Genomic DNA, 144,179 nt, shown 5'->3' on the forward strand with positions numbered 1-144,179 from the left:
CCTCTCCAAGACACTCTGGTCAACCCTACAAGCTCCATGCCCTGCCCCCACACCCATCTGCTGGAGACCCCAGCCACTTCCAGAGACTTAGAAACCATCCCCCAGCTTCCATACTGCCTCAGAACTCTCATCCGGACCAGAGAGACCCCAGCTACCATCTGCCCCAGAACTCCCATCAGGACTAGAGCTTCCATCCTGCCCCAGAACCCCAATCTGGACAAGAGGAGCTCCTATCTGGACAAGATAAGGAGACCTCAGGAACTTCCCGAGACTCAGAGTCCAGCTTCAAGCTCCTATCCAGCCAGCACTCTCATCTGGACCAGAGCTCCCATCTGGACCAGAGCTTCCATCTGGACCAGAGAGAGGCTCCCTAAATCTGTCAGCTCTTTCTGGACAAAGTACAATGATATGACCAAGAACGAATTCATGAGGAGATGGGCAGACATCAAGGCAGAAGTACATATAACAAAATCAAGAGCAATATAGCATCACCAGAACCTAGCCCTTCTCCAACAGCTAGACCAGAACATCACAGAATGGAAGAAGAAGAAGACAACCTTATAAGTAACATCATTAAGAGGCTAGAGCCTTATATGGAAGAAATCAAAACAAAAAAAGTGGAGGAAGAGACAAATAAAAAATGGGAAGAACGCTATAAAAAACTAGAGGAAAGGACAATTAAAGCAGAAGAAAACAATAAGTCCCTGAAAGGAAATCATGAAAAAGCAAGGGAAACAGTCCAAGACCTGAAGAAAAAATGAAGAAGACACCAGCATTAGGAATGCTGGAAATAGAAAATCTGAGTAAACAAACAGGAACTTCAGATGCAAGTATAACCAACAGAATGCAAGAGATGGAAGAGAGGATCTCTGGTGTTGAAGATACATTAGAAGAAATAGATTCATCAGTCAAAGAAAACACTAAAACTAACAAAGTCATGACCAAAAATGTTCAAGAAATTTGGGACACCATGAAAAGTCCAAACCTACGAATAGGGATACAGGAAGGAGAAGAATACCAACTCAAAGGTACAGAAAATATATTCAACAAGATCATAGAAGAAAGCTTTCCCAACTTAAAGAACGAAATACCTATGAAGATACAAGAAGCCTATAGAACACCAAACAGATAAGACCCCCAAAAAAGTCCCCTTGTCACATAATAATTAAACAACTAAATGTACAGAATAAAGAAAGAATATTAAGAGCAGCAGAGGAAAAAAGTCAAGTGACTTAAAAAGGCAAACCAGATAGAACAGAATAACACCCGATTTCTCAATGGAGACTTTGAAAGCTAGAAGGACCTAGACAGATATAATGCAGACACTAAGAGACCATGGATGCTAGCCTAGACTAATATACCCAGCAAAACTCTCAATCATCATAGATGGAGTGAACAAGACCTTCCAAGACAAAACCAGATTGAAACAATACTTATCCACAAACCCAACCCTACAGAAAGTACTAAAAGGAAAATTCCAACCTAGGGAAATCAGATACACCCTTGAAAACACAGGCAATAGATAACACCACAGTAGTAAACCCCAAAGAAGAGAAGTACACACACACTACAACCAAAAAATAAATGAAGAAATTAAAGACTTCCTAGAGATCAATGAAAATGAATACACCACATTCCTAAACTTATGGGACACTGGATATCAACGTATAGAAATCTGGAAATAGACCAATAACCGCCACCTTGCACAAAACTTCAGTCCAAGTGGATCAAAGACCTCAACATAAATCAAATTACTATGAACCTGATAGAAAAGAAAGTAGGAAATAGTCTTGAATGCATTGGCACAAGAGATTACTTTCTAAATATATAACCAGTAGCACAGACACCAGGAGAACAATCAATCAATGGGACCTGTTGAAACCGAGAACCTTTTGTAGAGCAAAGGACATGGTCAACAAGAAAAAGTGACAGCCTACAGAATGGGAAAATGTCTTTACCAACCCCACATCTGACAGAGGGCTGACATCCAGAATATATAAAGAACTCAAGAAATTAGACATCAAAATGCCCAACAGTCTAATTAAGAAATGGGCTATAGAACTAAACAGAGAATTCTCCACAGAGGAAGTTCAAATGGCTGAAAGACATTTAAGGAATTGCTCAAAATCCCTAATTATCTGGGAAATGCAAATCAAAATGACTCTGAGATATACCACCTTACACCCATCAAAATGGCTAGGAACAAAAACCCTGAAGACAACTTATGCTGGAGAGGATGTGGAGCAAGGGCAACTACTTATTACATTTTCCCTATTTCCTTGTATGTATATGAATTTCTAAATGGTCTTAATAAATAAAAATCATGGAGCCAGACATTTGGGTTAAAGCCCAAGAGAAAAATCAGAGGAATAGGACCAACCATGAGCTAACCTTACTTCACCAACTTCACAATTTCCAAAGACAGCTCCTTCCTGTATACTTTGTTTATATGCCTTTTCTGTTCCTTTCTCTCATTGGCTCTCTTAGCCATGCGACATCACTTCCTCTTCCTACACACCTCTCTCATTTTCTGTCTGTCTGTACAGACCTACAGGTCTCTATGTTTCATATTGGGATTAAATGTGTGTGTCACCATGCTTGGCTCTGTTCCCTGGTGTGGCCTTGAACACACAAAGATCCTCCTGCCTCCTAAGTGGTAGGATTAAGGGCATGTGCTACTGCTGCCTGACTTTTTAGTTTCCTTATTAATGTCTGGCTTTTTCCTCTGATCTCCAGGCAAGCTTTATTTACTAAAACAGAAATAAAATATCACCACACTTGTGCTTTTTCTTTTACCTGTGAATTTTATACTCACATATTGTTTTTTGGTTCAATATCTATTTTTTCTTAAAATTGAGAGATTCACTTTGATATTTCATACAACAGTTGTCCAGTGAAGACTTTCTCAACTTTTGTTTTTCTAAAATAGTCATTATCTTTCAATTTTAGGGAAATTTTTGCCAAGTATATTATCATTTGTTGATGTTTTGTGTTTGGCCCTTTTAATGTATTATTAAGCATTTTTCAATTTTACTTTCAATCTACTTTCACACAATACTTCCCAACAGCAGTCTCCACTCCCTCCACTGCTCCCAGATCTCCCCAACCTCCTGTTTCATCGAGATCCACACTTTGGTTCTGCAAGACAACCAATAAGAAGCCCAAGTTCCATTTTATGCAATTCTTTTTTTTCCTTAATCTAATTTTGAATTTTTTTACTTGAGTTTTGTGTAGGTGGAGAACTTCTCTACAGGTGCCATCAAGCCACTCTGGTCCCACAACCCACTTATAAAATAATCACTCAGATACTTATATTACTTATAAACAGTATGGCCGTGGCAGGCTTCTTGTTGTCTACTTTTCTATCTTAAATTAACCCATTTCTATTAATCTATAACTTTCCACGTGGCTCGTGGCTTACCTGTACCTTACATCTCACTTGTCATGGTGGCAACTGGCTGGTCTTTCTGCCTCAGCCTTCCTGTTCCCAGAATTCTCTTCTCTGCTTGTCCCATCTATACTTCCTGCCGACTGGCCAATCAGCATTTTATTTACACAGAGCGATATCCACAGCACTTCCCCTTTTCTTTTTTTCTAAGGAAGGTTTTAACTTTTACATAGTAAAATTACATATAACAAAACAATTACCAAGCATGAATTACAGTTACAATATCTAATCTATTTATAATAACTAGTCTATTTGTATTTGGTAAAATTAAAGAAGACATCCTATCTATCCTATATTTGTGAATCTAAGGTTTCATATCTAACTTATCTTTTTCATAACTAAGGAAAATTTTCACTATCTAGCTTCAAATACATCAAAGACCTCAGAGGTATATAATATTACCTGAGAAATATGAGAAAGATGCAAGCAACTTTTAGGAGTCTTGCAACAATAGACAGAAACAGCTGGCAGCCTGGACAGTCATCCAAAGTTCTTCTGTAAAGCTGGGGCATCTGTCTTTAGCCCACAGGGCTAGAGTCTCTCGGTCACATTTCTCAATGTCCTGTAGAATGTCTGGCAGTTTCCTCTGTGAAACAGAAACCTGAAGGACCATTTTGTCAAGCAAAGTTTAGTGGCCACCTTCCTATGGGTCCTGCATGTCCAGTCGATCAAGCAGTCCAGGCAAGAACAGTTTCTTGCCCAAATGGCTATTTTTGCCAAGGTGAAGATAAGATATGAAGTGTCTTCAATGCCCATCCTCCTATCTGAAGTAAATCAGTGCTGCCAGGAGCAGACATGTCTCACTATCCAGAAAGTCTACATTTTTAAAAATATTTTAAATGCCATGTTCTGTAGATACTTGAAGTGTTTGAAGATTACCTGTCTATCTATCTGAAATATATCTATGTATACCTAGAAAACTTAACATGAATATAAGAAAAACACAGGAAATAAGCCTCTACTGGAGAGGAAAGACAGCAGAAGCAGTGAAGGGTAAGGTTTTCAGCTCTCAGCTATTGCTCTGACCTGTTGGCTTTTGACTCTTCAATTGGCTCTGTTTCTTATTTAACAAGATGGTTACATTTACAGTTTTGATTATATTATTATAATACTTCTTGACATAAATGTAACTGAAACCATTCTTTCGTACTTTGTGGAGCTGGTTATGGCTTTATCTCCTCATGTTTGTGAAGGCCTTTACTTATTTAGTATTTTTTTATCTTTTGCTTTTCTCTTTTAGGAACACGAATTATTATGCATATTGATTGAGATAACTGCATGACCTAATCCCCGTAGAAATTCATCAATTTTGTCATTATTTTACTACTAGGTAAATATATTTTCAAGAGGCAAATATTAAAGTTTGTTAGTTGTCTACTTGCTCTAGTCTTCCTGTGAAACACTCTATTCAACTTGTTTATTTATTCAAGAATGTATTCCTTCACTCTGGAATTTTTGTTTAGCTATTTCTCATGGTTTTAGTTTTTTTGGTAATAGTCTTAATCTGTTCATTTTATCATTTATTTGGTTATTTTTTCTCTCTGTATCATCTTGTATTGTACTACCATCATTAGGATTATTATTTTGCATTCTTTGTCAGCAATTTACAAGTCTCTATTGTATTGTGGTCAGTTGCTGGTTATTTATTCTTTCTTTGTTTATGAAGCATTTGGAAGAAGAAGGCTTTTTTTGGCTTGTTCATGTGTTCAAGAATCTGGGAACCTCCCAAATATTGCCTATAGAGGTACATATAATATCTTTCTATATATGACCTAGATGAGAAGCCTAAGGTTTATATACATTATACATAGATGTGCTAAGTACTCTAAATTCCCATTTTCCCCACAGAAAGACATTGACAGACTTGGACATTAGGCCTGTCTTTCATTGTAATGGTGAAGTCTCAAATTTTCTCATTTTTTTCCAATATTATATATCCACTCATGTTGCCAATTACTCCAGCCTTATTTTCATTTATCAGTACAATGAAACATTGGCTGGTTGTACACATGCTTCTTTTCCTTCCTACTATAGAAGTTCTACACTTTTTCTCAGGGCTACAGAAAACCACACACATGGCAAAGATAGGTATTTTCTCTGAAATATGCAATATACAATCAGGTCTGATGAAAGCCAACACAACTTTTTTGTCCTTACCATTCCCCAGACATTTTAACTCTGCCAATTACTTAAATCCTTTGAGTGATGTGAGACAGAAAAGTAGATTTTCCATCCAGGTCCCTCAAAGGTTAATGACTTCAGACTCATAATTTATTTACTTTGACCCTTAGGGAGAAATCACAGATCAACTGGACCTCTCCAGATGCTGGACTGTTTCAACTTACAGATGGGTAAATGTGCTTAAATGAAATTGTTCTTTTTACCTACTTCAGTTAGTAATTTCTCAGTTTTTTTTTCTTTTCTGGGGTGTTATACCTTTTTTAAGTAGGTTATGTGATTCTCATAATAGTATTTTGGCCTCATACTGTTATTTTATTTTTCTAGTGTTTTATGGGGTTGCAATACTAGATTTATCACGTCCCTCAATTCCTCTTTGAACTCCTTTTTTTACTTTCCTTTTTTTCCAGAGCTGAGGACCGAACCCAGGGCCTTGTGCTTGCTAGGCAAGCGCTCTACCACTGAGCTGAATCCCCAACCCCCCTCTTTGACCTCTTTATGCACCTCAATTTTATCTTTTTTCTGTCTCCCTCTTTAAAATAAACAATAAATAAAAACACACAAAAAAGAAAAAAACAAAATATCAAAATAAACAAGTAAAAGACCAATTAGACAAAAATGACTAAAAAAGCAGTATCAGACAAAAAAAGAAGTCTATGAAAATACCACTGAGTTCATTTTGTGTTGGCCATCTACTCCTGGACTTGGAGCCTGTCTTGGTGTAGTTAATATACCCAGTGATATTCTATTGCAAAAAGCCATTTTTCCTTTACTAGTAGTTATCAATTGCAGATAGCTTCTTTTTTAGGGGTGAGAGTCCTTGTCCATTTTCCTCTCTCAGCACTTGGAACCCATCTAGCCTACACCTGTGCAGGTCTTATATGTGCTGCCATAATATCTCTGTTTATATATAAAACAGACCTGTTGTGTCTAGAAGATACAATTTCATTGGAGTTATCCATCACCTCTGCCTTTTACAGTCTTTCTGCCTCCTCTTCTGCATAGATACCTGAGCCCTAAGGAGAAGGGTATGATTGATTGAGACATCCCATTTATTGCTGAGTGCTTCAAAGTCTCTCACTCTCTGCACATTGCCCAGTTGTGGTCTCTGTGTTAGTTTCCATCTACTTCAAGAAGAACCTTCTCTGATGATGGCTGAAAGAGACACTGATCTATGGGTATAGCAGTATGTCATTAAGAGTCATTTTATTGCCATGTTCCTTCAGCAGAATAATATAATTAGGGTTTTTCTTAGGCCCATGACTTAACTAGTCTCAGGTTTCTGGCCACTTTAGCAGTGTCAAGTATGAGTTCCATCTCACACAATGGGTTTTAAACCCAATCAGAAAGTGGTTGGCTACTCCTGTAAGATTTGTGGGCTCAGCTTAGCTCTTTAATGCAGATACTCTAAGATTTATCTTCTAGCTACTCTATTACGTTTTGTCTGCTCCTAATCCACAGAAACACTTTCTACCAGTGGTGACATTGCACTGGAACTCAGATGGAGATTTTCACTATTCTTCTGGTTCTCCATTATGATCTGTCCAGAATTACTCTTAGCCCTGTAGCAGCCTGCTTGCAGGTATCTATCTTCCCACTCCTCTTCCATTCCCATGATACTCTGCCTCTTGGTATGGAGCCTAACTCTTTTCATGGGCATTCTAAACCTTTGTTCCTAGCCTGTGTTCATTCCACTCTGTCCACCACCAACTCACAGAGACACTCTCTACCAAGGAAACATTGTCTACCAAACTTGTCTAGGATTCAGAGAGGAAACATCAGGGGAAAAAAAACACAAAAACAGAACACCCATCTGAAAAAGAAAAGATCAGATATCTGTAGCAGGCTTTCTTTTGGGCTACCAACCAGCTCCTAAAGCATGACATGGAGGCAATATTACTTATGAAAGCTCAGGCTTATCTTATGCTTGACCCACTAGCTATTATAACTTAATTTAACCTGTTTCTCTTCATCTGTGTTTTGCCTCTGGGCTTTTTACCTTTCTTTCATTCTTCATGTCCTACTTTGTCTTTGGCTGGCTGGTGGCTGGCTGGCTGCCTGGCTCTGTGTGTCTCCCTCTCTTTCTCCCTTGTTCTCTTCTCTTCTTTCTCTCTTAAGTCTAGATTCCTCCTCCTATTTATTCTCTCTGTCTGCCAGCCATGACTATCCCTCTCCTGACTAACTATTGGCCATTCAGCTTCTTATTAGACCAATCAGGCACCTTAGGCAAACAAAGTAATACATCTTTACATAATTAAACAAATGCAGCACAAACAAATGTAATACATCTTTGCATAGTTAAAATAGTTTTCCACAACAGATATCAACACTTAGAACCAAGTCAATCAACATAATTCTAGATAACTAGATCCTTGTGCAAAAATACAAATATGGCAACCAAAACAATATGCCTCCACTGGAATCCAGTAACCCTATTGTAGAAGTCCTTGTATAATGAAATGTAGTTGAAGCACAATACAAAGACTTCAAAATAGCAATTATGAATATGTTCAAGGACCTTAATGGAGATCTAATTATTTCTTTAAAAATTAATCTTCTCATTTACTGGAGTGATTTAAAATAATATAAATGAATATTCAAACATGAGTACATATATCTTATATTATGTTGTAGCTATTAACATAAATATATAAATGTATATTTGTTTTTCTGTAAATTGAACTTCAGTTTTCATGCAACTTATTCAAATAGTATACCACTGAGCTATGTCTTGAGCATAAAATACATTACTTTATCAAATATATATGTTCATTTTGACTTCTATTTTACCATTTTTTAGTTGTACAAGGTTGTATTATAAAATAATTGGGTTCATTGTATTATTTTTGACAAGTAAATATTTTATCACAAAGAAGTCACTAGTGACATTTCATACATGCCTCTCTCCATTCCCTTGAGACTTTTTAACTTTTGTTTTAGTCTCTCATCTCTTACTTTTCTGAAGTCCATACATTGGAAAAGTATATATAATACTTGTCCTTATTTACTTCTACTTGTCTAGCTTGTTTTGTTTATTATGATGATATCCTGCTGTGGGATGTTCTGTATGTCAAATGTGTTGATCTGATTGGTTAAAATAAAGTGCTTATTGGCCAGTAGCCAGGCAGGAAGGATAGAGGAGGCAGGACAAGGAAGAGGAGAAGGTGTGAAGTGAAGGCTGGGGCGGAGAGATACTGCCAGGCACCGCCAAGAAAGAAAGATGTAAGGTATTGGTAAGCCACGAGCCATGTGGCAACTTATAGATTAATAGAAATGGGTTAATTTAAGATAGAGGAAGTAGATAACAAGAAGCCTGCCATGGCCATACAGTTTATAAACAATATAAGTTTCTGTGTGTTCACTTGGTTGGGTCTGAGCATCTATGGGCCTGGCAGGTAAGAGATTTGTCCTGACTGTGGGCCAGGCAGGAAAACTCTAACTACAAATGGCGCCCAATGTGTTGGCAAGAGTTTCCACCTAAAACCTGAGAAAAAAGATTCTAAAACAGAGCTAAAAACAGCTTCCTAGTTGTCTCTCTCAAGTTAGCTGCAGCCTGCCGGTTTGAGCTACTATGGCGGGTTCCTGGCTTGTGTGTCTGACCTGCAGTGTGGCAGGAATGAGGAGTCTACAAGCAGCACTTTGCTCTCCTGCGTGGTGGATTTAGCCTTTGCTAGTTTAAAAAAAAAGGTTTCTGGGCTATTCACTGCTTTGATGGAACTGCTTCTGATAGTTGATGATACACATGGCTCCAGACACAGAGCTGGTGGTAAACTGCACCACCACCATGTTGGGAAGCTGACGTGGGTGGAGCCGGCAGCCACAGGGGCATTTCAGTCTTACTGGTTTGAAGAATCTGGTTTGTGTTGTCTTTGGGATTTTTAACTGCAGAAAAAGATTTGATCGTAAAAGCTGTTGAGTTAAACAAATATGTAAATTTTAAAGGTACCTTGACTTCAAAATTTGGATATAAGGATATGTTGCTTTGGAAAAGAGTCTCTGCTTTTGTTTCCACAGAAAGCCAGAGGCTGTGGATTTGTTCCAGATTAAGAAACATCAGGTTTGATCAGCCAAGACCACCTGAAAGGTCTCCGATGACATCATGGCCCAGATGATCAAACATCCAAAATGGTTTCAAGGCAACTGGCTCAGAGGTTTACCCTCATGGACTACTCTATAATCCTAAAATTTTCTTTGTGTCCCCATAAGATACAGCGTCCCCCTCAAGCAGGAAGTAGTAAGATAAACTACACCCACATTCCCAAAATTGTCAAGATGACTTTGAAGATGGAATTGGCTCATTCCTGCTCTAAACCCAGACATATTGCTAAAATAAAAGGTTAAGAAATTCTTGTGTCCCAAATCAGAAGAGCCCTCTGGTGTGGGACAGAGAAAAACAAATATTTTTATTTAAATCAGGTTGATTATAAATATGATCTCTTTCTAATGTAAAATATGGCATATGATATAGATATAATAGGATGAAAGGGTAGATTAATGAACTTACTTTTAAAGAACAACAACTTTTTAAAAATGTTTTACATTGGTATAGATTTTAGTCTATTGATAAAAACTTAAAGTTAATTTTGTTATATTGTGTTATATTTCTACTCGTGTTTAAGGTATTATGTTTGTATAGCTCATTTTAAATTGTAATGTATAATTAAAATAGATTAATAATTAGACGTCTATGATAATCATACTCATAGCCATGTCAGTTAAATCTTCTAGGTATACACAGAGATATTTCAGATAGATAGGTAATCTTCAAATACTTCAAAGACCTACAGAATATGGCATTTAAAATATTTTTAAAATTTAGACTTTCTAGACATTGAGACATGTCTGCTCCTAGAAGCACTGATTTACTTCAGAGAGGAGGATGGGCATTGAAGACACTTCATATCTTATCTTCACCTTGACAAAAATACCCATTTGGGCAAGAAACTGTTCTTGCCTGGACTGCTTGATCGACTGCAGGACCCATAGAAAGGTGACCACTAAACTTTGCTTGACAAAATGGTCCTTCAGGTTCCTGCTTCACAGAGGAAATTGCCAGACATTCTACAGGACACTGAGAGAAGTGACCAAGAGACTCTAGCCCTGTGGGCTGGAGACAAATGCCCCAACTTTAGAAAGGAACATTAGGTGACTGTCCAGGATGCCAGCTGTCTCTGTCTACCCTGCAAGACTCCCGAAAGTTGCTTGCATTCTTCTCCCAGTTATAGGGTAATATTATATCCTTCAGAGGTCTTTGATGTGGTTGAAGAGTAGATAGTTATAATTTCCTCAGTTATGATAAAAGATAAGTTAGATATAAAACCTTAGACTCACAAATATAGGATAGATAGAATATTTTTATTTATTTATTTATTTATTTTTATTAGTATTATGTGTTTTAATTTTATACATCAGACATGGGTTCCCCTGTCCGCCCCACTCCCGCCCCCACCCTCACCTTCCCCCCAGCTCCTCCCCTCCATTCCCATGTCCTCCAGGACCAAGACAACTCTGGGGCTTCATTTAAACCTGGTGGATTCAGTACAGGCAGGTCCTGTCCCCTCCTTCCAGACTGAGCAAAGTGTCCCTGTGTAAGCCCAAGATTCCAAACATCCAGCTCATGCGCTAAGGACAGGTCCTGTTCCCACAGACTGGGTGCCTCCCAAACAGATCAAGCTATTCAATTGTCTCACTTATCCAGAGGGCCTGATCCAGCTGGGGGCTCCACATCCATTGGTTAATAATTCATGTGCTTCCATTCGATTGGCTATTTGTCCCTGTGCTTTTTGTAATCTTGGATTCAACAATTCACACTCTTGCAGTCCCTCCTCTTTCTTGACAGTTGGATACCTGGAGCTCCACCTGGGACCTGGCTGAAGATCACTGCATCCACTTCCATCAGTCATTGGATGAGAGTTCCAAGACAACTGCTAGGATGTTTAGTCATCTGATCACCAGACTAGGTCAGATCAGGCTTTCTCTCAACCACTGCCAGCAGTCTACAGAGGATATATCATTGTGGATTTCTGGGGACCTCTCGAGCACTCTGCCTATTCCTGTTCTCATGTGGTCTTCATTTATCATGATCTGTTATTCCTCATTCTCCCTTTCTGTTCTTGATCCAGCTGGGATCTCCTGCTCCCCTAAGCTTTCTTTCCCTCAAATGTTGTCCTTCATTTCTCCTACTGTCGTCCAGGTTGTTCATGTAGATCTCATCCATTTCTCTGTCATTGGGTGATCCCTGTGTTGTTCCTAGGGTCCTGTTTTCTAGGTAGCCTCATTGGAATTGTGTAGCAGTCTAGAGATACCACCTTACACCTGTCAGAGTGGCTAAGATAAAAAACACAAAAGACAGCTTATGCTGGAGAGGATGTAGAGCAAGGGGAACTCTCCTCCACTGCTGGTGGGCATGCAAGCTTGTAAAGCCACTTTGATAATCAATATGGCACTTCCTTAGAAAATTGGGAATCCATCTCCCCCAATACCCAGCTGTAGCACTCTTGGGCATATACCCAAGGAATGCTCAATCATACCACAAGGGCATTTGCTCAGCTATGTTCATATGAGCATTGTTTGTAATAGCCAGAACCTGGAAACAACCTAGATGCCCTTCAACTGAAGAATGGATAAAAAAATATGGTACATATACACAATGGCGTACTCCTCAGCAGAGAAAAACAATGACATCACGAGGTTTCCAGGCAAATGGACAGATCTAGATAAAATCATCCTGAGTGAGGTAACCCAGACTCAGAAGGACAAACATGGTATGTACTCATACATAGGAGGATACTAGATGTAAAACAAAGAATATTTTATTTAATTTTGCCAAAACAAATAGACTAGATATTGTAACTATAATTCTTGCTTGATAATTGTTTTGTTATATGTAATTTTACTATGTAAAAGTTAAAACCTTCCTTTCAAAAAGGGGGGGAAAGCAAAGAAAATGAAAAATTTAAAAAGCACAGGAAATGAATATGGAAGAAATGTAGGATATTCAAGAACTATAGACAAGTAAGGCATATTGAGAACAGAACAGTCTTCTCCTTGGAAGAACATATCAATTCGTTACCCAATACTGAATGGTCAGCTCTGAAAATGTACATACAAGTATCATTATACAGACTGAGCAGATTATATTTCAGAATATGTACATATACATACCCATATATGCATGCAAAAACAATGAAAAACAGAATTCATGAAGTTGGAAGAGAGTGAAGAAAGATAGATGGGAGGGTTTGGAGGGAGAAAAGAGAACAAGGATGTTGTAATTATATAATACTTTCAAAATTAAAAGAAATAGCTTTTTTTAAAAGCCAAATCTTTAGATTAAAGGCATAAAAGAGAGAAAAGAATCTTAGGTCAATGGCATAGACCATATTTTTAACAAGACCATAGAAGATGACTTCCAAAACTTAAGGAAAAACACACTCATAAAGAATACAAGAAGCACACAGAACATCAACTAGAAAAGATCCAAAAAGAAACTCTATGTACTACTATACAGTCAGTTGCATATCCATGTTCATTGCTGCTATAGTTACAGTAACTGGGAAATAGATTCACCTTAGGTGTTCATCAACTGACAAACAGATAATGAAAATGTGGCAGATAATATTTAATAGCTAACTTTTTAGTCCCAAAAGTTTCTCTGCATGCTGCTGGGGAAGAAATGGTGGTATCTATAAATATATTCCTGATTCTATTTGGTCAACTTTCTGTTGCTGTTATGTAAATGTGTTTCAAAGTTTGAAATATGTTTTTCCATTACAGATTTTTAATAAGCTTTCTTTTCCTTTCTTTGCCCTTTCAGAGACTCAAATAATGCACATGTGTTTTTGTTTGATGATAACCCAGAGATTTCATTAGCTTAGTTTATGGTTTATTTTTATTTTGTTCCTACATTTGATCATTTTCATTGTACTAACTATACATTTTCCAATTACATTATATCTAGTTCAATTTGTGGTTAGTGTTTTGATTTATTTTAAAGGTCAATTTTAACACTTTATACTCAGAATTCTACCATATTCCTTTTTATCACTTTATAATTTTATTATTTTTGTTGTAGTTTATGTGTATGACTATTTTGCCTGTACATATGTATGTATGGGCATCAAATGAGTACATCACTCTTGGAGTCCAGAAGTGCCCCCTAGATCTTCTATAGATACCATGTGAGTGCTATGAATTCAATCCATGTCATCTGCAAGAGCAGAAAGTGTTCTTAAACACTAAGCCATATCTCCACCTCCAAGTTTATTATTTTTATTGATTTTCCAATATTTTAAAATATTATTGTCTTAATTTCCTTTATTCATTTTCATCCCTTTAAGCATATTGAAAACAAGTGTTTTAAGTCATTGGCTATTTCATCTATCTACTTATTGAGATTCCCCAGGCATGTCTTCTTATAAACTTATTTTCTTCCTTTCACTGAATCATGTGTCTTATTTCTCTGTCATTCTTGAAGGTTTTTTAAGTGGTGTTTAATTTATATAGTGTAATTATTTAGAATGAGAGGCACACCTTTTTCAAGATTTGCCTATTCTATTTTAATTCACACAGGATTCAGCTCTCTGAAGAGATTCAAGTGGACCCAGGACAGGCCACATAGAAGCTAAGGGACAAGAAGCAATTCTCACTCTTGCCACCAGGATGCCTGCAGCACACACCCACCCTGTCTTTCCTTTCTGTTCTCTAACATCCCCAAGACCTTGTAAGGCTTTCTTCAAACTTCTGGTAAAAGCTATTCCTTGTTTTATTTCATTACCTAAGTTCCTATTCTTTTCACTGTGTATTCTGTTAATCTTTTAGTAAGAAATGTTTTAATTATCAGGGTCTAATATGAAGATCATAATCATAAAATTTACAACAATAAGAATAAAAAATAAAGACAGCACCAGCAAAAAAAGAGGAACCTTTCCACATCTTTGAAGACTGACTTCCTCTTGTGAGACACACCTTCAGCACATAGTAATACCCTCTTTTGAAATTCATGAAAAAGGCTTACATAAATACCCACACCCGGAACTGACCTACTCTGATGATCCCAAGGCCAAACACCCTAACTGTTGTGCTAGAAATCTCAGATCCAAAATGATACATCCTCTGCAGACTGCTGGCAATGGTTGAGAGAAAGCCTGATCTGACCTAGTCTGGTGATCAGATGGCCAAACACCCTGTCATGCCAGAATTCTCATCCAATAACTGATGGAAGTGGATGCAGAGATCCTCGGCCAGGCCCCAGGTGGAGCTCCAGGAGTCCAATTGGCAGAAAGAGGAGGGATTGTATGAGTGAGAATTATTGAGACCAAGATTGGAAAATGCACAGGGACAAATAGCTAAACTAGTGGAAACACATGAACTATGAACCAATAGCTGAGGAGCCCCAAACTTGATCAGGCCCTCTGGATAAATGAGACAGTTGATTAGCTTGAACTGTTTGGGAGGCATCCAGGCAGTGGGACTGGGACCTGTCCTTAGTGCATGAGGTGGCTGTTTGGAATGCGGGGCTTATGCAGGGACCCTTTGCTCAGCTTGGGAGAAGGGGCTGGACCTGCCTCAACTGAATCTGCCAGGTTGAGCTGAATCCCCAAGGGAGTCTTTGATCTGGAGGAGATGGCAATGGGGGTAGTCTGGAAGGAAAGGAGGGATGTGGTAGGCGGAGTGGGGGGTGGCTGGAGCAGGGAGGACAGGGGAATCCATGGCTGATATGTAAAATTAAATTAAATTATAAAATAAAATAAAATAAAAAATAAACTTGTACCAAATTAATAAAATTTAAAAACTAAATTTTAAATTCTTAAAAATTGAGATATCTGGAAGTTTATTAAATGTAACAGAGGGATTTAAATTGTTTCAATTAATGTTTTCCTCTAATTTCTCTTCAAGTAAATCACAGGATTATATATATATATATGACAGTTAAGATTAGATTACTTGTATAACATTAAATACCTTATAGATAGATGAACAAAGTTGAGTCCCCATACACCTGCTGTCTCAGAAGAGGTATTCTCCTTAAGGACATTCCTTTCTTCACTGATGTTACCTATACATCCTTATTTTCCCAGTTCTGCTTTCATTTTGTCCACATTAATATGGTTTTATATCTTCAGCTTCATTGTTTAAACTTTGTCACCAATTTTCATTTTTATAAACTCTATAAAAATGTATTGGAAAACAAAAAAATTAAACATCAAACTTTAATATCCCCCTTTGCCTGCAAACAGTTTAAAGGTTATACATTGCCCTCAGGATAGGATAACTCTTCCTTAACTAGCAGTTAATGCTATGATTTTGATCCCTATAATAATTATATAATTTATAAAGCTCACATCATACAAATAGAAAGTTAATTACTAAGACTATCCATGGTAGCTTATACCATTGTACTATTTCAAGACTTTTCTTTTTATTTTTATGTGCCTCTAGTTTCAAATGTAGTTTTCCCCACATATGTACTTTCCCTACCAACAACATACATACAGACAGACAGACAGACACACACACACATTTTAAAATAATAATATACACAAGTATCTGAAAATAGAGTAAAATTATAAGTTGAAGTGTAAATGTCATTTTATTTTATTTTCCCTGGAAGATGGTATAGTCTGCAAGTATTGATCTCATCCCAACAGCTGGGAGAATATGTGTCCTACACTAGTAATCTACCATTATTTTTTGAAGGAATACACAAACACTTCATATAAAGTAACTCAATGCTATCTTGAAGCTAAATTGGTCTAGTAGTACTAATAAATATGTCAGGTGAGAAAATGATAAAGATTTCGGTGTGTTATTGAAGCCTCTTCAGAGAATATTTTTTAAGTTTATATAATTGTGTATTAATTATATTTCTTGATTTATGTCTAATATATGACAAAATGCATATGCATTCCTTCTAAGTGAAAACTCCCAGCACTTTATCACTTTATAAGTGATGTCATGATTTCTACTTTATTTTTTATTGTATGCATTATTGTTTATTTATTCAAGTGGATTGAATCAATAATTTCCACTGAGAAATTTAGTGTGGCCTAGAATCACATATAAACAGATTAAATGTAATCTTTAAGTTATAATCTGTATATTTGTATATAGACCATAAATCTTCTTACTGACAAACCCAAAAACTCTTTTTTGACTTAGCCCAAGTTAGCTGTTCATCCTTTTCATTGCTACAAGTGCAGAGAGCAAAGAGCCTTTCAACCTATGACTAAGATGTTTCTGTTAAGTTACTGAAAGGGTAAAATTTTATCTTGACTCTTTATGAGTACAAAGCAATGCTAAGAATCAATATTATCTAGGACAAAAGACATTGAATTGTTTAAATAAACAATATGTACTGACTGGGGACTGTGCTGGCTTTTATGTTTCTCAGAAGTCTCAAGTTTTCTGGTTAGAAGATATCACTGAAAGGTGACAATTGAGGTCCTCCATCTGGGTCCACCAACCACTATGATAAAAAAAATAAAAAATAAAAAATAAAAAAAACCTTTGCAGGATTTTTTTTTTTTACTAATGAAAAAGAAAATTTTACTACTAACAGTAGCAAAGATAGTCAAACTGAAGGGAGATATGTGTGTTAATTAGAAAACTGTGAAAAATGTAATAAAGTCATAGAAAAATCAGAAATTTCATCTACATACCTTACTATAAACAAATCTAAAAGGCAACAAGATGGGTGTTTTGCAAGCTATCACAGAGAAGTATCCACTGATAATACCCATTATTTCACTTTATGCTTAGATTATACAAGTAGAAAAGTTAAACTTAGTAATAATTTAATGTATGAAAAAATCCAGATTTCTGAATATGAAGGTCCATATATCACCTTAATATAAGTAAACATAAAGTAAAGCCTTTATACTTAAATTTTGAATTTACTTTCTGCTTATGTAAAAAATTGCATATTTATTTTCCATTTTAAAACTTCAGAATCAAGTTTATATAATTTTGCTAAATTTCTGTGTTTTATCAGAAGCAGTTTATGGTACTAAAACCAACCAGACAAAGAATACATTCAACAGAATTTTATGACCAAAGAAGTTTAGCTAACTCCTGGGAATCAATTTTTTCCTTAACCATTAACCCAAATCATAGTTTATATGGCTCCTTAAGAGAAACTCATAAGTCCAAGCTTTGTACCTTTCCTTGGTCTTATTTTCTATCCTCTGCAGCTCTTTCTTTATCAAGGGTGGGGGCAGCACTTTAAAGAGAACAGCTTAAGAGAAAATCATCTATAATAATCCACAGGTTAAAATGCCCACTAAAAAGGGATATTTCTATGAGATAATCACACTGCATTAAAAGCAATGGGGATCCCCACACACCTGTTCATACTATGCCAGATACCAGAGAAAAATGTCAGCAGCAAACATGTAAAGGCACAGCAACTAGCAAGAGAAGTTCTGGAGCTGAAGCCCTCTGGGCCTTGCCTATCAAATTTTCACCAATCATTGCCTTGCATTCTGGTGGGCCAATTTCCTGAAGTCAATTGCAACCTGCTGCTCCTATGACACAGACACTGGCTTGCTGGTTTCGGCTATATCCTCAATACTGGGCCCTTAATGTGACTCCTCTTGGATATCCTGTTGTTGCCTTGTGTCATAGAGCACTAAAGGAATTTTTTAAAATAAATTTATATATTTATTTATTTATTTTATGTCCTGGCTGCAGTTTCCCCTCCCTCTTTTCCTCCCACCTCCAACCCACTCCTCCTCTGTTTTTGTTTAGGAAAGGGCAAGTCTCTTATGGTTATCAACAAAACATGGCATACCAAGTTGCAGTAAGACTAAGTACTTCCCCATGTATTAAGGCTGGGCAAGGTGACACAGTATGAGGTCCCTTATATAGCATGCCAAAAGCCAGTAATAGAGTTGTAGACAGCTCCTGTTCCCACTGTTAGGAGTCCCACAATAGGAATCTGTGATCAAATGAAAAGTATTTATAATATCTTGGTGAAATACCAAGGTAAATATGGGTTTAGGATTTTAAACTATAATAAAAACCCTTTATTATCTACAGTATTCTGTGGTTGATTTTTAATAAGAATAATTATAACTTGTGAGCTACATTCTTTGAACCAGGCTTTGGTATTAGAAAACAAATTAAAAACTTTACATTGAGCCTGTGACTTTACAATGCCAAAACATAAAATGATAGTACTGGAAAAACAATCATTCTACTTGGTCTTTAATACACACACAATTCCATTCAACCATTTGTAAAGATATGATTTGGGTAGTGATTTGTTGGGTTCTTCTACTAAGCTTCCTTTATACTATTTGGTTAGCTTTTGGTTGGATTTAATGTTGAAGTCTTACAGGAGGGATATGGTAGGTAAAGGATAAGAGGCAGTATGGAATATCTTCCAGAGATAATTATTTTCACTTTTGCTAGATCATAAGTTACACATGCAAGGACTTTTGATCTTCTTTGTAACTGTATAGATCAACTGTATTGAGAAGAACAGACTGTCTAGTTCATGTAAAACAAAAGTATAGTGGTATGCAGAGTCTAGTCAATCCTGCCTGCTTATTTCATTTAGAACTCATGGTATTTTTGTTAGTTGACAAAGTATACAAACTAATAGCAAGTCCCTATTCCTCACAGTGAGGAAGTGTTTCTATTGCTACTGTAGTACTCTAGCATGTATTTTATCACAAACAGAAATTTCCGTGCTTGCTCCTTGCTGTGCAGCCTAAGGTGATAGTAAGGCATAATTTGTAGTAGGAGATTATTATTATCACAGCAAAGAGCAATTTTCCTAACACTTTACAAAGTTACAGGTTCAAAAGCAAATTAATTTCTTCTATCTATAGAATTTAGCCAATTGAAAGATGTTATTTTTGACATTTCAGAAAGGTAATTTGACCATATGCATTGCTAAAATGTGGCAAATATAGTTTGAAGCACTATCCAATGCAATGTGTCGAAACAGGTGTAAAGTTATTTCATCAAATTAAGCATTTAAATATGAACAGTTCAAACAGTAATATATATTGATCATCATCTATTGGTGAAATTATTAAGGCCACTCCATGTAGTTAAAAGGGAGGTTTATTTTCTGGGGTAACTTACAAATGAAGGGATAAGTTGTAGGGTCTGGCAAAGATATGGCGCAGTCCTATGGTGTTCTCTGGAGAACTCTGCTCTGTCTACCTCCAGCGTCCAGGGTCCCAGAACCAAGAGAGACCTCTCCTCTCGATCCTGGGTCTTCAGCTTCCTCCCTCAGCCCCGCCTTGTGGGCGTGACCATTACTGAAGCCTCAATGGGGGTTGGAACTTCCAGGACAAGGCTGGGAATGCTACCCACTACAATCATCAAAATCACCACCATTACTTATTGAAGTCTCTAGACGCTTCTTTAACACTAGTATCAAATTGATATATACCATGTAAGAATATATAGAAACTCTAAGGGGTTGAGGATTTAGCTCAGTGGTAGAGCTCTTGCCTAGCAAGCACAAGGCTCTGGGTTCGATCCTGCTAGTGCTCTCATCTCAAAGGGGAAGTCTTTCACATAGGTTTACACCTTTGTAACACTGACCCTGCAGTGAGTAGCAACTTGAAGATTCCTTCAATGACTTCAAGATATCCTTGCTGTTGTGCAATAGCAAAGTATATGACTCTATAATCATACATATAATTGACCACCTAGGAGGCTGTTTTCTTCCCCAGGGTTTTTTTTTTAATTTTTAATTTTAATTTTATTTTCTTTTTTTTTATAATTTAATTTGATTTTACATATCAGCCATGGGTTCCCCTGTCCTCCCCCCTCCTGTTCCCACCCCTGCCTTCCTCCCAGCCCACCCCCCATTCCCATCTCCTCCAGAGCAAAGACTCCCCTGGGGATTCAGCTCAACCTCAGCCCAGAGTTTATTTCAATGGGCTAAGCCACCCAGATGCTGAGGATCTTCTGAAGACATGATACAAGAATGCTTGTCTACTACTTCTTCCAATGACAAAACTTGGCAATGTTTATGGGGTTCTAATTTTGCAGACATATAAGATGTTTAGTGAAAACCAGTTAGTTTTGAGTGTAATGAAAATGTCTTAAAAGTTAAAGTAATGGTTTCCACATTTGACTACACACAGTGCTATAGAATTTCATTCTTTTCACTGGAAAATGTAATATCATACAGATTTAATCTATTAAAGTTGCACAGTCAATTAAAGGAAAATAAGTTAGATTTTTTTAACTTTTTATATTTTTTTTTACTTTTGAATTTATAATATAGTTACATTTTTTTCCTTCTGTTTTCTCCAAACAAATCATCCTTGCTCTCTTTTAAATTCATGGCCTCTCTGGTGATCAGATGACTAAACACCCTAGCAGTTGTCTTGGAACTCTTATCCAATAACTGATGGAAGTGAATGCAGAGATCCTTGGCCAGGCCCCAGGTGGAGCTCCAGGTGTCCAACTGTCGAGAAGGAGGAGGGACTGCAAGAGCGTGAATTGTTGAATCCAAGATTGCAAAAAGCACAGGGACAAATAGCCAAACGAATGGAAGCACATGAATTATGAACCAAAGGCTGTGGAGCCCCCAGCTGGATCAGGCCCTCTGGATAAGTGAGATGATTGAATAGCTTGAACTGTTTGGGAGGCATCCAGGCTATGGGACCAGGACCTGTCCTTAGTGCATGAGCTGGCTGTTTAGAACCTGGGGCTTACACAGGGAAACTTTGCTCAGCCTGGAAGGAGGTGACAGGACCTGACTGTACTGAATCCACCAGGTTGAGCTGAATCCCCAGGGGAGTCTTTGTCCTGGAGGACATGGGAATGGAGGGGAGGGGCTAGGAGGAAGGTGGGGGTGGTGGCGGGAGGGGGGAGGACAGGGGAACCCATGGCTGATGTATAAAATTAAAACACATAATAATAAAAAAAATTAAATGAAAAAAACTAAGATGTAACAAAAAAATTCATGGCCTCTTTTTTTCATTGATTGTTGTTCCATATATATATATATTTGTTTGTTTCTAAATATGTAAATATAGATTTCTAAATATCATTTTCTCAGTCTGTATAATGTTATTAGTATGCATGTTTTCAGAGATGATCTTTTTTTGATATTCTGGGTATGCATGCTTTGGATGTATATATGTATCTTTACTACAGATATGCCTGGTGTCATTGGGAGCTAGAAGATAACCTGGAAGTGGAGGTAAAGATGAGAGTGAGGACTCATGTGGGTGCTAGGAACCAAACCCAGATCCTCCACAGGAGTAGTAAGTGCTAACTGCAGCACTATCTCTCCTAACCCATAAGGTAGATTTTATTAAAATTAAAGACATCTAGTCTCTAAAGAGATAGGCTATAGAAAGGGAAACAAGTACTGTTCATACAATTTATCAAGTAAAGGATATGTATTGAATTTATACAAAGGAAAATTAAAACTCAGCAGTAAGAAGGCAAAAAAATCAATTAAAAATGGGTATGCACTTTGAAAATACTAAATGTTTACTAAAACTATCATTCATTTTAAAGGGAATATATGATCAAAAAGCCATATTTGGAGATAGTTTTATATTTTCTTATAATATGAAAAATAGCCCTGCCCTATAATCTAATTATCCTAGCCCTAGATTTGGAAACAATTGTGTAAACATTAAATACATTGTTAATTTTGTACAGAATCAAAGGCAACCAAAATGACCCTCAATATTAAATATATAAATAAAAACTGTTCTATCTTAATATTATTATTACGTAATACTACAAAGAAATGAACTATTAAGTCAAGCAAACACGTGGATAGACCTAAATAGACATAACTCAGGAAAGAAAAGCTTACAATACTGTACAAGTTCAATTATATAGCATTCTAGGGAAAGCCAAACAATTAGGAGATTAAGATCAGTGGTTGCTAGAGGTTTGAGTTCATGGGATAGCAGGGATAACAGGTGAACTGCCTGATATTTTTATGATAGCTGACATGTTGAGCAGAATTTGATATGCCTATATATCTCTCTCTCTCTCTCTCTCTCTATATATATATATATAGATAGATAGATAGATAGATAGATAGATATAGATATAGATATAGACATAGAGATAGAGATGTAGATATAGATATAGATATAGATATAGATATAGATATAGATGTAGTTAGAGTTTTCCTGCCTGGCCCAATCAGGACAAATCTCTCTTACCCACCAGTCCCATAGTCGCTCAGACCCAACCAAGAAAGCACACAGAAACTCACATTGTTTAGAAACTGTATGGCCGTGGCAGGCTTCTTGTTATCTGCTTCTTCTATCTTAAATTAACCCATTTCTGTTAGTCTATACTTTGCCACATGGCTTGTGGCTTACCAGTGTCTTTACATGTTGCTTTTCATGGCAGCAGCTGGCAATGTCTCTCTCCAGTCTTCTACTTCCCAGAATTCTCTTCTCTCTTGTCCCGCCTACACTTCCTGCCTAGCCACTGGCCCAGCATTTTATTTGTACAGAGCGATATCCACAGCACTTCCCCTTTTCTTTTTTTTTTAAGGAAGGTTTTAACTTTTACATAGTAAAATTACATATAACAAAACAATTATCAAGCAAGAATTATAGTTACATTATTAAAGAAGATATCCTATCTTATATTGGTGAGTCTAAGGTTTTATATCTTGTATCATAACTGAGCAAAATTATAACTATCCATTCTTCAACCACATCAAAGACCTCAGAAGGATATAATATTACCTGAGGACGGGGAGAAGGATGCAAGCAACTTTTGGGAGTCTTGCAGGGTAGACAAAGACAGCTGGCAGCCTGAATAGTTACCTAATGTTCCTTTGTAAAGTTGGGGCATTTGTCTTCAGCCCATGGGGCTAGAGTCTCTTGGTTACTTTTTTTAGTGTCCTGTAGAATGTCTGGCAATTTCCTCTGCAAAGCAGGAACCTGAAGGACCATTTTGTCAAGCAAAGTTCAGTGGTCACCTTTCTATGGGACCTGCATGTCCAGTCGATCAAGCAGTCCAGGCAAGAACAGTTTCTTGCCCAAATGGCTATTTTTGCCAAGGTGAAGATAAGATATGAAGTGTCTTCAATGTCCATCCTCGTCTCTGAAGTAAATCATTGTTGCCAGGAGCAGACATGTCTCACTGTCCAGAAAGTCTAAATTTTAAAAATATTTTAAATGCCATATTCTGAAGGTCTTTGAAGTATTTGAAGATTACCTATCTATCTGAAATATCTCTATGTATACCTAGAAGACTTAACTAACATGGCTATGAGTATGATTATCATAGATGACCAGTTATTAATCTATTTTTAATTATCCATTACAATTTTAAATGAGCTATATAGACATAATACCTTAAATAAGAGTAGAAATATACACACAATATAACAAAATTAACTAAGTTTGTATCAATAGACTAAAATCTAAACCAATGTAAAACATTTTAAACAAGTTGTTGCTCTTAGAAGTAAGTTCCTTCCTTAATCTACCATTTCATCCTATTATATCTATATCATATCCCCTTTTCTTCTTTAGAAAGAGATCGCATTTATAATCAACCTGCTTTAAAGAAAAATATTGGTTTTTCTCTGTCCCACACCAGAGGGCTCTTCTGATTTGGGACACAAGAATCTAACCTTTTTTTTAGCAATATGTCTGGGTTTAGAGAAGGTGTGAGCCAATTCCATCTCCAAAGCCAGCTGGGAATTTGGGCATAGTTTTTCTTACTACTTCCTGCTGGAGAGGGGCGCTATAACTTATGGGGACATAAAGAAAATTTTAGGGTTATGGAGTAGTCCATGAGGGTAAACCTCTGAGCCAGTTGCCTTGAAACCATTCTGGATGTTGGATCATCTGGGCCATTGTGTCATCAGAGATCTTTCAGGTGGTCTTGGCTGATCAAACCTGATGTATCTTAATCTGGAACAAATCCATAGCCTCTGGCTTTCTGTGGAAACAAAAGCAGAGACTCTTTTCCAAAGCAACATATCCTTATATCCAAATTTTGAAGTCAAGGTACCTTTAAAATTTACATATTTGTTTATCTCAACAGCTTTTAAGATCAAATCTTTTTCTGCAGTTAAAAATCCCAAAGACAACACAAACCAGATTCTCTGTGTAATATCCATCTTTGTAAGACTGAAACGCCACTGTGGCTGCTGGCTCAGCCCACCTCAGCTTCCCAACATTGCAGTGGTACAGTTTACTGCCAGCTCTGGGTCTGGAGCCATGTGTACCATCAACTATCAGAAGCAGTTCTATCAAAGTAGCGCATAGCCCAGAAACCTTTTTTTTTTTTTTTTTAACTCACAAAGGCTAAATCCACCATGCAGCAGAGCAAAGTGCTGCTTGCAGACTCCTCATTCCTGCTACACTGCAGGTCAGACGCACAAGCTAGAAACCCGCCACAGTAGCTCAAACCTGCAGGCGGCCACTAACTTGAAAGAGACAATTAGGAAGCTGTTTTTAGCTCCGTCTTAGAATCTTTTTTCTCAGGTTTTAGGTGGATACTCTTGCCCCACGTTGGGCGCCATTTGTAGTTAGAGTTTTCCTGCCTGGCCCAAGAAAGCACACAGAAACTCACATTGTTTAGAAACTGTATGGCCGTGGCAGGCTTCTTGTTATCTGCTTCTTCTATCTTAAATTAACCCATTTCTGTTAGTCTATACTTTGCCACATGGCTTGTGGCTTACCAGTGTCTTTACATGTTGCTTTTCATGGCAGCAGCTGGCAATGTCTCTCTCCAGTCTTCTACTTCCCAGAATTCTCTTCTCTCTTGTCCCGCCTACACTTCCTGCCTAGCCACTGGCCCAGCATTTTATTTGTACAGAGCGATATCCACAGCACTTCCCCTTTTCTTTTTTTTTTAAGGAAGGTTTTAACTTTTACATAGTAAAATTACATATAACAAAACAATTATCAAGCAAGAATTATAGTTACATTATTAAAGAAGATATCCTATCTTATATTGGTGAGTCTAAGGTTTTATATCTTGTATCATAACTGAGCAAAATTATAACTATCCATTCTTCAACCACATCAAAGACCTCAGAAGGATATAATATTACCTGAGGACGGGGAGAAGGATGCAAGCAACTTTTGGGAGTCTTGCAGGGTAGACAAAGACAGCTGGCAGCCTGAATAGTTACCTAATGTTCCTTTGTAAAGTTGGGGCATTTGTCTTCAGCCCATGGGGCTAGAGTCTCTTGGTTACTTTTTTTAGTGTCCTGTAGAATGTCTGGCAATTTCCTCTGCAAAGCAGGAACCTGAAGGACCATTTTGTCAAGCAAAGTTCAGTGGTCACCTTTCTATGGGACCTGCATGTCCAGTCGATCAAGCAGTCCAGGCAAGAACAGTTTCTTGCCCAAATGGCTATTTTTGCCAAGGTGAAGATAAGATATGAAGTGTCTTCAATGTCCATCCTCGTCTCTGAAGTAAATCATTGTTGCCAGGAGCAGACATGTCTCACTGTCCAGAAAGTCTAAATTTTAAAAATATTTTAAATGCCATATTCTGAAGGTCTTTGAAGTATTTGAAGATTACCTATCTATCTGAAATATCTCTATGTATACCTAGAAGACTTAACTAACATGGCTATGAGTATGATTATCATAGATGACCAGTTATTAATCTATTTTTAATTATCCATTACAATTTTAAATGAGCTATATAGACATAATACCTTAAATAAGAGTAGAAATATACACACAATATAACAAAATTAACTAAGTTTGTATCAATAGACTAAAATCTAAACCAATGTAAAACATTTTAAACAAGTTGTTGCTCTTAGAAGTAAGTTCCTTCCTTAATCTACCATTTCATCCTATTATATCTATATCATATCCCCTTTTCTTCTTTAGAAAGAGATCGCATTTATAATCAACCTGCTTTAAAGAAAAATATTGGTTTTTCTCTGTCCCACACCAGAGGGCTCTTCTGATTTGGGACACAAGAATCTAACCTTTTTTTTAGCAATATGTCTGGGTTTAGAGAAGGTGTGAGCCAATTCCATCTCCAAAGCCAGCTGGGAATTTGGGCATAGTTTTTCTTACTACTTCCTGCTGGAGAGGGGCGCTATAACTTATGGGGACATAAAGAAAATTTTAGGGTTATGGAGTAGTCCATGAGGGTAAACCTCTGAGCCAGTTGCCTTGAAACCATTCTGGATGTTGGATCATCTGGGCCATTGTGTCATCAGAGATCTTTCAGGTGGTCTTGGCTGATCAAACCTGATGTATCTTAATCTGGAACAAATCCATAGCCTCTGGCTTTCTGTGGAAACAAAAGCAGAGACTCTTTTCCAAAGCAACATATCCTTATATCCAAATTTTGAAGTCAAGGTACCTTTAAAATTTACATATTTGTTTATCTCAACAGCTTTTAAGATCAAATCTTTTTCTGCAGTTAAAAATCCCAAAGACAACACAAACCAGATTCTCTGTGTAATATCCATCTTTGTAAGACTGAAACGCCACTGTGGCTGCTGGCTCAGCCCACCTCAGCTTCCCAACATTGCAGTGGTACAGTTTACTGCCAGCTCTGGGTCTGGAGCCATGTGTACCATCAACTATCAGAAGCAGTTCTATCAAAGTAGCGCATAGCCCAGAAACCTTTTTTTTTTTTTTTTAACTCACAAAGGCTAAATCCACCATGCAGCAGAGCAAAGTGCTGCTTGCAGACTCCTCATTCCTGCTACACTGCAGGTCAGACGCACAAGCTAGAAACCCGCCACAGTAGCTCAAACCTGCAGGCGGCCACTAACTTGAAAGAGACAATTAGGAAGCTGTTTTTAGCTCCGTCTTAGAATCTTTTTTCTCAGGTTTTAGGTGGATACTCTTGCCCCACGTTGGGCGCCATTTGTAGTTAGAGTTTTCCTGCCTGGCCCAAGAAAGCACACAGAAACTCACATTGTTTAGAAACTGTATGGCCGTGGCAGGCTTCTTGTTATCTGCTTCTTCTATCTTAAATTAACCCATTTCTGTTATTCTATACTTTGCCACATGGCTTGTGGCTTACCAGTGTTGCTTTTCATGGCGGTGGCTGGCAGTGTCTCTCTCCAGTCTTCTACTTCCCAGAATTCTCTTCTCTCTTGTCCCGCCTACACTTCCTGCTTAGCCACTGGCCAAACAGCATTTTATTTGTACAGAGGGATATCCACAGCATATATATATATATATATATATATATATATATATATATATATATATATATCAAAATATATGAAAGATCATAGAACAAAAAGTAACATTAGTACATAAAAATAATAAATGTATTTAATAATTTGAAACAATCTAAGGGTAGAATATAGACTTCAGGAAAAACATCCGTGTATTATAATTGTATGAAAGTATTTTGTTAAAGTGGTTGTTTGAATCAATTTCAGTGAAGTCATTGTAAAAGAAGCTGATTCTCAAAATAACTTTGAAATGCTATAAAAAATAAACCAAGAAACTTCACTGCACTCTCATTGGTATAGTTATTTTTCTATAGGGATGAAGTTAACAATTCTAATACTGCTATACAACACATAGATCTTGAATAATTTACTCAACTGATGACAGATGGTATGAACTAAGTTTCTCACTTTTGGAATAGGAATTTACATATCAATCAGGGTAAGAAGTAAGAATGCTCCCTGTGATTATAGGCTAGTCCTGAAGACATCAGTATGTTCATGTTTGGCTTAGAATGCTTACAGATGGTTAGAAATATAAACATTTATGAAACTATGTTAGTATGCAGATTAATAAACATTTTTTGCTCTGACATCTGAGGAATCTGGAAGACCCAACTTAAGTATGACCATGTACAACTAATATTCAGTTTTCATTTTCAAATGCCATTTTAAAATAAATGAAGCTAAATGACTATTTTTGGGACTGATACAAGATAATTCACACTCTAGGTTTCAATTTAAAAGTCTGGAATTGAATGTTCATACTCTCAACATGAGCTCATCCATGTAAGAATTAACAATAGAACTAAGCTATAGAGCTTAAATATATCTAAGAATTATGCACATACTATGAAGCTAGCAAAACAATACAAAATGCAAATAAACATTTGCAAATAAAGGGCATTAGATATAATTATACTATAATTACTTGTTGAATTTTACTTTGTATTTTACAAATTTGATGAATTCGTTTGTTATTACTTCTTATATACCTTTTTAGAGTCTTTGGAGCTTTCTGTCTATATGATCATGTAAACAGTAATAATGTATGTTTTTCTCTAAGCTGGTTAAACTTCTTAGGGCTTCCAATGCTATTTTGAAAAAAAGTAGTACATGAAGACGTCTTGATGTTCTTCCAGATCTAAGAGAAGGATCTTTTAGCTTTTTCCTAAACAATATAAGGCTGTTAGGTCATTATATATATATATATATACAGATATAGAGAATACATATATCTTGACTTTAGATACACTATGTTATATATATATATATATGTTGTTATAGTTTGTTTCTATATAAGATGGAAAAGTCCTCGATACAATATTTTACATTAAACCAAAGAGCATATTAAAAAGAATTTTTACAAATATCAAATGAAAATCACCACAAGGGTGCAAAAATTATTGAACATATGCAAATTAATAAATTTGATACACTTTTGAGGCAGAGGTAGTTTTATAAGTTTAGTGCCATCTCAGGTTGCATGGAAACTCTGCTTCTGTAAATCAAAATGCATAAATTATATATAGGAAAATAATACATTAAAGTATCACTAAATAGAAAGAAAATTATTCAAACAATAAAGATCATAGATAAAAAGTACCTTACATTGTGTATACTCATAAGAACTACTAATTAAACTAATCAAATATTCTCCTTGGAAATTTAGAGTTACAGTACAGGCAGAATATTTCAGGTTATCACGCATGTCTTAAAGGATAAGATGAACAAATAAATAGCCAGAAAATAATTGCATAGCCTGAGAAGTTCAAGACAGGAAAAACAAAACAGAGAAATTCAATAGTATATTGTACAGTGGCATACCAGTTACCAACCATGGCCTATTTAAGACATGATATAGTAATTTCTATATCTTTTCAAGGTTTATTTCAACTTAAGGTGAGCAAAGTCAAACAAACAACAATAGAAAACCAAACACTATGTGTATGCTAACTGATTAGGGGGAATGAAATATCAGAAGTAGTACATATTCAATTTAGGCATTCACCATGTGTTGTGTAATTTTCTTCAGTAATATTCTGAAATAGTTATAGAAATAGGCATAGAATAAATGAGACATTTAGAATTGATTTATTCAGCATATATTGTTCAAAAACCAATTCAAGTTTCTGTGGTGGTATATTTTAAGATAATTTGTATCTGGTTTGTATAGGAATTATGAAAAAATAAGTAATAGGACACTGAAAGGTATTTTTATTTTTTTTTACTTTTTTAGTGTTTTATCGAGAAGGGTTTCTCTGTGTAGCTTTGTGTCTTTCCTGAAACTCACTTTGTAGACCAGACTGGCCTCAAACTCACAGAGATCTGCCTGCCTCTGCCTTCCGAGTACTGGGATTAAAGGTGTGTACCACTACCACGCAGCAAAAGGTATTTTTTAAAGAACTAGTTTCATCTAGAGTAAAAGAACAGAGGACATGAGAAGGTAGAAAAATGAGTGGGAAAATTTTTTTCAGTATTAAGTAGTAGAGAGGTGGACACTGAGTTAAGAGTGAGGGGTGACAATTAACTGATTTTCATTGTGAGAAGATGAAAAAAAGGTGTTATGTCTAAAATGGTTATAAAGAGCTCTGAAGCCTTAGTATTTATCTATTTTTTTAATCTAAAATATATTAGAATTATTTTAGAGAAAAGGAATAATAACTGTAGTTTTCTAGAAGCATCTTCAAGTTTTATGGAAGAGTGATTTAATATTCAACAAATATTGATGGCCTAACTAGATGTCTACATGTAGAAGAATGCAAATAGATCCATATTATCATCCAGCACTGTAATGATATTTTATTTGTGCTGAAATGTGATGATATTTTACTTGTGTTTTAATAAATAGAGCTTGCCTGGAGATCAGAGGAAATAGCAAGCCATTTTCAGTAAACAAAGAAGTAGGGCAACAATAGCACACATCTTTAATTTTTTTATCACTTGGCAGACAGGATCTCTGTGTGTTCAAGGCCATAGTGGAAACAGAGCCAGGAGTGTTGGCACATGCCTTAAAATGTAAAAATAGTTAACCATGGAGCCAGGATGTGGCAGAGCTGGGTAGGAAGAGAAAGTGATGTAGCTAAACACAGAGAGCGAATTACATGGCAGAACAGCAAGGCATGGGTAAACAGGAAGTTGTGGCTTTTGGAAGCTGCAAAGTTGGTGAGGTAAGGTTGGTTGGTGGCTTTTCCTATTTCCTTGATCTCACTAAGGCTTTCACCCATATATTTGGCTCTTTTTTTGTTTTGTTTTGTTTTGTTTATTCGAGACAAGGTTTCCCTGTGTAGCTTTGCGCCTTTTCTTGGAGCTTACTTGGTAGCCCAGGCTGGCCTCGATCTCACAGAGATCTGCCTGCCTCTGCCTCCCAAGTGCTGGGATTAAAGGCATGTGCCACCACTGCCTGGCTCTGTGTTTTGTTTTGTTTTTATTTAATAAGACTATTTAGAAATTTGTCTACACAGCACAAAGTTCGTGTCCAAGGGAATCAAAACAAAACAAAACAAAAACAACATAAAACTAGATACACTGAACTTGATGGAAGACACAGTTGGAAATAATCTTTAATGCACTGTCACAGGAGACAACTTCCTGAACAGAACACCAACAGTGCAGTCACTGAGATCAACAATTAATAAATGGGATGTCATGAAACTGAAATGCTTCTGTAAGGCAAAGGACATCATCATAAGACAAAACAGCAGTCTACAGAATGGGAAAAGATCTTCACCAATCCCACATCTGCCAGAGGGATGATCTCCAAAATATATAAAGAACACAAGAAACTAGACATCAAAAAACAAATAATCCAATCTAAAAAATGTTGTAGAAATCTAAACAGAATTTTCAATAGAGGAATCTCAAATGGCAGAGAAACATATAGAGAAATATGCAACATCCTTAGTCATCAGGAAAATGCAAATAAAAAGTACTTTGAGATTCCATCTTATTCCTGGCAGAATGGCTGAGATCAATAACACAAGTGACATCTCATGCTGATGATGATACGGAGCAAGGAAAATAATCCTCCATTGCTGATGGGAATGCAAACTTACACAACCACTATGGAAATCAATATGACAGTTCCTCAGAAAACAATCTACCTCAAGACCTAGCCGTAGCACTTGTTGGGAGATACCCTTACATCACAAGGACACTTGCTCAGCTATGTACACAATGGATGTATTTCATAATAGCCAGAAACTGGAAACAACCTAGATGTCTCTCAATCAAAGAAAATGTGGTATATTTACACAATGGAGTACTACTCAGCTATTTGAAAAATGACATCATAAAATTTATAGGCAAATGAATGGAACTAAAAAAAATGTCATCCTGAGTGAGATAACCCAGACATACTTATAAGTGGATATTAGCTATAGGTGGGGGGATAAAGGGAGAGAATATGGAGAGCTATGACTACAATTTGGGGGACAATGTAGAAACATAGTAAAGTAGAAACTTCCAGGATTCTATACTCTTCTAAGATTTTTAGAAAAAGAATTGTTGACTCTAACAGCTGTATATGTTTAGTTGATTTATTATGATATATCAATACATGTGTACAAGAAGTACTGATCAATTAGAGGTAATTCATGCTTCTATTGCATCATTACTCTTATATGGAGGCTTCAAGTTTCTCTTTTGTCCATTTATCAAACATAGCATGGATTAAACTTTTTCATGAAATGAGCATTTTTTTCCTCAAATACATTTCAATTTGCTAAGACTCAAGGTCACTGACTGTGTCATTCATGCAGTGATCTTGTGTAAAGCAACAAATTAAATTGGATACAGTTATTATCGAATTCTCCCACAAGTATATTTGCATGGAAGAACCCTATCCACTTCCATTAAAACTGATTGAGACCACATGACTTCAACATAAGCTGGAATAATGTATTATTAATTTCTCTTAATTGTCTTCACTATGTGACATATTATTCAGCACATGCAACATGAGACATCTTATAAATTACTTATAAAATGAAAAATTCCTTTAAAAGAAAACAAGACAAGTATTTTTTCCAAAAACTATACTACACATTGCTGCACCATCAAATTTAGTTTCTGTTAGTGTTATATTCTATACAATAATACAAAACTTCATGTTGGAATTTCTGTTTTACTCTATTCTTTCACCTCTAAATCTCACAGTTATTACAAGTAGAGAACATTCTGTGAGAGTCCTAATTAACATTCTAGCTTAAAATTACTTTGGTTCTTGTAATTTTCTCCAGCAAAGCCACAAGCAAATATTTCAGAAAATGATTTTTCTTTTCTAGTGCAAAAATTCATTAAATATATTTCACAAAAAGTATTTTTAATATTTGATTGTTAAAGCATTTCTGTTTTGGATGAAATTAATTATTGGTTCAATTACTCTTAGAGTTTTATCATCTACAGAGCCAGATTTATAGATTAAAAAAATGACTGTGATTTGATTGGCGAGAATTTTTGAGTGCATGAAGGATGTCATGTATATGTACCTTTTATCAAAATATATAAATATGATGAATGTTCAGAAGTCTTAACAATTTTATTATACAATGAATTCAATATTGTAATAAGATACATTTTATTCCCACCAAATATGAAAATTCAAACTATTATGATGATCTTTGTATTGATCACTATTAGTCCCATGTGCATTATCAAAAATAATTAAGTGATATTTAGTCTATATATAATGTTCCTCATATCTCCTGGAAATTCTCCAGACATAATGTTTTTAGCAGATATGTAGTGAATCATAAAAGACCTTTGGTTATTAAATTATCATTTCAAAAACATTTCAATGCCTACTACCTACCAGGCAGTATACGTAATGCAGAATAGAATTTAACAAGTAGGTGTGCAGAGACATTTGCATCAGGAGGTAGAGCTGTTGAATCTGTTTAAGTGTTGTAGCTATTTCAAGAGATTTTCATGACAAACAAACAAGAAATAATTGGTACAGTGGCAACTTACTAATAAATTTGCATGTAAGTTAACTTAAAGTTCACTGGCTTTGTAGATGTTTCCAATCTCTTGTTAAGTTACATTGCTTTGGCTGCTGCAGGTCTATAACCCTTCATAAAATTCTCAGTGTCATCCAAAGTATCTGAAGAGCTATGGCTGCCAAATTCAAGAGAGATTCTAAACAGAAGCAATGACTTTTCTATGTGATACTCGGAAAAGGTCACAGACCTATATAGTTTTTCCTGTCCATTAACTCAATATTCACATTTTTTCCTAAAATATAAGAAGGTAAGAAAGAGAACAGCTACAAGTAGTCTATGAATGTGCCTAATTCCAATTAAACATGAGTTAAGCTTTCAGGTTCCTGTAGGATTCTTTTTCATATCTCATTGATTTTATAGCTCATAACACAGATGACTGTCCTAAAGGACACTGGCATTGTTGTTATTACTACAGTTGTGATAATAGTTTATTTGTTACTAAAGTGTTTCTATTGAGAATATAGTTGATAAAGTGGTATTAATCATAAAATTATTTTTCTTGGCATTCCAATTTCTATTCCTATTCTACATTTCATTTATATACACTGAGATCTTTGATAGAAATGGTGGCATTTCATTAGGACTGCTAGAATAAGAATTGAATAGAGAAGTAGAAAAATCTGGAACTAGCAAGAGAAACAAAAATATGTTTTAAAATATATAAATATTCAAAGTCTTTCTTACCTGTCACAGATAGTGAGTTAAATATCCCTCCATATTACACTAGTCAATTCTATTAATTCATTCAATAACATAAACAATAGCAAAAAGAAAACAAAGCTGAAATAGTTAATGGTTAATAAATCTAATGAAAGAGATTGCCAATAAGAGAAACACTTTACTTTTAATAGAGGTGTTGTTTCACCTCAAAGTGTGTTTATGAAGTTATGTGGTCCTATATATCCACAGGAATACACACACACACACACACACACACACACACACACACACACACACATACACACAAACCTATTTCTTGTATCCACAAGTTGAAATGTACTTGAAATGGTGACAATTCAGAAGTTTCCATAACTATTATACAGTTATATATAGCAATAATTTTCTCATTTAATTACATGTAAACCATCATAAATAATTATAAATATTTTTAAATGTTTTGACAAACAATACAGGATTTATTAATCTCTTCTAGGTCATAAACATGAAAAGGCCCTGTCATGAGAAGAGTTAAAAATGCATAAAGTAATTTTTTTCTGAAAATGTGCAATGAATTCATCATGTCAAAAGCATACATCTGGGAGACTCATCCTTAAGGACATGTGAACTGCTACCATAAGCAACTTACCTTATGTGTCCAGACTCTTTATTTAGATTACACTAAGCAGCTTCAAAAAGCTTAGAAACTTTACTTTCTAAAGCTAGAGGACTTCAAAATCTTCAAAGTAGGTAATTGTATTCTCCCATTTCCAGGTTGTAAAGTGCCCTACATGTAGATCATGGACCTTCATCAGAAGCCCATGTTGATCACTGAAGAAAATGGGTTATGTTTTTAATTCCTCCAGAAAACTTCCTCTGTAAAGCAATATATAGTATATATTTTAAGTTTTGTGGACTGTAGGATATTTAGTCAGTCTTCTGCTGTTAGTGCTGAAACAAACAGAAACAATAGACAAATGAGAGTGTGGGGTCCATTCTCATGAAATTTTATTGAAATACACAGTCAAATACGCAGCTCTGATTTGGCACAATACAGCTATAGATTAGAGGCTTTTAATCTATGCTATACAAAGTTAATGTTCTTGATAGTGTATAATATCTGTTGTTCTCCTAATTTATTTCTGTGTGGTTTACAATCTCGATGCCTCTGTGGCTGGCTCTCTTTCAATCACCAACTCTCTATGCTTCCTTGAGAAGGCTGACTTTCAGTCAAGACGGTAGGCATCTCTCACCACCAGCAGGGTACCTTGTAATTAGAAGCCCCTTGTTTTTAGACAATTTAGAATGTTTGGCTTTCTTATTGTCAGTGATGCAGAATACAAAAGAATTAAGCAAGCTGAGCCCAGTGATGCAGGTTTCCAATCACATCTCTTCTGGAGGCTGAGTCAGGGAACTGTTCAAGATGTGCCTGGGCTACAGCACAATTTCAAATCTAGGCTGTGACAATTAAATGAAAACTTGTCTTAAAATAAAAGCCTCGAAAACAAAAGGCATAATAAAATAACGAAATATAGCTCACTGGTATGATAGGTGCTGGCCCAACACATACTAGGTTCTCTTCAATTACAATAATAATAATGATAATAATAATAATAATAATAATAATAATAATAAACAGACATAATATAAGGGCAGGATTAGGAGTAAGGCTGTATTGTCTTACTTGTATTAGGCTAAAGGACTTACTGCTTTCTGCAGGGCCAAAATGATAGTCAATTTATACTTACTTATAGACAGGTTAACTTATTGTGTTATATTCTGACTACTGTCATGCTTATTAAAAAAAACTGTTACCTCAATCTTACTTTATGGCTCCAACTATATAAAAGAAAATCTGGACAAATGTCTACTTATGCATGAATTATGATATGTTCTTTCTCTCACAACTTAAATAGAATTTTGCAACTAGACTCAAGATCACCTTTTCTCGGAACAATATTACAGTGAAATACCAACTGGGAGAGGGAAAATTTGACAGGGAAGGAAAATCCTGAGCAGAAAGTATCACCTAAGATGGACTGATAAAATCATGGGATGCTTCAGGCAGTGAATGAGAGTTGTGAATGCCTGAAGCAAGAAAGTACGTCAACACATATTTCTTCATTACTAAATTGCCTGCGGTAGGCTATGTAGAGATATTTTGGATATGAGAAATAAGTAAAGAGACAGGATGTACAAATTGAATATGAAAATGGATTATAAAGATTATTTAGTATCTAGCCTCATTCAAGAAGTGTACCAGTTGAATGTTAAATTGCAAATTCTTCTATAAAAGTCCTACTACATATCAAGCCCTGTTTAAGGCAAAAAAGAAAAACAATATGTTATCTATTTTTAGATATACTCTTACTGTTTACTTATTGTTACTCTCAATGAAATATTAAAGTACAGTGTGATAAATGCTGATATATATATATATATATATATATATATATATATATATATATATATATATATATTTCATACAGTGTGTCACATGTCCACTTGTGAGGGGTAGCTAATGCTCATTTATGGTCAAGTAATGTTTTATGAAATATGTTACAAATAACAAATCTGCATAAAATAACAGTTTTCTCACTGAAGGAATAGAAAGTTGATTGAATCCTAAGTAGGAAAACAGAATAGAATAGAAAGAAATTCAGTTTAGCTCAAAGAAAGAACAGTGAGGTGAGACATGAGCCAAGCAACACACAAGTATCAGCAGTTGTGGGGGAGTATTGCCTGATTTGCAAGCAAAACTGAGAATTGGTCCCCTCCCAGAAACCTCAAGAAATCCTGTCTACAAGTGGAAGCAATAAGTTGGTCTAATTTAGGCACAAATGTCAACGTGATTTAATTTTCGCCCTTATGCTCCCAAGGCCTGAGGACATTCAGTTTACATAAGATTGATTCCCAGCTAGGGCAACAGAGCATTGTGGGTCACAAAAAGTACCTCACTGCCCTTTACATTTGGAAGTTATATTACGGTTAATCAGTGATAAAAGAGGATACTAGCAGTATTTGATTACCAGACTTTTGTGTTTGGATTAGATTTTGCAAGGACTGTCTGTCTCAGGATTTTTATGTAGAATTTCCACTGATATATGACATCATTGTGTCCAAGGAATTCCTTTTGCACTTCAACATTAATAGTTTATAGTAGCTGTCTATTATACTGTCACAAGCAAATGTGCAATAAACAATTGTCATCAATAATTCCAGAAGTTCTGATTATAGAGTTTACATTTTGAATTTGTTACAAAAATAAAATGTTCTTAGCACTAAAACTTGATTGGCTATCACTCAATTGTCCATAATCATCTGTGCTTCAAAATCACTACTATGCATATATGATATTAAATAGTATTTCCTGGTCCTTTCACCTAATTCCATTTTATGTGTGTAGACACCATAATGTGAATTTTTCACTGTTACTAAAATTCCATGATTAAGTTGCTTTGAGAAATATCCAGTTGTGTTTTTTCTCCTTCTGTTTGATTTGTCTATTCTGATGTGTTAGATTTTCTTTAATCTTATTTTATTTTATTATTATGGCTTAGAAGCCTGTTCTTGTTAAATGAGAGACAGAAAAAGGGTGTATCTGATGGGAAGAGATGTAGGGAGGAACATCGAGTTGCAGAGTTAAAAGGAAACTGACATTAGGATATAGTATGTGAGAAAAAAATCTATTTTGAATAAACTAAAAAAGAAACAAATCACAATTTGTGTCATTATTGTATTGCTTTATTGCTTCTTATAGAAAGACTTACAGGTTTCAACTTCTGAATATGAATTCTAGATCTACAATAGACCTTGATGCTCAGTAACACAGTGATTGCCTAGTATATATGAGGCCCTGGAGTCCATGCCCTGTATGATATGGGACAAAAAGAGGCACGTGTTCTACGTCATTTGTTCTATACATGATATTGAAATGTCTGTTAATAGCAAGAATTATATTGTTTATTCATTGTTTCATCTGCATGTCTAACCTGTTATGCAGCACCTTTTAGGAATGTTAAACATTATTAAAATGAGTAAGAGGCATTTCAGGGACTCTTGAGCCATAGAAAACCTTTTATAAAACACTTATCAAATGCATCAATGAAATTGTTCTGTCAAATGCCAGCCAGCTAATTCTATCATGTTGTAATTTATATCCTATCTGCAAATGTACTAGCATTTTGGTTAAATGTATATTGATAGCTACTACTTTGATGCCAGAAAATATTAAAATGTTAGTTATTGACTACAGAAAACTCAAGAGTTAGTGAAAAGAATCCTCTTCTTCTAAGCACCAAGTCCAAATTATTTACTTTGTGTTTAAGTCAATATTCATTGTTTTGTGGACATAAGTTTTAGTTCAAAAATACTATATAAGGATTCAAGAAAATTTATTTGACAAAATTTCCTTGGAATTATAGAAAATAAATGTATTGTATTGTTTCTTTCACATTTGAGTTACTTCAAAAATGATAAACAATTAACCATGATCTCTTGGGAATGAAGATACTTGATAAATAAATTAGATATGCATCTAGTATGACAGATGCTGGGTTCAGAAACCCTTTGTCACTTTTTATTGGGGGCACCATCTTGCTATGTACAGTATGCTAATATGTCCTCATTTGAGTAGAGGAATCACTGCCAGTTTTTGATGTGAACAGACAATAACTGCTAATCCCAAAGCCTAGTTGTTTCGATCATGAAATGAAAACCCCATAATTAAACCCCATATCCAATTTATAATCATCTATGCACAGGGCTTTCCTAAATATTCTTGCTCTGTGCATACAAGGGATTTTTGGCACATGATTTTTTTGTGATTATTCAGCTTAGAAATTCTGCTACCATGGAGGAATGAGTGTGTACTTTATTCTTTGTATACCCTAGGGAAAGTGGATAAATTGCATGATTCTTAACATTTCTTTTCCCCAACTCTGACTAATGAGCAGACTTCAGTATTGTATAAGGTTGTTCACATATTTATCTAGGGAAGTTAATGAATTCAGTTTTTTTTTATTGTTTTCCTATATGAGCATTAAAGGATTCAAATGTCTGTGTTTGCTTGCTTTCTTGTTTAAGCTACACAAGCTAAGAGCAAACAAAGTGACTTCAGTATGCACGAAGATTAGTTTGACATTTGTACTGACCTTGGGGCATTATAGATGAATAGTCTCTGAAAGATTCCCTTGCCTGGGAAGGATATATGAGCTTCATCATAAATACCAACTGTGATAGTGTTCCACCTCAAAAGAGTTAAACCATTAAGCAATACCCTAGATGATTTTAGTTAAGTGGTAATTATTGACTTGATTGATTAAAGTGCTTCTTCTTGCTGTAAGAGGTGTTAGTATAGTCTAAACTTTCCAAATGACATTGTCTTGTGGTTATTGCAAGGACTTCATATGTGTGTAGAGGTATATGCACATTTAAATCTGAAACATGTATAAAAACTACAGAGTAATTTAGGTGTAGGAAAGAGCACCAGCCTACTGACTAGAAACTGCTTTCCCTTTCACTCTGATTAATTTACTAAAGGTAAATGTACTATGATAGAAAAATATGCTTATGTACTTATGTATGATAAATTGTGAGCTACAAGTATATTTTCAATGATTCTTGATAAGCAACAGCTGAGTTCCATAAGCCACATATTATGCTAATCAGGACTCAAAAAGCGTCCTTACGAATAATGTCACAATAAAACTAGGAAACTTCAATGTCATAATTTCAACATTGAATAGACCATAAAGAGAGAAAATCCAAGAGGAAACAGTTACCTACCAGACAAAAAATTGCCCTGAATAACTCAATTCACATACACTCTTCTCAAGTACATGTATTACATTCTCTAAGATAGGTTGTACATTTAGGTCAGAAAACATGTCTTAACAAATTTGAGAGAATTGATATCATATGAAATATCTTTTCTAATCACAAGAGTATAGAGCCAGAAATCAATAACAGGAAGAAAATTGAAAAAATGTCACAAATATGTGAAAATAACATATATTTGGACAGCCAATAAATGAATTACAAAGAATAGTTTAATATAAATAAAATTAGGGGATGGGGATTTAGCTCAGTGGTAGAGTGCTCGCTTCTCGCTTAGCAAGTGCAAGACCTTGGGTTCGATCCTCAGCTCAAAAAAAAAATGGAAAGAAAATTGGAAGCATTCCAAAGGATTTGGGGTGAAGCAAGATTGGCTCTAAGAAAAGTTAGTAATGATAAATATTGCATTAAGAAGAAGACAAAACTGCTGGATGGAAGTAAGGAAAAATGCTTCATGGCATTGGAATAGGCAGAAATGTTGGACAAGACCCAAAAAACATAGGAAACAGCCAGAAAAAAAATAAATAGGAGTTCATCAAATTAAAAGCCTTCTAGACAACAAAGGAAACAAGATGGCATGAATAGACAATGAGAAAAAACATTTGCAAACAGTAAATCTGGTAAGAGATTAACATCCAAAATATATACAGAGTTCAAACAACTCTCTCTCTCTCTCTCTCTCTCTCTCTCTCTCTCTCTCTCTCTCTCTCTCTCTCTCTCTCTGTCTCTCTCTCTCTCTCTCTCTCTCTCTCACACACACACACACACACACACACACACAGAGAGAGAGAGAGAGAGAGAGAGAGAGAGAGAGAGAGAGAGAGAGAGACAGAGTTTAAAAAATCATAATAGAAAACAAAGAGAAAGACTAGCTCCTAAATGGGAATCAGTTTTCTCTGAGTACAGACAGCCCCAGGTAGGTCATTTATGCTCCAGTGGAAGGGCACACATCCAAGAATTTATGGGCCACACAAAATGGACTTGATGAGTATCCATAGAAAAGATGACATAAAGTTTGTGAGGGAGAAGAAGTGGACCTGGGAAGAGTTAGAGGAGGAGAGTGAATATGATCAAAACGTTGTATGAAATTTTTGAATAATTTATTTTTTAAAATGAGAATAAAAGAAAAAGATGACCAAGAAAACTTAAAAAAACAATATGCCAATAGATCTAAATAGATATTTCTCAAAAGAAGCCATACATAAAAATGCCAATAAACACATAAAAATAGATTATCATCAGTGAAATGTAAATCAAAATAAGATTTATCATCAGAAGTCACTCCCTTTCTATATCACCACGAACTCTCCCCCTCTCAAAAAAACTCAGTCCATGAAACAATTCACCATGAGTCCCCAGTGAAAGCCCCAAAATATCGGGGCTTTGAAGCCATAGAATTGTAAGCAAATAAATCATTTTTCTTCATAAAGCAACCAGTCTAGGTGTATGTTCTAGCAATGGAAACAATCTAATACAATACTGTTCACCTCTGTAGCTTACGTAATAATGAGGTACTCTAAATGTCCTCCCAATTCCTAATTTAGTCATATGAGGATAATAGTGGAAAAGTGGAAATCATCAAATGCTAGGTATTGCAATTGTCTCTTTCCTTGATATCAAATGACATTTCTATTTTCCCTTCATCTAGAATTACCTCCTTTTTCTCTGCCTGTTACATTGTTGTTTTCCCCTTTGATCACATAAATCCTTCTGTGATAATAAACAGAAGTTTTCACATGATATTTCTCCACATACAATTCTCTTTTAGTAAAAAGAATTATTGTGGACAAACTGGTTTTGGATAACCAATTAGTGTGTTCTTCCCTAAATGAGACTATTTCTTCCACTCCCTTTGTGTATGGTTGAGGCCTACTGGCTTTCCCTTATCCAAATTAGCATGTCTATTACTGTCCTTGCTCCTTTCACATTTTGGCAATCATAGTGGTGAGATTTTATAGGTGTAAGTTTCTGGTGTTACAAGGAGAAAATTTCATTGCAAACTTCCAAATACTCTGGTTATTATTATTGTTTTGGCCCATCTTCTTCTATGTTTCATGAGCCTTAGTTATAGGAGTTGTTTTATAGATGTATTCCCTGGGACTGTCCTACATAACTCTACATCTTGGTTGATTATGGCTTTCTGTAGTAGTCTCTATTGCAAAGAGAAGTTTTCTTAATGATGGGTGACATCATAAACACTGAACAGGTTGTATTTAGGAATATACAGAGAGATTAGATAGGTAGATAGATAGATGAATGGATGGATGGATGGATGGGTGGACAGACGGACGGACAGACAGACAGACAGACAGATGATAGATAGATAGATAGATAGATAGATAGATGATAGATAGATTAGATACGTAGTTAATAGATGGATATAGGTAGATACATATATGCATGTAACAATAATTGAGGAAAGAGAAGGGGAAAATGATGTAATTATAGTCTCAATACATAACAGAAGTAATAAAAAATTGAATATTACTGGTATTTTAGTTCAATAATTCAGTGATTGCATTGTGAGGCTCTCAGTAGTGCCAATAAATAAATAAATAGATAGATAGATAGATAGATAGATAGATAAACAAATAAATAAATATAGAACTCTCAGTTTTAATATAAAAATTCCTTGTTGAGAGTGTGCTTTTCTCCTAAATTAATGGTTATTTTCCTAAGAGGTAATAAATCACACTGATCCTGCTAAAGTCCTATGATTCTATTTGTGAAATAGAGGGAATAAATAAATGCATCACACCATAGTGCCACTTGTAATATCCAGCATTCCACCTGGAAGCAGAAATATTTCAATGGTTCAATAGCCCTCTCTTGGTGTTAAACTATGATGATTTCTTCAGCTGCTATTCTAGGATAATTAACATATGCTTTCAAATAATTTTCTGCTACCAAGACAACTTTTTGATATGCCCACTTTTTCACAGAATATTTTTGGTTAAGCAGACTCTTTCGAAGAGGACCTGAATAATGTGGCGATTCTTAAACACATCTACGTTTTTTGGATACTGATTCTGGAGGTTAGGAGGTAAGAATCAGGATGATTGATGCCCTGTAGTAATAGATACCTATAATTCTCAAGTAAAGTTTGAGCCCTGTACTCAGAGATTTTGACAAAGCAACACCAAGATTAAATGGAGAATATTTTATCTATTTTCACTAACTCTTCCAATGGAAATTGCAGCTTCCTGTCTCCGAAACACCATGATACCAGACATCTGGAATTAATCAAAGCATACTTTTACTTTTAATTATGTATATATGTGTGTGAGTGTGTGTTTTTGCACATGGGACTGAAGGCAGAAAAGGGCATTTGATCCCCAGAAGCTTGAGCTGTAGGCAGTTGTGAGCCACTGGATATGGCTGCTGGGTGTGAAACTGATATTCTCTGAAGACTGACAAATGCTTGTAACTGCTCAACTATCTCTACAGACACTACTTGTGGGTTTTAATTGTAGGTGTTGGCTTGAGGATTCCACTGTCATCAGCTTAGTCATACTCCAATAAATGTCTCTGCTATCCTGAAGAACTCAAACAATTATCATCAATAAACTGTGTTGCCCTCACAGGATTTTTAAATCAATTTTCTCTGCAATCTACCTGTCTTGAAAAGTATCACTTTGGGGTATGTTTATTCAATAGAAATAATATCATTGTTTATTTCAACATATTTTTTTAGTCTGTAAACAGTATTTTCTCTATCCTTATGAGTCTTTGCTTGGAGTGTCCATACATAATTCCTCTCCTAACATGTCAAACAAACTTCCAGTCTAAGTCTCAGTTATACCATTCAACACATAGTGAGAATTCAAGAACAGTTTTTCTAGATTCTTCTAAGCAATATGAACCTTTTAAATTTATTTGAGTTTCATGACCATTTCTTTTTTTGATAACATAAAAAATGAAATCAGAAAAACTATATATCCATATAATATGTGATATAGAATAATCCCAAGCACTGAGTATCTTACATGATTTTTGAGTTTTTGATTTGTTAATATAGGATGAAAAAACTAATACTCTGAGTCTAGAACAAAATTATTTTGATTATAGATATGTCATTTATACCAGTTTAATAAACACTGAATTTTGTGGAGTAAAATTATAACATGTGGTCACCAAAATAATGTTCCTTTTATCTTAGAAAGCAGTGGCACACACCTATATCAGTCACATTCAGGGAAATATCTCATATTTGGTAACACCATTTGATATCTTTGTTACACACTGTAGTATGATTGTAGCCAAATAGTTATGCTGAAATGCATAGAATTTCATTATTATAAACTATTATTTATTGTCTTTATTAAAATTTGCATATGTATGTATGTATTAGGATTATGCATTTAGGTAGATTATGTTAAATAGGATCTCTCTCATTTATTTACTGTAAGAAAGAGGTCAATCTATCCTATAACACTTGTTAAATTTCAAACTGTATATAGTATCACAAAATCTCAGAAAAAATAACATTGTTGGTTAACTTAATTCAAGCATTGTTCCCCAAATCAATAATTACTAAAACTGAAATAAAGCCAATAGAGCCAGGCAGAGCTCACTCATACAGCAAGCCCCAATGTTAAGTGTAAATAATGTAAATAACTATAGGAAAACAGTTGCTTAGCATGCAATCTGTGTTAAATTAAACACCTTGCAGGATGAGATGCAATCTTTTTTTTAGAGAGAGATTCGTCTATTTTTACTATCCATAATTTTCCAAAGTAATTAACTTATCTCATATAAAGATAAAGAAAAGAAATACACAGTTCTTGAGTGCTTGAAGCAGTTTATTTATTTATATATCCAATTCCTCTTCTTTCCGCACCTGACTTTTTTCCTGTGTTTCTCTCAGTGTATTGGTATTATCATCAGTGATTACCAATATTTATTGAAGTGTTTTAATTCCTACAATTTCTTTATAATAATGATATCTGGTCATGCATATTGAATGATTTCATCATTAACACCTTTCATATGTAAGTCATTAAAACTCATGTGTTAATGCCAATATCTATGTTATATTATGACTCTGACTCTTGTATTGTTTTCAGATGGCAGTTTTATCTTGTCTTTAGTTATTTTGTAGAAATGCGTTTATACAAGATATTAACAATAGTTAAATAATAATGTTATATGACTAATAATGATGCTATGTTTAATGTGCTTTGTAGCTATAAGTGTCAGAAATTTCAGCTTATTTTGTTTTTCTTATTTTTATTGCCTTCACTGACTTCAGGTTTCACTAACAAATATATATTTTACAGATCTTTTAGTTGCAATCTTATGGTTTTAGTACAATTACTTTCCTGTGGTGGAAAAATATAGCCAAGAAAATCTTCCATCATCTTGTTATTAAATTAAATTTCTTGAAATACTAATTTCCATAGGTTGTGATTTCATAATTTTTAAAGATTTTTGTTGTTCATTTGTTTCTTTGCCCCTCTTGTGATAAAAAAGGGAAGTTAGAAGTATCTTTCTACCTGCTATGAGAAAATGCTGGTAAATTCTTTTACCCAAGAGAATAGTTTTTCATTATGGTGAACTGTCTGGGCATATTTTGTACTTACTCCTCTGCCTCTACTCTGAAACATATATATTCTTAATTCTTTACCAAGAAAATGTGGTGGGTTTCTTAGAGTCAAAGTGAAATTGTGGGTGTACAAATGAGATTCTCAGTGTAGTCTGTCACCCTCCATTAGTTTGCTAAATTTGCCATTAACGGGTTTCAATTAGATTCTGGCTTCAGCCAACATTGCTGCAAACATAATACAATTTGGTCTTTACCTTATGCATGGATCTGTTCTACAGATTGGAAAATAGCAGATTGTACTATCATTTAGATTCTGCTAGGGACTTGAGAAAAGTAGTTAGTTTTCATTTTCCTTCCTTTCTATTGTTCTGAGAATGGTAGTCATGATTATGAGAACTGAAAGCAGAAGTCCCAAATATTTACCATAGTTAGAGTAACTACCATTTTATTTATCCATAAGTGAATGGGGTTTATAGGAAAGAGTAAACATATTCATTTGACAAAAGACAATTTTGTTCCTGCACCTGGTATATACTTGTTTTCCTCCAGAGATGATCTTACTGTCAATTGAATTACCCCTTGGAAGATCATGCCATTTGAATGTCAACACAAAACTAATTAAAAAGTTACTATCACCCTTGATATTTATCTCTTTTATTTTAAATAATAAAGCTTTGGGGAGCTTGTTCAAATTATTAAATGACAGTGGAAAACAATGAGTGTCTGTATACCCTTTCAACAAGAACAACATTCCTTAATCAAAATCACCCAAAGTGGTGTTTGGTCATTTATAGAATATAGCAATGAGATGAGGGCCCAGCATGCTCTACACTTCACAAGGTGTCTGCACTACCTGGGCAAAGAAACAGAAAGCCGTTGGAAGCAAATGCCATCTCTCCATAAAGTAAACAGCTTAATCTGCCTTTTTGTTGTACATGGAGGATGGGAAATTCTTCTCTTATATATTGCCATAAATTGAATGATTATATAATATTTTCCCTAAATCCAGGTGCAAAATTATTGAATACTTTTCCTTACACAGTAAACTTTTTTCACTGGTCTAAAATACTACTTTGTGGGTTTTTAAAAACTATTATGCATTGATTTATGTGTGTATGTCAATGAAACACTACTTCAGTAATTGTTGCTTTACAGTATATGTCAATATGTCCAGCAAAGTATCTGACCACTACATCTTAGTTCTTGTTAGTTAAACAGGATATTTCTATGCATTTACCACTTACATCTTGAGGCTTTGAGTGAGTCCTTCATCTTAAGAGAACATCAGATTTCTATCTCCTGTGTTCAAATATTTTCAAATGAGCATGAACGTCCCCAGCTCTTTGTGGTTTATCATAATTATTCTTAAGTATTCAAATTAGTTCAAATTAGAGATTGGTTTAAGAGTGACAAATTATTTTGAAAATGCATTTTTCATTTGTAAATAATATCATAGATAGAAACTGCCTGTGATTCCTCTGCACATTGTCTCATCTCTTTATAACTCCTTGAACTTCTGAAGCTACTTTTTATATAGTGGAGAACTGGAGCTAATGCTCAAAACTGCAGAGAAGAGAGATGGAGAGAGATTGGGATCATGGGGAATGGAAAATAGCAACTCTATCTAATAGTCATCCTAATAAATGGATTTACAGATATTTGGTAAAAATGTCTCAGTTATGTGGTCTATTTTTATATCCTGATAAGGTGGAAACATCATAGATGATGTATTTTTCTTTAGTAACATTTAACATTTGCTACTTTCTTTCAGAATCCAATTGTGTTTATAATTAGCTCTGTGGTAGGTTGACTTACACAGTAGGAATTTATATAATCAGGTAGAATATTGTTTTTTAGTAGTAGAAAGCATAAAAAAGAGATTTATTTGATGTGGTCACAATGAGATGACAAAGAGATACAGTCAACCACTAAGTTCATCTTCAGGACCTTTACATAAGAACAAGGTTTAAAGAAAGCAAGGAATATGCCTGATTTAGCAGTTGGCTAAGATGTGACCACTTGCTCACTATTTCTTATCTCCCAACTCTCTCCTGCAAGGTCATCTGACAAGTTGTAAACCTGTCTTCAGGAGGCAAGTTCTTCCTCTGATTACCACCAGAGCTCAGCCAAAAAGAATGTTTTTAAAGTATCTGGTCTGGCATGGAAGAATTTGAAAAGAATTATACCCATATACACAAGAAGATAAAAACTAAATGAATTAAACTTTCACAATCTTCTTGTTTAAGAGCAAACTGAAGTCAAACGACAAGCTGATGCCACCAAACATGACAAGATGGGAAGAGAGGTATATAAAATAGCAAATTACCACGAAAGGAACTGATATCAGTGCAGGGGTGGGGGTGCTGTAATTTATGAGGTGACAAGTTTGAAGGTTAAAAACTTCAGAGTAACTAGTTTCATCTTTCTTCCAAATATTTTCCTGAGTTTTAACTCTGGAAAACCTTATAGGTTCTCACAGAAAAGATTAAAGTAAAAAATACCCTCATGATTTCATCCAGAATATAAGACAAATATCTATTTTTACATATTTACAAAATATTCTCTGCTCCTAACAAGGTCTACTCTCAAAACGAAAGCATTTTACCCAAATATAGTATCTGAGGCTTTGCCAGATGCCAACTAATCTGGGAGAAAACTAAGAAAACAACAAAATACCCAATTCTTCCTAAGGAGAGTTGAAAAGGAAGAAGTGTTTGTGAAGGTCACAGCCCAGCCCTAGGATACTGAATAATTCACAGATTGAGATCTTATTACAGTATTATAGAATGCCACCTCTTCAACACACACAGACACACACACACACACACACACACACACACACACAGACACACACAGACACACACACACACACAGACACACACACACAGACACACACACACACACACACACACACACACACACACACACCCTTACCATAATATCAGAAGGGCTCATGTATAATAACAAGAAACAGTACAAAAATTGCACGGCTTGAGTCTTATTTAAAAAGTCTCTTGGGTATTGTTTGGTTATTCCCACAAACTTTGTACTACCATTGCATTATCATGTTTTGCAGGCAGGATACCATTGTAGTTCAAAGACTTTTTAGTGGGGTTTGTGTTTATATTTTCCTTGTGCAGTGCGCACAGTACTTTCCTGTACCAAGAGTACTAGCAAATAGGAGTAAAGGCTCTAAATAGCCATCAGTTTGAATTCTACAAGTTCAATGAGTAGTGTGGTTGTTGTTTTCAGCAACAGGGTCTCAGAATCAGGTTGTGGAAAGCAACCTATAGGCTTAGCCATAGCTTGAGTTGTTTTGGCCATTCCCATAGGGCCCCTTTGGCCAATACCCTATTAGATGTAACCAATTCCTGGTTTTGAAAGCTTGGTTTGGTGAAGAAAGATTTCCAGTTGTGGCTCTGTTTCCCCATTATTTGGTGATTCCATTTAGACTGCTCTCATGTATGCATGCATTTTAGGCAACTTCTACTGTATTAGGTTTCCATATGATCCCTCAAATGGCCCTAAGTTTTAGCTGTCTCTTCCTATATTTCCTCCCTCTCTCCATATGATTCTCCTGTTATAGTCCCAGCCCCCTACTCCATCCATAGCTGTCTATTCTATTTTCCCTTCTTAGAAAGGTCGATTTCTCCCCTTAATCCCTTACTTAATACCTAATCTCTGTGGTTCTATAGACTGTAGCTTGCTTGTTGAAAAATTAGCAGCTAACATCCACATATAAGCAAGTACATTCCATATTTGTGTTTCGGAGTCTTGGTTACCACACTTAGGATGATTTTTCTAGTTGTATCCACTTCCCTGTGAATTTCAGGATTTCACATTTTTTTTAATGACTGAGTAATACTCAATTTGCAAATGTGCTGCATTTTCTTTGTCCATTCATTGACTGATGAACATTTAGGCTGTTTCTAATTTTTGGCCATTGTGAATAGAGGTGCAATGAACATGGTTGGGAAAGTGTCTCTGTTGTAAGGGATTATATGATTATGTATGGGGGGGTAATGAAGCGCAAGGTTCAGAGGAAAGAGAGCTGAGGGAAGAGGGAGATCCCAGCTGGATCAAGAACAGAGGGAGAACAAGGAAAGAGATACCATGATAAATGAAGACCCCATGGGAATAGGAAGAGGCAAAGTGCTAGAGAGGTCCCCAGAAATCCACAAAGATACCTCCACAAAGGCTACTGGCAATGGTCAAGAGAAAGCCTTAACTGACTTACTCTGGTGATCAAACAACCTAACTGTAGTGATAGAACTCTCATCCAATGACTGATGGAAGCAGATGCAGAGATCCATGGCCAAACCCCAGGTGGAGCTCCAGGAGTCCAATCAGTGAGAGAGAAAGGAGTGATTATATGAGCAAGAGATCTTGAGACCATGATTGGAAAAAGCACAGGGACAAATAGCCAAACTAGTGGAAACACATGAACTAGGAACCAATAGCTGAGGAGCCCCCATGGAACAGGATCAGACCCTCTGGATAAGTGAAACAGTCAATAAGCTTGAACTATTTAGGAGGCCCCCAGGCAGTAGGACTGGAACCTGGCCTTAGTGCATGAGCTGGCGTTTTGGAACCTAGGGCCTATGCTGGGACACTTTGTTCAGCCTAGATGAAGGGAGGAGGGGACTGGACCTGCCTCAACTGGACTGCCTCTACCAGGCTGAGCTGACTCCCCAGGGGAGACCTTGCCTTGGAGGAGGTGGGAATCAGGGTGGGCTGGGGGAGGGGGGAGGGAGGAGGGAGAACCAGAGAATCTGTGGCTGATATGTAAAATTAAATTAAATTATGAAATAAAAAATTAAAAAATGTCATAGCTTTTTCAACTTTGATAAAAGTTGTATATGAATGTAAAAAATAATTTCTAACAAGTGATTTATATGCCAAGAGCTCTAATATAACAAGTAGTCAACATGAACCAACAGTTACATAATCTTAGCAAAAGAAATAAAACACTCCAGTAATGATTAAAACAACAAAAAAAGAAAATTATTGTTGAATATGTCTTACACTGTGAAGATGTATCACTGTGATTGGTTTAATAAAGACCTGAATGGCCATTAAAGAGGTTAGGCAGGACTTCTGGACAGAGAGAGGTTTGTGGAAGAAGAAAGGAGATGTATCCAGCCAGACACAGAAGAAGCAGGATGGGCAGTACAGAATAAAGTTAATCAAGCCATGTAAAATAATGTAGATTTAAAAATATGGGTTAATTTAAGTTATGAGAACTAGTTAGGAACAAGCTTAAGCTAATTCAAAGCTTTGATAAATAATAATAAGTTTCCCTGGATTTTTTTATTTTTGTGAGCTGGAGGCCCAAAGAAAAATCCATCTGAAGAAGATGACTAAAATAAAAATGCTGTTAATAGTTCAAATATACTCATTATTATACATATAATGGCAAAGTTTGAGGAAAGGGTCAAATAATAACCTGTAAGTTGAAATAGAGGAAAGAAACAAATGTTGTGGAGTGCATAATGAAAATAGCAGAACAAGAAGAGATTTTAAAAAATCTGAAACAATAATGACTGAGTATTTTTTTTTTCAGAATGAAAGTCACACAGCAATGCACAAATCCAGGAAGGTCAGAAAAAACAACAACATGAAGAGTAAAAGTCTACACCTCTGTATAGTATGGTATAAATGAAAACAACTGATTACATGGGTAAAAAATTTTCAAAAGATAAACATGTAGTAAAACAGGAATAATAGTTCTGAGTTATTCTTAGAGATCATACATGTAAGAACAGACTGAGAAAGCATCAAGTGATCAAGTGATGAAACAAAATCTCAACAACCCAGAATTCTGGATACAGAAGAATTAACCAGGGATACAAAGTAGAATGGCATAAGTACATGGTGTCAGTTCTCTAGGAAGATATTAAATTAATCACACACACACACACACACACACACACACACACACACACACACACACATACACACACACACATTCATACAAATATGTTAACCATAAAATATTGGTGAAATAAACAAATTCGCTACTCTATCTGGAGAGTTCCACATAACTTTTTAAAGAAAAAAAATCAACAGACCTTCAAGAAGAAAATAAATAAAGGTATATTAAATTAATATTCCTTTCAATCAAATGTGTCTATTTGATATGCACATTCCACTTTTTCCAACCACAGCAGAATACACGTTACTCCTTACTTCATATAAAATGTTTAAAAGAGAATAAAAATGACATAAGAAACATGGAAATGTTTTTGTGTTGGCCAATTGTTCTTGAGCACAAGGCCTCCCCGGATTGTGGTTGATATACCCAGTATCACTTCATCAGAAAACATGATGTCCTTCACAGAAGGCAAGTAATATGAACAAAATATGTTGACTGAAAAATGAAAAACTAAACAATGGAAAGTTATGAGCAAATAAATTGTATTGAAAACTAATACATATATTTTGTGGATACAAAGACATCTAAACAAATTGAAATGTATAGAAAATATATAAAGTATGCTCTCAAGCCAATAGAATTAATAAATAAATAGTCTAAAATAGGTTAGACATTCCAAAATGGTTTGAAATTTAAAAACACATTTATGAATAACATGTAAATCAAGGTGTTTTCAAAGGAAATTAATATTTTAAACTAGATGAATGTTAATGCAACTAGTCTCACCCAATTATTCATCTGTTCCATGGCTACCTCCTCAAAATCTTTCTTCTCCCCCTCCCCCCACCAATTTTTCATTTCTAGTTACCTGAATTCTACAGGTAATAAAACCAAAACACACATATCTAAACTTTTGAGACTGAGATACACCTATGAGTAAAAAGATGCCATATTTGTCCTTCTGGTTCTGGATTACCTCACTCAAGGGAATGTTTTGCAGTTGCACCCATTTATCTGTACATTTCATATTTTCAGTCTTCCTTACAGAAAAACAAAATTCCTGTGTGCATAGATACCACATTTTTGTTATACATTTACCATTTGGTGGACATCTAGGCTTTTCCATCTTCTAGCTACTATGAATAAAATAGTAATAAATATGGATGATCAAGTATCACTGTAGTAACATGTAGATTTCTTTGGGTATATGTCCAAGAATAGTATGGCTATGTCATGTGTTGGATACAGTCCTAGCTTTCAGAGGAATATCTATATTGATTTCTACAGAAGCTGCACAAGTTACACTCCATCAAAAGTGAATAAGGGTTGCTTTTTACCTCCACTGTGCCATCATTTGTCATTTTTTCTTAATCTTAGCCATTCTGATTGGAGTAAGATTATGGTGGTGCAAGCCTTTAATCCCAGCACTCGGGAGACAGAGACAGGCAGATCTTTGTGAGTTTGAGGCCAGCCTGGTCTCCAAAGCAAGTTCCAGGGAAGGCACAAAGCTACACAGAGAAACCCAGTATTAAAAAAACAAAAGAAAAAGATTAAGTTACAAAATAGTTTTTATATTTTATTCTTCTAATTGGTAAGGACAATGGACATTTTTTAGACTTTTTTTTTTTAGCAATTTCATTCTTCTTTTGAAAACTCTTCAGATCCTATATTAGAAACTTTTCTATTGCTGTGATTAAAAACCATGACCAAGGCAACTTACAGAAGAAAGTTTATTTATTAGTTTTTGTTCTAGAGGGTTAAAGTCCGTAATGGCAGAACAGAGATGGCAGATAGCAGGTGGCAGCAGCTCAGAACTATCTCCAACTACAAACAGGAAGCAAAATAAACTGGAAATAGTTTGTGGCATTTGAAATCTCAAACCCTGCCTCAAATGACTTACTTCTTCCAGCAAAGGCCACAACTCCTAAGCCTTTCCAAATAGCACCAACAACTGAGTACTCCAATGCCTATCACTTATGGGAGACATCTTATCCAATCTAAAACATTCTACACCAAAAGTCTCAGAACTGTATTATTATGAATAATGCATTTAGTCTAACTTCAAAAGTCTCCATATTATTTTACAATCATTTATTATTTTACAATATATATTATTATATATACATATTATACAATAATATATATGCAATATATACACAATATATTATTGTAAATACAATATATATTACAATATATTATTTTACAATATAATCATTTTACAATAATAAAACATTGTTTTGAAGTCCAAAGTCTCTTCTGTAACACTTTGTTTCAGAGGGGAAATAATACTAGCAATAAGGCAGAGACCTTTGTTGTGATAATTTGGCAAAGAATGTGATAACTTTCTTCCCTTGTCCTAAGAATTTGTCTTAGGCTAAATTTAAAAGGAGGGAATTAATTTCTTTGGCAAAGATTTTAAGACAGCTTAATATTGATTCTGTCCTGTCCTTATTAATAATCACTTTTATGTATGTCTCTAATGAAAAAGAGTAAGTAAAAAATACAAAATATACAATTTGGAGAGTAAAAGGACACTGGCAAGCTAAATGCTACAGCTAAGCATGGCACTGAAGGAGAGACTGCAATTTCTAAGAAAATCAATAGCATTAAAAAGAGGTAAAATCTGCATTAGAATAAATGGAAGGTCAGCTTCCCTGAAAGACATTAGCCAGATAAATTTCAAACCATGAAAAGGAATAAGTCATTTTTTTCAAGCTATAAAGAAACCACAAACAAAAGGTGCTACAAACATGGCTCATCTCAAATTGGTGGATATCATGCTGGCTTTAGAGTTCTGAAGGATACATGAAAAGGGGAGTCATGAAATCGTTTTCCATGATTTAAGAGTGATGCTGAAGCAAGGAAGATGGCAGAGGAGTCCCTTTATTGGAGGCTAGTATCAGCCATTGGATGAAGCTGTGAAAGTGAAGCCTGAGTTGCATTGGAGACCCCAAGATGCTGCAAAGGCTAGAGCCATTGGTTATATGCCAGAGAGTTGTGTACAAGGCATAGAACAAGTGCAATAGAGAGAAGTTTTGTTGTAGGCAATAAGATGAAGATGTGGAGTCATATAAACTCTGTCACATGAGACAGGGAGCTATATATAAGATTTTAAATTTTCATTGTTGGGTTTTGGTCTTATACTGGTGCATTATTCAGGCAAAAACCTTATGGCCATATAGGTTAGACTCTGTAGTAGGTAACTTCCTATATTACTCTACTACATTGACATGGTTTTAAACTGACTCCTAACCTATTGATATTGCCACAGATTAATGCATGTCTCAACCATCTCTTTGAAGTAGGTAGTGATTCATACAGACGCACAACTGTTCAAGGTATAGAAATCAGTTACTGTGGATTGCTCAACTCTAAATGGGACATTTGTATCCCATAGCCTCCTCCTAATACTTCAACCCTTTAGATGTGTTTCAGCTCTTTAGATATGTTACATTTTGGATACCCAAAAAAGACAGGAAACTAGTAAGTGGTCATGGGAAGGGGTGGGACTTTCAAGAGAGGGAAAAATAGAACACAATGTATGAGGTCTTCTACTTTTTTATACCTCAACATAATAATGAAACACATGTTTGACCACAACATGTGTTGTACTACTAGTATGCTGTGTTTTGATAACATAATCCATTAAAATATGACTCTTCAAATCTAATATGAATGACTTGTTTTTAATGTAAATTCAGGTCTAAAAGTCCCAATGTGTCCTTTGCTATATTCCATTTGAGATGCTATAACAAAGTACCTTAAACTGATTAATTTATAAACAGAAATTTACTTATAACTGTACTGGAGTATGAAAAGTTATATAAATACATATATATATAGTGTCTTATGAGACTCTGTTCCTCATACATGACACCTTCTCTGTTCTCAATGGAGGCTCCCTCAAGTATCTTATCTAAGGGTAACAATTCCACTCATAAAGCTATGACAAAATGTCCTTAATTGCATTATATTTTATGCCATATTTCAACATAGGAACAGGTGCATGACAATTTTGAGATCATAATGCTACCTGAATAATAGTCTTTTCTTTTTTTCTTTTTTCCCTTTTTTAAGTTCCTAACTTTCATTAAAATGAACAATATCATAATCTTAATAAAATAATCTTTACTCTGGGACTTGAATGATCCCACCTTCTAATATATATCCTGCTCTACATTAATTATAACTATTTTGTATCCTCATTTGATCCCTTTTACCAAAGTTTTTAAAAATAACTAGGAAATAGTTAATCACAGAAGAAGCTTTATTGGAATTTTCCCCATCATTTGAATCTCACTTACAAGGATTAATGAGCAGGAGATGGAAGCTTTTGTTCTAAGAATAGAGTAAATCTTAGAGCCTTTATAACAACTATTTGTTGATTTAGTAGAAATTGTGTTTCACTAGCAGGGTCATTCATCAGCATGAGGAACAAGCAGCAATGTGCACAGGAAAATCAATTTTCTAAAGGACTCAGAGCTTACCAGAAGTCTTGTGCTCTGAAGGCAAAAGATTCAGTTTGGTTGCTGATGAGTAAAAATGTAGAATAAAAATGAGAATTTTGAACCAAGGCACACATCATCATTGCACTATGTCAAGTTTTATCAGTCAAAGCAGTTTAATAGAATTTCATGGATTTATTAACCTTTTATAATGGGAATAAATCAGTTGTATTGCAGAAAATATGAACTACCTTGTGCTTCAAATGGACCTTATATGTGTGGATCATCCTTCTCATCGTCAGAATTATTCAGCATTTTAGCCAGTTATTGAATATATAAGCACAATATTTATTATTCTCAAGATGGTAACACAGAAGTATACTACCAAAAATATTCATTTGTTAGTTTTTTGTATCTATGCCATACTCAACAATTTTATCTTTTACATTTACAATTATGGATTGTGTGCATTACATTAGAGTGTTTTGGCCACTTACTACCTTTACCACAATGGGCTCTTTTCCCATGAATTTTAAATGTTTATTTTTTGAAATTAAAATATAATTACATCAGTGCCCCTTCCCTTTGCCTTTTCAAATCAGTCCCAAGTGCCACCTTGTACTGATAAAAATAAATAAAAATCAAGTGGAGCTCTATAGATCTGACATGAGCAGTTGAGATGAGTGACTGCCATGAAAATCTCATATAGGTTATTGTTAAATAATGAGTCACTTGTTGGGGAGATATCTGGAGGGTGAAGATCAATTTATTTTTTATTGAGACACTTGGAGAAAGAATGAAACTAACAATATTTAAGGATCATTCATTCCACAGTCTTACTGAGGGCTGATACTCTACTATCTTACTTGGATATAGATCATGTACTATTTATTATCTAGAAATATTGGAAACAACTTAGCTTGAAAGGCATAATTAGACTACAGAGTACTTTGCATTGATAAGCCATACCCCAAATAATAAATCGCACTCTTATAGTACAATTTGTCTTCTAACTTTAAAGACAATAAAACTGAGCCTCACAAAAGTAAGAAATCCATTTTATGGCTTGCCATATAGGAGGTTAAGAGGAAGGACTATGTGCTGAATCCTCGTAATATTAGCCAGGAGTATTTTTCTAACATTACTGGTGGTTTCTGTGGATAGTGAATATAAGAACAAGTGCCAAAGGTTAATATTGCCATTTTTTTTAAAGTACTTACCTGTTCTAAGCATAGAGAGGGTAGAAGTTACAATTTCTAATTGCAGTGTAATTATCTATGAAACCATGTGTGCATACCATACAGGAAGCACTACCTTCTAATGTTGATTTCAATTCTGCTGACTACACTTTTACAAGAGAAACTGCTTTGGACTCTTTGTGGTTTTAATATAATCAATATACTTAAACAATAGTTCTCTCTGTTTCTGAGATAATCAAGTTACTAGTTCTTCCAGAGATCCCAGATGGATTTCTGCCTCTGGAATGCTAGGATTAAAGGTGTGTACTACCACTGCCTAACATCTGTGTTTAATATTGTGGCTGTTCTGTCTCTAACCCCAGATAAGTTAATAGAGTGCATAATATTTTGGGGAACAAAATACCACCACATTTCCCCTTTTTTGTCTAAAATTTTAAAAAACACTTAGAACTAATACAAAAAAAAACTATCCAATAAGTATATACAATATACAGTCAAGAATTATATTAATGATTTCTACTCCATTAACATTTGACAGATTCAGATAAAAAACTTCATTAATATATAACAATGTCCAGTCTAGTAACATTTGATAAACTCAGACAAAAAAATTCATTACTTATCCTATTTAAAACAAATAGTTCCTTTTTAAAAGTATATTCAATAATCTTCCTTTTTATCTTATCATATCCATATTCTATCTTATTTCTTTTCATAATAGATTCAGTAATCTACCTTTTGTCATTTTTATATCTTCCCCTTTCTTTTTGTAGAGCAGATTCGGTGATCTACCCATTTAACCTATATATCTATATTCTCTTTTTTCTTTTTCTTTTTGTTTAGACAAAAACTCTGAATCTAATCTCCTTGTTCAGCTTTTTTTCCTGACCATTAACAATTAACAACTTGTAACCAACCATCATAAACAATGACAATATCCATAAGTCATTAAAAGTCCAAAAATCACCCACCCCACCTCTTGGGAATGTCGGTGTCATTATTCTTCCTTTTATTATGATGATGATGATGATGATGATGATGATGATAATGATGATGATGATGATGATGTGTTTTAATTTTATACATCAGCCATGGGTTCCCCTGTCATCCCCCCTCCCACCCCCACTCTCACCTTCCCCCTAGCCCCTCCCCTCCATTCCCATGTCCTCCAGGATCAAGGTACCCATAGGGATTCATTTAAACCTGGTGGATTCAGTACAGGCAGGTCCTGTCCACTCCTTCCAGGCTGAGCACATGTCCCTGTGTAAGCCCGAGATTCCAAACAGCCAGCTCATGCACTAAGGACAGGTCCCACAGACTGGGTACCTCCCAAACAGATCAAGCTGTTCATTTGTCTCACTTATCCAGAGGGCCTGATCCAGGTGGAGGCTCCACAGCCGTTGGTTCATAATTCATGTGCTTTTATTCAACATCATGAGGTTTTCAGGCAAATGGATGGATCTAGAAAAAAAACATCCTGAGTGAGGTAACCCAGACTCAGAAGGACAAACATGGTATTTACTCACTCATAGGAGGATACTAGATGTAAAACAAAGATGACTAGACTGCTACACAACTCCAGGGAGGCTACCTAGAAAATGGGACCCTAGGAAAGACACAGGGATCACCCAATGACAGAGAAATGGATGAGATCTACATGAACAACCTGGACGACAGTGGGAGTAATGACAGGCAAGGTTTGAGGGAAAGAAAGCTTAGGGGAGCAGGAGATCCCTGCTGGATCAAGAACAGAAAGGGGGAACGATAAATAACAGACCATGAAAAATGAAGACCACATGAGAACAGGAATATGCAGAGTGCTCAAGAGGGCCCCAGAAATCCACAATGATATATCCTCTGTAGACTGCTGGCAATGGTTGAGAGAAAGCCTGATCTGACCTAATCTGGTGATCAGATGGCTAAACACCTTAACTGTCGTGCTGGAACTCTCATCCAATAAGTGATGGAAGTGGATGCAGAGATTCACAGCCAGGCCCCAGGTGGAGCTCCAGGAGTCCAACTGTTGAGAAAGAGGAGGGTCTGCAAGAGCGTGAATTGTTGAATCCAAGATTGCAAAAAGCACAGGGACAGATAGCCAGTCGTTTTTCTTAAAATTACTTCCTGCTTTCTAGGGGTAAAGACATCTTTAGGGGAATCCTGAAAAGGAATTTTTGGATTAATTGTCAAGTCCTGTATCATTTGTCCAGTCACTGCATAATGAGAAAGTGCAGGGCTTGTCACAAGTCCTCATTCAAGTAGTCAGTTAGGCTGGATCATCTCAGCTAGCCATCTCGAAATTGTCCTGAGTAGTTTGTAGTCCAGAGTCGATCTTTCTGTGGTGTTAATCAGTTTAGTGGCTTTATCATTGTCCATGTGAAATCATCGTTGTAGGATCCTGTCATCTTTTTGAAGATTTCAAAGTCACTATTAGGTGTGGAACTGGTTCCCTGCAATTTTTTTTCCTTCTCTGTGGTTTGGAGCAATCACAGTCTGATAAAATGTCTGTCTCTTGGAACCATGAATGTTCTTCCCTAGAAGAGAAAATCTTCACAGCAATTTCTCCCCACCATTTGTCTTGCCAAATGTTTCCAAACTGACCTTTGCCGATGCTTTCTTGTAACAGGATGGTCCGGGCAATTTTTCTCTGAACAAGCAGCAGTAAACCCAAATGTGAGCTAAAAAGGAAGGATGACACCAAGAAACATGCCAGAGGGGGAAAATGGACAAAGAAAGTATGAACAAAAAATAACCCACATGGCCTCAACCCAAAACAACTGAGTGAAGCTGAGAGTAGGAAAGGACATCCTTACCAAGAGAAGGCATAAAAATTGGATGTCCAATGCCAAACAGTCAGCCATGAAAAGATACATACAAATAGTATTACATGGACTGAACAGTTGATATATAAAAATGCAAGTGTGTATACAAATACATATATTCATGCAATTACAACTGATAATAAAAGAGGCTGTGGATTTGAAGGTGAGCTGAGAGGGTATGTGGGAAGTTTTGGAGAGGGAAAAGGAAGAACTACGGGAATTGCATTACAGTCTCCAAAGTAAACAAGAAAGAAAACTGACTCTCCTTGTCCCAGCCACTATCAGTTACCAATATAATTTAGGAGTGGGACTTTATTTGCACTTCACATTCCATCCTGGAATGAGCTTGTGCAGGTCTAATGCCTTGTGTTACAATTATTGTGACTTCATATGCAAAGCTACCCTGATGTATCTGGAAAGTGCTGTTTTCTCTTTCTTATCCACCCAATTCTATCATGACACATGAAACTAACCATAATTATCAAAATTGCTGAGAAACATTTATTTTAAAAGTTGAATATCCTTAACCATCAGGCTAATGAAAATTAAAACTAATTTGAAATTTCATTTTATTCCAGTCATACTGGACAAGGTAAAAACTTGTCCAAACTACAAAAAATTCTAGCATGGGTGTGTCAAAAATGGGACACTTTTTAGTTGTTGAGATTACAAACTCATGTATTCACTATGGAGATCAAAAATATAAATATAAAAAACAGTTCTGCATAATCTAACTATACAACTCTTGGGCATATACCCTATCTGCTCATCCATGTTCAGGGAATGGAAACAGTCTTCAGGACCATCAACTGATGAATGCATAATGAATATGTGGCACATTTACACAGTTAAATATTATTCATCTGTTAAGAAACATGAAATTCACAGAAAAGGAGGGAGCTGAAAACAATCACTCTGGGTGAGTTAATTTAGACTCAGAAAGACACAAATTGCATGTTTTCTGTCATTTGTGGATTTTAGCTTTGAGTCGTCAAGCATATGTGTTTCATTGGAAATACATAGAGAGGTCAGGCAATTAGTAAACGGAAATGGAGAGTTGCTTTTCAGAGAAAGTTTATAGAATGTACTGGTATAAAAGGATAAAGGGGGTAACCAAAGAATATTTATTTATATTTATGTGCATGGATATGTGTCTATATATGTGTGTACATTTGAGCAGGTGCCCATAGAAACCAAAAAAACAGTGTCATATCCTCTTGAACTATATGAACTGCCAGACATGGAAATGATCTCATGTGAGGTGGAAGGACATCAAACTTTATTAATTGCTGGCCTATCTTTCCAGCCCCTGTTGTAGATTTATTTCACACTTTAGGAGATTCTATGTATTTCTCTTTTTTATAAATTTAGTTATTTGTTTGTTTGTTTATTTATTTATTTATTTAACAGCCTGGCTGCAGTTTCCCCTCCTCTCCTCCTAATCCCTCCCCCAACCCCAGACTGTTCCCACCTCCTAATCCTCTCCTCTTCCTCTGTTTCTGTTTAGAAAAGGGGCCGGTCTCCCATGAGTATCAACAAAACATGATATATCAAAGCGCAATGAGACTAAGCACATCCCATGACTTAAGGCTGGGCAAGGCAACCCAATATGTAGAGTAAGGTCCCAAAAGCCAGTAAAAGAGTTGAGACAGGACCTATTGCCATAGTTAGGAGTCCCACAAGAACACCAAGCTACAGAACTGTAACATGCATGCCTAGTGCCTGGTCAGTCCCATTCAGGCTCTCTGGTTGTCTGTTGAGTCTCTTTGAGCCCCTATGAGTCCAGGCTAGTTGATTCTTTGAGTTTCTTGTGGTGTTCTTGACCCCTCTGGCTCCTAAAATCCATTCTCCCCCTCTTCTACAGAATTCCCCGAACTGTTTCATGTTTGGCTGTGGGTTTGTGTCTGTTTGCATCAATTGTTGGATAAAGCCTCTGTGATGACAATTGGGCTAGGCACGAATCTGGTCACAGGTGATAGCCAGTTGAGGCTACATTTACACTATTGCTAAGAGTCTGGGGTCATCCTTGTAGACTCCTGGGAGATTCCTTTGCACCAAGTTTTTATCTGACTCCAAAATGCCCCCTCCTTTCTAGTAGACTCTGTCAGTACTCTCCCCCTCCACCCCATCCCAGCTTGATCAATCATGTTCCTATTCTCATTCACCCTCAGTCCACTCGCAAAATCTCTATTTTATTTCTTTATTAATCTACTTTTATTGATTTTATTTATATTTTATTGATTCACTGAGAATTTCATATAATATATTTGATTGTATTCATCATCCTAAACTCATCTGCAATCCACCTCTACTTCCTTACTCACCCAACTTCATGTTCTTTCGTTTACAAAACCAAATCTTGGAATTTACTTTATGTTTCCCAAATATCGTTGGTATGGTGTCTGCCCTGGAGTGCAATCAACCTTCCAGAAGTCACACCTTTTAAAGAAAATTCACTCTTCCTTTCCTAGCAGCTACCCAATTCCAGTAGCTCCTTAACTAAGTGGCATAGACATGGAGAACAGGGAAGACTTAATCATGCTGGTGTAAATTCAAACTGATACATCCACTGTGGAAATCAGCCTGTTGTTTCCTCAAAACACTAGACATAAATCTTCCATATAATCCAACTATAGCATACTTGGGCATATATCCAAACAACTTTCTATCCTATTACAGAGATACTTGCTCATCCATGTTCATTGCTGCTCCTTTCACAATAGCCGTAAAATATTGTAGATTATTTCAAAGGTATAGCAATGATTCATTCCTTTCAGCAAGGTCACTTTGTATCTCCATCAAAAGGTAGACTTCATTTCTTTATTCCTGAGTTCCTTAGTCTGAAATTATCCTTGTGTTAAACTTCAGCAAATCTGATATTAATAAACAATGCAACTAAAGTATTGAAAAGAATTTGCATGTTGTTTGGCCTATCAGTTTTATTTCATTTTATATTTTATTTTATTTTTACATCTAGCCACCAAAGGAAAAAAAGTAGAGTTAGCAACATGTGTGAAGAGAAATGGAGAAATGCATGGCTCATTCATTTCCATTGATGTGTGACAAAATTTTCTTTGAGAAGCTGCCTGCAAATGGTAGATATTATATATAAAGAGCTGATAAAACAAAATCAGTCTATTCTATTTGGCACAATACTTTCTGTTATGTTATAAACTGAACTTTTCCAAATTTCATTGTTTGATTTACTTACAGAAATCATCCCCAAAGCATTGACACCTCTCCCCCAACTCTGAATACCTACCAAAACAAAACTCATTACAGCATAAATATTTAAGTTCCAACAGTTCAACAGGATCTTCTTTAGCTAAAATAGTTAATCACAGTTTTGTTTTTTTCATTACATGTACTTATAAAATGCAGAAAATAACATTTTAGTTATTTATAAAGTTATCTTTCAACAATTATATGTATGGATCTCCATTCCCCAAGTAAATACTTATTAAAAATTTAATAAAAACAAAAACATGTGACATATTCTGAGACAGGAAGATGAATAAAATGCAGTCTTTTCTTCAGATTACTTATTCATAGTAGTGTAAAATACTGACAAATAATAATGATTCAGTTTGCACTGTACTGTATAAGAAGCACGCACAGTAGTATTACAACAGAATTAGATGTAGCCATGTGTCTTTCTCATAATCATAACCTTTCCTTATAAATAATGCACAGTTACCAAGAAAATGTGCTTAATGTTTGAAATATGGCATTTTCACCTTTTCTTGCATGTTTATCCAAAGTAACTATTTTACAGATAAATATATTGAAGTTAGAATTTTAAGAAACTTCCCAAGCTATCTTGAATTTCTTCACACTAGAATATAAGCATTTCAGGTAAGGGGAAATATCATCAATCTTTTTTCCCTTAGAGATTCCTTACACTTTACAAGCAATGATAATTAAAATATACAAATTAACTGGAAATAAAAATAATCTCTTTTGAGTTAAGAAATAACTTGATTTACCTTTGGAGGGTGGAAAACAGCATCAGATACCTTAGAATATGAGTACTTTTCTTGAAATATCATGAGTGTGACAGCACTTAGACAGAATTATAAAACCTACTTGTTTGTATATTTCAATAGTACAATCATGATAACACTTGATCATAGTTGAGAGACAAATACTTATAAATAACATTCTCTATTACTTCAAAATGCCCTTAAAATCAAAAGTCTATTTATTTATAAAGTACCTTATACCCTTTATTTCACAGAAAACAAATAAATGCCTTTAAGGCAATTCATTTATAGAGATGCAACCTTTGAATAATGGAAGTCTGTATAATTTGGAGATATAATACTACATTTCATTAACAGCCATGCATATTTTAAAACTCTTACTGTGTTTTCAAAGCAAATTGGAAGAAATAATATACCAGTCCTTCATGGGTATACACATATACAACATGGCATTTCAAAAGTATTTTATGTGCATTTTCTCATATGATCCTAAATATATATGATGCTCTTTTTCTAACATTACATATATGTTCGTTGATTTTCAAAGAAGCAAATTGCTTCAGCCATGGTCCGTAGTACATGACAAGCAAAATACTGAAATTAAGGCATATAATACTTAACCCTAATTTTCATTTCACCAAGAATCTCCTCTCTTTTCTGAGAGAATCAAGTTCATCACCTTGAAACAGCTCTTTAGTTCTGTTTTTTATTGCTTCCCTCCAATTAAGCTTTACATATCCTCATGTCTCTTACATTATGATCTCTTTCATTAGCGGTATCATCCATAATTTTATGCTTCTCCTGCCAAAGTAGTAACATAGTATTCGTTTTTCTTTTCTTTTTTAATAAGAAATTTCTATCCATTTTACATAATAACCACAGATTCCCTCCCTGCCCTCCTTCCACCACCACCCCCCAGCATATCCCCCCCATCCCAACTCCCATTCCCACCACTTCTAAGATAAAGCTTCCCATGGGGAGTCAGTAGAGTTTGATATACTCGACTGAGGCAAATCCAAGCCTCTTCCCCTGGACCAAGGCCTTGCAATGTATCCCACCATAGGTAGTGGGTTTCAAAAAGCCACCTCATGCACCAGGGATGGATCCTGATCCTACTGCCGGGGGGGTGGTGGCCTTAAGCAGATCAAGCTATACAACTGTCTCGCTTATGCAGAGGCCCTAGTCCAGTCCCATAGAGGCACTACAGCTATTGGTTCATGAGTTTCCACTCGTTTGGTTTGGTCATCTCTGTACGTTTCCCCATCATAATCTTGATGCTGCTTGCTCATAGAATCCCTCTTCTCTCTTTGATTAGACTCCTGGAGCTTCGCATGATGCTTGGCTGGAAACACAGTATTCTTTACGGATAAATTTGCAGTAGATTTTTTACTAGCATACACTGGACAGTGATAAAAATGAACAGACATATATATAAATACTGTCCAGTAGCTATGACATAATGTAAACCATATGTGTCAATTTTATATTTTATATTTGTAGTAAATTCACTTAAAATTAAAATTTTTGTTAGCAATTTACTGTATTCAAATATCATGATTTCATCATGGAAAATATGTCATTTGTTAAGAAATACAATTTATTAATGATATATTTTATATTTTGTCTTACTAAATTTTTCAATTTGGCATTTTACATTTATGGCACATATTAATTTTGACTATCTGTATTTCATATGGCCACTGTCTGCCCTATTAGACAACTGACCCTACAACTGTAACTGATGATATTAATTGGAAAAGGGTATAAACATAATTTTGAGCACTGCAGATGTGAAAACTAATACAAAGTTGTGCTAAAAGCAATCTAAAGTAGTAGTTTATAGCTTCAGTACTGTTTATGTACTGGATATTTTTGTGTTGTTGGGCTGTCTTTTGCATTATAGGATTGTAAAAGTATCCCTGGCTCCTGACCACAACATGTCAGTTTGCTTTCCTCTCATCTATGACAACCAAAATCTCTCCAGAAGGCACCATATATCCTCTAAGAATGGCAGTAATGACACCAGTGGTTGAGAAACAGAGATCTAAAGGATGCTTCCAAGAAAAGATTTTTGGACTCAAGCAGTATGCTATACCTAAAGTAAAGATTTTCAGAATCTGAGCTATGGATGTCAGTTTTCCATTCCTTTGTTAATGGATGCATCTTGGAGAAATAGATAGGAAAGGTAATAGTACTTTTCCCTTTTCTAAGTATTTGCTGTTACCTAGGGCAATAATTTGGAGTTGAGATTAAATTCATTAGCTGTCCTTTAGTCAAAGGTTAGGGAGGATATTCTCCAACCTCCATAAAGAGGGAAAGAAGTAAGTGAAAGAAGCAAAAGTAAAGAGAGAAAATGGATATTTCAAAGAAAAGTAGTTTAACATTTTTGGGGAAGTAGAAATATATTTTTCAAAAGGCAAATTATGAAAAGTTATTGGTAAATATCTATACGTGCTGCATAAGATGTCATTTGACGTTCCAAAAACTATTGATAAGTTTTTAATGACTTACAAAATGTGCCACTTTCCTATCTATGAAAAATTATCATTCACAGGACAGTGGTGGTGCATGCCTTTAATCCCAGCACTCGGAAGGCAGAGGCAGGCAGATTTCTTTGATTTCCAGGACAGCCTGGGCTACAGAGTGAGTTCCAGAGGAGGTGCCATAGTTACACAGAGAAACCCTGTCTCGAAAAGACAAAAAAAAAAACCTTTCAAGACTTCTAATTGAAGAATAAACCAGCCAGCCAGATATCATTAGAGTCTGCTAAATATATCATGGTCCACACTAAGTGATGAATTTATTCATGTTGTTCTTCTCAATGTGCTCTTCCTAATTTATTTTACTAATTTAAATTTAGTATGTATTTAACATTCTGCTGAAGATCATCTAGCTCATCTTTAAATGTATCATCACCAACTTAATCTACTTATAGTGATCAAGTGCTTTCTTTATACTGAGTCAAATTAATTGTTAAGTTTTTGATAGCGATTTTATTTTACTTGTGTAGTCAGAATGAGAAAATATTCTTGATGGGAGTGACTATAATATTTTCTCCCAAACACAAAATACATAGTCCTCTAGACACTACCCAGCAACATGTTACAGGTTGAATTCACTGAGAAGCAGATTGTTAGTTGGAATTTAGTGAAGTGGCTGGAGTGTAATGCAGGTGCAAGAACCTCAACCAACCCCGCAGGGAACTCTAAAGCTAGAATAGCTCTCACTGGGCTGAAATTGCCAGACTTTTATAAACCTACATGATGTTGTTGAATATAGAATTCTCCTTGTGCTGTACTTAAAGAGGCTGAATATTCTGACAGCAGCAAGAATAACAAATCCTTCCCTGAAAGGGGTGTCTAAATAACACATTTCCATGTCTTTCAAAGAAAGAATTACATAAATGATGTTTAGTGAGCATGGAATGATAGAAAGTCTTGCAGTGATGCTATCTGATAGAAGAATGGATCAGAAATCTTTTAATGGCCAATTCACTTCATTGGGATTACTTATAGCTAGTCAGATGGCTTTTGTAAAAAAAAAATCCCACTCCAACATAAAATGGTAATTAAAGTAGTGATGTACTGCAAAAAATTCTATCAAAAAATATCAAAGAGAGTCGTTTTGAAGGTCTGCAGGGCATGTTACATTATCAATCAGATCTTGAGACTAAGATCACATAAAAGTTCTGGCTTACAGTTTTAGATGTCATTCTCTTTTGACTACAAACAGTTCCTACATGCACTTTAAGATAAATGTGCATTTAAACATGAAGACTATCTTTAGAAATGATGGATTTCTTCAAAAACAGCTGAGAATCCATCTTTCCCAAGCTTCCTCCCATTCTCTCCTACATGTACATAAGACCTCCCATGGGGAGTCAGAAGAGCCTGATACATTCAGTAGAGGCAGGTCCAAGTCCCTCCCCCTGCATAAAGGTTGTACATGGTGTCCAACCATAGGTATTAGGCTCCAGAAAGCCAGCTCATGCACCAGGTATCCTGATCCTACTGCCAAGGGGCCCCTTAAGCAGATCAAGCTACACAACTGTCTTGTTTATACAGAGAACCTAGTCCAATCCCAGGGAAGCTCCATGGGTGTTGGTCTAAATTTCATGACTTCCCACTAGTTTGGTTTGGTTGTCTCTGTAGGTTTCCCTATCATGATCTCAATGTCCCTTGCTCTTAGAATCCCTCTTCCCTCTCTTTGTCCTGGAGCTCGGCCTGGTATTTGGCTGTGGATCTCTGCATCTTCTTTCATCAGTTAATGGAGAAAAGCTTTATGATGACAGTTAGGGTATTCACTGATCTGATTACTGGGGTAAGCCAGTTCAGAATCCCTTTCCACTATTGCTAGTAGTCTAGATGTAGAATTGCTCTCTAAAAAATAATATACTTCAACAGTCTAATTAGAACAGCCATCAAAGAATCCTGATGCTCAATAAGACATTGTCTAGAACCTGTTGACATATCTCATTGACCAAAGTGACACACAAAAAGGCCCACAACAACTATCAAAAGCAAACATTTTATAAGATCTTCAGTTACCAGAATAAATTAAGAAAGAAACTTAGCCAACTTCAACAGAACTATCATTCAGTTGTATTATCCACCCTTGTCTTCTCAGACTCATCAGGATGGGAGATTAGATACCATTTGTATAGCCATCCCATACTATAAAATCAAGTAAATAATACTTTTGAAAACATGCTTATGAAAATTTGTCAGTAACTATGTTATTACACTCACAATTTCTTGATAATTTTAAAAACCATTTTATCAACACTGTAGTAGAAAAATGAAATTTTGTAAATCTTCATATTTCCTGAGTGGCCCTCTGCTCTTAGATTAGTGTGGCAAGTACTATATCCTAAATTGAGAATCTGTTATTCAGTATAGAACAAATTATCATATGAATATATTTTGAAAAGTGGTTTTGCTGCCAATCTAAGAATCGGTGCCCATGAGCAACACAATAATGCTTTCTGTAAGTAGGTACACCTCTGAAGTCTGTCATCTTAGGAATTTAATTTCCTATGGAGAATTGCAAATCTCCTCCACTGATACTCAGTATTCTTTCCTATACAATTAAGTATAGACAGGCAAAATATATTTGTGTCTTATCCACCTTCTGCCAACTCTTTTCAGTTCTGACCCCCAAGACACAACAACCCATCTCCTTCCCAACTTTGTATCCTCTTTTGTTATTACTATTGTTCTTGCTACTAGCTCTACCTGGGCAAATTTTATCTATACACAAATATCCATGTAAACAATTTAACACATTTAAAGATCAATAGAATTTTCAAATTTTGTTAAAAACAGAACGTTGAAGCCAAAGGTTCATTATTCATTGAGTATGTGGCTTAAAGACAGGCCTATGTATATTCTATACAAAGGATAACACATTAAAAATTTATAAATATACCTGGGCTGTGATGGCACATGCCTTTAATCCCAGCACTCAGGAGGCAGAGCCAGATGGATCTCTGTGAGTTCGAGGCCAGCCAAGGCTACCAAGAGAGTCCCAGGAAAGGCGTAAAGCTACACAGAGAAACCCTGTCTCAAAAGCCAAAAAAAAAAAAATTATAAAGTGCAATATAAAAAGATCTTTCTGTCAAGAAAGGTAGAAGAATAATGCTAAGGGTATTTTGAAAAGTAACTGTGAGATATCATTGGATTGAAAGTGTCCTCAATTTCCATTGTTCAAATTCTAAGCAAATCTAACCAAGTACTAAAAAATTGACTTCACTTATTTTACTTAAAAAAGTAAGTTTTTTTTAAAACATAAAAATACTCAGTAGGAGTGAAAATTTAGAAAAATATCATACACACCATATTAATGGTAAGGTTGTACATTAGTAAAAGAGGTATCAAAAATATAAAATGTACATATATTTAAATACAGATTATTCATATCTAGAAAAAAAATTATATAGATACTAAACTCTAGAGATATAAATATTCATTGTATTATATTCATGAATAAACCAAACCAGGAATAATATTAGATTCTTCATTAAATTATAGATCTAAATGAAGGCCATAAAATAGTTAACAATCTTTGATATCTTGATGTAGTAGCCCAGAGTTTCCCAAAATGTTCTGGAAAAGACTTAGTTCTCATTGTATTTTCTATAATGTAATCCCATTTATACATTTATAAAAAGTCTTTAACATATACATGTACATACATGTATTTGAAATAATTTTGAGGTATTTTGAATGGTGGAATTAAATTAGTTTATGTGTCTATTCTGCTATTCATATTCTAAGATTCATTTTGGCCTTACCTATACTCATACATGACCCACTGAAACATTATTAGTTGAGGACTAGAAGAGTTTATCCCTACTCAGAAGGAAAACGATACCTTTATTGTATCATATGGAGCAGTTTAAGATATCTGTCTCACAATGCTCATTATGAGGAAAAAATTTAACTTTTTCATTTGAGTTGCATGGACTAGTTATTCATCCTGCAACAAAAACAAACAAAATACCAGTATATCTGAGAAAGTTTTCAGATATATTCCCAGAACATTTCCCTAGACAATTTGTGACAGCTTTAAAGGAACTATATTTCATGCTTGAAGTTAACTTTGCAGTAAGGATTATTGCTTCCCTAGAATTTAATTATGTCTTTGAGGTAGAAACATATTTTAGTAAGCTTGAGAGTAGCTTACTAATGCATGTTAATTCCTGAGAATTGCAGATGTAAGAAAGCAAACAATGCAACCAAGGAAATTGTTTTTTTTTTTCTTTTTGTAGAGAGAGAAAAAGCAACAAATTAGTGTAAATTTTTATGAATATATTGAAGAAAGTACAGGAAAATATCCATTGCACATTCAAAAATAAAAATAGAATTTTATGATATTCTATGCAAATAAATCCCTGCATATCAAATCAGGGCTAGTGTTAGCTTTAGGATGACTTAAATAATAGGATATCCAAGAAATGCCCTAGTGAAAACCCATTAAAGGTGGTGTAGCATAAGTCAGAGGCCTTGAGCCAGACCAATGACCAGTGGCAATGAACACTTGCAAGTAAAGATTAATGTACTCAAGGGTAAACTGTGTGACACAATGGGCCACACTACAGCTTATTCTTATGTTTTTGGTTTTTTATTCTTTGTTTTGGTTTTGGTTTGGTTTTTCTTTTAAATTTAGTTTTGATTGGGGGTGGTGGCAAGGACAGAGGTTAGTTGCAAGGGGATGGAAAGATATTTGGCATCAGAATGCATGATGTGAAATCCACAAAGAATCAATAAAAGTTAAAAAACAACATCAAAAACAAAAACATTTTTAAAAGTTATGGGATAACCAATGTAGCTAGAGTTTTCCACAGTCCTGCTTGGCCCACAGTCAGGACAAATCTCTCTCACCTGTCAGGTCCTCAGCTGCTCAAACTCAACCAAGTAAACACAAAGAGACTTAAATTTCTTATAAACTGTATGGCCGTGGCAGGCTTCTTGTTAACTGTTCTTATATCTTAAATAAACCCATTTCTATTAATCTATAAGTTGCCCTGTGGCTTGTGGCTTACTGGTACCTTACATCTCGCTTGTCATAGTGGCAGCTGGCAGTGTCTCTCTGCCTCAGCCTTCCACTTCCCAGAAATTTCCTCTCTCCTTATCTGCCTATACTTCCTGCCTGGCTACTGGCCAATCAGTGTTTTATTTATTAACCAATCAGAGCAACACATTTAACATACAGAATATCTCACATCAAACCAACTAGAAACTAGGTCAATATCTGTAACCTTAGGCTCTGTGATAAAATATAGCAGCATTTAAATTCAGCTCCAATGGATTATCTCCATATCTCTATGCCAAATCAACTCAAGTATAAACACTAGCTTTTTTTCAAAGCATTTAACTCCTGTCTTGGTGTGTTAAATTGTGTACTCCTTAAAAATGTTCTGAACAATTTATATTTTATGTAAAATAAGTTGAGCCAAATTTGCCAAAACTAGTTTTACTATTATTCAATTCTCTTGTCATTTCCTTCTTATTCATGTGTTTCAACTACTATCTCTTTTTTTGGAAGTCAGTTTTGGTCTTCACAAGTACTGGTTTGCATCTCCACCTGTCTACTGGTTATCATTACTACAACGTTCTAATATATTTCTCTATTCACTCCCCTTCCAACCTTATGGTTCTATTAATAAAAGTTTTATTTTTGCTGACATCTCTGATTGTCCCAAAGGAGAGATGATACCTTCACAATTGTAGATGTGGGGTAGCAAGGTTAGGATGGGATGAGGATGGCAGTAGTGTAATTTCTATGTTGAACTAGAAAACAGATATAAAAATCCACAACATTGACCAGATCAATATCATGTATTCCTGGCAATTAGTGATATAAATATTTTAAATACTGAATGTAGCCAGTCTTGGAATTTTTTCCTCAGATTTCAAACCATCAAAATTCTAACAGATATGTAATGGAAAACAATTGAATTTGTTGATTCAAATAGTACCAAGATGACAAGATATTGATGCCAGCCACATTGGTGAATACTTTCAATCTCATCACTTAATAGGCTAAGACATTAGGATTGCTGTTACTTCAAGGATATATTGTAAATTATAGGCCATAAAACCTATATAGCAAAACTTTTTATCATATAACAAAGTTAAATGAATAAGCAATTGGATATATATAACAAGATGTGATGGACACTTTAAAAATGTTTTATTTGAAGATGCTTCTTTTTTTCAGATATTTGTGTTTGTGTGATCAGATAAGCATCATAACTGACATTTAAAAAACATGCCAAATGAAAGCAAACATAAAGGATTTTAATTTAGAATGGCCTTTTGATTCAATTAATCTTTATGTCATTAGACATTTCTCTCTGATATTCATCACATAAGGTTCAGTTTCCAGTTCAAAAGTTGTTAAAATAGGATCAATGTGTTTAGTTCCAATTAGAGTGTAGTTGCTACAACTTACTTTAGGTATTTTTTTTCCTAATAATATTTAGGAAATTATTTAGAAACTTCAAGAGAAAGCTAGCCTTTTTGCTATGTATTAGCTGTTTGGCTTTTTGACTAGAATGATTCTTTAGAGTTACAAAAAGTTAAAAAATATATTATTTGATGGAAGGACTTGATGAGACTATTTTTTAGTACTTAGAGTTATAGAGGGATATAATTTTTATACTGTGACCTATAAGCCATGATACATTTATTTCCAATCTACTTTTTCCACACGTTGATACCATTTTTATTATAATAGATTTTGTGCTAATCTCTTTAATTCCAACAGCCGTTCTGACTCTTTGTTGATGAGAAGATACAAAGGAGAACATATTTCAGACTACTGGTACTCAGAAAAAATAATGTTCTAGAGATTATTTTAGAAACTTTGTGCATATATTTTGAGATAATTGTTGGGAATGAGCTCTGCTTTCATTTAATGATAAAGATCTAACAAGGTGATGCTCACAAACTCTAGCAGATGGTCTTATGAGGTAACCCATACTCAGAAAGACAAACATGGTATGTACTCACTCATAGGAGGATATTAGATGTAAAACAAAGGATGGCTAGATTGCTACTCACAACTCCAGGGAGGCAACCTAGAAAACAGGATCCTAAGAAAGACACAGGTATCACCCAATGACAGAGAAATGGATGAGATCTACATGAACAACCTGGACATGGGGCGGGGGGGGGGGGGATAATGAAGGGAAAGGGGGGAGGGAAAAGAAAGTTTAGGGGAGCAGGAGATCCCAGCTGGATCAAGAACAGAGAGGGAGAACAAGGAAAAAGAGACCACAATTAATGAAGACTCCATGGTAATAAGAAGAAGCAAAATGCTAGAGAGGTCCCCAGAAATCCACAATTATACCTCCACTATAGACTACTGGCAATGGTTGAGAGAAAGCCCTAACTGATCTACTCTGGTGATCGGATGGCCAATCACCCTAACTATTGCGCTATAACTCTCATCCAATGACTGATGGAAGTGGATGCAGAGATCCATGGCCACATCCCAGGTGGAGCTCCAGGAGTCTAATCAGCGAGAAAGAGGAGGGATTCTATGACTGAGAATTGTTGAGACCATGATTGGAAAAAGCACAGGGACAAATAGCCAAACTAGTGAAAACAAATGAACTATGAACCAATAGCTAAGGAGCTCCCAACTGGATCAGGTCCTCTGGATAAGCAAAACAGTTGATTAACTTGAATTGTTTGGGAGGCCCCCAGGCAATGGGACCGGGTCCTTAGTGCATGAGCTGGCTGTTTGGAACCTGGGGCCTATGCTGGGACACTTTGTTCAGCCTGGGTGCAGGGAGGAGGGGACTGGAACTGCCTGGATTGAATCTACCAGGCTGGGCTGAATCCCCAGGGAGTCCTTGCCCTGGAGGAGATGGGAATGGGGGGTCGGCTGGGGGAAGGGGGCCTAGAGGAGGGAGGACAGGGGAATCTGTGGCTGATATTTAAAATTAAATTAAATTATAAAATAAAAAAAAATACAAAAAAATTCCTTGAAGGGAGAAATTTGTTGAAGACATCTCATTTAGGACTGAGTCTCACTCACGGTGGTCTGGCTCAAACTGTTTGGGGGGCACCCAGGCAGGGGGATCGGGATCTGTCCCTGATCTATGGGCAGGCCTCTGGAATCTGGTGCCTGTGGTGTGACACCTCACTCAGTCTTGGTGCAGTGGGAAGGGGCTTGGCTCAGTGTGCTCGGCTCTGCTGACTCCCCATGGGAGACCTTGATTTGGGGCATGTGGGGATGTGGGGTGGCTTGGGAAAGAGGTCTGGGGGTGGGAGGAGGGAGGAGGGAGGATCTATGGATAGTATGTGGAGTGAGTAGAAAATTTCTTAATAAAAAAAAAGAATTGCTTTAATTCTTGTAGGAAGACACTGCATATTCCTGTTTATAGGCAATGAGTCTAGAATCCTTGTACTGATTAATTTACTGTGTAGTGAAAAATGTCCTGAAAATAGACATTTTTATTTAACATTGGTGTATTTCCATAGAAAGGAAGCACATTTCTTCTAAGAGACATATAGTTGAATTTTGAATGTTATCCATTTAAACATCCTATTCAAAGGATTAGTCCATTAATATTTTAGGTAATTATAAATTGGTAATATCTTTCTATAATCATTTTATGAATGATTTTCTAGATTTATTGGTTTTTTTTTTCAGATCTTCTAAAGAATCTCATTGTGGCTAATTGATTTGTTTTTAACCAATGTGCTTTAATTATGCGCATATTATTTGAGGTTTGATAAAAGTAGAATTTTGTTTCATAGTTACCATTATGCTTAGAAAAACAGATTTGACTAAACCAAGCTAGTTTTATATGATATAACACAATGTCAAGTACTATAAAATAAACTTTTAAAAGGATGAGAGAACTGTAGATGAATTGCTAAATGGTCTTATTAATAAAAATAATAATAATAAAAACACCCACAGCCAGATATTGGGGTTAAAACCTGAGAGATCAGAGGAATAGGAAAATCCACAGAAAACTTCACCTCAGTCTCCAGAGACCTACTTCCTTTATACCCACGCCTGTGTGCCTTTCTGTTCTGCCATCTCATTTACTCTCTCTACCTAGCTACATCATTTCCTGTCTGTCTGGACAAACCTCCAGAACTCTATGATTAGTGCTGGGATTAAAGACATATGTGACAACAATGGCTCTATTCCCAGCGTGTTCTTGAGCTCACAGAGATCCTGGTGGATCTCTGCCTCTCAAATGCTAAGATAAAAGGTGTGTGTTACCATTCCCTGACTTCTAATTAATATAGTGGTTGGCTTTTTCCTCTGACCCTCAGATAAGCTTATTGTGGTACACAGACAAAATATCACCACAGAGAACAAAATATTTCATGTGACCAGTCTCTTTATTTTAAAATAACATCCCATTTTATATATTATCAATATTACATCTTAATATATTGATGTTTTTTATTTTGTCATTTAGTTTTTTAATCTACACAACTAATATATGAATGATTTATTTGTCATATAATATTTGAGCATTTAATATTTTGTTAGCATAGTCTTACAAATGTGTTTTATCATTTTCATACTTTCTTAATTATTTCCTGTAATATAGGTCTCACAAACATATATTCTCTCAGCTTTTGTTTTTCTGTGAATCTCCTGATTTCTCTTTCATTATTTTCAGATTACATTTTAATTACATTTCTCCCTTCCCTTCAGACTATCCCACATAACCTTCCTTACTTTCCTTCAAATTAATGATATCTTTTGTATAAGTTGTTAATAACATGCATGTATTTGTTTTATGGAAAAATACAATCCAAAATATAGCCTGTCATGTCCTCATAATGTTTTGTGTGTATAAGTTTTGAGGGCTGACTGTTTGGCACTGAACAACCGATTGTACTTATCTCTGGGGAATTAAGTTCTTTGCAGTTCTTTGTGTAAAGTCGAAGATTTGTGGACTTTCATCCATGCAGTTTGGCATTTTTATTGTCTCATTTTTATCTTTTATTATTATAATAATAATTATTATTATATTTGTGTTTTAATTTTACACATCAGCCATGGGTTCCCCTGTCCTCCCCCCTCCCGAACCCACCCCCAATTTTCCCCCATCTCCTCCCCTCCATTCCCATCTCCTCCAGGGCCAAGTATCCCCTGTGGATTCATATAAACCTGGTGGATTCAGGGCAGGCAGGCCCAGTCCCCTCCTTCCAGGCTGAGCAAAGTGTCCCTGTATAAGCTCAAGGTTCCAAACACCCAGGTCATGCACCAAGGACAGGTCCTGGTCCCACAACCTGGATGCCTCCCAGACAATTCAAGCTATTCAATTGTCTCACTTATCCAGAGGGCCTGATCCAGCTGGGGGGGCTCCACAGCCTTTGGTTCATAATTCATGTGCTTCCATTTGTTTGATTATTTGTCCCTGTGCTTTTTCCAAACTTGGGCTCAACAATTCATGTTGTTAGAGTCGCTCCTATTTCTCGACAATTGGACACCTGGAGCTCCACCTGGGGCCTGGCTGAGGATATCTGCATCCACTTCCATCACTTATTGGATGAGAGTTCCAGCAAGACTGTTAGGGTGTTTGGCCATCTGATCATCAGACTAGGTCAGATCAGGCTTTCTCTCGACCATTGCCAGCAGTCAACAGAGGATGTATCATTGTGGATTTAAGGGGACCTCTCCAGCACTCTGCCTATTCCTCTTCTCATGTGGTCTTCATTTATCATGGTCTGTTATTCCTAGTTCTCCCTTTCTGTTCTTGATCCAGCTGGGATCTCCTGCTCCCCTAAGCTTTCTTTCCCTCAAAACATGCCCTTCATTACTCCCACTGTCATCCAGGTTGTTCATGTAGATCTCATCCATTTCTCTGTCATTGGGTGATCCCTGTGTCTTTCCTAGGGTCCCATTTTCTAGGTAGCTTCCCTGGAGTTGTTTAGCAGTCTAGTCATCTTTGTTTTACATCTAGTATCCTCCTATGAGTGAGTACATACCGTGTTTGTCTTTCTGAAACTGGATTACCTCACTCTGAATGATTTTTTCTAGATCCATCCATTTGCATGCAAACCTCATGATGTTATTGTTTTTCTCTGCTGAGTAGTTCTCCATTGTGTGTACGTACCATATTTTCTTTATCCATTCTTCAGTTGAAGGGCATCTGGGTTGTTTCCAGGTTCTGGCTATTACAAACAATGTTGATATGAACATAGCTGAGCAAATGCCCTTGTGGTATGATTGAGCATTCCTTGGGTATATGCCCAAGAGTGCTACAGCTGGGTCTTGGGAGAGATAGATTCCCAATTTTCTAAGGAAGCACCATATTGATTTCCAAAGTAGCTTTACAAGCTTGCATTCCCACCAGCAGTGGAGGAGAGCTCCCTTTGTTCCACATGCTCTCCACCATAAATGTCTTCTGTGTTTTTGATCTTAGCCATTCTGACAGTTATAAGGTGGTATCTCAGAGTCGTTTTGATTTTCATTTCCTGAATAATTAGGGATGTTGAGCTATTCCTTAAATGTCTTTCAGCCATTTGAAATTCCTCTGCTGAGAATTCTCTGTTTAGTTCTATAGCCCATTTCTTAATTGCATTGTTGGGCATTTTGATGTCTAATTTCTTGAGTTCTTTATATATTCTGGATATCAGCCCTCTGTCAGATATGGGGTTGGTAAAGACCTTTTCCCATTCTGTAGGCTGTCCCTTCTTTTTGTTGACCATGTCCTTTGCTCTACAAAAGCTTTTCAGTTTCAACAGGTTCCATTGATGATTGTTTTTCTCAGTGTCTGTGCTACTGGTACTATATTTAGAAAGTGATCTCTGGTGCCAATGCATTCAAGAGTACTTCCTAATTTCTCTTCTATCAGGTTCAGAGTAACTGGATTTATGGTGAGGTATTTGATCCACTTGGACTTAAGCTTTGTGCACGGTGACAGATATGGATCTATTTGCAGCCTTCTACACATTGACATCCAGTTATGCCAGCACCACTTGTTGAAGATGCTTTCTTTTTCCATTGTAAATTTTTGGCTTCTTTATCAAAAATTATATGTCCATAGGTGTGCAGATTAATGACAGGGTCTTCAATTCGATTCCATTAGTCCACCTGTCGGTGTTTATGCCAGTACCAAGCTGTTTTTAATAAGGTAGCTCTATAGTAGAGCTTGAGGTCGGGTATCTTGATGCTTCCAGAGGTTGTTTTATTGTACAGGAGTCTTTTGGCTATCCTGGGTTTTATGTTTTTCCATATGAAGTTGAGTATTATTCTTTCCAGATCTGTGAAGAATTGTGTTGGTAATTAGATGGGGATTGCATTGAATCTGTACATTGCTTTTGGTAAGATCGCCATTTTTACTATGTTACTGCCTATCCATGAGCATGGGAGGTCTTTCCATTTTCTGACATCTTCTTCAATTTCTTTTTTCAGGGACTTAAAGTTCTTGTCATATAGGTCCTTCACATGCTTAGTTAGAGTAATCCCAAGGTATTTTATAACATTTGTAGCTATTGTAAAGGATGATGTATCTCTGGTTTCCTTCTCAGCCTGTTTGTCTATTGTATATAGGACAGCTACTGATTTTTTTGAGTTGATTTTGTATCCTGCTATATTGCTGAAGGTTTTTATTAGCTGTATCAGTTCCTTGGTTGAATTTTTGTGTCACTCATGTATACTATCATGTCATCTGCAAGTAGGGAAAGCTTGACTTCTTCATTTCCAATTTGTATCCCCTTAATCTCCTTATTTTGTCTTATAGCTCTGGCGAGAATTTCAAGTACTATATTGAATAAGTATGGGGAGAGGGGACAGCCTTGCCTTGTTCCTGATTTTAGTGGTATTGCTTTGAGTTTCTCTCCATTTAATTTGATGTTGGCTGTTGGCTTGATGTAGTTTGCCTTTATTATGTTTAGGTATGTTCCCTGTATTCCTGATCGCTCCAAGACCTTTATCATGAAGGGGTATTGAATTTTGTCAAATGCCTTTTCTGCATCTAGTGAGATGACCATGTGGTTTTTTTTTTCTTTGAGTTTGTTTATATGGTGTATTACATTGACGGACTTTTCTATGCTGAACCACCCTTTCATCCCTGGGATGAAGCCTACTTGATCATGGTGGATAATTGTTTTGCTGTGTTCTTGAAGTCTGTTTGCCAGTATTTTATTGAGTATTTTTGCATCAATGTTCATGAGGGAGATCGGTCTGTAATTCTCTTTTTTGTTGCATCTTTGTTTGGTTTAGGTATCAGGGAAATTCTGCAGTGAAACCATCTGATCCTGGGCATTTTTGTTTGGGAGACTTTTAATGACTGATTCTATTTCCTTAGGGGTTATTGGATTATTTAACTGGTTAATCTTGTCTTGATTTAACTTAGGTATGTGGTAACTATCCAGAAAATTATCCATTTGTTTAAGATTTTCCAGCTTTGTGGAGCAGATGTTTTTGAAGTATGACCTGGTGATTCTCTGCATTTCCTCATTGTCTGTTGTTATGTCCCCCTTTTCATTTCTGATTTTGTGAATTTGGATGTTCTCTCTCTGTCTTTTGGTTAGTTTGGATAAGGGCTCGTCTATCTTGTTCATCTTCTCAAAGAACCAACTCTTTGTTTCATTAATCCTTTGTATTGTTCTCCTTATTTCTATTTTATTGATTTCAGCTCTCAATTTGATAATTTCCTGGCATCTGTTCCTCCTGGGAAACTTTGCTTCATCCTGTTCAAGGGCTTTCAGGTGTGCTGTCAAGTCACTAGAGTGTGATTTCTCCAGCTTCTTTATGTGGACATTTAGTGCTATGAATTTCCCTCTTAGCACTGCTTTCATAGTATCCCATAAGTTTGGGTATGTAGTGTATTCATTTTCATTGATCTCTAGGAAGTCTATAATTTCTTTCTTTATTTCTTCCTTAACCCATTGGTGATTCAGTTGAGCATTATTCAGTTTCCATGAGATTGTAGGATTTCTGTAGTTTTTTCTGTTGTTGAAAGCTAACTTTAAACCATGATGGTCTGCCAGAACACAGGAGGTTATTCCAATTGTTTTGTATCTGTTGAGATTTGCTCTGTGGCCAAGTATGTGGTGGAAGTATGGAACCTTTTAAAGAAGGTTCCATGGGGTGCTGAGAAGAAAGTATATTCTTTTTTGTTGGGGTGGAATGTTCTGTAGATATCGATTAAGTCCATTTGAGACATAACATCAGTTAAGACCATTATGTCTCTGTTAAGTTTCAATTTTGCCGATCTGTCCAGAGGTGAAAGTGGGGTATTGAAGTCTCCCACTATTAATTTGTGGGTTTTTATATGTGATTTAAGTTTTAGTAATATTTCTTTTACATATGTGGGTGCCCTTGTGTTTGGGGCATAAATGTTCAGAATTGAGACTTCATCTTGGTGAATCTTTCCTGCAATGAGTATGTAATGTCCTTTATCATCTCTTTTGATTGATTTTAGTTTGAAGTCTATTTTGCTGGATATTAAGATGGCTACACTAGCTTGCTTCTTAAGACCATTTGATTGGAAAGTCATTTCCCAGCCTTTTATCTTTAGGAGGTGTCTGTCTTTGAATTTGAGGTATGTTTCTTGTATTCAGCACAAAGATGGATCCTGTTTTTGTATCCATTCTGTTTGTCTGTTTCTTTTATAGGTGAATTAAGTCCATTGATATTAAGGGATATTAGTGACCAGTGATTGTTCATTCTTGTTATTATTTTTAGTATTTGGTTGTAGTTTGTGTGTACTTCTCTTCTTTGGGGTTTACTGCTGTGGTGTTATCTATTGCCTGTGTTTTCATGGGTGTATCTGCCTTCCTTAGGTTGGAATTTTCCTTCTAGTGCTTTCTGTGGGGCTGGGTTTGTGGATGAGTATTGTTTAAGTCTGGTTTTGTCTTGGAAGTTCTTGTTCACTCCATCTATGATGATTGAGAGTGTTGCTGGGTGTATTAGTCTAGGTTCGCATCCATGGTCTCTTAGTGCCTGCATTATATCTGTCCAGGTCCTTCTGTCTTTCAAAGTCTCCATTGAGAATTCAGGTGTTATTCTGATGGGTTTGCCTTTATAAGTCTCTTGGCCTTTTTCCTTTGCTGCCTTTAATATTCTTTCCGTGTTCTGTATGTTAATTGTTTAATTATTATGTGGCAAGGGGACTTTTTTGGGTGTTCTAGTCTGTTTGGTTTTCTATAGGCTTCTTGTACCTTCATAAGCATTTCATTCTTTAAGGTTGGAAAGTTTCTTCTATGCTCTTGTTAAATATATTTTCTTTGCCTTTGAGTTGTTATTCTTTTCCTTCCTCTATCCCTATTATCCGTAGGTTTGGTCTTTCCATGGTGTCCCAATTTTCTTGGGAATTTTGGGTTATGACTTTGTTGCTCTTGTGGTTTTTTTGACTGATGAATCTATTTCTTCTACCGTATCTTCAACACCAGAGATCCTCTCTTCCATTTCTTGCATTCTGTTGGTTATACTTGCATCTGAAGTTCCTGTTCATTTACTCAGATTTTCTACTTCCAGCATTCCTTCTGCTAGTGTCTTCTTCATTTTTTCTATTTCCCTCTTCAGTTCTTGGACTGTTTCCCTTGTTTTTTTTCTTTTTTTCCTTATTTTCATTCAGGAACTTATTGTTTTCTTGTGCTTTAATTGTCCTTTCCTCTAGTTTTTTTATAACGTTTTTCCCATTTTTTGTTTGTCTGTTCCTCCACTTTATTTTTGATTTCTTCTATATAAGGCTCTAGCCTCTTCATGATGTTACTTATAAGGTTGTTTTCTTTTTCTTCTTCCATTCCGTGATGGTCAGGTCTAGCTGTTGTAGAAGGGCTAGGTTCTGGTGATACTGTATTGCTCTTTATTTTGTTATATGTACTTCTTACTTGATGTCTACCTATCTCCTCATGGGTTCATTTTGGTCTTATCAGTGTAGTTGGTGTAGAGAGAGTTGACAGATTTTGGGAGCCTCTCTCTGGTCCAGATGAAAGCTCTGGGCCAGATGGGAGCTCTGGTCCAGATGAAAGTGCTGGCTTGATAAGAGCCGGGGGCTGGACTCTGAGTCTCAGGAAGTCCCTGGGGTCTCCTTATCTTGTCCAAATGGGAGATCCTTTTGTCCAGATGGGGCTTCTGGGACAGGATGGAAGCTCTGGTCCAGATGGGCGTTCCAGGGCATATGGGAGCTGGGGTTTCTCTTGTCCAGATGGGAGTTCCGGGACTGGATGGAATGCTGGACACCGTTCTCTAAGTCTCTGTAAGTTGTTGGGGTCTCCAGCAGATGGGTGTGGGGGCAAGGCGTTGAGGTTTTAGTGTCCACCAGAGGGTCTCTCTGGTCCAGATGGGAGTTCCGGGGTGGATGGGAGCTGGGGGCTGGTCTCTGAGTCTCAGGAAGTGGCTGGGGTGTTGGGCAAATGGGTGTGGTGACAGGGTGTGGTGACTGCAGGGTCTGCCTGGGGTCTTGGAAAAGGAGAGCCTTCCCACAGGGCCCACCAATTGGCTGGAACCTTGGGCCAAGTTGGGCAGGTCCTCCCAGGATGGTGCCCAGGGGTGGGACCCTGGGGCAGTTGCCTCTCTGACTATTACCCCAGGCACTCACCTCTGGTCCAGATGGGAGTTCCGGGGCTGATGGGACCTGGGGGCTGATCTCTGAGTCTCAGGAATTGGCTGTGGTCTTTAGCAAATGGGTGTGGGGGCAGGGTGTAGAGACTGCAGGGTCTGCCTGCAGTCTTAGAAAAGGGGAGACTTCCTGCAGGGCCTGTGGAATGGCCAGAAACTGGGGCCAAGTTGGGCAGGTTCTCCCGGGATGGCTGGTGCCCAGGGGTGGGACCCAGGGGCAGTTGCTTCTCGGCATGTTTTTTGATGTCCTACTTCTTCAGCTCACATTTAGCCCATCAAATTGGTAAGACTTTACTGGTATAGCTTTTGATGTTGCTAGGAGACACAGTCTCACAGCAAAGCCACCAATCAACTTTTTCTTACAATCTTTCTGTACCCTCCTCCACAATGTTTCCTGAGCCTTAGGTGGGGGATTGTTTTGTAGATATATCCATTGTTACTGAGCTCTACCATCTGCATATAGATTGGTTGTGGTTTTCTGTAATGGTCTCTGCTGCACAGAGAAGTTGTTTTTTGAAGAGGGATGAGAAAATTACACTAATCTGTGGGTAAAGGATAGTTGGTTATAGATGATTAGAGATTATGCTAGTCTAGTAAATTTGACATCATAGATTTTCCTCCAATAAGCATGACTTCAGTAGCACTGAATAGTTAGCTAGGTTTCTAGTAACAGGCATGATATCCCTTTTGTTGATTGGCTCTAAAGTCCAATTAAAAACCAGTTAATTACCACCAAGTTATGTTTGTCACAACTGTGCCTGTAAGATTATCATGCCGTGCTGGCCATTAATGTGATTCATAGGTTTCATAGCTGAATGGGACTCTTGATTGCCTTCCTCCTTTGGAAGATGGCATACTGCATTCTCGTACCAAGAAAGCCTTCAGAGAGGAAGCATTAAGGTCAGTTCTAGATCAGAGGCCTCTTAGCCCTGTTTCTGAAGCTTGTGGTGTCTTCTTTAATGAGGACTTAACTTCAACTTCTGGGTGTAAATAAGGGCAGCAGAAATAAGCTGTACGTTTAATATGTCTCTCAGGTAGGCCTTGCCAACAACTCAGAACACAGCTTCTCATGTCTGGTACTGTGATTTTTGTTAGGTGGTCTCTGTATCTTGGAAGGAGTGCTGTCTACACAAATGAGAAAAGTTCTTTATATCTATACATGTATATTTATTCATGGAATTATAGGCCTTTTAAAGTAAATAGTAAATAGTCTAAGATTCCTAGTATATGATTCCTTGTGGCTTTTTAGGTCATACATTTTGTTATTTTACCTACCTCCTTTCACTGCAATTACCTCCCACCCCTTTCCCTACAGAGCCCCACTTTATTATCTCCAATCAGATCAATGTATTTGGACTATTCTCTTTTACTTTCTACCCACCTCCTTCTGTATTTACCTCCATCCCCCTTCACTAAACAGCACCCATTTTCTATTGCCCTGATCAGATTATTTGTACACTGATATTCCCTTGTTTATTGCCTACCCATTCCCTTTCTATTTTGCTTTCTCTGTTCTTGTAGTTTATATCTACATGAGGTTTGGAGCTAGGAGCCAGGTATTTTTTTTCTTCAATACTTCATTGTGCCCTGTAATGTTACTTCTGAGAAATCTTCTGTCATTAGAACTGAGACACACTCATGAGCAATTTATTTCTCTACTCTTAATTAAGATTCTTATCTTCACCTTTGAGAGACTGATTTTAAATGGGCTTGATTGAAATGTGATTTGTGATATGATCTTTCTATGCCTAGATATTTACATTTTTCTCTAGTTTTGAAAAGTTTTTAAATGAAATTTCTACCTTTGGGGCATTTTCATGGTCTTCATAGTCCTTAACAATCCAGATATTTGTTCTTTTAACATCATCACAACTGTAAACTTTCTACTTTCTCTTCATTCTGCTTTTTTCTCCTATGACAGTGTATATTCAAAATCCTTATTTCTTTCTGTGATTTATTCTATTTTTCTATTTTACTGAAAGGCAACCTGGTATAAAGCATAAAGGTTGCAGAGTGAACATGTGTGTGTGTACAAGCATATATGTATATAATGTATATATAATATGATATATAATTGGCCACAGTGAATCCCCTTACCTTGAATGCTAATTTAGAAAATATTAAAGTATATTTTCATGTCCTTAATTATTTCTCGATTTTGTGTCTGGCTGCTTGATCCATTATGTAGAATCAGATACTAAAAACAGCACATATTAGCCCTGTAATTTTCCCAACAATTTGTGCCCTAATTTTGGGAGATCTGTTTTCTGTGTGTCTGTTTATAAGTATTATATCTTTATATGTTTCTTTTCACCCATAGATTATTGCATTTCTCATCCTTTGTTAGAAAAGCATATTGAGGCAATAGATAGCAATTAGTATAGAGACCCATAATTGATCAAGTACTGTGGTGGTATTGTGTTCCCTGAGATATTGTGCACACTAATAAACTTATCTGGGGTCAGAGAACAGAACAGCCACAATATTAAGCATAGAGATTAGGCAGTAGAAGCACATGCCTTTAATCCTAGCATTCCAGAGAAAGAGATCTACCTGAATGTCTGTGTGTTCAAGGATACAGCCAAGCATGGTAACTCACGCCTTTAATCCCAGAAGGTGAGCTTTTAATCCCAAGGATTGATGGCAGAAAGCAAAAGGGTATATAAGGCGTGAAGCCCAGAAAGTAGAAGCTTTTAGCTGGTTAAGTTTTTAGGCTTCTAGCAGCAGTTCAGCTGAGATCCGTTTGGATGAGGACACAGAAGCATCCAGTTTGAGGAAACAGGATCAGCTAAGGAACTGTTGAGGAAGCTGTGGCTTGTTATGCTTCTCTGATTTTCCAGCATTCACCCCAATGCCTGGCTCAGGTTTGATTTTATTAATAAGACCTTTTAAAATTCCTGCTACAAAGTACAGAGAATAAGAATCTGCATAATGCTCAGCCCTAAATAGGACATTTATGTTACAACACCTCCTCTCAACACTCAAGGATCATCATGGAGGAGGGATCACAAAGATTGTAAGAGCCAGAAATGGTGACTAACTATGCCTTAGTTAGGGTTTCTATTGCTGTGAAGAGACACCATGATCATGGTACTTTTATAAAGGAAAAACACTTAATTGTGGTGACTTAGGTTTTCAGAGGTTTAGTCTATTGTCATTATGGTGCAACATGGTAGCATGCATGCAGGCAGACACGGTGCAAAAGCTGTAGCCAAGTGTCCCACATCTTGACTTTCAGGCAACAGGAAGTGGTCTGTCTCAATGGGCATGGCTTGAGCATATATGAGACCTCAAAACACTCTTCCACAGTGATGCACTTCCTCCAACAATGCCACACTTCCTCCAACAAGGCTATACCTCCTAATAATGTCACACTTTCAGAGGCCATTTTCTTTCAAACTACCACAGACTACAAGGAAACCATGTTGTCCAGACAGAACAGTGCAGCTGCAGATATGAACTCACCATGATTGTAAAAGCATGCACAAGATCTGTCAAAGCTCAAACTATACAAAATCTCAGCATTGAAAATGAATGTGAGCATAAAGTCCCACAGCAAGCGAGGAAATTTTGTTATTGATACCTTTGGAATGCTCAGCTTTAATTGGATGTCTATATTATATCTTCTTAATGAGTTTACAGTTTTATTGATTCATTAATTATTCTGTCTTTTAAATTGAATTATTTGCAATCTGAGATGGTTAATACTGCTGGTCAAGTAAACAGGATCTAAAGTCAAAAGGAAAAAAAATTGGCATCATGTGTAGAAAAATTATCTTGATTATGGTATAGACTCCAAGAATTTCTGTCAGGGATTATCTCCATGTGGTTAGCTGAGGTCTCTTGAATTTTGTAAATCTCTCATTTATTTGAAGGAAAAAATTTGTGTATTTATATATATACACAAATACATAATACACATATATGAGATTACCTTTTGTAAAAGCCTTGAAAGTTTCTTCTGATAAATTTTATGATGAATTTCAGTGAGAATTACTTGTGTGTGACAAGCCATATTTATCTCTGTAGCCTTAAGATTCTTGTTTTGTCTTTGCTTTGTGTCTTGGTGTAACTCTTTTTACTTGTCTTAGTTAGATGTTTTAAAAATCCTTTATATTTGAGATTGATGTATTTCATAAAATTTGGTGATTTGGGGATAATTTAATCAATTGAGCTGTCTTATTTTCTTCCATAGATTCCTGTAGTATGTGAGCTGGTCTACTTGTTGGTTGTCTTCATGTCTCTTGGGCTACATGACTTTCCTTTTCTCTTAATCATTCTCCTCATACTTCATGTGTCTGTTGTTGAAGTTTACTGACTCTGAGTTTTGCTTGGTCAAATATGTGTTTAGTTTCTTTGTTTATTTTAGTTAATGCATTGTACCAATAAAATTGTTTTATAGTGGTTGTCCAGTATATCATATATATCTGCTCCCTTAGCAAACCATAAATTAATTTTATTTTTATTTCTTTCTATGCCTTTAGATTTGCTGTTTAAAATTTAGAATTTTTAATGAAAAGTCCAAATTCTTATGATTATTGCAGACCACTTCAGTTATAAGAAAGTACTTCATTGATTACTGTGACTTGTTTTTAAGTTTCTGGGTCTTTCTTTATCATGCATGTGGCTTTAGTTAGTATCTGCATGTAGCAATTACCTTGTATGCATGTCTACTTTTGAATGCCTTAGTTTATCCTAACTCATTAAGCTCCTCTACTGTAGCAGGGTCCTTTGTTGTTGTTTCCTTTGGGGGCGGGGGCAAGTAGGTACAGAGTCCAACCACACAGACTCTGGGAGAATATTGAATCAATAAGCTCAGTTTATTCAGGAAGAGGCAAACCTTATATACCCTCCACCCCACCTGGGGGGAAGTCTGATGAAAATGCATCTGCTGGTGTGACATGGCTCTCTCTCATTGGTCCAGGTCATCTCCAAATCATATTTCAGCTGCTGTTGCTAAGACCCTTAGGCAGACCTAGGCTGGCTCTCAGAAAGTGTCTTTTTTACTTATTTGAGCTGGATGGACCACAAACCTGTTAGGGATGAATCATCCCACATTCTATAGAACTTTTGATGATTTATTTGATATCTCCTCTAAATCTTGCTTCTGGTGTTTATAGGACTATAGACTCAGTGTGACCGTCATCATCAACAGCTACCACATTTCACAGCCTGTGATTAATCATACTTAAGCAAGATAGAAACCTTCTAGATAACTGGAATGTTACAAATACTCTAGTCTCTCACATTCAAATGGAACAATTTGGAGTTGGCCCATACATATTCTACATACACATACATACTCTATTTTCTATACATTGGCTCGTTTCTATTAATTAAATATTTCATTGCATGGCAAGTGACTGAAAGCAGAATATTATGCAAGCTTGTCAAGTGTTCTACCACTCAAATGCATCCACAATAATTCATTAGCTCTTATAGTGCAACATATTTGGGGCTCCTAATACCTCTTCATAAACTGTATGTCTACATGCTTAACCTTTAATCAGTTGTATGGCTTGTGTAAACACAGTCATTTCATTTATCACATACAGTAATAGTATAGATGCTGAAGATTTTGAATCTTGATCCTAGTCATATGATAATGAGTGATTGAAGGACAATCCTGTAACATTGACATTAAGCTGAGTCAGATGTTTACAACAAATATAATATGTAATAAACAAGAATGATTCATTTTTTATGCAGAAGGGATACTGTCCTTCAGCAATCTAATACAATAAGGCTCTCTATAGAATGATGGAGATGGCTATACTATAGTTATTCTAACAGGTATCAGAGTATTTTGTGGGTCTTTAATCAAAGAAAACATATCCTGCATTACCTAAGTCATTCTAATTTAGTCTAGTGTAATTAACTTGAAGAATTGATCACCCACTGGTTTGCTATGGGCGATGATCTATTTTTCTTTTAATGAGCATGACCAGGAAGTTCAAATTTGCCTGAAAATAACTGTATGGATATCAGCCAGATTGGTCATTTCTAACTCCTTCCAATGTCACTTACTAAAATGAGGACAAATATTGTCTTTTTCATATACTACAGTGGAATGTGTTTATGTGCTCTTTTGTGACATTGATAGCACTATTAGATGTACATGATACTTACTAAAATATGGACATAAATAACATTTGTATAAGAAGTTAACCAAGTCAAGCATGAAAAAGTAAAATATCCTAAGCTAGGGCTAGACTGTGAAAAATTTGATGAAATTAGGACATTATAAAAAGATTTATAAGGGCTATTTAAGGCCCAATTCCAAATTAAGAAAATAATCTTTTCAAACTGCCAAGTTGATTTGTTGCTAGAGATTTCCAATAGTATAACTAAGATGTCCCCCCTGAGGGAACCTGCTCCAAATACTCCTGTTGATTCTAGTGAGTGCATTTCTCATTACATGCAAACCCACTGGTTATCTATCAGTACAGAATTCACCATGGGGATTCCTGTAGGATGCAACAGCCAGAATTAGTAGATTTAACCTTGCTTTTGCTATTTTTAACATTGGGAATTTTATCATTTTGTTTAAACCTAGTTGCTTAACTTTTAAACAGAATGCTTCTCAGATACCCTTTGTAGTAAAACACCTAGTTCTTATTTGTCCTACAAATTGGATAACAGAATCTAGGCAATGCCAGAGGCATCCATGTGATGTTCCAAATTACTCATTATATAATATAGTACATAAAATTTTTATAGGCTTCCTCAAACTCAGTTAAAAATGTTTCCATCTAGGAACTGTGTCTTTTAGTAAATTTTGAAACCTGTGTGTTTGAACTTAGGTGTATATAAGAGCAATATGGACAGTAGAAATAAAATGTTAACCATTACATTCTAAAATTGGTATAGAGTGCTAGGTCCTGGAGCTGTTTGTGCATGTTATTGGTTATCCACTGGACAATCTTATAGTCATGGGATAATAGTTAATCCCACAGCACTGCCATGTCCATGAGATCACCATCTTCACCTTTTCTTCAGTTTAGAGCCAAACATATGTGTATTTCCATAGCAAGAACATCAGTTTATCCTGTATCTTAAGTGTATTACTCAGGAAAGGTGATAGAAGACACATGATTTTGCCATTTCCCTTTGTTTTCAGTTCCATTTTTCTCATGAGTTTTATTTTTTCCCTGATTTCCTTGTGACACATCCACATTTTTACTCAAGTATTGGCCTTGATGATTAAATGACTTCAGGCATGCCATGAAACAGACAAATTCCACAGAAATTTTCACCACTACCAATACCTAAGATCTAACTCTTACATAAATGTATTATTTTTTGTGACACTCAATGTTTCCATAATACTGATTAAAATCTAACTGAAATGCTATAGTCTGCATGAGATGTCCTAAACTTCAAGAATATACTGCCACAATCCACATTATACTGCTTTTCTGGACAGTTCTGAGCAACAATATAACATTTTTTTGTAGATCAGAAATTTATGTATGGGAAAAGCTTCCCACTACTAATTTTATAAGAAATATAAATTGCTGCTATTTCATTTAGTAGCTAGGACGTTTGGCATTCTTTTAAATGAATATCTTACTATTTTGTAGCCCAGGGCAATGCTTTGACCTTTTCAATATTCCATAATTAGATTGGCTGCAATTCTACTTTGCCTCCTGTTTACAGTCTAAGCAGCCTCTGGGAAAGGGGCAGAATGGCCAGCTGTTCACAGTTGAAAATATTTTAAAGGTCAAAGAAATAGAGCATTTTAACTGTCTATTCTAATGAAACATGTTCACCTTTTTCCATGAGAATATAAGGAAATAGAAAATGTGTTTTCCATGAAACAAAGATGAGATTTTGCTACAGTTCTGAAAATTTTCAACTGACTTAGGTGAATGTCTTAACCTTTAGACAAAGTTGTCTGCTTATAAAACTGGTTTTTGTCTGTGTCTTACTTCACTCACTTCTCTTTCCAGTCAGAGCATGCCTCTTTCTGTTCAGTATTTACAAAAACTGGATACCTAAATGAAGTTTTAACAAAATCTATTGGCTTCCAAACTATATGATGAATAAATAATGTCTGCTTTGGGATAGATGTATTTCAAATAATGTTCATATTAACAAACTGGATTGGTATGTTTTAAAATTTTTTAACACATCAGTTTTTTACTCTTCAAGGTTTGTAAATTGCTCAAATGAATTTTTTTGTATTGCCAAATATATTTTAATGAATATCATTAAATGCTTCCTTTATGATAGAGATAATCATCTGAATATCAAGAATGATTTCTCTAAGGATTGTAAGAGAAAATATGGATTCCTAAGGGAAGTACTGACCTCAGCATACATTGTGCAAAATATATTGTTCTGTTTGTTTCCTTAGTTTTTCATATGACCTAATGAAAAAGCATGACAATAACAATAATATACATTCTCTCAAAAGGAAAATATGCAAATAACATTCACAAATAAATTTTTATGAGTAGTTTGAATAACTTGAATTGGTAAATGAAAATGTTATTTCATAATATTAAAAAAATCTCTTCAAGAAATATCTGGGTCCTTTGGTTTAAAAAAACACAGGCGAGTGCCTTTACTTTATCAACCTGATGTTTCATATTTAATAATTTTATAAATTACGACTGGGCAATGATTCAAATCTGCCTTTGTTTTTTGTTTATTAAAAGACTTTAGAAATTATTTTCAAGAAGTTAATGGGTACCTTTCCAAAATATGTGGATTTTAAATACAGGGAGAAAACCCTTATTTACTTCATCTTAAAAAATAACATAAAGACCTTGATAAGTCTAACCTGACAAAAGATATGAGAGAACACTAGGAAAGTTTCAAATCTATATAAGGTGAGCTGTAGCAGAAAACAGCTAATGACAGGATATTACAGTATTAGAAAATAATGTTGTGGTATGATGGTTCTGTATGAAGAATTCTATGGCAAAATCTACATGGTAATAACTTTCATAATGATCACCTGTTTATATGGAGTTACAGAACGACCAATCTGCAGGAGTTCTGTGAAAATCCTGTAATTATAGCTACAGATTTTTGTATTCATCTTCATGAATGCTAGAAGTGATGCACTTAAGGGTGAAGTGCTATATCTGCCTTGAAGAGCAACTCTGAGAAAAGTATGCAAATACATAAGTAATAGTTACATTGCATAGAAATTACCAGACTACTTTTCTCTTTTATATATTATTATTTTGGCTATGAATTCAAATAATGTGTTGAATAAAAGAGGAGAGATTGAACATTTTTATCTAGTTCAATGAAACTGCTTTCAGTTTTCCTCCACCATTTAGTGCCATTTACATACTGGTATGTTAAACATGGCCTTTATAATGTTGAAATATTTCCTCTTATCTATAATATCTACAGAGATTTTACTGTGAAGGAATGTTGAATTTTACAAGGCTTTTGATGAATCTATTGAAATGTTCTCATCATTTTCATTCTTAATTATACACTGGGATATATTATCAATCTGAGAATATGGAGCCATCCTTGCATCCCTGGAATAAAAACAGCTTATTCAGAAATGTGATCTTTTTAATGGGGTATTGAATTAATTCTAAGAATTTGTGTATTATTTGTTTATTTATATCAGATGTTATGAAACAGAGTGTTGCTTTCTAACCCTATCTGGCTTAGAATTCAGTATGCAGCCCAGACTGGCTTCAAACTTCAATCAGTCCTTCTTCAGTCTCCCAAATACTAAAATTATACATTTCTTTCCATTTCCAAATTTTCAAATTTCTGAATGTCTCCTTGAAAACATTTCCTGAATGTTCATAGAAGAAATTGTTATATAACTATCTTTTTTTGTTATTTATTATATTTGTGTTTTAATTTTACACATCAGCCGTGGGTTCCCCTGTCCTCCCCCCTCCCGCCCCCACCCATAACTATCCCCCAGCCCCTTCCCTCCATTCCCATCTCTACCAGGGCCAAGACTCCCCTGGGGACTCATTTAAACCAGGGGGATACAATACAGGCAGGTCCAGTTCCCTCCTTCCAGGCTGAGCAAAGTGTCCCTGTGTAAGCCCAAGGTTACAAGCAGCCAGCTCATGCACAATGGACAGGTCTGAGTCCCACAGCCCAGATGCCTCCCAAGCAGCTCAAGCTATTCAATTGTCTGGAGAGGGCATACTCCAGCTGGGATCTCCACAGCCATAATTCATGTGCTTCCATTGATTTGGCTATTTGTCCCAGTGCCGCGCCAATCTTGCTCTCAACAATTCACGCTCTTACAGTCCCTCCTCTTTCTCAACAATTGGACTCCCAGAGAGCCACCTGGGGCCTGGCCTAGGATCTCTGCATCCACCTCCATCAGTTATTGGATGAGAGTTCCAGCACGACAGTTAGGGTGTTTGGCTATCTGATCACCAGACTAGGTCAGATCATGCCTTTTCTCAACCATTGCCAGCAGTCCACAGAGGATGTATCATTGTGGATTTCTGGGGACCTCTCCAGCAATCTTTCTATTCCTGTTCTCATGTGGTCATCATTTATCATGGTCTGTTATTTGTTGTTCTCCCTTTCTGTTCTTGATCCAGCTGGGAACTCCTGGTCCCCTAAGCTTTCTTTCCCTCAAAACTTGCCCTTCATTACTCCCACTGTCATCCAGGTTGTTCATGTAGATCCCATCCATTTCTCTGTCATGGGTGATCCCTGTGTATTTCCTAGGGCCCCATTTTCTAGGTAGCCTCCCTGGAGTTGTGTAGCAGTCTAGTCATCTTTGTTTTACATCTAGTATCCTACTATGAGTACATACCATGTTTGTCCTTCTGAGTCTGGATTACCTCACTCAGGGTGATTATTTCTAGATTCATCCATTGCCAGCAAACCTCATGATGTCATTGTTTTTCTCTGCTGAGTAATACTACATTGTATATATGTACCATATTTTATTTATCCATTCTTCACTTGAAGAGCATCTAGGCTGTTTCCAGGTTTTGGCTATTACAAACAGTGCTCATATGAACATGGCTGAGCAAATTCCCTTGTGGTATGATTGAGCATTCCTTGGGTATATGCCCAAGAGTGCTATAGCTGGGTCTTGGGGGAGATGGATTCCCAATTTTCTAAGGAAGCACCATATTGATTTCCAAAGTGGCTGTACAAGCTTGCATTCCCACCAGCAGTGGTGGAGAGTTTCCCTTGCTCCACATCCTCTCCAGCATAAGCTGTCTTCTGTGTTTTTAATCTTAGCCATTCTGACAGGTGTAAGGTGGTATCTCAGAGTCATTTTGATTTGCATTTCCTGGATAATTAGGGATGTTGAGCAATTCCTTAAATGTCTTTCCGCCATTTGAACTTCCTCTGTTGAGAATTCTCTGTTTAGTTCTATAGCCCATTTCTTAATTGGATTGTTGGGCATTTTGATGTCTAATTTCTTGAGTTCTTTATATATTCTGGATATTAGCCCTCTGTCAGATGTGGGGTTGGTGAAGACCTTTTCCCATTCTGTAGGGCATTGCTTTGTTTTATTGACCATGTCCTCTGTTTAACAAAAGCTTCACAGTTTCAACAGGTCCCATTGATTGATTGTTTCTCTCAGTGTCTGTGCTACTGGTGTTCTATTTAGAAAGTGGTCTCCAGTGCCAATGCATTCAAGACTACTTCCTACTTTCTCTTCTATCAGCTTCAGAGTAACTGGATTTATGTTGAGGTCATTGATCCATCATTCTCAGTTTGGATTTCCTGCCTAACTTTATCTTGTTCAGCTATTGGCCAGTCAGATTGTTTATTAAACCAATCATAGCAACAAATATTCACACAGTATATAGAAGTGTTATTCTACAACACATGGGGTAAAGGCTATATGTAGGCACCACTTCAACTTCTCCATGTTTAATGCGATTTCTGGTTGTTCTCCCTGTAAGTTCATTGAGAGCACCGGTCTTTGTCTTATCAAAAGCCTGCATTGTTTGGGGATTTCAATGGAACCACCTTGGCTAACATCTCTATTGAATGCAATCCATTCCGGCCACTGGAAGCCATACACTAGTGTGTAAATGTACTACATTCTCTTTATCCATTCTTTAGTTGAGGGATATCTAGGTTGTTTCCAGTCTATGGCTTTTATGAATTAAGTCTCAATGAACATGTTTGAACAAGTGTCCTTATGGTAGGCTGGAGCATCCGTCAGGTATGTGTCCATGTGCTGTGGAATAATCCTTCTGTACATTGTGAATATATATTATTCTCATTGATTAATAAAGAATTATTGGCCCTTAGCCAGGCAGGAAGTATAGATGGGATAACCAAACTAAGGATGCTGGGATGAAGAAAGGCAAATTAAGAGGAGTAGGCAGAAGACACAGGGAGAAGCAAGATAACCATACCATACTTAAAAAGGTACCAAGCCACTTGGCAGAATGTAGATAAGAAATATGGGTTAATTTAGATGTAAGAGTTGGCTAGTAAAAAGCCTAAGCTATTGGCCAAGCATTTATAATTAATATACACCTCAGTGTGTTTATTTGGGGGCTTCTGGCAGGACAAGAACTTCTGCCTATATCCAAGAGTGTTAGAGCTGGGTCTCAAGGTATATCAATTCCCAATCTTCTGAGAAACAACTATATTGATTTATTTCTATAGTGGCTGTACATGTTTGTACTCTCACCAGTAATAGAGGAGTGTTCCACTTGCTCCACATCCTCACCAGCATGAACTGTTATGTGTGTTATTGACCTTAGCCATTTTACAAGTGTAAGATGGAATCTCAGTTGTTTTGATTTGTATTTTTTGATGGCTCAGCATGTTAAACATTTTTTAAGTATCTCTCAGCCATTTGAGATTCCTCTATTGAGAATTATTTTTAAATGGTTTATTATTAATTATTATTATTATTATTTTACATCTAACTACAGTTTCTCCTCCCTCCTCTCCTCATAGTCTCTTCCCACCCAACTCTCCTCTAATCCCCCATCCACTCCTCTGTTTCTAATAGAAAAGAGCAGGCCTCCCATGGATATCAACCAAATACAGCATATCACGTTTCAACAAGACTAGGTACCACCCCTCATATTAAAGTTGGACAAGGCAATCCTGTATGAGTAATAGGGTCCCAATAGCTGGCAAAAGAGTCAGAGATAGCCCCTGCTCCCACCGTTAGGAATCACATAAGATTATCAAGTACACAACTGTAATACATATGCAGAGGGCCTAAGTCAGTCCCATGCAGGCTCCCTGATTGTCAGTTCAGTCTCTGTGAGCTCCTATGAACCAAAGTTAGTTGGTACTGTGGGTTTCCTTGTGGTGTCCTTGGCCCCTCTGGCTCCTACAGTCCTTTCTTCCCCTATTCTGCTGGACTCCCTGGAGAAACTCTTTGTTTAGATATATAGCCCATTTTTAACTGAATTATTATTTTTTTGATATCTGGTTTCTTGAGTTCCTAATATATTTTGAATATTAGCCCTCTATCAGATGTGGAGTTGATAAAAATCTTTTCTGATTTTGTAGGCTGCCACTTTGTCTGACAGTGTTCTTTGCCTTACAGAAGCTCTTCAGGTTCATGAGGTCCCACTTTTTAATTGTTGAACATAGTCCCTGCACTATTGGTGTTCCATTCAGAAACTCCTCTCCTGTGCCAATGTATTCAAGGATGTTCCCCAATTACTCTTCTATTAGATTTAATGTATCTGGCTTTATGGTGAAATCTTTGATCTACTTAGACATGAGTTTTGTGTAGGGTTATTAATATTGATATGTTTGCATTATACTCCACACCAACAACTAGTTCTAACAGCACCATTTGTTGAAGATGCAGTCTTTTTTTCAGTGTGCATTTCTGCCATCTTTACCAAAAATCAGGTGTCTATATGTATTTGGATTTATGTCTGGATCTTGAACTCAATGCCATTGATCAACATGTCTGTTTTTGCATAAATACCTTATCATTTTATTACTGTATCTCTATAGTATAACTTGAAATCAGGGATGGTGATACAGCCAGCATTTATTTCAATGTTCAAGATTGTTTTAGCTATCCTTGGTTCTTTGTTTTTCCATATGGAATTGAGAAACATTTTCTCAAAGTCTCTAAAGAATTGTGTTGGAATTTTATTGGAGATTGCATTGAATATGTAGACTGTATTTGGTAGGATGGCCATTTTCACTATGTTAATCCTACCAAACCATGAGCATGGGAGATCTTTCCAGCCTCTGATATCATCTGTGCCTATTGTAATGGGTGTATTTTCCCTAATTCTTTCTTAACCTGATGTATTATTTGTATATAGGAGGGTTACTGATTATTTTTTTAATTAATCTTGTATACAGGTACTTCACTGAAAGTATTTATCAGCTGTTGGAGCTCCCTGGTAGAATTTTCAATACTACTCTCTATTTATACTATCATATCATCTGTAAAGAACAGTACTTTGAATTCTTTCTTTCCAATTTATATGCCCTTGATAACCTTCAGTTTTCTTGTTGCTCTAGCCAAAACTTCAAGTTCTACATTGAATAGATAGAGAGTGGACACCCTTGTCTTATTCCTGATTCTAATGGATTTGCTTTAAATGGAATATCTCCCTTTTAATTTGATGTTGGCTATAGGTTTTCTGTAAATTGCCTTTATCATGTTTAGGTCTGAGCCTTGTATCACTATATCTCCAGAATTTTTATCCTGATGGGGTGTTGGGTTTTGTCAAAGGTCTTTTCTGCATCTAATGAAAAGATTATAGCTTCTTCTATAAGTTTGTTCATGATGGATTATATTTACTGATTTTCATATATTGAATGATCTCTGAATCTCTATGATGAAGCCTACTTGATCATGGTAGATGATCTTTTGGGTGTGTTTTTGGATTCAGTTTGCAAGTATTTTATTGAGTATTTTTGCATCTATATTCATAAGGGAAACTGGTTTGTAATTATCTTTCTTTCTTGAGTCTTTATGTGGTTTGGGTATCAGAGTAACTGTGTCCTCATAAAATGAATTAGGAAATGTTACTTCTGTTTCCACTTTGTGGAATAATTTGAGGAGTCTTGGTTGTTAACTCTTTTTTGAAAGTCTTACAGAATTCTGTGCTAAAAATCCTCTGGCCCAGGTATTTTTTGCTTGGGAGATTTTAGTGAATATTTCTATTTCATCAGCAGTTATAATTTTATTTCCATTGTTTATCTGATCTTGATTTAACATTGGTAAGTGATGCCTATAGAGAAAATTACTCATTTCTTATAGATTTTTCAATTTTGTGGAGTAGAGGTTTTGAAAGTATGACCTTAATATTTATCTGGATTTCCTCCATGTTTGTTTGTTTGGTTGGTTGGTTGTTTGGTTGGTTGGTTGGTTGGTTTTTTAAAGACAGGTATTTCCTGTGTAACTGCCCTGGCTGTCCTGTAATGTGCTTTATAGACTATGCTGGCTTTAAACTCACAGAGATCCACCTGCCTCTGCCTCCCAAGTGCTGGAATTAAAGGCAAGTGCCACCACATCAGTGTTTGTTTTTATGTCCCCATTTTTGTTTCTGATTTTGTTTATTTGGATACTCTCTTTCCATCTTTTAGTTAATTTGGGTAAGTGTTCAGCTATCTTATTGATTTTCTCAAAGAACCAACACTTTGTTCCATTGATTGTTTGTATTGTTCTCTTTGTTTCTATGTTATTGATTCTAGCCCTCATTTTGATTATTTCTTGGCATCTACACCTCTTGGATGTGATTACATCATTTTGTTCTAGAGCTTTTAGGTGTGTTGTTAATTTGCTAATCTGAGATCTCTGTATTATATCATCTCCTTCATGAAGGCCCTTACTGTTATGACTGTTATGAACTTTCCTCTTAGCACCACTTTCATTATATCCCATAAGTTTGTGTATGGTGTGCACTCATTTACATTGAATTCTAGGAAGTCTTTAATTTCTTTCTTTATTTCTGTTTTGTCACATTTTTCACTCAGTAGAGAGTTGTTCAGTTTCCATGAGTTTGTAAGCTTCTTGTTGTTTCTGTTGATATTGATAACCAGGTTTAATCTGTGGCGGTCTGATAAGATTCAGGGGGTTATTTCAATTTTCTTGTATCTATTGATAGTTGCTTTGTGGCCAAGTTGTCAGTTTGGAAGAAAGTTCTATAAAGTACTGAGAAGATGGTATATTCTTTTGTGTTTGGGTGAAATGTTCTTAAATATCTGCTAGAACCATTTGATTCATAATGTTTGTTAGTTTCAGGATATCCCTATTTACCAGCTCTTTAGTGATTTTGCTTGTGCAAGATTATTTCCTATGTTGTTTTTGTTGTTTGAGACAGGGTTTCTCTGTGTAGCTTTGCTTTGTAGACAGGCTGGCCTCAAACTCAGAGATCTGCCTGCATCTGCCTCCCAAGTGGTGGGATTAAAGGTGTTGGCCACCAACGCTTGGCTTATTTCCTATGTTTTAATGGGTGCTGTTAACCTCTTTGGTTGGGATTTTTTCTTCTAGAACTTTCTGTAAGGCTGGATTTGTGGGTAGGAATTGTTTAAATTTGACTATATAATGGAAAATATTTTCTCCATCTATGGCAATTAAAAGTTGTTCTGAGTATTGAAGACTAGGCTAGCATCTGTGGTCTCTTAGAGTCTATAGTACATATTTCCAGGCCCTTCTTATTTTTAGAGTATCCATTGAGAAGTCAGGTGAAATTCTAATAGGTCTGCCTTTCTATGGTTCTTGCTATTTTTCCTCGCAGCTTTTAATATTGTCTTGTTTTTTTGTATGCTTAGTGTTTTATTATTTGGCAAACGGATGTGTCGCTGAAGTTTTCCTGGTTGTGCCCCATGGTCCTGTAACCACTCAGACAAAAATGAACACACAAAGGCTTACATTAATTACAAACTGTATGGCCTAATGGCTCAAGCTTCTTGCTAGCTAGCTCTTACATCTTAAATTAACCCATTTCTAGAAATCTACACCTTGCCACGTGGCTTGTAGCTTACAGGTATCTTTACACCTTGATTCCATGTGACTGGCTGGCTACTACTGACTCAGCCTTCCTGTTCCCAGAATTCTCTTTTCTGCTTAACCCACCTATACTTCCTGCCTGGATACTGGCCAATCAGCATTTTATTTATTAACCAATCAGAGCAACACATTCACAGCATAAAGAGCAATATCCAAAGCACTCCTCACATCACATTCCCCCTCACATCTCATTGATCCTTTGTATCCTTTATTCTATCATTTTCAATATTTTCCCCAATTTGATTATGTGCATCAATGTTCTATTTTTCATTTAGCTTACTCTTTGATTTTGTTAGACTTTGGCTTGTATCACTCAATTGTTTATTTGTGCCCCCCCTTTTTTAATGTAAGCACACATAAACTTCCCCACTGGAACCTATTTCACTATGTCCCAAAGGATTTCTTTTATTTTTACTTCATTCTGAGATTTTATAATTTTCTTTCAAATCTCTTTAGTAAATCACTTACCATTGCAAAAGTGTAATTTTCAATCTCTGTATATTTGCATAGTATCTATGTAATTCACTTCTGATTTTCATATTCCATGCTCTTTATAACCTAAAATATATAATTTAGAGAAATTGTCAAGAGTTTGTGACTGAGCAAAGTGTCCCTGTGTAAGCCCAAGGTTCCAAACAGCCAGCTCATGCACTAAGTTCAGGTCCTAGTCACATTGCCTGGATGCCTTCCAAACAGTTCAAGCTATTCAGTTGTCTCACTTATCCAGAGGGTCTGATAGAGCTGGGGGCTCCACATCCTTTGGTTCATAATTCATATGCTTCCATTCTTTGGCTATTTGTCCCTGTGCCTCTCCAATCTTGGTCTCAACAATTCACTCTCTTATACTCCCTCCTCATTCTCAACAATTGGACTCCTGGAGCTCTACCTGGGGCCTGGCTGAGGATCTCTGCATCCACTTCCATCAGTTATTGGATGAGAGTTCCAGCATGACAGTTAGGGTGTTTGGCCATCTGATCAGCAGACTAGGTCAGATCAGGCTTTCTCTCGACCATTGCCAGCAATCTACAGAGGATGTATCATTGTGGATTTCAGGGAACCTTTCCAGCGCTCTGCCTATTCCTGTTCTCATGTGGTCTTCATTTATCATGGTCTGTTATTCCTAGTTCTCCCTTTCTATTCTTGATCCAGCTGGGATCTCCTGGTCCCCTAAGCTTTCTTTCCCTCAAACCTTGCCCTTCATTACTCCCACTGTCGTCCAGGTTGTTCATGTAGATCTCATCCATTTCTCTGTCATTGTGTGATCCCTGTGTCTTTCCTAGTGTCCCATTTTCTAGGTAGCCTCCCTGGAGTTGTGTAGCAGTCTAGTCATCTTTGTTTTCATCAAGTATCCTCCTATGAGTGAGGACATACCATGTTTGTCCTTCTGAGTCTGGGTTACCTCGCTCAGGATGATTTTTTCTAGATCCATCCATTTGCCTACAAACCTCATGATGTCATTGTTTTTCGCGGCTGAGTAGTACTACATTGTGAATATTACCATATTTTCTTTATCCATTCTTCAGTTGAAGGGCATCTAGTTTGTTTCCAGGTTCTGGCTATTACAAACAAAGCTGATATGAACATAGCTGAGCAAATACCCTTGTGGTATGATTGAGCATTCCTTGGGTACATGCCCAAGAGTGCTATAGCTAGGTCTTGGGGGAGATGGATTCCCAATTTTCTAAGGAAGCACCATATTGATTTCCAAAGTGGCTGTACAACCTTGCATTCCCACCAGCAGTGGAGGAGAGTTCCCCTTGCTCCACATCCTCTCCAGCATAAGCTGTCTTCTGTGTTTTTGATCTTAGCCATTCTGACAGGTGTAAGGTGGTATCTTGGAGTCGTTTTGATTTGCATTTCCCAGATAATTAGGGATGTTGAGCAATTCCTTAAATGTCTTTCAGCCATTTGAGCTTCCTCTGTTGAGAATTCTCTGTTTAGTTCTATTTCTTAATTGGACTGTTGGGCATTTTGATGTCTAATTTCTGGAGTTCTTTATGTATCCTGGATATCAGCCCTCTGTCAGATGTGGGGTTTTTGAAGAATGTTTCCCATTCTGTAGGCTGTGGCTTTGTCTTGTTGACTGTGTCCTTTGCTCTACAAAAGATTATCAATTACAACAGGTCCCATTGATTGATTGTTTCTCTCAGTGTCTGTGCTACTTGTATTATATTTAGAAAGTGATGCCAATGTGTTCAAGTGTACTTCCTACTTTCTCTTCTATCAGGTTCAGAGTTGCTGGATTTATGTTGAGGTCTTCGATCTACTTGGACTTAAGTTTTGTGCATGGTGACAGATATGGATCTATTTGCAGCCTTCTACACATTGACATCCAGTTTTGCCAGCACCATTATTTGAAGATGCTTTCTTATTTCCATTGTAAATTTTTGGCTTCTTTTTAAAAAATTATATGTTTATAGGTGTGCAGGTTAATTTCAGGGTCTTCAATTCGATTCCATTGGTCCACATTTTGGTTTTTATGCCAGTACCAAGATGGTTTTATTATGGTAGCTTTATAGAAGAACTTGAGGTCGGGGATAGTGATGTCTCCAGAGGTTGTTTTATTGTACAGGATTCTTTTGCCTATCCTGGGTTTTGTGTTTTTCCATATGAAGTTGAGTATTATTCTTTCCAGATCTTTGAAGAATAGTGTTGGTAATTTGATGGGGATTGTAATGAATCTGTAGATAGCTTTTGATAAGATTGCCATTTTTACTATGTTAATGCTGACTACCCATGAGATCTTTCCATTTTCTGACATCTTCTTCAATTTCTTTTTTCAGGGACTTAAAGTTCTTGTCATATAGGTCCTTCACATGCTTAGTTAGAGTAACCCCAAGGTATTTTATATCATTTGTGGCTATTGTAAAGGGTGATGTATCTGTGATTTCCTTCTCAGCCTGTTTGTCTATTGTATATAGGACAGCTACTGATGTTTTTGAGTTGATCTTGTATCCTGCTATGTTGCTGAAGGTTTTTATTAGCTGTATCAGTTCCTTGGTTGAATTTTTAGGGTCAGTCATGTATACTATCATGTCATCTGCAAATAGGGAAAGCTTGACTTCTTCCTTTCCAATTTGTATCCCCTTAATCTCCTTATGTTGTCTTATAGCTCTGCCTAGAACTTCAAGTACTATATTGAATAAGTGTGGGGAAAGGGGACAGCCTTGCATTGTTCCTGACTTTAGTGGTATTGCTTGAAGTTTTTCTCCATTTAATTTGATGTTGGCTGTTGGCTTGCTGTAGATGGCCTTTATTATGTTTAGGTATGTTCCCTGTATTCCTGATCGCTCCAAGACCTTTATCATGAAGGGGTATTGGATTTTGTCAAGTGCTTTTCTGCATCTAGTGAGATGATCATGTGCTTTTTTTTCTTTGAGTTTGTTTATATATTATGTATTACATTGACGGACTTTTTTGTTTGTCTGTTCTTCCACTTCATTTTTGATTTATTCTATATAAGGATCTAGCTTCTTCATGATGTTACTTATAAGGTTGTTTTCTTCTGCTTCTTCCATTCTGTGATGTTCAGGTCTAGCTGTTGGAGAATGGCTAGGTTCTGGTGATGCTGTATTGCTCTTTATTTTGTTGTATGTACTTCTGCCTTGACATCTGCCCACCTCCTTGTGGGTTCTTTCTTGGTCTGATCAGTGTACTTGGTCCAGACAGAGCTGACAGATTTAGGGAGCCTCTCTCTGGTCCAGATGGAAGCTCTGTGCCAGATGGGAGCTCTGGTCCAGATGAGAGTGCTGGCCAGATAGGAGCTGGGAGGCTGGACTCTGCATCTCAGGAAGTCCCTGGGGTCTCCTTATCTTGTCTAGATGGGAGCTACTCTTGTCCAGATGGGCATCCCAGGGCAGGATGGGATGCTGGACACTGGTCTCTAAGTCGCTGGAAGTGCCTGGGGTCTCTGGCAGATGGTCATGGGTGCATGGTGTTGAGGTTGTAGTGTCCACTGGAGAGTCTCTCTGGTCCAGATGGGACTTCTGGGGCGGATGGAAGCTGGGGGCTGCTCTGTGAGTCTCAGGAAGTGGCTGGGGTCTAGGGCAAATGGGTGTGGAGGCAGGGTATGGAGACTGCAGTGTCTGCCTACAGTCTTGGAAAAGGGGAGCCTTTCTGTAGTGCCCAACAATTGGCCAGAAACTGGGGCCAAGTTAGGCAGTTCCTCCCACCCCCGGGATGGCTGGTGCCCAGGGGTGGGACCCAGGGGCAGTTGCCTCTCTGACTGTTATCCCAGGCACTCATGTCTGGTCCCGATAGGAGTTTTGGGGCCAATCTATATTATATTTTTTTAATGAGATGGTATATTGAATTATTGCTTTATTATAATATCTTAGCATATTTATTCTTTTACATTGTTATACTTATTGTAGTTTTATTAAGTTGGGTATATTGTGCACCCCAATAAACTTATCTGGGCATCAGAAAACAGAACAGCCTTTATATTAAACACAGAGTTTAGTCAGTGTTATCACATGCCTTTAATCTTAGCATTCCAGAGGTAGAGATCTATCCAGATCTCTGTGAGTTCAAGGCCACACTGGAAACAGCCAGGCATGTTGACACACACCTTTAATCACAGCAGTTGGGATCTCTATTGTTTTTCTTGGGAAAGACACATACCTTTAATCACAGGAAATGATGGCAGGAAGGTATATAAGGCGTGAGGATCAGGAATTAGAGGCTTTTAAATTTTCAGAATTTTAGTAGCAGTTCAGCTAAGATCCATTTGGATGAGGACTCAGAGGCTTCCAGTTTGAAGAAACAGGATTGGCCTGAGAAGTTGGCAAAGTGAGGTAAGCTGTGGCTTGTTCTGTCTCTCTGATCTTTCAGAATTTACCCCACTAGCTGGTAACAAGATTTTTTTTTCTAATAAGACTATTTAAGATTTGTGTTACATATATAGGTACAATTATTTTATATTTTTGATGATGAGTTGATGACTTTTGTCAGTATAGGGTAAAATTTTCCTTATTGTTTCTAATTTGGCTTGAATGCAGATTTGTCAAAAGTAAGTATGCTTGGGATGCCATTTGTCTTCCTCTATCTCTACAGTTTAGGCCTGCATATCTTTGCCAGTGAGATAAATTAATTGATGTTATCAAATAGTTGTGTAATCATGATGCTATGTGGAAGTTCTGGCAAGAAATAGAACCTTCTCATGTGGAAGCTGAGAGATGCATTGATTGATGAGTGTAAAGATAAATATTAGGAGTCAGTTTAATATTATGCCCATTTAGCAAAGTAATACTAGTAGATTTTACCTGAGAGTCTACAACCTTTAGAGCTCTTTAAAGGTAATAGTGCTAGGTATGGGTTTAATTTTATAGCCTTTAATACAATCAGAAAGTGAGTGGTTACTTCACTGATTGTTTGAGCCACTATTGCACCAGTGAGCTTATCTCTTAATCAAAAATCACACATGATTACATTCATTCACTTAGGGTGGCTAGAGTGGAGCTGTTTAACATTCTTTTGTCATGCCACCCAAACTTTTCTAGCAGTAGAAATTCTGGTTAAGTAAAATTTCTGGAGTGCGGGCCTTGTTATTAAAAAAGGAAAATGATCTGAGATGTTTCAATACAGACTCTTCCATGCTACAACATAAGATTTTTCTTTTATTTCCTCTGAGAATCAGATTAAACTCTATGACATAAACCTTACAGAACTTGGGATGGAGATTTGTTTCAGTGATAGAGCTCTTCCATAGTTAGCACAAGGCTCTGGTTGTATGCTCTGGAAAAAAAAAAAAGACTTACAGAGTTAATATAATCACAGATACATAGCATCTATAGCTACTTGAACAATCCTTACACAAAAAAATAAGATGTGAAAATAAGAATGGAGCTATTTGAAAGGAAAGGAGTCTATATGGTAATAATGAGTGATGAATGTGTCCACAATACATTGTTTAAATATGCAAATTGTCAATGAATAAATTTTTAAAATTCCCTGGTATAATCTTTCTATCTTTGCAAAATTTTGAAATTAAAAATAAAAATGCCTAGAGCTACAAAGCAGCCAACATAGCTTGATCCCTTGAAGTTTTAAAACTTAGCTTCCACCAAATCTCAATGAAACATTTTACTTTCATAACCTAGAATTTATTAACATGAAATTATTTTGTTCTACTATTGTCTCCATATTTGCCTGTAACTGTGAGAGGGGTGTTTGCCTTGTGATATTGCAGAATCAGAGAAACTAACATGTGTTGTATCTTAATTGTTAACCTTAGCTTGTAGAGAGATCCATAAAATATTGTAAGTGCATTTTTTTTATCAAAGTAGAAATGAAACAGTCTAGGGAATTATAAAGGAGACTAATCAAAGAGGGATGATGAAAAAGGAATGGTAGACAATTATAGGGGTAAATCTGTTCAAAATATATCATATCCTTATATGAAAATGTCTTTATTAAAGCTACTGTATATATTGATATACAGTGACAATATACCAATAGAGCAAAAACAGAACAACAAAAGCACTAACATTGATATTCTCTTTATATTGGACCAGAAATTAGAACTTTGTTGTGATCATTTACCACTTTGATTATTATGGCTTTTATCTCCAGAATACACATATTGCCTTTAAAATAATCTCATGGTTTGGTTTATAATCTTTAATCATAGATTCTTTTAGATATTCAACATAGGTGTTGTGGCTGCCCTGATATTCTTAGCTGCTATATCTTACATGAAGGACTGACTGGTTTAGATTTTCTGCTGCTTATACTTTACTGCTCTTCTAAGTGGCTTATAATTGTTATTGCTATCTGAACATATTACATGATATATTGTCATTTGAATAAAATCTTGTTTCCTTCTTAACGACAAGGATACAAATTCATGGATAAATTCAATGAATTCCATTTCTCACATAGTATATACACAGTGATGCTGCTCCTCAGGCCATGTAACATTAGCTAAGCAATGTCAATCTTCTTGACCACCATGAATTACCATAGTTTTAGCAGATGGTCTTTGATTATCTCTTTTTGACATTCTTTTTCTGCTTATAGCTGCTCTGCATGTATTAGGATCACATCCAGCTGTTAGTTTCTACTAATTGGGAGTTGATTTTTCTACTGTTTTCAACAACTCCCTGGGGCATCCACAGTCTTATCTATTTAAAACTGGCTTTTGACAAGGTAAGGGTTCCACTTTTTGAGGTCGGCTTCTAGTCTCCTTGGGGCAGAACATCTGTGTTCTGCAGCAATAAGTGAAGTAAACAGAAATAGAAACTGATACCACCTCTTGCCAGTGTGGGTCTTGCACAAATCATGTTCAGGAAGGATACAACATACTGATTTTCCTCAGCTGGGTTGGTGAATCTCCCTGGAGTAACTCCTGTATCTCAGCAACCTGAGCAAGATAACATTCTATTCCATGGTCTTCGAGAGTATGGTCTATGAGAAAGGCAACTTTTTACTTTTTTCCAGTTTTTAGGTAGATGTAGCAAGAGGTGGAGTCATCGATGCTACTTTTTTTGGTCTGACATACAATGTATAGGCATCAGACTCCTAAAGAATTACATTCTGAAAATATATTATTTTGATTTTTCACTGGCTGTTTTAATAAGTGAAAATAGTTCTACCACTCCAGGAGTTAACAACCTCTCAGCTGACAAGTCTAGAGCTAGGCCAGGCAAAGAGGCCTCTCAAATGAAGAGGGTTCATAGCCACCAGTCTAGAATCAGGCTTGTGAATTTGCAGAGAAAAGAAGATTTACTTAAGGGCTGAGGAAATAGAAGGGACTAACCCAGTAAGTTGTCTCATACACATAAAGGGTTATCAGGCCTGGGCTCTGGAATGGAACTAGGCTCTATGATTTGCCCAAGAAAACAGGTACTTTATCCAGGGTACAGGTATTTTTTATAATCAATGGGTTCACAAATGGGTCAATCCTATGGTAGGTAAACTTTCTGATGGTAACATGGTAATCAAAACATTTGGCATCTCACTAGTCAATTATATTCCATATACATGGATGCTACAGTTGCATTAAGAAATATGATTATCATTGTAAAGCAAAATGATTAGGATATAGTGATATGTTGTGTACCCTAATAAATTTTCCTGGGGACCAGAGGACAGAGCCAGCCACTAGATTAGATATAGAGGTCAGGCAGTGATGGCACACACCCTTAATCCTATCACTTGGGAGTTAGAAATCCATCTGGATCTCTGTGAGTTCAAGGCCACACTGGAAGCAGAGTCAGGCAGTGGTGGCACACACCTTTAATCCCAGTATTGGGAAGCACATGCACCTTTAATCCCAGGAAGAGACAAGAATGGGCAGAGAAAGGTATATAAGGTGTGAGGAAACAGGAATGAAAGCCGTTCAGCCTTGACCCTTCCAGGTGAGGACTCAGAGGCTTTCAGTCTGAAAAAACAGGACCAACTGAGCAGTTGGTAGGATGAGGTTGTCTGTGGCTTGTTCTCTGATCTTTCAGCTTTCACCCCAATATCTGGCTCTGGGATTTTTACTGAAAGACCACTTAATGTTCAAACATTAGCACAATCAGATTAATGTGTTCATAGAAAAATATGTTTTTGAAAACTTCAGTTGAGATGAGGAATAAATAGGAATCTACAAAATGAGGGTACTACAGTTGACATACAGAAAACCCAACATGTGAAGTTCTGAGATATTGTTCAGTATAACTGAGAAAAAAATATCTCAAATAAACATTTTGTAAGTTCATCCAATATAAAGGAACTAACAAATGGGGTTCTTTTTCTTTTACTGAACTTGAAAAGAAATGAAATTTAATGGTTGGAGGCTAATCTGTATTTTTTTTTGATAAAACAGAGAAGAAAATATGTTTCAGAATAGCTTACAGTAGAGTATTTTGGGTTTTTGGGGTAAAAATGTGTTTCAAGGTAGGAAATAGAGCTGAAAAAATATTTATCACAACACAATTGGAAACAGTATATAGACTTGAGACAAGTGGTAATAAAAATTAATTTATGAATAGTGAGAGGTTCAACATGTACATGTCTTTAAAGTTACTCAAAATGCTATCACAAAAATCATAGTAGAGATGTCAAAGCATATAATTTGATTTAATTCTATTGCCAGAATTATCATCCTGACAATCTGTACTAATTGCAAGGAAAAATCATAATTAAAAGTATTTTTACATCTTTTCACTTCAAATGTTAATGCTAACTTTCTGAGAATATACTTTACTGTCTGGCTAGCAATTAATAATGTCAGCTTCTACAGTTCACCTGGTGGCAAACACCTGTGGAGGAATAGCGTCTGAAATGGATGCTGTGAATGCTTCAGTACTTGCATAAAGAAAAGGGTCACAAAAAAGACCAACATGGATTGGGGAGCAAAATCAATTATAAAGAATATATTTTGTTAATTTAAGTTTCCATGTTATTTGTAAACTAGTTAAACTATTACTCATTATTTTTGGTAGAATAACCTGAAAATAAAAATGTATGGATACAGTGTACATTGCTCTCTAGCTTTTTATGCAATTGTGATACTAACATTTGTTAACATTTTTCCCACAAAACTTAATGTATTTTATTGATGCAATTTATTTAGCATTTTAAATATCATAATATTGCCTTTCTGTATTTCACCTGTATTTATAGTGGACAATTATAACATTTTAAAAGCTATTTGTATTGAAGCAATCTATTCTTCCTCATTTGATTCAAGATGACTTTAATTTATCAGCAAATGTATAGTCCTAAGAGGAGCAAAAGGCACTTTGAAAGCATTAACTAATGTATATTGTACATGGAATCCAAACAGCACTGCATTTTACTTTATGGTTTTTGATGGGTATATGTTATTAACTAAAAATATGCCAAGCTATGATTTATAAAAGGCTTTCTTATGACATTCTCAAGGGATGACAGCTATTCCATTAAGTTATTTTGAGATTCAAGCACTAAATGGAAAATGGAAAATGCATCAAGTTAGAGCTAAACCAAGGACTCTGTGTAGTAAATTCACTCACAATTAAAATGTATAGCAGCTAATCTTTTTGAAAAATCTTGCTTTCAGGATTCTGTGTAATAACTCTGTAAATGTTCACATGCTTCTTATGTGTATTTTATTTGTAAGTTTAATCACTAGAATGTGATTAACTTGAAGATGTTCAAGACAAAGTGGTCAAGATGTGGCTTCCAAAGGCAGAAATCAATAATATTTATTTTAGAATAAACTTGCCCTTGATTCTTTTGATGATTTTAAATATAATCAGTTATAGACTCAGTTTAACAAAATAAAAAAGCATGTTTCCTTCCTTCAAATTACTTGATTAATTAAAATCAGTTAATTTAATTACAAGTCAAGTTCTTACAGTAAAGAACTTCTCATATGGATAAATAAGATGTTCATAATTGATTATAATCCTTCTCATATTACAGTTTGATACCCTTTCCTGGTTATGATAGGTCGTTGCATTTTATATAGTATGAAAACATTACCAAGGACTTTTTTGAAGTTACTGCTTATACTGTCTCTGCATTTAATATTGCAATGTTTAGAAATACTAAGCTGTTTCTAGAAGTAAACATCAGCAGATTTTAGTTAACAGGTGTTACAAATTATCAAGGCCATTATAAGCTAATTAGTTATACAAACATCATCTTAAAAGCAAAGTATTTTCATATTTATATTATTAATTACATCCTTAGGATCTCTTTGTGTCCAAAGATATAAAGGTTTTCTTTCTATCTCACTTCCTGATCCCCTTAGCACTGAGTCAGATAGTGAGACATCTGATTCCAGCTGCATAGCAAATGAACAATTCTGACTGCTCTCATTCTAATGCTCCTCACACAATCTTCCCATGAGATTTAGTCAGTAAGCTATAACTGTAGAATAACCTACAAAACATAAAAGCAACACATTACTTTCTACCTTCAAGATTTATAAAGCCCACACCTAAGTTTCACATTTTGGAAAATACACATTAATTATGATATGTATACATGATTAAGATGACAGGATGTATTTTTTCACAGCATGCAAGTGGTTCAAGAGGAATAGTCTCTACGATTTTGACATAACAATCTAAGAGCAATAAGCCTGACTTGTAGGGAAGAAATAGTAAATCCCTATGTCATACCTGAAAAGATACCTCTGAGAGTTCTATTTCACTTTATCATACAAAGAATCTGTATCCAATGATAGACTCCATTGATTAACCTCCCACAGTACCTTGCTGAAAAATAATATTTAGTCACATACAGGCTTATCTATAAAGGATATTATGATCAATAGAGTCTGACATGGATGCACAAGGGGGTAGTAGTGTACCCTAGTATGTAATTTATCCTCCTACAGTAGAATGCAGCAGTCACACTTACAAAGTTCGCTTATTGAAGTAAGAGACATTAGAATAAACAGAAGAACATTCAAAGAGAAAAATCATGCAGATATATGCTGACAAGCAATTATAAAACACAAAGATATATTCTCAGTATACTCAGTATATATATTTAAAAATACATATTTCTAATGCTTCCACATGAATAGATTTACCATTCTGTTTCCCTCATTTTAAACTCTGGGCATGTATATTGGTATAAGAGCACTCGATTAGCATATGTGAGGAATAATAGTCTACAATAAGCACTGTCAAAAACCAACTAAAGGAAAATTTAAGAAAAATAAAGCTACTTTTTATAAGGAGACTAAATATTGTGTTACTTTTCAACATTTTTACAACTGTTTTTGATGATCATGGTATTAAAATCTACATTCTTGGGCATTCTAGCCAAACATTGCTGCTGGACTACATTCCCAGCCTTATTTTTAATTTTTATCTGTAGATCACATATTACTAAGCCATCCAGTCTCTCCTAGAACACACCTTTCAGCCCAGGCGGGCCTTGAAATCATGGTCTACTTTACCAACCTGCTGTCCCAAAGCAGCTATAATTATCGGCCTGAGGCAATATGCCAATTGTTTTTCAAATGAGACTGAATATATGTGTATATATGCAAGCATTTGACTGACATTTGACCAACAAATAACCTTTTCCAAATATTTAGTTTTCAGTCCATGTAACATTGCCTCTATAATGAAAACAAATCTTTAAACTAATCTTTTTTGCTACTTAAAAAAGTACACCATACATTTGTGATATTTCTACAGAAAGCAGAGCTTGTTTAGAGGTAAAAAGAACTTATCTGCTGATAGTGAGAATGTACACAGAAATCAATGCAAGTTGATTGGCCAGAATGTACTTTTTTTTCTAAGATATTCACAGGACAGAAATCAATGGCAGGATAACTAATCCTTCTACATGAAAATTTTTCCAAATAGAAAAAAATATATATGAATACATCTTCAAGTTTTTCTGAAGTATACAGATGATATATGCTACAAAATATAATTTTCCCTAATATAAAATATTACACACACACACACAAACACACACACACACACACACACACACACACACACACACACACACACACACACACTTACACACTTAATCTAAGTATAGCCTGCTCTGTAAGGCTTAGTTACAGTCCTTATCAGTTTTTCTTTTTCTTCTCCAGACTAGCTAACATCAATCTATATGCAAGTCAACTGGTTCTTTTTTCTGCCTTCTCAAGTCTGTCCAATTGAGCACTTTTGTAGATTTCTCTGCTAATTTCTTTTTTTCAGAATTTCTATAATGTTCCTACCTATTATTTCTCTATATTCTGGTGTTGCCTACTGTAGTGGTGTTCCCATTAAAGAGCCAATTGCAAGTCTTTATTCCAGTCAGCTAGGGATTACACCTGAGCATTTGGGACTTCTGTGCAGCCCCAAGCCTTCCTTAGGGTCCATATTTAAGCAAGGGAACCTCATTCTGGCTGGAAAGTCCCAGGGTTCCTTTTGTACAACTGCAAGCAGATAGTTAAAAAAGGCAGAAAGGGAAGCCCCCAAGATTCCCTTCCCACAACAGCAAGCTAAGCAGATAGTTTATAAAAGCCAACATATGTAATTAGCAAAATAGTGAGGATAGAAAACCTTTGTAAGGGCCCACATACTTGAGTTGCTTCCCTTTCCAGAATTATTTTCCTTAAGTTCCCCTTATATCTACTGGCACTTTATTCAGCAAGATATAGTTTATCTAAGGTGCCAAAATGGAGTTACCATAGTTAACTTACATTCCTTGTCACAGTACTGAGTGATAGTTTCTTTTACATTCCTTCTGTATAAATAGTCCCTACTATTTTTTGAACATACTTATAATAGATTTAAATATTTTCCTATGAACCTCCTCAGCTAAAGCTTCAATTATTTAATAAATTTGTATTGAAAATAAACTTTTAAAAAATAAAACATTTTCAACCTGGAAATTAAATCTATGTGATCTTTCTTATGTCTTATTTTTATTATTGTTGCTGATGCTTTTTACTTAATGACTTTCCACAACTAATACAGACCCTGAGAACTGCAATAATTTTATAATACAAGGTACTTCCCAACATCCCTCATAGATATTGATTTTGAACTTTCCATTCATTTAATTGCATGTTTTTGTTTATTTTATGAACATACAATAAATAAATACAACTACTGACTCTTAATTAGCCATAGTAACAGCAGTAATGCACTAAAATAAGGATTTTGTTTCTAAATTCACAGTTCAGGGCTCAGAATAGATCTAGCCAGAGAAGTGCATGATGTAAGATTTTCTTCAAGAAGAGAGATTTAAATGGTGCAATATCTCTATGCTGTGATGACGTGAAACACACAGCTTTTACCTCAAGCCAATAACAGATGGTCCTCACTCCCAATGTCCTTGATCACCCTTCTCTTTTCTCTTTTTCACTTCCCATTTATATACACTTATAACAACCCATAAAATCAGCTTTTGAAATAATTTTAACTTAAATTCATTCCATTATTTACTCTGTAGCTTAAATTTTAGAAAAAGAAATATATTAAATTATATTATGGATATGTAGCAAATGCTTAGTACAGTGCTCCTGATACTCAGTTACAGCTCAATTAATGTGTGCAGAATAACTAAATGAATGTATGCATGCTATGGTTTTTTACACAGAGTTTGAGTATCTCCAAATTCTTCATATATTGAAATCTAATCCTACTTCTCAAGGCATTAAGAGGGCAAAAATTAAACCAACTATGGACCCTCTGAGGAATGACTAAGATTAGCTAAGCATATTTTTAGGATGAAGCCACCATGATTGAATCTTCATTATTTCCTAACAAGAGATACCAGAAAACATGTATACATACATGTGTCTCTGTCTTGTGCCGTATTATGCACAGAAATGTATTAGGATTCTAGCAGGAAAAATAAAATAAAATTTCCCAGTATCGCTCATCAATCTATTACTAGCAGAAATATGAATCAGAAAAACTGCTTTTCTTTAAAACTTAATTTCATATAGTCACTGATATTTGCTATTAGTGATAAAAATAGGGCAATAAATCTATTAAAATTGAATCTAAAATGATCCCATCCTAAAGGCAAGTTTCTTTAAGTACGTGTGAAGGCACAGAATTATACAATCTCTTCAGTGTTGTTTACTTTTCTCATCACTGACAAAAAAAGCAACTTAAGGCTTTTCTTTGTCTCACAATTTGAGGGTTCAGTTCATTGTGGTGGGGAAGGGTTAACAGAGCATGCAATAGCTGCTCTGGCTATGGCAACAGGAACATTCTGTCCATGTTCAAAACAAACCTTTTTTTTTTTCCTTTCTGTCCTTGTGGGAATGCACTTGGAGATATGACCACATTTTTATCTTCTATGTGAGCCTAAATGGCGTCAAGTTACAATGAAAATTACTATTACAGCTTTCTCTTGCATTATATCCTATTATTAAAGTGGGCACATATTAAGCATCAAGAATACTTTAATAGTAGAAACTGCATATTTACTGTTCATTATACATTTGAAAGATGAATGGAAATATTCTTAGTCTGTGTAAAGGCTTTCCTTGATAGCTTCCATCTTTGCCCTCATTTTTAGTTGTTATTTATTTCCAAAAAATCTGGTATTTTGTACAATATTTGATTGATTTCTTCCAAACTTGGGGGTAGGGGTATGAAGAAATATTTCTCTATCCATGTACATCATTTCACATAAAGCAAATCATGTGACTTCCTATATTGTAATTTGCATTTTGCAGAGGAATTAGATTTTAGGAAGGTCCTTGACACTTTGTTCATGATGCTTTCTTTTTCATAATTTCTGGTTCTGTACATGAGAAATACTTTCTATTTTGTAAATAACAGAAAACAGAAATCATTTCCTTTGATTACTTCCCATTTTCAGTTCTTATTAGCTCAACTAATTGTTATAAAAAAAGTTGCACTATGACATTCAGTTATGAATTGTATAAATATCTACTTCAAAGTCTTCTCATAGAAGAGAAAATGATCATTGTGGTACTACAACTATTGGTGAGGACTATATTAACGCAATTACATATAACTAAAAATAAATAAGGAATTACAAAAACAGAAATAAAATGTTAACACATATGCAGTCTATTATTGATATTCAAATATTTTGAATGCCATGACTCAGCCCTCCTGATCATGTTCAAAAATAAAGATTGGTCTTCTTTCTAAATAAGACAACAAACAATTTTGGTAGATGGTTATGAGACTGAGTACACAATCAGAACAGGAAGCACTCTTTTAAAGCTGACTCTTAATGAAGACTTCATCAGCACTTAGTAAGCACTGAGAAATGTCTCCAGAGTAACTTGTGTCTTTTGTTACAATGATGGAAGTTTCACTCTATAGGTGGTGGTCCACATGCCAGTTTTTATGCCAATACCAACCTGTTTTTATTATGGTAGCTCTATAGTAGAGCTTGAGGTCAGGGATCGTGATGCCTCCAGAGGTTGTTTTATTGTACAGGATTCTTTTGGCTATCCTGGGTATTTTCTTTTTCCATATGAAGATGAGTATCATTCTTTCCAGATCTGTAAAGAATTGTGTTGGTAATTTGATGGGGATTGTGTTAAATCTGTAGATTGATTTGGTAAGATTGCCATTTTTACTATGTTAATCCTGCCTATCCATGAGCATGACATCTTCTTCAATTTCTTTTTTCAGGAACTTAAAGTTCTTGTCATATAGGTCCTTCACATGCTTAGTTAGAGTAACCCCAAGGTATTTTATATCATTTGTGGCTATTGTAAAGGATGATGTATCTCTGATTTCCTTCTCAGCCTGTTTGTCTATTGTATATAGGAGTGCTACTGATTTTTTTGAGTTGATCTCGTCTCCTGCTATGTTGCTGAAGGTGTTTATAAGCTGTATACCCTAACTGTCATCATAGAGCCTTCATTCAGTAACAGATGGAAGCAGGTGCAGATATCCACAGCCAAGCATCAGGCTGAGCTCTAGGAGTCCAGTTGAAGAGATGAAGAGGAATTACATAAGCAAAGGAGGTCAAAATCATGACAGGAAAATCTACAGAGACAACTGACCCAAGCTCAAAGGAACTCATGTACTTTGGATCAACAGCTGTGGAAACTGCATGGGACTAGACTAGACCCTCTGCATATGGGAGCTAGTCGTATAGCTTGGTCTGTTTAAGGGGTCCCTGGCAGTGGGATCAGGATCTATCCCTGGAGCATGAGCCAGTTTTCTGGATCCCATTACCTATGATCAGATACCTTGTTCACACTTGATGCAGCGGATAAAGGCTTGGTCCTGCCTCAACTGAATGTACCAGGTATAGCTGTCCCCCCATGGGAGAACTTATCCTGTTGGAAGAAGGTTTGAGGGATAGGTGAGGGGTGTGTGTGAGAAGGCAGGGGTGGGAAAGTAGGAGGAGGGATGAGAGGGGGATCTTTGGTTGGTATGTAAGATGAATAAAAAAATAAAAATTTAAAAAATAAAACAAATAAAAAATAGAAATATGAACTTATAAAAACAAATATTCTTTTGTCAGTTTTCATTTATACCTGCCATATTCAGGGAGCTCCCAAATATTACATCTAGAGTCGTCACACTGAAACATTTACATATAGATTTATAGATTATTTTTAAAAATTACTATATTTATTTCTCCATCACAGTAAACACACACACACACACACACACACACACACACACACACATACACACACACAGAGTGAGTGAGAGAGAGAGAGAGAGAACATTATAATGTACTCTTTAAAAATTATGTATGAAGGTTTTATAAACTATACTTTCATTTCAGAACAGTAAAGTTAAAATATTCACTAGTTAAAAGGACATAGTATCTCATACAGTTGAATATATATTTCTTTAATTAATTTTTTCAATTATATTTCTCACTTCCTGAAAAAGATACAGGATTGTCTAGTTCACCAGGTCTTCTATTGTCTTTCTATACATGGGAATATGATGACAAAAATCTAATCACTGATGCCCCACATACTGGTAGTATGTTTTCTACATTGTTGTATTTTATGGACTAAATGAATACTTTTACACAGAGTATCTAGTACAGTATGAAATAGGCTCACTGTTAAGAGTACTTGGCATTGGGAACATTTCAAGCAGTGCAAGCAACCTGTAATAACAGTAACAACAATAGTAACAACAACAACAATAATAATAATAATAATAATAATAATAAAAATAAAGAATATATGAAAACAGAGTTTAAATCCCAGCTGGTCATAGCTAGTTGGTTCTGGCATAGGGTACCTACTTGAAGTATGTCTTATTTGAATTGTTTCGAGTTTTTGTTTGGTTTTAACAATGATATACACATATAAAATATCATAATGAAAACCATTATTTTATATATGCTAAGCAAAAACTTAGTTAAAAGGAAATATAAAAAAATATTTTTCAGGACACAAATTCAAGTAGGATGTCACATTTGTATGTAAATAGAAGGAAATGTAAGAATGGCTAGGAAAAAAATTATAATATGGGCACCCTCTATACATTACACAATTTTTATCTATATCAGTACAGAAGTGCTTCACATTCAATGTAATTTCTAGATTGGTGTAGTTAGAGTTTTCCTGCCTGGTCCAGTCAGGACAAATCTCTCTTACCCGCCAGTCCCACAGTCGCTCAGACCCAACCAAGAAAGCACACAGAAACTTACATTGTTTAGAAACTGTATGGCCGTGGCAGGCTTCTTGTTATCTACTTCTTCTATCTTAAATTATCCCATTTCTGTTAGTCTATACTTTGACACATGGCTTGTAGCTTACCAGTGTCTTTACATGTTGCTTTTCATGGCGGCGGTTGGCAGTGTCTCTCTCCAACCTTCTACTTCCCAGAATTCTCTTCTCTCTTGTCCCGCCTATACTTCCTGCCTGGCCACTGGCCAATCAGAACTTTATTTACACAGAGAGATATCCACAGAACTTCCCCTTTTCTTTTTTTTTAAAGGAAGGTTTTAATTTTTACATAGTACAATTACATAAAACAAAACAATTATCTAGCAAGAATTACAGTTACAATATTAAAGAAGATACCCTATCTATCTTATATTTGTGAGTCTAAGCTTTTATATCTAACTTATCTTTTATCATAACTGAGAAAACTATCTAGTCTTCAACCACATCAAAGACCTCAGAAGGATATAATATTACCTGAGAACCAGAAGAAGGATGCAAGCAACTTTCGGGAGTCTTGCAGGGTAGACAGAGACAGCTGGCAGCCTGGACAGTCACCTAATGTTCCTTTGTAAAGTTGGGGCATTTGTCTTCAGCCCACAGGGCTAGAGTCTCTCAGTCACTTCTCTCAGTGTCCTGTAGAATGTCTGGCAGTTTCCTCCGTGAAGCAGGAACCTGAAGGACCATTTTGTCAAGCAAAATTTAGTGGTCACCCTTCCATGGGTCCTGCATGTCCAGTCGATCAAGCAGTCCAAGCAAGAACAGTTTCTTGCCCAAATGGCTATTTTTGCCAAGGTGAAGATAAGGTATGAAGTGTCTTCAATGCCCATCCTCCTCTCTGAAGTAAATCGGTGCTGCCAGGAGCAGACATGTCTCACTGTCCAGAAAGTCTAAAATTTAAAAATATTTTAAATGCCATATTCTGTAGGTCTTTGAAGTATTTGAAGATTACCTATCTATCTGAAATATCTCTATGTATACCTAGAAGACTTAACTAACATGGCTATGAGTATGATTATCATAGATGACTAATTATTAATCTATTTTTAATTATCCATTATAATTTTAAATGAGCTGTACAAACATACCTTAAATAAGAGTAGAAATATACACACAGTATAACAAAATTAACTTTAAGTTTGTATCAATAGACTAAAATCTATACCAATGTAAAACATTTTAAACAAGTTGTTGCTCTTTAGAAGTAAGTTCCTTAATCTACCCTTTCAGACTATTATATCTATATCATATCCCCTTTTCTTCTTTAGAAAGAGATCGCATTTATAATCACCTGCTTTAAATAAAAATATTGGTTTTTCTCTGTCCCACACCAGAGGGCTCTTCTGATTTGGGACACAAGAATTTCTTAACCTTTTCTTTTAACAATATGCCTGGGTTTAGAGAAGGAGTGAGCCAATTACATCTCCAAAGCCAGCTTGATAATTTTGGGAATTTGTGCGTAGTTTCTCTTACTACTTCCTGTTGGAGGGGGGCGATGTATCTTATGGGGACACAAAGAAAATTTTAGGATTATGGAGTAGTCCGTGAGGATAAACCTCTGAGCCAGTTGCCTTGAAACCATTCTGGATGTCGGATCATCTGAGCCATGGTGTCATCGGAGACCTTTCAGTTGGTCTTGGCTGATCAAACCTGATGTATCTTAATCTGGAACAAACCCACAGCCTCTGGTTTTCTGTGGAAACAAAAGCAGAGCCTCTTTTCCAAAGCAACATATCCTTATATCCAAATTTTAAAGTCATGGTACCTTTAAAATTTACGTATTTGTTTAACTCAACAGCTTTTATGATCAAATCTTTTTCTGTGGTTAAAAATCCCAAAGACAACATAAACCAGATTCTCTGTAATATTCATCTTTGTAAGATTGAACTGCAGCTGTGGCTGCTGCCTCCACCCACCTCAGCTTCCCAACATGGTGGTGGTACAGTTTACTGCCAGCTCTGGGTCTGGAGCCATATGTATCATCAACTATCAGAAGCAGTTCTATCAAAGCAGCACATAGCCCAGAAACCCTTTTTTTTTTTTTTTTTTTTTTTTAACTCGCAAAGGCTAAATCCACCATGCAGCAGAGTAAAGTGCAGCTTGTAGACTTCTCATTCCTGCCACACTGCAGGTCAAAAGCACAAGCCAGAAACGCGCCACAGTAGCTCAAACCTGCAGGCGGCCGCTAATTTGAGAGAAACAACTAGGAAGCTGTTTTTAGCTCCGTTTTAGAATCTTTTTTCTCAGGTTTTAGGTGGACATTCTTGCCCCATGTTGGGCGCCATTTGTAGTTAGAGTTTTCCTGCCTGGTCCAGTCAGGACAAATCTCTCTTACCCGCCAGTCCCACAGTCGCTCAGACCCAACCAAGAAAGCACACAGAAACTTACATTGTTTAGAAACTGTATGGCCGTGGCAGGTTTCTTGTTATCTACTTCTTCTATCTTAAATTATCCCATTTCTGTTAGTCTATACTTTGCCACATGCCTTGTGGCTTACCAGTGTCAGTGTCTTTACATGTTGCTTTTCATGGCGGCAGTTGGCAGTGTCTCTCTCCAACCTTCTACTTCCCAGAATTCTCTTCTCTCTTGTCCCGCCTATATTTCCTGCCTGGCCACTGGCCAATCAGAACTTTATTTACACAGAGAGATATCCACAGCAGATTGTATGTATTAAAACCAACATGAAGACTTCTCTTCCTTTCTCAGTACCCATTGCTACCATTCTTAAAACAATAACCACAGTCTGTTCACTTCCTGAGAATTGTAGAATGTTGCTTCATACTAATTTCTCATTACTTCCCACATCCTTTTTTGTACCAGTCATGTGAGCACCAGATTACATCCTTCCTTTTATTGTTCTTCTAATGATTTTTGTTTATGATGATTTTTTTCCTGTTTGAAAAATACATTCTTTAAGGACTTTTATTATGTATATTTTTTCTCTCAAATATTACATTCCAACCTCTGTTTCCCCTCCTTCCTCTTCTCCCAGTCACTCTCTCCCACCCATCCCTATCCACTCATCTTCCATTTCTCTTTAGAAAAGGGCAGGCCTCTCTTGGATATCAACTAGCCATGGCATATCTTGCTACAAATTGGTGTTTATATTATTTTAAAAGAAAATATTGCTGTTTTTTGTATTGTCAAAAAGGACTTGGATTTCTGATTCTTGGCCAAGAAATTATTCACAGTTTTTAAAATAGGGCACAGAAATGCACAAAAGGGCACTGGAATCAACTTGTACTAAATTGCAGTGGTGCTATGTAGAAGTATAATGAGAAGCTAAAGGTAGATTACAGTTGGAAGCAAGAATTAAAATTTTCTTATCTTAGAATTAATTATTTTACAACTCCAATAAGAATTGTGTAGCTAAAACATTGGTTTGCTGAAGTCAAGATTCAGTGTAGGAAAAACTGAACCATAACACATGGCATGAAGAAATTTGCACAAAAATATTTGGATATGACAGTTCTCCAAATAACCTAAGCTTCAATGAAAATTGAACTAATTCACTTTTTTTTTCTAATAAGAAGTAGAACTGAACAAGCTTTTCCCATATAATTCAGTAGATATCGTTCTCAGGGACACCTTTATTTTTCTTATGTCCACAAACCAGATACATTTTATTAAGTAACAAAGTATCCTAGTTATAGATCTTCTTGGTATAACAGAGAAAAGAAAATGTTACATCGCCCAGTGAGGTGTTAGAATTAAGTGAAAAGTACCAGAAATATTTGGAAGAATACACATTTATATTAAGACAAATTTTCTTCACATAATTCAACAACCAAAATATATATAGAGAGGGAAAAATTATTATTCCCTCTGTTTTCTTTGAAATACAAAATTTTGTTATGTCATCTTTCTCAATATTACTTGTTTTGAAAAATACTTTATTTAAGTGTGCTATTTATACTAAAGTATAATACCATTTAAAAATAAATTGACACTCTAAATATTGTTTTGTTGTTGTTGTTGTTGTTTTTGAGCTGAGGATTGAACCCAGGGCCTTGTGCTTGCTAGGTAAATGTAAATAGACATATTATATTTTTATTTATATTAAATCTCAATAGGTATTATTAACATAAAACAAATCCTTTATGAGCCATACATTTTTATGAATGTAATCAGATTTCTACTACCAAAATATTTTAGGACCACAAAATTCAGGAAATATAGTTATGTTTTCCAATTGATATATTAGGTCACAGAATTATTGGGAACATTTCAAATCTTATATGTAGAAAATTGTATGGAACAATTTTCCATATGAAATTGAGAATTGTCTTCTAAATGTCTGTAAATCCTGTTGGGATTTTGATGGGAATTGCATTGACTCTGCAGACTGCTTTTGGTAGCATGGCCATACAATGCTAATCTTGCCAATCCATGAGCAAAGGAACTGTTTTCATCTTCTGATATTTTTCATTTCTGTCTTCAAAGGCTTGAAGTTTTTTATCATACAAGTCTTTCACTTGTTTGTTTAGAGGTACCACAAGATATTTTGTACTATTTGAGCCTATTATAAAATAAGTTGTTTCCTTAACGTCTTTCTCCAGCCATTTGTCATGTGTATATAGGAGAACTACTGATATTTTTAGTTAATCTTGTATGCAGGCACTTCAACTATACTTGCTAATAATAACTAAATATTATAATAACTAGATATACAAATAATATTATAACTATAATATTTACTATAACAGTAAATAATAACTAAATATTCAACTATAGTGACTACATTCTATCTAGGTGAATACTGAATTAGAATCACACTTCCCACAATAATTTGCTAAATATCCAACAATGAAGTACCACAATGTATATGGCTTAAACAACAGACATTTATATTCTTACAATTACAGTAGCAGAAAGTCCAAAATTCAGGTGTTGCAAGGACTGGTTTTATTCTGAGGCTTCTTTCTTTTTGTAGAGGTCAGTATTTTTCCTTTGTCTTTGTACAGTTCTTCTGTTGTAGTATATATCTTTATCTTCTCTTTGCATGAGGATAGGATCACATTAGATTATGGCTCACTTTAATGACCTAATTTAACCTTAAATACCTCTTTAAAGACACTATCTCCAAATTCAGTCATATTATGAGGGAGGTTAGAGCTTCAGCACATAAATCTCCCAGGGGGAGGACAAAAGTCAACACATACAAATTTCTAATGAGAAACACAAGTAAGAGACACAAGCAAGAAATCCATAGACATTTATTCTGACCCATTAAATGTGACATTTTGATTCAAGACTTAGGATTTGTAAGCATCTTAGAGTCAGTCTGGCATCAACAAATATTCGTAACTGAGCCACCAGCTTGCAAAATTTCCCTGGCAAGACTCCAGATACCCAGTCCTTTGGATTTCATGGAACAATTCATTCATTTACAAAGTTGAAGTCTAATTCAAACATAGCTTATGAATAGCTGAAGGCAAAATTATACTTAAATTTAGTTCATCAACATTTTTGATTCATGGCATTGGAGACATGGAAGGAAAAATCTTTCTTTGCAGCACAATGGATACATTTCCTTTATAATACAATACTATTCATCATGGTTACAGGTTGTATCCCCAAAATACAAGAAATTTGCTGGGGAAAAGAGGCTATCAAATTTTTGCTCTACCTTTCACACATAACTTCCAAATTTCACATGTAGCTTTCAATTGTTCACTGTCTACGTCCATAATACATTACTTTTTTTTTTACAAGCATTTGATTCCAAATAATCACAATAACTGTTTTACCTTTATAATTTTCTTTATTCAGAATTAAATAATTATTTGCTAGGCAGTGACTTTATTTGTTTTCTAAGATCTAGAGAGTATGGATGTGAATAAATCATAGCCTTATTCTTGTGGAGGACACATTGTGAATTGTGAGCCAAATAATGAAACACTTGCTCAGATAGTCATAGGATCAGTATGTTTATAGTTCATTGATGATTAGCTTTGTTTAATGGAAGTGAGGAAAATTTCGCAGAGGCTATTTTAAACTATATTGTTATATAATATAAGCTATTATCATAGTTAGATATGTACATATAAATATTTAATTCTAGGCTAATGCTTTTCTAACCATGATAAGTATTTAAAGATCACCAACATCTAATTGCAAATTGTGTGAAAAATGAAAGTCTGATTCCCATCCCAGACTAAGAAGTGTGATGATACCAATGAGAAATGAGAACTGAAGAAGAAGCCCTTTCCATTGACAACAAAACATCAGGAACAGAAGACTTTTTGTGTGTTTGGCTTTAGATTTTTGTTGCCTGTTTTTTGTTTTTTTGTTTTTGTTTTTACTTGTCTTCCTTTTTTCCCCTTTCATATGTCCCTAAAGCAGAAAATGATCATACATATCATTGCTGAGAAGAAAAACAGCCCACAGGGATGCCATATTTATAATATAATTTATTCAAAAGTCTGACAAATTTTCTTTACAAAAAGTTAACAGTAAAAATGGATAATTTGTGAGAAACCAGTTTCAGAGTTCTATAAACCAGGATAAGCATAAAATGAACTGAAATCTGTTTATTCTTAGAAAACCTACCAAATGATGTATAAGGTTAATGCGAGTATGTGATACCGGTGCCTGAGGTAGTTCTTATTACAGTTCAGTTGGTTCAATATATACACCAGCACTCTTCACTGAGAACAAAGAAATAACCAGTTTAATTTAACATTATACTGGGGGATATAGAAATAGAAAAAGGAAATAAAATCATCTACCTTTGAAAGGAAATCTAATCTTTACTCATTTAAATATGTGTAGTTTATTAGACAGAAATTATGTATGAATAAAAACATGATCTAAAGCAAATTGTATTGACAAAATATCACAGGGCATACAGCTAGGTGAAATTCATATGCCTCTCTGAAATGAGAAATTATGAAGAGGATCAGAAAAGTTTTTAAAAAAAATATGTGAGAGATTTATAGTAGGGGAGAATTTCCAATACCAAGCAAAAAATACATACTAAAATCCACACCTTTCCCAGACCCTGCAACCTATCCCTTCATTTGTAAGTTACCCCACAAAATAAACCTCCCTTTTAAACTACTTGGAGTGGCCTTAATAATTTCACCAATATCTGGCCCTCACATGGGGAAATTCCAAAGGCCTTGGTGGCTCCCATCCTCAGCCTCCTCCCTGGCTGGAGGGTACCTAAACCTGCCTGCAAAGTTCCATTCAACCAGGGAACACCTACATGGTTCCTTTCCCGGAAAAAGGGAGCAGCTAGTCTGGTCTCAGTTCCCTAGCTTAGCCCCCAGACCAGCGAAAACCACTGTGAGTGAGGTGTTACCACTCCTCCCTGAGTCCCAACTCCTGCCATCTTGGCTCCTGCCTTCAGCTGCTGACAGCCAAGGTCGCCAGCAGGCCCTGCTTTGGAGCTATATCAACGCCTCCTGTTGGCTGAAAAGTGCTACTGCACCCCCCAAAACCAAAGAAAGGTAAGCTTATTTCATGTAAAAGTACTTGATAATTTTACACCTTAAAACTGACTAACAAATTTTGAGTAATTCTTATAATATGGCTGACAACATTACCTCACAAGAATTTAAAAGCCTTTTTGCCTGTATGATGAATGACATTTTCCTGGAAATATACGACCTCCCTAAGGCATATCTGGCCCGTACCATTTTGGCATTCATTGTAATAATTCATACAGTGTTCAAACACTGGTTTAATAATAAGAACAAAGATGAGTCATTATTGGGACTGATACAGGCTTTAAAAGATAGCAACAAAGACTTACAGAAAATGATTCTCTTTCTGGAATCTGCTAACCAGATTTACAGGCTTTAAAATATATCAATAAAGGCTTACAGAAAAAGATTCTTTCTCTGGAATCTTCTGACCAGGACTTACATAAAAATAGTCTCTGGAATCTGCTAACCAGAATTTACAAAACAAGCTTGTACCCAAAATTGATTTTATTGATAATAAATATGAATATTTAATGGATAGAACACTAACTCTCCAGAGTGAAGTTGTAGCTACTCAGATACTATATAAGGAAGTTATCATGAATTGATAAGATAAGGTCCATGGAATCATGTGTTTCAGAAGAACATAAAAACTTCCATGATTCCATGAGAAATTTGGAATCCCTTACAAGAAAGGAGGTTTACTCCCTGGAACAGACCCTCGGTGCTCATTTACAAGCCCTGGAGGAAACTCTCAATAAGCATGACAAGGGACCTAATAAGCAGGAGGGCAAGACCATACAGGTCATAACATCTCCAAATGGCTCTCATACAATGGCTTATCCTGTTATCACCCATGAGAAGCCAGCAGATGACACACACCCTGAGCCATATACAACATATACATTACAGCCAATTTCAACAAGGGACTTTAAAAATATAAAGGAAGCAGTAATTATATATGGGATACACTCCACATATGTAAAACAGATGTTAAATTCATGGTATACCTCACATAGAATCATTCCAGATGACTGGCATCAGTTAATTTCAGCTGTTCTACAATATAGCCAGCAGTTACAGTGAAAAAGCTGGTTGAGGGAAGAGGCAAGAAATTTAGAACAACAAGGTAAACTCAGAGGTTTTGTAATCTCCCAAGATCAAATACTTGATGAGGGATGTTTCGCTGACAGGAATGTACAAGCCACTTATGATGAGCATACAATATCCCTATGCCGTACAGCAGCTCTAGATGCATGGGAAAAATTCCAGAACCTGGAAAAGCAACTGAGGTATGCACAAAGATATTTCAGTGACCACACAAATCCTTCATTAATTTTTTACAAAGGCTGAACACAGCTATCACAAAAGGTGTGTTAGATAAAGAATTAAGAAAAGTATTAACTGAGTCCTTGGCATTTGACAATGCTAATGCAGAATGCAAAAGAATACTTACACCATTAAAGATCAGATCAGATCATTTGGAAGAATGGATTCAGTATACTAATGGTGTTGAGTCTCTTAACTACAGTAATGAGACTTGGATAGGAGAGACAAAGAAGGCTCCATGGTATCAAATGTTTTAAATGTGGTACACCAGGTCATATAAGTAAAAACTGTACATGGGATAATCCTAGAAGTAATACTCCTTCTAGGAATAGCCTAAACAGGAGACCATAACCCTGGATTATGTAGAAGATGTGGCAAAGGCCGACATTGGACCAGTGAGTGAAGATCAAAAATAGATATATGAGGCAACCCTTTACTGGCAGGAAATGCCTCAGGGGGCCTCTTGCAGGCCCCCAAATCAAATGTGGTAAGAACATTCCCAGCCACTGTGGAAGAAATTCCTGTCCAGGACAACTGAATAAACCAATGCCTAATGTAAAACCCGATACTGCAATGGATGATAAAACAACTCTGATCGATGAATCACAGTTTACAAAGAACACAATAAAACAAATATTTTGGCAGACTTCCATAAATGAACAAAGACAAAAGCTTAGAATTCAAATTAATGGCTTGGTTCTGGAGGGCCTGGTAGGCACGGGTGCAGATGTGACTATAATTACACCCAAATCATGGCATCCAAATTGGCCTCTTCAAGAGGTAGATGTCCAGCTTTTAGGAATTGGCACCCTATCTCAGATAAAACAAAGTTCGAGATGGGTTGAATACATAGGGCCAGAAAGACAGAAAGGAAGGCTGAAGCCATATGTAGCAAATGTAGCAGTAAATCTATGTGGCCAAGATCTGTTACAACAGTGGAATATCCAGATTAAAATTCCTACACTCTCAGAAAAGGAATATAGGTTTGACTCACTGGGGACTGCAAATTGCTCCTGAAAAAATACGAAGAGGAGACTCTATTAATTACTTAGGATATAAGACAGAGCTACAAAAAATTAGATCCCAAAAGGTACAACTGAGGAGTGATGGATTGAAGACTCTTAATGATTTTCAAAATTTGTTAAGAAGCATTTCCAACTTATTGGGTATCATGGGAATACCCAAAGATGGACTACAAAATTTGGCTAATACTCTAGAAGGGGCAAGAGTTAAATAGTCCAAGAGAATTATCAGCTGAAGCTGAGAAGGAATTGGCTCTAGTAGAAAAGACAATTTGAGAAGCATATGTGGATCATGTGGATCCAGAACTTAAATGCATTCTTGTCAAATTCCCCTCCAGACATTCCCTCACAGGTATGTTGATGCAGAGGGAATATATTATATTGGAATGGATATTCCTACAACATAAACCAAATAAGAAATTAAAGACTTTTATAGAAATGTTCTCTGATTTGATTATAAAAGGTAAATTAAGACTTCACCAGTTGACAGGAATGGACCCAGCAGAAATTGTAGTACCTTTTACTAATGGGGAAATTTCATCTCTATGGAAAGATAATGAATCCTGGCAGAGAGCCTGCAATAACTTTTTGGGAGATTAACAACCCTTATCCTAAAAGCAAGAGAATAGAATTCAATTCATAAAGAAGACTGAATTGGTCCTTCCTCACATTGTATGACACAAGCCAATTTCTGGAGTCCTCACATTCTATACTTATGCAAATAAATCAGGGACAGCATGATACAAATCAGGAGACTTAAGTAAAGTGGTATAAAGTCCATACAGCTCTGTACAAAAGGCAGAACTGTATGCCGTTCTTATGGTACTGATGGACTTCACAGAACCCCTCAATATAGTCACTGACACTCAATATGCAGAGAGAGTTGTTTTACATATTGAAGCTGCTAAATTTATTCCTGATAATACAGAATTAACTTCATTATTCATACAATTGCAGGAAATCATCAGAAAAAGGGAACATGATATATATCATACCAGATCCCATACAGGTCTGCCAGGACCTCTAGCACAAGGTAATGATGAGATTGATCAGTTACTAATAGGTAATATGCTAGAAGCCTCAGAATTTCATAAGAAACACCATGTAAATAGCAACGGTTTGAAGGATTTCTCCATTACCTGGCAACAAGCTAAGGATATTGTGAAAAAAATGTTCTACTTGTTCCTTCTATAACCAAACTCCATTACCTGCAGGGAGCAATCCAAAAGGTACACAAAGAAATGAAATTTGGCAGATGGATGTGTTTCATTTTGCAGAATTTGGAAGATTAAAGTATGTACACCATACCATTGACACCTAATCAGGATTTCAATGGGCAACTCCTATGAGTTCTGAAAAGGCTGATTCTGTGATTACACACCTATTAGAAGTTATGGCCATCATGGGAATACCTGTACAAATTAAGACAGACAATGCCCCAGCATATATCTCCAATAAAATGAAACAGTTCTTTTCTTATTATAACATAAAGCATGTTACAGGTATACCACACAATCCCACAGGCCAAGCAGTCATAGAAAGATCCAATCGAACTTTAAAGGATATGTTAAATAAACAGCAATAGGTAGCAATGACTCCTAGAAATAGATTGCATAGTGCTTTATTAACCTTGAATTTTCTCAATGCTGATGAGAAAGGAACAACAGCTGCAAAGACAACAGACAAAACTCCTGAGCTAAACCAACCGGTTTATTTCAAAGATGTGTTGACCTCAGAATGGAAACCTGGATATGTCCTACATTGGGGAAGAGGTTTTGCTTTTGTTTCCACAGGAGAAGAAAAGCTATGGATACCAACAAAATTAATAAAAATTCGATTCGAACAAGAGAAACCCCTTGATGAGGAGAAGTAAAAGATCATCCATCAATGTGACATCTCTTCAAGCTGTGAGAAAAATTTAACAATCAAATGTTGGGGTAGGGTTCTGTTTTCATCTTTCCAGGATAATGTAAATACCCATCTTCCAGAAATCGTAAGGCCTTGGATATCTGGATGTTTACAGCAGAAAGAAAGAATCTATTGGTACCAATCTACACAGGGTAAAATATCACTTTCTAACATCTATATCTCTATCAATCTAGAACAGTTGTGGTTCCAATTCAATGATAAACCAAGCTGACTTTGGAGATGGAAATGGCTCACTCCTTCTCTCAACCCAAGCATATTGATTAAAGAAAAGGTTGAGAGATTCTTCAGTCCCATATCAGAAGAGCCCTCTGATATGAGACAGAAGGAAACCAATTATAAGGGACCATTGTCTTCAAGATTCTAATTCTCTCCAGGCTTACTCTTGATTTCTCAGAATCCTTTCTTACATGTCATGTCATCTTTAAATCCAAACCTTCCATTTTGATAAAAAATAAGTTTTTCCAATAGCAATCTCTGAAGTCTAGGCCCCAATAACAACAACTCTACCCAATCCAGAATAATGCCATGGTAATCATTATCATACTACACTTCTTACCAGAATTTCAGACAATCTTGAACCCATTATTCTGAGAGTTGCTGCAGAATCTACAGTTTGTCTAATTGAGATTTAACAATCTGAGCTTTCTCATAATACCCAACAGAGATACCATCGCCCCCTAAACAGCAGGAAGCAGTTCTAAGAAAATGATGCCCCTTCTCACTAAGGTTACATATTTCTCAGGGTTATGGATGATGGTTCTAGGGTTAGGGGTGGAAAAAAACTATTAAACTCAGTACTCTCCTTAGGGAAAGAAAATACGTCTCAAAAAAAGGGAAAAGAAGAAATGGAATGGATAGGTATAAGATATTATGGTAGACAATCATATACATTAGTAAACCTACTCCTATGTGAAGAGCTACAAGAAATCAATGGCTGCTGAGAAAAGAAACAATTTTCCCAAGGATCATCTCCATAATAGATTATCTAATCCCAAATGGTCATCCCTAAATACATGTATGAGAAATACTAAATAGACTTGGTGCTGCATGCTGTCCAGCTTTTAGGTACTCTAAAGTAAAACTAGAGTACCATCAAGGCATTCCTATAATGACTGGAATATATCTATGGCCTTAAGGTACACGTCTAACTCCCTCATTACTGTCTGGTAATACATGGACTTCAGATTACAGAGAAAAATAGCTTAAAAACTTTAACAATTTGTGCAATTAAAGCAACATTGCCCATTTTTAAATCTTCAATGTTTTTGAACATTAATTCATACCTACAATCACTTTTATATTTATAGGCAATCTTCTTATATAGAAAATTGTCACTAATATGCCCACTAGCCTAATGAGCATATTAAGTGACAAGGAGATTGATTGACTTTCCTCAAGTTCCCAAATTGATTGGTAACAGCTTTGAGTAGAGCCTAGGTCATCTCACCATCTCTAAATAGTGACTATCACATAATAAAAACATATTTCTCTTTATATCAGCTTTTGGATTTCATGGGCTCCTTCTAACTGTTTAAACACATATACATTATAAATATAATTCTGAATGCTTTTTATTCCCCCAAAGTGCTGTGAAGTGAATCAGTTCTGAATGTCTTAAAAACATTCACATTTCTATCAGGTCATAGTAAATCATAGCTAAAGGAGTACCTGTTTCTGGAAATCTAATTTAATCCTCACAGCAACAATAGACTTTCCATTATAATCACTATTTAATGATTAGATAACTTGAAGCATGTGAAGATTAAAGAATTTTTCCAATACACAGAATGTATAAGTTTACAAATTCAAGTGAAAATATAGTTAAACCAATTCTAAAACCAAAATTCTTAGTTACTATAAGTTATGAAAATGCATTATAAAGCTATTACAATAAAACGTGTGTCTATTAGGACATGGATTATTGCAGGTATCTATGAAACTAGAAGATATGTATGCTTGTCAGAATATATTCAAGTTGAGTATGCAATAAATGTGACCTTTTAAATCAGCTGAATGGCACAGGGACAGATGGTTACCCATCTGGGAAACATTTCATTTCAAAAAATTAAATTTCACTTATAATATTGAAACTAATTTTAAAAGCCCATGAAATGGATTAAGATATATATGACAATATACTATTTTTCTTTAAAGAACACACTTTGGTATTGAATTTTAAAAACATAAATTAAAATACTGATTTAAATGAAGAAAAATTCTAAAAAGAAAACAACATGAACATATCTTCAAAAAGAAAATGGAGAAAGTAGAAATTTTGAATATGTCTAATGGATATTGAGATAAATTAGAAATCATACAATAAAGTGAAGTATACAAAAACGACAAAACTAGTAGTTAATGAATGTAAAAGAAAAATTTATCTTCATTAGTAATAAGAAAAATGAACTTTCAAACTAAGACATGCCTATTTAAAAGATTGATTATTTTTTTAAAGAATTAAATGCATGAGTACTGTATTTACATCATTTCCATTCTCTCCCTCCCTGTTTCCTTCAACTTTTCCTGTCTTCAACCTCCCTCTCATTACCTCTTCTTTTTAAATTATGTATGTTATATACATATATGTAAGTGCACACACAGTAGAGTCCATTTCCTGCTGGTTATATGTACCTGTGTTTAGGACTGACGATGTGGAACACACAAATTTTGATCAAGTGAATTAGTAACAAAAAATTGCTTATTTAGATACACAAAATTTTAGCAAAAGTAGAAGAAATACAATATCTCACATATTTTTTTTATCACATCTTTAGAACTTCCCAAATTTATCAATTTCTGTTCTACTCCATTGCAACCACTTTAGGCTTAAGTACCAGTATAGTATTTACTAAGGTCTGAAGCATGTAGTCTCTTACAGATAAATACTAGTATTTATATTCTCTTCTATCAATAATTTATTCTCTACACAGGGTCCAAAGCCTTTAAAAATCCATCATTATTACATCCCTTTGCTTAAAATTTTTGAATGACTTCCAAATATGTTTTAGGAAAATCAAACTTTTTATTTGGCCCTATGATATATCTACTTATTTACAATTCAAACCAAACCTCATTTTATGATATAATTATTCATATATACTATGCTTAAATATGCTAAACTTCTCTCTCTCTCTCTCTCTCTCTCTCTCTCTCTCTCTCTCTCTCTCCCTCTCAGCATCTTTGCATTTTCTTTTTGCTTTCCTGGACTACCATTATTTTTCCTTGGGCCCAAATGTCATTTCTAAAACTCGACCTTACTTGAACATTTTATACAATGTTAATGGTCAACACTGACATTTATAGCATATTATCCTATTTATTGATGTTTGGTACATTGTTATTTATTTTCATTGTTTATTATTATTTAAATTTCTCATAAGAAAACGTTTTGCTTTTTTTTTATTTCAGTAGTGGGAATTAAACCCAAGGTTTCATCTGTGTTTAGTGTCTTAATTTTGAGCTACATACTTAGCCATAAGAATTTAATTTCAATCATAAACTAAATATCTACATCATCCCTGAAATTTCGTAGATGTTCACTATTTAAAATGAATAAATTTTTAATAGAAACACATGTTGATACATCTCATTCCAGAAGGAATCTGACATATAAAATGCATATTCTATGGCTTAGCAAATATCTTTTCAGTATCTTGTTTTCTTTGAGCTGTCAAAGACAAACATATAAGTATAAAAATATACGAATAAGGATACTCACTTCACCATTGTTTGTGATGTGAAAATATTTAAGGGATAAACAAATGCTTAATAATTTTAGAATATCTGAATACACTTTGATATGTATTTCAACCATTCCAGCTACCAGAGCAATGTATAGCATGAAACTAATGTAGGTTCTTCACCTGCCCTTAATGGAAGCTTCCTGAAAGTGATATGCAGCCTTTTAGTTTTTTCATATTAGCTAGAAGCTAACTACATGACAGTGTCTAATCATCAAAGGAGGCTGTTACATATAATCCTCATTTAAATAAGCATATGCTATCTAAAAATCAAAGTTGACCATACTAGAGAAAACAGGAAAGTATTAGGTTTGTGTCTTGTGTATTCCAAGACCTTTGCTGAATATGAGACAGTAAGTTTCTAACAAGTTTGGCGCATACATTCAAGATAACATTTTAAAGCGTAGCACCAAAAGCAAATGAAGATCACACTAAATAAACATCTATCATGTTAATGCTTCATGGATATATAACCTGAGTCATATTAACATGTCATAGGACAAAGAAAGATTCAAGGCCACCCTGATCTACATAGTGAATTCCTGGACAGACAAAGCTACATAATGAGGTTCTGTCTCAGACAAAATAAAATATCAAGAATACCCATGCATAGTTTAGTGTTCTGAAATCCCAAACCTAAAATGTTCTTTTAAATAACAGGCCCCACAAATATGCAACTCATCCTATCCATTCTGTGTCTTTAATCTTGGAGTTTAGCCACTGTGAATGTGATTCAGGGCTTGAATTTTCTAAACTTCTCGACTTACGTTATAGACGTATCTTTAGAATAAAACAATGTGAGTCAAGGACCAAGCACTGAAATCTGAAATAAAGTTACCCCAATGACAGCTAAAGTTAATAAGTAAAACAATTGGAACCCTGAGGGGAATCTTGTAAGGGAGCATAGAGCAAATGCACTATGCCTGCAGAGTGAAAACAAGTACATGACATTGTTTAATAGACTTCTACCAAAACATCTCCTCTAAGTATAAAGCTGAAATTGCCTGTCTGAAAACAAGATAATTTCTCAAAATGTGGAGCTGAAACTCTCTTAGCTAAGAAATGAGTTTCCAAGTTCTAGCAAAATAAACTTTGTAACACTGTTTTTTGTCAGATCACTTAAACTTTCTCTCTTGTGTGCCACCCTCCACTTTGTCACAATGTTTTTGACATCCTGCTCTCATCCTGTGTTATCACTGTGCAGAAAAGAGTTTATCTGATGGAACTATAATTACTTGGGTTCCTATTTTATGTGATTTAGTGAACTTCCCTCCCTATTCCCTGATTTCAACAACCTTTGCTCATCTAAATTCCTGCTTATAGATTTTCTCAGTAACTATACCTTTAGTGCAGTAGACTTTGTGTTTAATCCAATTGGTTTTAGGATCATGCAAATTGAGAATTTTCCTTCTAACATTGCTATGGTTTGAATAAGTCTTCATCAAAAGCACTTGAGTTAAAGCTTTCCACTTTTGGAAGGTAGAGAAACATCTAAGAGGTTATTATGACTTTGGGAGAGGAAATCAGATTACCAAGGCTGTGTCATCCAAAAGGATTGTGATACTCATTCCACTGCCTCATAGACATTAAAAGCTGAGATCTTCCTCTGCCACATACTTAGGTCATGAGTTGTCACTGTGCCACAGGCCCCAAGTCAAAGGGCAACTGAATATGTACAAAAATATTTGATACTCCATGCCAGAATAAGCTTTTTTCAGTTGAATTGGTATATCAAAGACATGATTATGATCATGCAATGATTAGTACCATGAATCTACAATCTTAGTAATTTGAGAAACAACAATACACTTTTCAGGGTATAGTTAACTAGTTACATTAATTTTGTTATTAATAATAAAGTAGAATTTTCAGAATATACATATACTTCTAGATGCATTACTATTGTAAATACCAAAACAATCACAACATATATTGAAGCAGATACTGAACAATGTTTTCATGTCACATGATGGTTGTTGCTATGATTGTCCTTTAAAGTTCACATAAATTGACTAAAACTCTTACTGGCAATTGAAATGATATGTCTAATAATGCCACATAGATGTTATATTCTAAATCTTAAAAAAAACATGAATCTGGATACTTCTTTCTTTCCTTTTCACTGCAGAAAGAGCCTGCAAACTTCCATTTCTTAATATTCATAGTTCCTAGGATTGTGTTCATCATAGGACAAACAATCTTGAACCTTATGTTCTATTAGAACCCTGGTGAGCAAAATTTATGGACAATGTATTATCATCCTTGCAAAGAGATGCACAAGCAAATGAATCTATGTAAAACTGAAACCTAGGCATACCCCAGTAACAGTTAAGAATCACAGTAAAATTATAAAAATTTACCTTCATCCAACAACTCAATGAATAATACATTTTTTATTCCCTTGGAATCCAAAGATCATTTTGACTAGGGAAACAGGTAAGCAAACTGCAGAACTTTACCTATCTCTTCTCTCCTTCAAATCTAATCCCACAATCTCATCCCCAACTCTGTAGCAGCCCTTCTGTTGAGGCCTCTCCTCACTCCCTGCCCCCCATTCCTAGGGTACTATGCAGATCTTGGTGGAATACACTGATTTCCTCACTCTTCTGGACCCCTTCAGCAATCAAGACCACCTCAAATGCTAAATGCCATTTTGCAATACCCAGAAACACTTTTTACCTGGAATCCCTAGTGTCCATACCTATCAGGATTCCAGGAGAATTTCCTACCAGGTATCACAAACAGCCACCATACTCACCTAAGACCAGAGAAGGCAAAAGAAACCAAGCAGTAAAAACTCTACCCAACAAAGGCAAGATCAGAGATCAGCACCTAGAACTACAATCTCCATCATTCCAGGTGCCTAGATGCCAGTATAAAAACACAATCAATAACAGCCAGGACAACATGTCCCCATTAGAGCCCAGCAATCCAACCATAGCATGCCCTGAGTGTTCCAACATTTGAAGCACTAATAAAAGACCTTAAAACAGCCTGTATAAATAAATATTATAGAGGTCTTTAAGGAGGAAGCAAATAAGTCTTTCCTTCCTTCTTTCCTTCCTTCCTTCCTTCCTTCCTTCCTTCCTTCCTTTCTTCCTTCCTTCTTTCCTTCCTTCCTCCTTTCCTTCCTTCGTGAAAAATCCATTAACACCAACCTCTCTCCATCCCTTTCTTTCTTGCAGTTTCCCCTCACTCCTCATCATCCAGTTCCTCCTCTCTGCCTCCCAGTCATTTATTCCTCCTATTTCTATTCATAAAAGGTCAGACCTCTTGTGGATATCCACAAAACACAGGTGTATCAAGTTCTAGTAAGACTGAGCACCTCGCCTTGTATTAAGGCTAAGCAAGGCAGCCAGTATGAGGAATAGCGTCCCAAAAGCCAGCAAAGGAGTCAGAGACAGCCCCTGCTCCCAACTGCTCCCACTATTAGAGTCCCACAAGATGACAAAGCTACAGAACTGTAACTTATATGCAGAGTGTCTAGGTCAGTCCTATACAGGCTCCCTGGTTGTTGGTTCAGTCTCTGTGAGACCCTATGAGCCAGGTTAGTTGATTCTATGGTTTTTCTTGTAATGTCCTTGACCCTGTTAAAGAAATCTATGAAAACACAGACAAATAGTGGAAGAAAATTAATAAAACAGTTCAAGACCTGAAAGTGAAAATAGAATAAGTGAAGAAAACCCAAACTGAGGGGAATATGGAAATGAAAATTTTAGGAACTCATACAGGAACCTCAGAGACAAGCTTCATCTACAGAATACAGGAATAGAGGAAAAGAATCTCAGGCATTGAAGACATGATAAAGGAAATGGATAACTTAGTGAAAGAAAGTGCTAACTGTAAAAATATCCATGCACAATATTTCCAGGCAATCTGGGACACTGAAAAGAACTAATCTACAAATAATAGGAATCAAGGATGGAGAAGAAACATAGGTCAAAGGCAGAGAAAAAACTATTTGGTCAGATAATAAAGGTACCTTTAAAATTTACATATTTAACTCAACAGCTTTTATGATCAAATCTTTCTCTGCAGTTAGAAATCCCAAAGACAACATAAACCAGATTCTCTGTGTAATATCCATCTGTGTAAGACTGAAATGCCACTGTGGCTGCTGGCTCCACTCACCTCAGTTTTCCAACATGGCGGTGGTACAGTTTACTGCCAGCTCTGGGTCTGGAGCCATGTGTACTATCAACTATCAGAAGCAGTTCTATCAAAGCAGCACATAGCCCAGAAACTTTTTTTTCTTTTTTTAAACTAGGAAAGGCTAAATCTACCACACAGCAGAGTAAAGTGCCGCTTGTAGATTCCTCATTCCCGCCGCACTGCAGGTCAGAGGCACAGGCCAGGAACCCACCATAGCAGCTCAAACTGGCAGGCTGCCGCTAACTTGAGAGAGACAATTAGGAAGCTGTTTTTAGCTCTGTCTTAGAATCTTTTTTCTCAGGTTTTAGGTGGAAATTCTTACCAACACTTTGGGCGCCATTTGTAGTTAGAGTTTTCCTGCCTGGCCCAGTCAGGACAAATCTCTCTTACCTGCCAGTCCCACAGTCGCTCAGACCCAACCAAGAAAGCACACAGAAACTTACATTGTTTAGAAACTGTATGGCTGTGGCAGGCTGCTTGTTATCTACTTCTTCTCTCTTAAATTAACCCATTTCTGTTAGTGTATACTTTGCCACATGGCTTGTGGCTTACCGGTGTCTTTACATGTTGCTTTTCATGGTGGTGGCTGGTGGTGTCTCTCCCGAGCCTTCTACTTCCCAGAATTCTCTTCTCTCTTGTCCCGCCTATACTTCCTGCCTGGCCACTGGCAAATCAGAACTTTATTTACACAGAACGATATCCACAGCATTATTTATTGGCAAATATGAATTTTTTGAGATAAGTGGTTTTATCATTTATACTATATTCTCAGAGTCCCAAAGAGTAGCATGCTGTGGCTACTAAAAAGATGATGATCAGTTTAGCTGCAAATGAGAAAATGAATGAATGATATTTTATTCATTTAATTTTATTAGGATAGGGATATTATTATTTTAAAAGCAGAAGAGATCCCTAAGAATAACTAATTTTTGAAAATACACATGTCTGAAGAATATAGAAATGACATCACATTTTCAAAAATATTCTGCAATCTTCACTTTTATAAGTAATAAATGATTGGAATCATTTTACATTTTACAGGTATTTTTACCATACATATTCTTAATAAATTGTATGTTAAAAAAGTGTGTCATTGACATTTTAATTTGTAATTATTTGATTATGAAAAAGAAATTCGATATTATTGTGTTTTATATATTTTTAAAACATTTGTATAATTTTTTGAGTTTATACTACCCATTTTAAACTCCAGAATCTATAGGCAAGACTACATAAGTTTCAAATGTCAACACTACAACTTCCTATCCAGAGGTCCTTGGCAAGCTACTTTATTTCTCTCTGCCTTCTTTCATCCATATCCTAAGTGCTAGTGGTAATAAAATTTATTTCATAAGGTTATCATTAGAATAAAATAAGCTAATGTAAACCAGGTAAAGTAGAATACTCCCTAGTATATAGTAATTACAAAAATATTAGCCACTTTTCATATATATCATTTGTAAATATCCAAAGAAACTTTTATCATATTTATTGTTTATAACTTCCCAGCTTTTAAGTCTATTGTCTACTATCTAATTTGTTTTATTTATTTCTCATATATTTATAAATACATTATTAAGGCTTATCAAAAATTCGCTACATGATTAGCTTGATTACCTACTAAACACTCATTAAAATTAAAGAAAAATATAAATATTAATATATGCATACAGTAAACATTTATCTTTGTATTTGTAGATATGAAGATATTGTTTGACAGGTATTAATGAGCTCCTGAAACTTATAGTATGAAAGTGGATGATTTAGGTCATTTTACTGAATGAATCAGCATGACTGTGCAACCGGAAACTAATAAAGGATGAGACAAAAGCATATGTTGGAGGAAAAGCCACAGAGATGTAACAATTGTGTTCAGTATTGTGAAGATTAGAACTAGATAAGGGTTTTTAGTAATAGTGAAGTTTTATCTGCAAATAATCAGCTTGAATTATTTTATTAACAAATTTATCTGAAAAATGTCTTTATGCCTTTAGGATAAAAGCTGAGTTTCAATATTAAAGTATTTTCCACCTGTGGAAAGTAAAGATTCATGGTGTGTTTGAAACAACAGAAAACTTTCTTTTTTGCCAGTAATATAGGAATTTTGTGTTGTAAACTTTATCTGTGACATAGACACACATACACACACACACACACACACACACACACACACACATATACACACTTAGTTCAGAAGATTTTTGGTGACAACATGACTGCAGAAATGCAAAAGAAATCAATCCCAACTACTTACCTAAGAAAAACTATTTCTTTATTCCTAAATGCAAATGGAAAACAAAGGAGTACTGGATGCTTGCAGTTAATCTTATGACATTAAAGAAATACAATAAACACAATTATCAACACAAAGAAAAATCAAGACTTAAAACCATCAAAATAGAATATAACAAACAATACTATAAATGTTTGAAGATGCTACAGATACAATATAAGAATATGATACTATAAAAGAGAATAAAAAATTAATTTTGAGTCCTTGGAAATTGATTATGTGGTATAAAAATATCAAGAAGGAGGAAGCAGAATGAATCATGAAAAGACTTATAGAATGAAAATAAAACATTAAAATCTATAGATACTGTTTGAATAAAGATAGCAAATACTTAAAAAAAAGAAAAACTCTTAGTATCTAATATACTTGATATTAGGTATATTACTTAGTATCTAGTATATAAACAGAGAATTAATAAAATAGAGAGGATGATGTTTTCCTTGAGATGGAGGGTCCTTCTCAGTTGCCCAAACAGGCCTCAAAGTCTTAGGGCCAATAACCCTGTGACCACAGCTTCCTAGCCTCCTATGTGCTGAGAGTACCGTCAAAGGAACTCTATGATTGTCTTAGCAATGTAATTCTAAAGAAATTGATCAAGAAAATGAGCCATTCCTAAGAAAAGAAATGCACCTTGATTTTGAAAAGACATGATTATGTCATGTAGGATTCATGAAAACCTTTTTACCAAATGAAACACCTTATTGTGGAATTGCAACATATAATATAAAGAAGAAATCTTAAAACTTTCTTAAAAAAAGATTTCATTATCAAAAAAAATGTACCATATGGTTTCTATATGAGCAAAAGCAGATTCCAGCAGATAGCACAAATGCCTTCAACATTTTTAGTGAAACTATATTGAACCATAAATCAACCATAAGAAATGAATAAAACCACTTTCAGACATTCAGCTACTCATAAAGTTTACTATCAAACTAACATTTATAAAAGAATTGAGAATGTACTTTTACAACAACGCAAATAATCTAAGAAAAAAGAAATATTGGGAATACAAATTGGCATATAAAACAGCAAAAATGAAATTTATAATACCATCAGAAGCTGAAATATTTTGTACTAAAGAAAATAAAAGACATGGATAGTCTCTCCACTCAAAAGTATAAAACACCACAGAGACAAATTACAGAAGATGAAAAGATGCATCATGTTCACTGATTGTAAGATTCAATCTTTGTAATCTTCCATTTTCTACATATCAATCAATATATGGAATGAATGTCACTTATAATGTCCAAAGTATCAACAGCCTGATTCTAAAGTACATATGGAATTGCAAATTATAGAGAACATATAAAATACATTTTTTGAAATATATATTATTCAGCTGACACATAACAGCTGTGTTAATTGGAGGCTCTAATATGACAATTTAATGAGATTATCTTAGCAATTGAAATAGTCATCAACTCAAATTGTATCATTTTAAAAAATGAGAAAATATTATTCTCTCATGCAATGCATCCTAACCATAATTTCCCCTCACTCAACTCCTTCCAAGTCCCCAATTCTCCTGTCCCTCAGATCCACTCCCCCTCCATTTTCTCTTCAGAAAAGAGTAGGCCTCCATGAGATGATAGCCAAACAGGACAAAACAAGATAAAATAAGACAAGGCAAATGCCCAAATAGGAGGAAAAGAGCCTCAAGCACAGGCAAAAGTCAGAGACACACCTGCTTCCACTGTTATAGACAAAAATACCAAACTAGCAGCCATAACATGTATGCAAAGAACCTGGTGCAGACCCAGTCTCAGCTCAAATGAGCTCTGCTAAATTAATTCAGTGAACCATGATCTCCTAGTGTCCTCCATCCCCCTGACTCCTCCAATCTTTCCTCCTCCTCTATTGCTGGGTTCTTCAATCTCCAAGGGGAGGGACCTGATGGAGACCACCAATTTAGACAGTCTCTCTACATAATGTCTGGCAGTGGTTCTCTACTCCATCTCCTATCTGTTGCTGGAGGAAGCTGCTCTAATGACAACTGGACAAGGCACTTATCTATGAGTATAGAAGAATATCACTAGGAATCATTTCATTTTTTGTTTTGTTTTGTTTGTGGGTTGTGTGTGTGTGTGTGTGTGTGTGTGTGTGTGTGTGAGTTGTGTTTGATCTGACCTTGAGTCTCTGGGCTCTCCAGTTTCCAGTTCCTGTACATCCAGGACATGGGCCTCCTCTTGTGGAGTGGGCCTTAAGTTAAACCAAACATCAGTTGGCGATTCACACAGTTTTCTCCATCATTGTCCCAGCATATCTTTCAAGCAGGACAGATTGTAGATGCAGGGTTTTGTGGATGAGTCTATGTGCTGGCTAGTCTTTTGTCAACTTGAAACGCAAACTAGAGTTATGTGAAAAAGGGAACCTCAATTGAGAAAATGCCTCCATAAGATCCAACTGTAAGGCATTTCCTTAATCAGTGATTGACAGTGGAGGGCTTAAGCCATTGTGGATGGTTCTATCCCTGGGATGGTATTTCTGGGTTACATGAGAAAGCAGGCTGAACAGGCCATGGGAAGCAAGCCAGTAAGTAGCTCCCTCCAAGGCCTCTGCATCAGCTCCTGCCTCCAGATTCCAGTGCTATTTCAATTCCTGTTTTGACATCCTCCAATGATGGATTACAATCTGGAAATATAAGCCAGATAAACCCTTTCCTCTCCAACTTGTCTTCCAGCTATGGTGTTTTGTCTCAATAGCAATAGAAAATCTAACTAAGGCAAGTGGTACCAGGATTATGGGGTATTACTATGACAGATTTGATCATGTTTTGGGGAGGATTGTGGAAGGACTTTGTAACTTTGGGCTTGAAAAGCCATGGAGTGTTGAGAGCTCAGTGGGCTGTTCTTTAGGACCTTGGAAAATAAGAATGTTGAGAGCAGTAGAGAAGATGGAGGCCTGGCTTGTGAAGTTTTAGGGGAAAATGTAAAGACTCTTTCAGGGCCATTTACTGTTTTGAATTAAGATTCTGTTTTTCTGGTCAGCTGGAGTTGAAGAGTCAGCTGTGATTAACAAGAAACCAGCAGCACTGAAGTGAAACCTTTGAGTTACTGGGACAATTGATGCTGGTTAGCTGGAGCTGAGAAATGTTGATTAAGAAAAAATTAACATGAAATCTTCTGGGAAATGTTTTTGCAGGGTCAGCACACAGAAGCTATGTTCCAGAACTAGCCGAGGTTGTATCTTGTGCAGGCAGCCAAACTTGGTAGTGTGTCACCCATGTTTGGAAAGACATGAAGAGGTTGTCTTAATTAGGGTTTCTATTGCTGGGAAGAGACACCATGACCATGGCAACTCTTCTTTTAATTATTTTTAAGCTTTCTTTTTATTTATTCTTTGTGTTTTTCACAGCATGTATCTCAATCCCATTCATTTCCCACCCCTTCATATCTACCCTCTGTCCTTGCAACCTAAACACTAAAATAAAATAAAATTAACTTTAAGAGAAAAAAGAAAAAAATGGGAAAAATCAGCCTCACCATGGAAGCTGTAGTGACACAGTGAGTCTTGAAGTAAACACTTTTATCCACATATCTTTACTTGCAAGTGTTCATTGCAGAGTCAGTGGTCTGGTTTGAGGCCTATGGTTTCCAATACACTATCGATGCTGGGCCCTCACTGGAACTCCTCTTGGATATCCTGTTGTTGCTCTGTGTCATGGAGATTCTACATCTTTGAGTCTGCAGGACTGGCCCCTTCACATGCTCCAGCAGTTCATAAATGGGATGGGTGTTGGGGTGGGCCATCTCATAACCCTGGTTCTGGGCCTGCGCAGCTGCAGAGTTGGTCAGCCCACTATCTCTCCCCTGTCTCCACCACCAGGGTGAGCTCTCCAGAATCTCCCTATCTAGTTCACCCTTTGCAGCAATGAGCAAGGGACAGGGTCAGTTCTACTTTCATACCTCAGAGTCGGCTCTCCCAACACCTATAACATCATGGCCAGGTCTGTGTTGCTCAGGAGAGGTGCAGGGGCTACTCTCCCAAGTGTTGTAGCTGGTGAGGTATAGGGACAGCTCTCCTACTCTTATGACTCAGAGCTACATCTCCCACCTGCCACAGGTGGTGAGGG

This window comes from Onychomys torridus, chromosome X (genome assembly GCF_903995425.1).
Source record: "Onychomys torridus chromosome X, mOncTor1.1, whole genome shotgun sequence".
In the NCBI taxonomy this organism is placed as follows: domain Eukaryota; kingdom Metazoa; phylum Chordata; class Mammalia; order Rodentia; family Cricetidae; genus Onychomys; species Onychomys torridus.